General features: G+C 50.2%; 1 protein-coding gene across 2 annotated transcripts; it reads right to left on the bottom strand.

Annotated features, from left to right (window-relative positions):
• Positions 1–45087: 45087 nt before the first annotated feature.
• SMAD6 (SMAD family member 6) lies at positions 45088–128412 on the bottom strand. Of its 2 annotated transcripts, none has more exons than XM_055435585.2 (4): positions 126516–128412; positions 118562–118618; positions 114785–114850; positions 45088–50925 (listed from the first exon to the last, which is right to left on the bottom strand). In XM_055435585.2, the coding sequence occupies exons 1-4, from the start codon at positions 127330–127332 to the stop codon at positions 50384–50386; spliced, it is 1482 nt and encodes a 493-aa protein (XP_055291560.1). In that variant the 5' UTR covers positions 127333–128412; the 3' UTR covers positions 45088–50383. The 2 variants fall into 2 exon arrangements, with proteins under 2 accessions (XP_055291560.1, XP_055291559.1); XM_055435584.2 differs by having other exon boundaries at positions 114773–114850; positions 126516–128401.
• Positions 128413–143503: the final 15091 nt, after the last annotated feature.

The raw sequence follows: 143503 nt of genomic DNA, 5'->3' as shown, positions 1-143503 counted from the left end.
TTACTGCCTTGCCCAGCCCAGGCCTGGACCACCCGGCTCCCCTGAGCTCCCAGGGCTTGGCCAGAGGACTCTGGTGGCTTTGTTCTTGGGTCACACTGAGAGGCCCAGAGATGGGCCAGACTAAACCAGGGTTACACAGCACTGAGTCAGCAGTCACAGTGGGGCTGGAGCAGAGGCCCTTTCACCCACAGCGTGCGGGCCAGGGGCAGAGGCAGCAGGAGTCTCGGGGCTGAGCCTTTGGTGGGGGAAGGTGAACTAAAGCAGAAAGCCCAAACGACTGCTCTGAGCCCCCTCCGTTTCCTCACTATAAAAAGGGGAATTTTTCCAAGGTCTTGTAACATGTGACAAGCACTGTCTCCTTGACCAAACTTCAGACAGGCTCCTCTTTTCAATTAGGCCTTTTCTTTGGCTTGCCTCGCCCAGTTTTAGTGGGAATCCTGCTAAATCAGTTCAGTGAGAATCCCCCACCCTGGATATCTGACCACCTTGCCTGCTTTCAGCAAGAGTCCTATTAAGTTGGTTTAGTAAGAATCGCCCCTACCCTTGATGTCTCCTTTCAGTCATTTTCCATCCACTGACCCCTCATCCGCTTGTTGGCTCTAAGCCTCGCTGTGTTTGCTGTATCTAGAGTTGAGCCTGATCTCTCCCTGCTATTGTGAAGTCTTAACATCTATCGCAATAGTCTTGAATAAAGCATTCCTTACTTCCTTATTGTTTTAACCGTTTTAACAAATGGTAGAATAACTTTCTTTTAAACATGTGCTTGCACAATAAGTCACTTCAGTCATATCCGACTCTTAGCAACCCCATGGACTGTAGCCCACCAGACTCCTCTGTCCATGGAATTCTCCAGGCAAGGATTTTGGAGTGGGTAGCCATTCTCTTCTCCAGGGGATCTTCCAGACCCAGAGATCGAACCGGCGTCTCCTGCAGCTCCTGCATTGCAGGTGGATTCTTTACCATTGAGCCACCAAGGAAGCCCATTCCTTTACCCATGCATTCTGTGATACCCAAGTGCCGATCCCTTCCCAGTGCAAAGGGGTCCCAGGAGGCATGACATTCTCACTGCTCCTCAGGTAATGAAAGGGGAGTGTGGGCTTGGAGTGCGCAGTCCTTTGCCCAGCACAGGAACAAGCAAAAGGCTTGGGCAGCAGGAGGCCTCGGGCCCGAGAAAGGCCAGTGGGGCCAGAATTCTCTAAACACCCTTCCCTCCTTTCTCCTGCTCTCCTACTTGGGCCCACTCAGCCCTGAGGCCTTTGGAGCAAACACTGAGGGCCTTAGTGAGCAAGATGGCAAGAGGGAGGCCTCTGATAAGGGGTAAGGGGATCACGGGCACAGAGACAGGCAAAGTAGGACGCTGCATGTGAAAAAGTGGAGACAGGGCATTTCTGTGGAAGTGGGTGGCGTGGGACGCTGCAGGGCCCGGAGGATGGGACTCCAATATGTGAGAGATGCCTGTGGCGCTGAGGATTCTGGGAGGCCACTGCCCCTCTCTGCTGCCATGCGGCTCAGTCTGGGTCCTCTAGCAAGAGCCACAGGCAAGAGACCAGACGCCTCCTCCACCCTGGGGCAATGCTCACCTGCTTCTCTTTTTCCTCAGCACCCAACTCCTAGGATTTCCTCAGTCTCCCTCAGAGAGAGCGTACTCTACTATAAATCTAAATCATGTAATTTGTTAAACCTAAGTTGTGGACATGAGTTTGAATGAACTCCGGGAGTTGGTGATGGACAGGGAGGCCTTGCGTGCTGTGATTCATGGGGTCGCAAAGAGTTGGACACGACTGAGCAACTGAACTGAACTGAGGTTCACATATGCAAGGCACAAACTCAAGAACTCTCACTCCCTCCCCGTCCTCCCAGCTCCCGCTTCCCCTCTTTCTGAGGCAATCTTTGCTACTACAAGGATATACACTTTTGTTCTTACATGAGTAAGAAGTAGCTCACTGCATTCACTTCCTGTTATATCTGGGATTATTCCATACCAATCCAAGTCATTCTTTTGATACCTGCATAAGTATTCTATTACTTGAACATACCAATGTGTATTTTAACTAGTCTCCAAGGGGGCTTCCCTGGTCATCCAGTGACTAAGACTCCACACTCCCAATGCAGAGGGCCCAGGTTTGGTCCTTGACCAGGGAGCTAGATCCCACAAGCTACAATTAAGAGTACACGTGTCACAACAAAGATCAAAGTTCCCACATGCCGCAACTAAAGATCCCATGTGCTTTAAGACCTCATGCAGCCAAAAAAAAATGTATATATATATGTCTCCAAATAGCACCAGATTCATAGATTCTTACTGGCACCTAACCCTTGGGCAATAAACACATGCAGATTGTCTACTATGACTCAGGATATGTTACAGACACGGGTGATTGCAACCTGTTCCCTATGAATTGGAGCTCCCAGGGTCATGGAGGTGACCAACCGACCTTAGCATCACAGAGTGGGATAACAGCCCAAGAGCCATTCCAGGAAAGCATGCTTCTTCCTTGGGCTGGGAGAGAGGTAGGCCTTCGAGCACATATGTGGGCATTCTTTAAAGGATAAGTGGGATTTTGCTGACAGGAAAGGGAAGGATGGCTTTCTAAGCCAAGAGAACTATGCAAGCAGATTGGAGGAGGAAGATAACCCGTGTATGTCTGTAATAAGGAGGGCCCAGGGCGAGTGGACCGGAGAAGGCAATGGCACCCCACTCCAGTACTCTTGCCTGGAAAATCCCATGAACAGAGGAGCCTGGTAGGCTGCAGTCCATGGGGTCACGAAGAGTTGGACACGACTGAACGACTTCACTTTCACTTTTCACTTTCATGCATTAGAGAAGGAAATGGCAACCCACTCCAGTGAGTCTGGAGAAGCCCTGAATCTCAGGGAGATGGCTGTTTCCTGACTCCTGTTGTTCTCCCAGAGCCTCCCCTATGGGGAGGGGAAGGAAGGGTAAGGGGCGTCTCGGGGAAACAGGGCAGAGGCAACCCCAGGCAAGATGGAGTAGTGGCTTGTCAGGACTGACATCCACCCTGTGCTGAGCATTGTATTTAATTCAGTTTTGCTACACAGATTTTATCTCTGAACAATTGAAGAGTTAGTTGCAGAGAGCATGGTATATTCATCATGGTATTCTTTAGAATATTTCAGCGAGTATCTCTTTAGAATAAGGATATTTCCCTGTAACAGCCTTATACAGTGATGACACTCAGGAAATTTAATTGTTATGCTAGCATCTAATGTCCTCGCTATATGCAAATTTGTTCAGCTGTCTCAATAATGCCCTTCGTAGCTTCCCCATCCTACTCACAGCCCAATCAAGGATCACCTTTCTCATCCCTTTTAATCTAGAATCGTTTTCCAGACTTTTTCTTTCTTCCCTTCTTTCATCCTATTGGCATGTTTTGAAAGTCCAGTTCAGGTGCCTTGCTGCATGTCACTCAATTAGATGTGTCTGACATTTCCTCAAGACTGGATCCAGGAACCTCAGGTGTGCTTCTCAGGTGGGTTTGCCCCATTACTGGTGGTATTGAATTCTATCACTGCTGGGGTCCTCCAGGTTTTTCCATTGTAATAAGTCAGGTGCTTAATGTTCAATTCCACTTCATCGTGTAGATGAATAGCTAGCGAGGGCTAGGATGCGAGCCCTATTCGACTCTTAAACACTGCACTATGCTGCCTCTCCACAAGTAATATCTAATGATGATAGAAAAATTAGAAACCACAGAAAAGCTAAAAGTCAAAAGAAGAAACCCACTAGGATTCTGTTCCCTGGAGATCACTTTTGCTAACTTTTTGGGTGTTTCTCTTTCTAGATTTGCCCTCACGTGAATACACACATATCAACACGGACTTATTTTCCCCTAAAGGGGAGCATCTTGTCATCTAAGCTGCTGTTTTCATTCAACACCATACAACCTGAGTAGGGAAGGCATGTGGCCATGTTTATCGTCTGTTCTGCCTGTCACCACCCGCCTCGAGGCTGCCCCAGAAGTGACAGAAATTCAACATGGCTTGAAGGACCCGGAGAGGGAAAGGATTCAGGGGATGGGCTTGCCCAGAGGGTGGCTCTCAGGATGCTTGGCTCCAAGGACCCTAAGAGGATAGCGGGCGGAGGGTTAGGGACACAGATGCCAGCCTTGCAGCTCCATGCACTGGGCAGCCTGGTGTCTTCCCTCAGCTGGGTCTCCTTCCAGTTACTCAAGGTCACAGCACAACCCTGTTTATGCTCCCAGCACCTCCTGGATGTCACGAGGGCAAAACTCAGGCCAAGGTGTCACCTGGTGAGGTGGGCAGGGCCCTGCACACGGGGAGCAGAGACCTGGGCTCTGGTCTCGGCTCTGTTGCTGACCTCAGAGTGACCTTGGACAAGCCACGCTCCTCTGCTCTCCTCATTCGTTCATCCACAACCTATTCTGCACGCCTGGCCGGGAGCAGGCTGGGTGTTGGGGACTCAAGGTGACTAAAACCAGGAGGGAAAGAGCTGAGCTGCAGTCAAGAGGGCTCAGGTGTGAGGGCCTGAGGCTTCTACAGCTCAAGGGCTGTTTGAAGAACAAGAATACCAAATTAGGAATATAGTATCGGTTACAGAGGGCTTTCCCGATGGCTCTGTGGTAAAGAATCTGCCTGCAATGCAGGAGACACAGGAGGCATGGGTTCGGTCCCTGGGTAGGAAAGATCCCCTGGAGGAGGAAATGGCTCCAGTATTCCACTCCAGTCTTCTTGCCTGGGAAATCCCATGGACAGAGGAGCCTGGCGGGCTACAGTCCATGGTGTCACAAAAGAGTCAGACATGACTGAGTGACTTGAGCGCTGGTTACAGAGTCTTGGAAGGGCTGCTGTGAGTGAGGGGCTCTGAGGCTGATACTGCTTTAGCTCTGGGGTAAATTCACCTCCAGCAAAGGGACTCCAGACAGAGGAAAGCCCAGAGGCCACAGGCAGCTCCTCCACCACTGCCCTTGAGCCCCACTCTCCTCCACTCTACCTGGGCAAACATGGAAAACAGTCATGGGCTGGACCATGAGCCTTTTCTGCTCTGGACTTAAGTGAAGATGCATTTCATTTTACTTAGAATTCTTTTATCTAGGGACTTCCCTGGTGGTCCAGTGATTGTTCATTTGGAAGGATATCCATTACCTACAGATAGATATAGATAGATGGATATAAAACACATCGTATGATCTCACTTAACTTTGAAAACTATACATACATAGAATTCAAATGAGCAAATTTTCAAGATTTTTTAAGGGTGGGGACAGCTGATCTCTCTCTCTCTCTCCGCCTGTCTACACCCAGCCAGGCCCATCCCTGAGAGTGCTCCCTGAGTCTCTTGAAGGAGCTGCCAGGTGCTGCTATTTCTTCCAGAATTTAGTGGGCTCTCACGGCCCAGGCAGTGCTGAGTCTTCTCTCTCTGTCTCCAAGGACAAGCACCGCCCCCTTCCCCACCTGGGGTGAGGGCAGGGGCTGAGCTTATCCCAGGTGTCAGCTTTGTCCTGCATGAGTCTTCAGCAGAAAAACCCAGCCAAGGGTTCTGAGTTGAGGCCATGGCAAAATGAGTGTCAGGGAGAACAGAAGAAAGAAGATTAGAGCCACCTGAAAAGGCCTCCTAGAGGGGGTGACTTAGGTCTGGGGGAGGAACATCTGCCCGAGGCTGGTCAGCCCGTGACTCAGAGGTGGGGCTCAAAGCCGTGGCAGGGCATGATGGCAGTATCCTCATCCAGCCTAGACCAGGGGCTCGGCCAGGCCCTGGCCGAGTTCCCCTAGGAGGCCACCTCTAGCCCGGTACTGAAAACTTAAAGCCCAACCAGCTTGACTCTTTTTCAAGATGTACAAACCTACTTAGTGGAACAGAGAATCACAGGCTCTGTACAAGGCTCAACAGAACCCCCAGGCCAGTGACTTTTGAATGCAACCCCTTCTAGCAGAGAAGGTAAGTGCACAGGAAGATTCCTATTCAGCCCAGATTCATTCCTGTCAGCTGTGTGATACTGGACACATTGCTGAGCCTCTCTGGGCCTCAATTTTCTCATCTGCCAAATGGAAATAATAACATTCAGTTCAGTTCAGTCGCTTAGTCGTATCCGACTCTTTGCGACCCCATGAATCACAGCACGCCAGGCCTCCCTGTCCAGCACCAACTCCCGGAGTTCACACAAACTCATGTCCATTGAGTCGGTGATGCCATCCAGCCATCTCATTCTCTGTCGTCCCCGTCTCCTCCCACCCCCAATCCCTCCTAGCATCAGACTCTTTTCCAGTGAGTCAACTCATCGCATGAGGTGGCCAAAATATTGGAGTTTCAGCTTTAGCATCAGTCCTTCCAATGAACACCCAGGATTGATCTCCTCTAAAATGGACTGGTTGGATCTCCTTGCAGTCCAAGGGACTCTCAAGAGTCTTCTCCAGCACCACAGTACAAAAGCATCAATTCTTACCTACCATATAAAGTCATCATAAGGACATAATGTAACAACGCAACTGGCTCAGTAAGTAGCAGTCATAGAAAAATAGGTCTTATTGTGCTTTTCTTCATTGCAGTTGGGATTATTTTAGTAGCAGCACAAACTTGCCTAAACTAGCTACAGCAAGGACTTCCCTGGTGGGTCCAGTGGTTAGACTCCACCTGCCAGTGGAAAGGACACAGGTTCAGCCCCTGGTCTACATACTACAGGGCAACTAAGCCCGTGAGCTGCAACTACTGAGCCCACACCATGGGTTCTGAGCTTTAGAACCCATGCTCTGCAACAAGAGAGGCCACCACACTGAGAAGCCCGCGCACAGCAACTAGAGAGGAGCCCCCACTTGCTGCAACTAGAGAAAGGCCCGCACACAGCATCAAAGACCCAGAGCAGCCAGCATTAAAATAAACATTAAAAAAATACGACTAGCTACAACAAGAAAAGGAAGATGTTGGGGAAGGTGCATGGAAGTTACAGAAAGGTGCCTGGGGCACCTTCTGGAATCCTCGACCAGGACCCAGTTGGTCTCAGGAAAGGGTGCCGTCAGGGCTAAAAGCCTCGCAGATGCCCAGCAGGGCTCCCCGCCTCTTACCCTGCGGCTCTCCTCTGTCTCTTCACCTTCCTTGCAGCCCCTGGCTCTGTCCACCAGTCTAACCAGTAGCAGAAAGCACGGCAGCCAACAGCTTCTGGCTTCTAGATGTGAAGACAGCCAGCCTCAGCTGAAGTCTTTTGGTTCTGATTCCAAATTCTCTGCACAAATCAGAGATTGGCTCAGCGTGGGTCAGGTGATCCCCACCTGGGGAGCATCAATATGGCCAATCCTGTAGGAAATCTGTGGCTGACGATGATGGGGAACAGCTCCCGCAAGGGGACAACACTGGACAAAGAGAACAACAGTCATCTCTTGCCTGTTCTGGGTTCCACCCCCCTGGTCAGACCCAGGACTCTCACCCCACCTCCATCACAGAAGCAAAGCAGATGGGCACTGCTCTCTTCCACGCTGGGCTGATTTTATTGGTTTGCAAAAAAAATAAAAGCTTCCCTATCCCCTAATACATTACAGAGCCGACACTGGTGATTGGGAATCCAGATCACAAAGTCTCCAATCTTCAGTCCTGCCTTTCACTGCTAGTGCTTTGAGTCAGTTCAGTTCAGTTCAGTCACTCAGGACCGACTCTTTGTGACCCCATGAATCACAGCACGCCAGGCCTCCCTATCCGTCACCAACTCCCAGAGTTCACTCAAACCCACCTCCATCGAGTCGGTGATGCCATCCAGCCATCTCATTCTCTGTTGTCCCCTTCTTCTGCCCCCAATCCTTCCCAGCATCAGAGTCTTTTCCAGTGAGTCAACTCTTCACATGAGGTGGCCAAAGTATTGGAGCCTCAGCTTTAGCATCAGTCCTTCCAATGAACACCCAGGACTGATCTCCTTTAGAATGGACTGGTTGGATCTCCTTGCAGTCCAAGGGACTCTCAAGAGTCTTCTCCAACACCACAGTTCAAAAGCATCAATTCTTCAGCGATCAGCTTTCTTCACAGTCCAACTCTCACATCCATACATGACCACGGGAAAAACCATAGCCTTGACTAGATGGACCTTGTAGTGGGGTGTATAAAAATACTTCCTTTGAGCTGGTTAGGCACATGCTCCCCAGTATGAAAGAGGCTGCATGCCACCTCCTGAGCCATACAGGTTGCCTATCTAGTCACCATGGGCGTATGAGTGGTGAGTCCTCGCTGGGTGAGTATTCCCTCTAGCACTGGGGCTTTCTAGCCACCAGGTCCCCTCTGCCTGAGTCTCCAGGCTCATGGAATATGTCCTGGTAGTGGGGCCTGGGCTGTGGCTCTCATTTACATTCCAAACTTTGACCCAAGGCTTTCTGGAGCCAGAGGCTACGAAAGGCTGGGAGGTGAGGACACAGGTGCAGAGGTGGTCCAAGGCGGCTGCCTGAGAAGCTGAGGCTCCAACTGGGTCCTGGAGACCAGGAAATCCTGCTTTGTTGAAAGCCTGTGCCCGTGGGAGATCCTTCTTTCAGAAATCTCCATGGTAACAGGCACTGTACACAGCAACTGAGCTCTCACACAGGTCCTTCCCATCCATCATCTGGAACCCTCAGCATGCCCTTGAGAAGCAGCCAGCCAGCCACATTACAGATGGGGAAACGGAGGCTTTCAGTCACCCAGCATGTCCTTTGCAGAACTGGAGTTCCACACCAAGGCCTGTGCTGGGTGCATCTCCCACTCTTTGCCTCCAGGCCCAGAGGGGGCTTAGGGTGGGGCCCGTGCTTCCCTTTGCCCACTCCCAGATGCCATCCTCTGTGGCGCCCAGTCTTCTTCCACAGCACGGACCCCATGGCCCCAGTCCACCGCGACCAGCACTCCTGTGAGACATGAGCGGGGATCCACAGGCTCTCCTCCCCCAAGCATCCGACCCGTCAGGCCTCAGGCCCCCAGGACAGCAGGGACAGCTCTCCTCAATGGCACCCTAAGTGCCTTAAGAGCCACCTCCTGGCCTTGGTTTATAGCATTCCCTGGCCTGGAGCCCCTTTCAGCCACCCGCCCCAGCTGTCTGGGCGTAGGTCAGAAGCCCAAGGAGAGCCCAGGTCCTTCTCCCTGAGGCCCCTCCACTCACAACTCTGTCTCTTCAGTGACCACAAGCTCCTCTGGGCATCGCAGTTTCTCCCGTGGAGGCACTGGGTAGGAGGGAGCCTCCAGAGCAACAGGAGAGCTGGGAGTGAGACGTGTCTGCCTGGAGAGAAGCTGGTCTAAAGGCAAGTCCATGGGAGCAGCCAGGTTGAAGCAGTGAAAGCCTCAGGAGAGAAGGAGGAAGATCTTGGGAGATCTTGTGGAGGCAGAACCAGTCATGTGTTTCATATACACAGACCTCTGCATATGCTGTTCCTTCTAGTGGGAGTCCTTTCCTATCACCTGTCCTCTATGTGGCAAACTTGGCCAGTTATGATCTCCAGTGTCTACTCCCCTGTCCTCCTTAGAAATGGAACCCCCAAGTGTTAGCTAGCTGGGCATATGGCCACCCAAAATAAAGAATATGTTTCTCAGCCTCCCTTGCAGTTAGATGGGCCATGGGATTGAGCCTTGACAATGGTTTCTAAGTGCAGTGTACAACTTCCAGGAGTATCCTTAAAAACATGACTGCTGGAGCTCTGGCAGCCACCTTGTACCAGGAGGTACATGAAGGCTCAAGGTCAAGCATGTGGAACAAGAAAATAGGAAGAATCTGGGTGCCTATCACCATGGAGAAACTTATGAGCCCTGGGCCTCCCACCACCAGATTTCAACTTGAGTCAGACACAAGCTTCTATCATGTTTAAGTCACTGTTATTTTTGTGTTTGTTTTCATTCAGGGCCAAGTGTAAACCTAATTGATACAGCCAGAAAACTCCTTTAAAACTTTTTAAAACCCAGCTCAATTGTCACCTCCCTCAGGAAGAATTCCTAAATCCCAGGTAAAATAAACCCCTCCCAGATATGACCATATTCCTATTTTTACTTTTATCCTTCTGTATTATAACTTTCCTGTTTAGGTGTCAGCTATACGTCTCCAGACGGAGAAGGCAATGGCAACCCACTCCAGTACTCTTGCCTGGAAAATCCCATGGATGCAGGAGCCTGGTGGGCTGCAGTCCATGGGGTCGCTAAGAGTCGGAAACGACTGAGCGACTTCACTTTCACTTTTCACTTTCATGCATTGGAGAAGGAAATGGCAACCCACTCCAGTGTTCTTGCCTGGAGAATCCCAGGGATGGGGAGCCTGGTGGGCTGCCGTCTATGGGGTCACACAGAGTCGGACATGACTGAAGCGACTTAGCAGCAGCAGCCACGTATGTCTCCAGAACACTGAAATATCCAGCTCAGAAGCCCTGGAACCTAGTAATACTAATAGTACTGAAATAATGGATGATATTTATTGAAGGCTTACAATGAGTCAAGCACTATTTTAAGAGTTTATGTATATTATCTCATTTAATCCTCACAGGAACTCTATGAGATAGGCACGAGTATTATTAACCTCACTATAAAATGAAGATGAAAAAACCAAGGCACAGAGAGGATAAGTAAATTGCCCAAGGTCACACAACTAGAAATTCGTAGAGATTGGAGTTAAATCCCAGGAGTCTGACTGCAGAGTTCAAGTTCTTAGCTTGTCTTATCATAGGAACTCTGTTAGCTTGTGATAGGCATGCCTTGAAATGGGATGTGGGGGAACCATGAAACTCCCCTCACCTTCATTAAAATGAGTAAAACAGGAGGAGCCCTCACCATCTGCCTGGGAACCGTGGCAACCAGGGCTCAGGGCTCTGGAGGGGGTTAGAGGTCCCAGGAGCTTATGGAACCCAAGCACCCACAAGGTCACCTGTTTCAGTTATCTCTGTAGTGTAACAAGCCACCCCATAGCTTAGTGGCTTGAAGAAACTGATTTACGAGTTCTAACGGTCCGTAGGTCAGCTGGGTGTATCTCCTGCTTCCTGTGGCGTCAGTATGGTGATTTCCAGCTGGGAGCTCAGCTGGGCTGAAATGTCCACGAGGCCTCCCTATCAGGCCTGTTCTGGGGCAACTCAGCTCCCCACCATGTGGCCTCTCTTCCCACGTGGCTCCTGACATTCTTGTCTGCTCAGGTTGCCATGCAAGGCCGCTGGACTCCAAAAACCAGAAAGAGGGGCTTCCCTGGCTGTTCAGTGGTTAGGACTTCACCTTCCAATGCAGCGGGCGCAGGTTTGATCCCTGGTAGGGAAGCTAAGATCCCACATGCTTCGTAGCCAAAAAACCAAAACATAAAACAGAAGCAATATTGTTTAAAAAATTCAATAAAGACTTTTTAAAAAAATGGTCCATAACAAAATATTCTTTAAAAAAATTTTTTTAAAAGAGAGAGAGAAAGCAGAAGGCCTAGGCCATTGAAGGCTAGAGCTGGAACTGGAGAGTTACTTCTGCCGTGTTCTCTTTTCAAAGAAAGTCACAGGGCCAACCAAGGAGTGGGAAAGCAGGCCCTCCTCTTTCTGGGAGAAGCACAGTATGTATTCAGTAGGGAGAAATTCTTGGCAACTGCCTTTGGAGAGAAGGTATCATCCTACCTCACAAAATTTCAGCAAGGAGTCCCAGAAGGACGTGGCTCTTGGACAGAAAGACTGGGTCCCATGCTGCCTGGCCCCCATCTTGCTCTATGACCCTGGGAAGGTCACTACACTTCTCTGAGCCTCTACGGCTGAGGGATACCAGCATCCCAAGGTGCAGTGAGGATTCAAGGCAGTGAGGGCCAGGAAAGCTCTGAGAGGGGACAGGGCTCCCCAAGGTCATGCCCTCAGTACACGGTGACACCGTTTGGCACGCAGGCAGTCTCAGACTCCAGAGGTCATGTCCTCCCAAGCTCCAAAGGCCTGTCCTAGAGGAGCCTCAGAAACGAGCCCCTTGACTTTAATGCTAGGAAAGGCTCTGGGGAGACACAAGTTCTAATTATCCTTTCTCTAGGGAGGGACTGTTGGGGATCAGTCCGGGGTTCCATGTAGAGAATGAGCAAGAGCCTCACTGAGAAGGTCAGGATCAGGGCAGGGAGGTGGGGGACACAAGGGATGGACCAAATACGGAGGGCCCGGCAATAGAGGGGCAGAACAGGTGTCAAGCTCCCTGTCTGAGTTTGAGCTGCTCCCTGGTGGCTCAGAGGTTAAAGCGTCTGCCTCCAATGCGGGAGACCCGGGTTCTATCCCTGGGTCGGGAAGATCCCCTGGCGAAGGAAACAGTAACCCACTCCAGTATTCTTGCCTGGAGAATCCCATGGACGGAGAAGCCTGGTAGGCTATAGTCCACGGGGTGGCAAAGAGTCGGACACGACTGAGCGACGGAACGAACAAAGTTTCGTAGATGGCGCGCCTTCAAAACAACAGAATATACTACATCTCACGATCCTGGAGGGTGGAAGATCAGGGTGCCGGCGAGACTGTGACAGCTTTCTTCAGGGCTACAGATGGCCAGCTTCCTGTTGTGTCTCCACATGGCAGAAAGGGAGAGAGAGAATTCTCTGGGTCTCTTTTAAAAGGCACCAATTTCATTCGTGAGGGCTCACCCCGCCTGACCTAATCACCTCCCACGGCTCCACCTCCCAATACGATCACATCGTCGGGTTAGGATTTCAACATACGCATTTCAGGGGCGCTGCCTCAGGTCTCGGTTGTAGCGCGCAGCATCTTCATCGTGTCGTGCAGGGTCTTTCACTGAGACGCACCAACTCTAGTCGTGATGCATAGGCTCAGTAGTCGCAGCGACGGGGCTTAGTTGTCCTACGGCATGTGGGGTCTTAGTTCCCCAACCAGGGATCGAACTGGCATCCCCTGCATTGCAAGGCAGATTCTTAACCCACTGGACCGTCATGGAAGTCCCTCAATATGTGAATTTCGAGGGGACACAAATGTTCAATTCACTGTACTCCCTCACAGTTTGTCAACCTTCCATGGCTCCCTGTTGCCCACTTAGAGACCATGGCACTCAGGATTTGCTGCCATTGGGCTCCTTGATGGAGCACTCCAGGCTCACTTCCCACATTGCCCGACATGTACTGGCCACACTGGGTGACTGACTTGCCCTTCCCCAAATGTGTCTTAAAATTGTACACCTCGTGCCTATGCCTGCTTTATCTGCCTGTGACACCTTCTTGGAGATTCACTCATACTCTTCTATGACTCATGCCCTGACCTCTAGGCTCAGAATTAACTATTCTTCTCCTGCTTTGTGCAGACTCCAGCAGAGCCCTTAGCACCAGCATCTACAGCCAAACTGGCTGCATACACAGCTGCATCTCACTGACTGCCCCAGTAATGCCACGTAACAAACAACCCGGAACCTCAGTGGCAAACTTTCTCTTACCTCACGAGTTGGTTCTTTCAGTTAGCTCAGCTGATTCTGGCTGGGGTCAGCTGCTGACCTACCATGGCCTTGGCTGTGATGATGGGCCACATGCCTTAGTCATTCAGCAAGCTAGCTGGCACGTTCTCATGACCACAGCGGAAGAGGAAACTGCGAGTGCTTTGTCAAGCCTCTGCACCTCGTGGGCTAACATCCTATCAGCCAAAGCAAGTCACAGAACTGAGCCCAGCATCAAAGGCTGGGCAGAACATTCTCTCCTGGGGTGGAGGGCACTGCAGCCTTACTGGGGAGAAGAGGCGGATGCAGGGAGGGGTGAAGAACTGTGGGACCATGAATACAATTAATCTTCCACAATGTCTGTCTCTACAACCTGATTACATGTTCATTCCTTGAGGGATGATCTCTCTTCACTGGGCTAAAAATTCTGTCCTAGGTCGATTGGGTGTTGGCAGGAGAAGGACCGGAGAACTCAGCCATTCCTATCTGTGACCTTGAAAAAAACCTTTTACTCTGGCCAAAGTCTCAGTCTCCTCATTTGCAGAAGGAAGAAGGAAACCTGCCCTCCTAGGGCACAGAATTAGAGGAACGATTGAGATCTGAGCTCTGCTGAGTTTCCCCTTCTGTAGATGGAGGTAATGATGGCTCCCACCCCATAGGGATGTGGCAAGGATCCCATGAGTCAATGTCAAGGGCTTAGGGCCCTGCCAGGCTTGCAGCAAGTTCTGGCCTTCAGGGGGAGCTGGTTTTTGCTGTGAACTTGGCAGTAGCCCATCTCTTTCTTCCTGGTTCCTGGTAAGTGTTGTATCTTTGTACTTGATCTTTTTTTAAGGATTTTATTGATGTGGACCATTTTTTTAAATCTTTACTGAATTTGTTAAAATATTGCTTCTGTTTTATGTTCTTTGGTTTTGTGGCCACAAGGCCTGTGGGATCTTAACTCCCCAACCAGCGATCGAACGTGTACCCTCTGCATTGGAAGGTGAAGTCTTAATGACTGGACCTCAAGGGAACCCCCCAGCTATCTGTTTAAGGTCTTCTCCCCCAAGTATAGTGGGAGCTCCATGAGGGCCAGCACCTCAGTCTGTGCTGTATCCCAGCGCAGGACACAGAGAGAGTGCCCGAGAGTGTTTGTGGGATAAGTAGCTGCATGAATGAAGAGATGGATGAGAACGAGGATGAGGACGGGCATGGCTGGGCACGGGTAGAAACATCTGCATTATTGGGCCCGGGTGGCCTATTCCAAAGTCCATTAACAAATCCAATCTCTTTCCTTCCACAAATCTTAGATTTACTGAGAACCTGCCCCACCCACTTCCAGACCCCATGCCAGGGCTTGTACCTTCTCCTAGGAGTTGACCCCTCAGGCGAGCTGATTGCTCTGCATTCCTGCTCCTTGGTGCCCTGAAGCCTGAGGTCTCTGCACCCAACCAGACCCACTGACCACTCTCCCCATCCTTCACAACACCCTGCCAGGGAACTGCTGTGCCTGCTGCTCCCATTTCATAGGGGAGGAAACTGAGGTTGCTACGTGATCTAGAAGATCAGTCCTGCGCCACACAGAAAAAGCCAGACTAAAGCAGCCCAGATGAGCGGAACCTGAGCAGAACCAAAGCTGGGGAACGCAGGGCCCTGCCTGAGCTTCCACCCCTGGAGAGAAAGAACCTCAGGAAAGGCCAGCAGAGATGGCCTCAGCCCTGGTTTCTGCCCATAATAGTCATGACTGCCGAGCATCAACAGCATTCAAAGTGCCCACCCTTGACCATCACTCCAGCCGGGAGGTGCTACACTCAGGCCAGGCGACTGGATGCCTCAGCCTGACCACTACCACCCCCAAGGGGTGTCTCTGTTATTTTTGTTGACCACATTGCTGATGGACAGTTATGATGATCTTGGATTATTAGATATAGGATATGAGGATTTAATATATGTCATCTGAGGGTAACACCAACCCGCCTCTGTGAGCCTCTGCTAGGACCTTTCATGCATATTTAAGAGCCTCCCACCCCCACCCCAAGGTGAGGCTCAGTATTTCTACTGGGCAAATGAGAATCTGAGGCTGGAGATACTAAATTATTAGCCCAGGGACTTCCCTGGTGGTCCAGTGATTAAGACTCTGTGCTTCCACTGCAGGGGGCTCAGGCTCTATCTCTGGCTGGGGAACTCAGATCCTACATGCCTTGAGGCTAAAAAGAGAAAAAGGAAAAAAAAAAAAAATTATTGGTCCAAAGTTACCCAACTAGGCAGTGGCAGAAGCTGGAATATCTTAACTGGCAGTGACTTTGAAATCATCTCTCACTAATTCCTGCAGACATAGTTGCTTGTTCTACCCTGGGAAGGGGAAGGGGTGGTCATTCCCTTTCAGTGGAATTTTCCTCTCCTCAATGATTTGTGTGGCAAACACAAAGCTTACAAAATGTGCAATCCACTGGGGCGGGGGAGATAGAATGGTTTCTTGGTGGACGTCCAGCTCTCATTTGGGGCTCAAGTCTCTGCTCTAAGGGGCCCTGGCCTCTGGTATCAGATAGCCCACCACTCTGAGGTCACACCAGGATCTGACCCGAGTGCCCTGGACTTCACCTCCCTGGGGTCCCAGACACCGTCCTAAGTGTCCTCTGGAGCTAGCAACCTCCAATTCGTCTCTCGTGCTCTGAGGCCGGTTGCCTCTCTTCTCCCAGGGAGATCATATGTGCTCACGTCATGGAGCTGTGGTTTCCACTGCAGACTCTGATGCCAAACTCCATGGGGTTTCAAATATCCCCAAGGCCTTGGAGGAGGAAGGCCGCCGAGCGTGGCCGAGGAAAGTGCTGCATCTGGTCTGCGTTACCCAGTAGCCGCCACTGCCTCGAACCCTGTCGGGGAGCTGGGTCGGATCGGGTGGGAGCCAACGAGAGAGGGCTCAGCTCCCTGCCAGCCTCCCTCCAGCTGCCCCAGCCCTTCCCTTGAGACCACAGAGCTAAGAAGGCCCCCCCGACATGTAGGCCAGATGTCCCATCCCAGAGGGTGGCGGCTGAGGTCAGAGGTGGTAAGGGCAGCTTCGTGGCAGGACTGTGAGACATTCATGGCTTCTGATCAAATCAAGAGTTCTTTCCACTGCCCTGCAGTCTCTTCATCTGACCTTCATGCTGCCTCAGGATAGCATAGACAGGACTTCCCTGGTGGTCCAGTGGTTGGGAATCCATCCCCAATCCAAGAGACATGTGTTTGATCCCTGGTCCCGGAGGATTTCACATGCCACAGGGCAACTAAGCCCATGCACCACAACTATTGAGCCAAAAATAAATTAAATAATAAGTAAATAAATTAAAAAATAAATAAAAATGATGGCATAGACAGGCAGCTACTGGTGGCCAGCCCCGGGGGAAGCAGAAAGGGGTGCTAGGGGTTCATGTGACTTCAACACAAGATGAGGAGAACACCAGTGCTGCAAGAAGTGATTCACAGGGGTGTGAGATCCCTAAGCCAAGAACAGAATGAAGGTTCTCAAAACACATGCCTTTTGACTTGCAAAAACTACCCCCACCCAGGCTGTCTTCTTCACAGACTGCGTTCAGCCCACACTGCCCGAGCTCCCGGCCCAGGCTGGTCCTCTCTCCCACTGGGCCCAGGCGTCCTCCCACTGGGTTCTCACAACAGCCCCATCTCATGGAGGCGGGGACTGGGGCCTCCCTTCTGTGAGCACAGACTCTCTGCTGGGCTGGAGCGGGGGAGCCTGGCTACTCAGCCCAGCGGCTTCTCTCCTCTTCTGAGCCTGAGCAGGGCAGCGGGGCCTCCCTCCTGGGGTGGGCTGGATCTGCTGCCCGGAGCCCCCCAGAGCTTTGTCCTGGGGCTCCACCCAGGGTCCAGCTGGGCGAGGGGCAGAGAACAGAATGGTTATGACCTGATCTTGTTTGTGTGCTTGTGCTTGGGCCCCTGAGAAGACTTCAGCACAAAGTTTCATGTAAATAAGAAAGAAAGGAGGTGGATTTTTGGAACTGAGTTTCCTCCTATCTCCCTATCCACATGCCAATGACCTAATGACTTAAGTAGGAAAAATGTAAGTCGTGCTAGAAAAATGTCAACACTGCTTATTCTTTATCCTCACTTTCTGGCAGAAAAAATAAAAAAGAGGAAGGAAGGAAGAAAAAGAGAAAGGAAGAAGCAGGGGAGGGAGGGAAGGAGGAAAAAACCAATAAAAATTCCCCAAATTCATGACAGTACAGATTAGAGAACAGGGGATCAGGAAATCTTGATATTACATGGTTCAGATCGCATCTCAGGAACACAGAGTGATGTGGGTTTCCTGCTCCACCACAGAATCTTTAAGAAAATGAAGTCCTCCAGGCACATAGCCCAGCCTAAAGTTAATTCTCTAAACCTTTGGTTATATATTTTAAAAATTTCCCCCATTATGCTTCTGAAACAAAATTTAAAACATTGGGAAAACTGGAAGTGAATGGCCAATATTCATACCATCCTAGGGCAATTAAACACACACACACACAGTCACACATACTCAATACTCCCATACACAGTCATACATGGGTAATTCTATGTATGTCTTTTCTCACTTTGCTGAAGACAAACATTGAAAGCCCGGCTCTGAACACATCGCTTTAGCCCTCTGCGTTTCAGTTTCCCCATCTGTAAAAGGAGACTGGCGGTCCTACAAAGAGCATAGGAGAAAATGTGTATGGAATATCCGGCGGCTCATTGATGACCACTGTTAATATTGCTGATGTCTGCAGGCCCCCTCAGGAGCTCTGGGGTACCCAGAGAGCTCCCACACCCTTATTTATCCCACAGCCACTTAGAGGGTATGTGTGTCAGGCCAGGCCCCGTACTGGGTGACAAGGGCCCAGAAGCAGACATGACCAGGGCTTGCCCTCAGTCCAGGAAAATGGGCAGACACATAAACTGATATGGGAAAGCTTGGGTGATAAGAGTGGTGCTCATCATCATCACACAGACCGGTGCTGTGGGACTCTATACAGAAGGTGCTAGAGCTGCCGGTTCAGGAGAGAAGAGGGAATGTGTAGAACCGGCACATGGGAGGGCACCTACAGCAGAGGAAACAGAAAATACAAAGACCCCCAAGGCCCCAGAGAACATGGCCCATTCTGGGATTAGCCAGTCTTCAACTCTGGCTAGAAGAGCAGATGTTGACAAGAAACGGGATGCCAGGAGTCTGAGTCTTGAATGACATTTGAGGAGATTTGGGGTTCATCCTTCCACCAACAAAAATGCTTTCAGCTGTAAGGAACAGAAAACAGTGAGCTCCCCTGTGTCAAGAAAATGAGAGGAAGCCCATCTTGGGTTAGTAAATTCAGCAGCTCATCCACATCTTCAAGGTCTCCATTAATTCCTGCCTTTGCTCTGCCATCTTGTGTGTCAGAATTGTCTCCTCGTGGACCTAAAGTGGTGGCCATCATTCCAACATCACATGCAGACACGACAATGTTCAGAAGTAGAAGAGGGGCCATTGTATGTTCCATGGGTCTCTCTCTCTCTTCTTCCTCTTTCTCTCATTCTCTCCTTTTTACAATCAAGGAACTCCTTCCAGAATTCCCCAAACTTCCCTCCACCTCTAAAAGGCCAGAAGACATCTTATATGTATCCCTGAAACACTCTCTTCAGGAAGGGTGGGCAATCATGGGTGGCTCCTCTGGAGCTGGCCTCTCCTGAAGCTGCAGTGGTGGGGCAGGTGGACAGAGGAACAGGACAGCTGCCGAGACAGCAAGGGAGAGATGCCAGGGTGGATGTGGATGAGGCGGTGAGCGGCATCTGCTCAAGTCCCGAAAGCACTGAAGACTCACTAATAACCACTCCGTGCCTCAGTTTCCTCGACTCTAAAATGGAGAGAATAGTTTCTAACTCACAGGTTTACTTGCAAAGATAAAATCACATATCCCCTGCAAAGCCCGTACAGCAGTGCCTGACACACATTCATCAATCAGTAAGAATCAGTCCCTTATCATCGCTAAATTATCCTTCTTTCTAATTAAAACTCTCATTCTCCAAGTTCAGTGAGGTCCCAGGATGGAAGTAAATCTAGCAGGGTGACAACTGGGAGGTTTCCTGGGCCTCAGTTTCCTCATCTCTATGTCAAAATGACTGGGCCAAGTGACCTCTGCACCCTGACCATCTCTGGGGTCCATGATCCATTCCAGCCTGCTCACCATGCCTCAAGCACACTGCTTTAGCCGCCCTCCAAGCCTTGCTCAGGCTGTGTTCTCAGCTTGGAATGACCCCCATCTTTGGGACATCTCCAAACGCTCCATCTGGGGAACTCTTCCCACCCTGTGTCCCTGAATTCAGCTGAGCTGAGTCAGCCTCATATTGTACCCCCACCAGCCAGAAGCCAGTGCACCTGTTCCCTGAGGGGGTGTGGAATGAATTAGGAGATTGGGACTGACATACATACACAACTATGTATAAAAAGACAACTAAGAGGAACCTATTACGTGGCACAGGGACTCTACTCAATGCTCTCAGTTCAGTCAGTTCGTCGCGTCCGACTCTTTGCGACCACATGGGCTGCAGCATGCCAGTCCTCCCCGTCCATCAAAAACTCCCACAGCTTGCTCAAGCTCATGTCCATCGAGTCGGTGATGCCATCCAACCATCTCATCCTCTGTCGTCCCCTTCTCCTCCTGCCTTCAACCTTGTCCAGCGTCAGGGTCTCTTCCAGTGAGTCAGTTCTTAACATCAGGTGGCCAAATTATTGGAGCTTCAGCATCAGTCCTTCCAATGAATATGCAGGACTGATTTCCTTTAGGATGAACTGGTTGAATCTCCTTGCAGTCCAGGGGACTCTCAAGAGTCTTCTCCAACACCACAGTTCAAACGCATCAATTCTTCTGTGCTCAGCTTTCTTTATGGTCCAACTCTCACATTTATACATGACTACTCGAAAAGCCATAGCTTTGAGTAGACTCACATTTGTTGGCAAAGTAATGTCTCTGATCTTAATATGCTGTCTAGTTTGGTCATTGTGTTTCTTCCAAGAAGTAAGCATCTTTTAATTTCATCGCTACAATCACCATCTGCAGTGATTTTGGAGCCCCCCAAAATAAAGTCTGTCCTGTTTCCACTGTTTCCCCATCTATTTGCCATGAATTGATGGGACCAGATGCCATGATCTTAGTTTTCTGAATGTTGAGTTTTAAGTCAGCTTTTTCACTCTCTTTCACCTTCATCAAGAGGTTCTTTAGTTCTTCACTTTCTGCCATAAGGGTGGTGTCATCTGAGTATTTGAGGCCATTGGTATTTCTCCCAGCAATCTTGATTCCAGCTTGTGCTTCATTCAGCCTGGCATTTCACATGATGTACTCCGCATATAAGCCAAAGATGCAGGGTGACAACATACCGCCTTGATGTACTCCTTTTCCAATTTGGAACCAGTCTGTTGTTTCATGTCCAGTTCTAACTGTTGCTTCCTGACCTGCATACAGATTTCTCAGGAGGCAGGTAAGGTGGTCTGGTATTCCCATCTCTTGAAGAATTTTTCACAGTTTGTTGTGATCCACACAGTCTACTGAAAGATGAACTCCCCAGGTCAGTAGGTGCTCAATATGCTACTGGAGATTAGTGGAGAAATAACTCCAGGAAGAATGAAGAGACGGAACCAAAACAAAAACAACACCCAGTTGTGGATGTGACTGGTGATAGAAACAAAGTGTGATGCTGTAAAGAACAATACTGCCCAGGAACCTGGAATGTTAGGTCCATGAATCAAGGCAAATTGGAAGTGGTCAAACAGGAGATGGCAAGAGTGAACACTGACATTTTAGGAATCAGTGAACTAAAACAGACTGGAATGGGTGAATTTAATTCAGATTACAATTATATCTACTACTGTGGGCAATAATTCCTTATAAGAAATAGAGTAGCCCTCATAGTCAACAAAAGAGTGCAAAATCCAGTACTTGGGTACAATCTCAAAAACAACAGAGTGATCTCTGTTTGTTTCTAAGGCAAAGCATTCAGTATCACAGTAATCCAAGTCTATGCCCCAATCAGAAATGATGAGGAAGCTGAACAGTTCTGTGAAGACCTACAAGACCTTCTAGAACTAACACCCAAAAAAGATGTCCTTTCATCATAGGGGACTGGAATGCAAAAGTAGGAAGTCAAGAAACACCTGGAGTAACAGGCAAATTTGGCCTTGGAGCACGGAATGAAGCAGGGCAAAGGCTAACAGAGTTTTGCCAAGAGAACGCACTGGTCATAGCAAACACCCTCTTCCAACAACACGAGAGATGACTTTACACATGGACATCACCAGATGGTCAACACCGAAATCAGACTGATTATATTCTTTGCAGCCAAAGATGCAGAAGCTCTATACAGTCAGCAAAAACTGTTTAAAAGACTGAGAGCTGACTATGGCTCAGATCATGAACTCCTTATTGAAAATTCAGACTTATATTGAGGAAAGCAGGGAAAACCACTAGACCATTCAGATATGACCTAAATCAAATCCCTTATGATTATACAGTAGAAGTAACAAATATATTCAAGGGATTAGATCTGATAGAGTGTCTGAAGAACTATGGACAGAGGTTCATGACATTGTACAGGAGGCAGTGATCAAGACTGTCCCAAGAAAAAGAAAAGCAAAAAGGCAAAATGGTTGTCTGAGGAGGCCTTACAAAGAGCTGAGAAAAGAGGAGAAACTAAAGGCAAAAGAGAAAAGGAAAGATATCCCATTTGAATGCAGAGTTCCAAATCAAGGAGAGATAAGAAAGCCTTCCTCAGTGATCAATGAAAAGAAATAGAGGAAAACAATAGAATGAGAAAGATTAGAGATCTTCTCAAGAAAATCAGAGATACCAAGAGAACATCCCATGCAAAGATGGGCACATTAAACGACAGAAATGGTATGGACCTAACAGAAGCAGAAGATATTAAGAAGAGATGCCAAGAATACACAGAAGAACTATACAGAAAAGATCTCCATGACCCAGATAATCACGATGGTGTGATCACTCACCTAGAGCCAGACATCCTGGAATGTGAAGTCAAGTGGGCCTTAGGAAGCATCACTATGAACAAAGCTAGTGGAGGTGATGGAATTCCAGTTGAGCTATTTCAAATCCTAAAAGATGATGCTTTGAAAGTGCTGCACTCAATATGTCAGCAAATTTAGAAACTCAGCAGTGGCCACTGACTGGAAAAGTCAGTTTTCATTCCAATCCCAAAGAAAGGCAATGCCAAAGAATGTTCAAACTCAGTGTACTACGGTGACCTAAATAGGAAGGAAATCGAAAAAAGAGTGGATGTATGTACACATATGACTGATTCACTTTGCTGTACAGCAAGAAACTAACACAACATTGTAAAGCAACTATACTCCAATGAAAATTAATAAAAATAAAGTGGGCTTCTTATAGACAACAGATAGTTGAGTCCTGTTTAGTTATGCCTCTGACAGTCTCTGTTTTTTATTGGTATATTTATACCATTCATATTTAAGGTAATTACTAATGTAATTGGATTAATATTTACAATGTTTATGCTGCTGCTGCTGCTAAGTCACTTCAGTCGTGTCCAACTCTGTGTGACCCCATAGATGGAAGCCCACCAGGCTCCCCTGTCCCTGGGATTCTCCAGGCAAGAACACTGGAGTGGGTTGCCATTTCCTTCTCCAACGTGTGAAAGTGGAAAGTGAAAGTGAAGTCACTCAGTCGTGTCCGACACTTAGCGACCCCAGGGACTGCAGCCCACCAAGCTCCTCCATCCATGGGATTTTCTAGGCAAGAGTACTGGAGTGGCTTGCCATTGCCTTCTCCGACCATGTTTATAATTGTCTTCTATTTGTTGCACTTGTTTCTTTTTTTAATCTTCTTCTCTTGCCTCATCTGGTTTTATATGATTCCATTTCTCCCTGCTCTTAGCCCATCAATTAAAATTTCTTTAAGAAAACCCTTTTAGTTGTTGCCCTAGAGTTTACAAAGTACATTTACAACTAATCTATGTCCACTTTCAATAACTATACTACTTCATGGTCCCTTATAGTAGGCTATTTCCAATTTTTCTTCCCATCCCTTTTAACATTGCTGGTACTTATTTCACTTATCCATATAATATAGTCACCCAATACTTATAGGGTGACTGGGTTTTTACTATTATTTTTGCTATTTTTACTTTGAACAGTTGTCTATTAGATCAAATTAGAATAAGAAAAATAAAATATTTCTACCTTCATTATTCCTTCTCTGAAATTCTTCCTTTGCTTATGCAGATCTGAGTTTCTTACCTACATAATTTTCCTCCTCTCTGAAGAACTTCTTTTAACATAGCTTGGAAGGCAGGCCTATTGGTGACAAATTCCCTCAGTTTTTGTTTCTCTGAGAAATTTTACTTTTCTCTTTTGAAGTATAATTTTGCTGAATACCGAATTCCAGGTTGATGCGTTTTTTTCTTTCAATACTTTAAAATCTCCACCCCATTCCCTTCTTGTTTGCATGGTTTCCTGATGTAATTTTTACCATTAATCACCTGTGGATAAAGTGTATTTTTCCTCTGGTTTCTTCTGGGATTTTATCTTTGTCTTTGGTTTTCTGCAGTTTGAACAAGATTTTCGTAGGTATAGATACTTTTATATTTTGCTTACTCAGTATTCCCCAAGCTTCCTAGATCTATGATTTGGTGTCTGTCATTAATTTTGGAAAATTCCCAACCATTAATACTTCAAAAATTTCTCTTCTTTTCTTCTCCTTCTGGTATTCCCCTTTATGCATATATTATACCTTTTGTAATTGTCCCACGGTTCTTTTTTTTTCCATTCTTCTTTCTGTTTGCATTTCAGTTTGGGAAGTTTATAAGGACATATCTTCATGTTCAGTGATTCTTGCCTTGGCCATGTCCAGTCTACTGATGAGTCCATTAAAGACATTCCTCGTTTTGGTACAATGTTTTTGATTTCTCACATTTCCTTTGGATATTTTCTTAGAATTTCCACCTCTGTGTTTACATTCTCCATGTAGTCTTGCCTGTTACTTACTTTTTTCCATTGGAATACTAACCAAAGTTATCAATATTTTAAGACCTCTGTTTAATTCCAGAAATCTTTGTGATATCTGAGTCTGGGTCTAATATTAGCCTTGTCTCTTCAGACTGTTTTCTCTTGTCTTCTTGCATGCCATTTAATTTTTTGTTGAAAACCAGATATGATATATCAGATTATAGGAACTTAGGTAATGAGGCTTTAGTGTGGGGCTTTACGTTAATTTGGTTAAGAGCTGACCTGTGTGTAAGGCTTGCTATCACTGTAGGTGCCAGAGGCTTTAGTTCCGTAAATTTCCGTGCTTGTGTTTTCCTCCCCTGTTATCTTTGAGCTCGCTCTGAACTGAACTGAACTGAAGAACTTCTTAAAAAGAGGCGGTGTCTTGCAGCTCTTTCAGTTGTAATCCGTTACAATACTGATGATCTGTTATATTAGTAAGATGTTGGGGAGGGGAAACAGTCTATATTCTTATCACTAAATCTCTCATTTTCAGTTGGTCTGAGACCTTGGGCTGCGACCTTTTGAAGTGTATCTTAGCCTTTGTTTCTTCTCTTAAATGAGACAGTAAGGCTAAAGAGGGCTGCAGTTATTTAACTGCCTTTCCTCTAGATCAGACAAGGCTCTGCTAATGTATGTTTCTCCTGAGGGGTAGGCCTTTGTTATGCCATATTTTACAGTGTTTATTTCTCCTGCCCCAAAAGAGGGTATTTTTCTCCGATCTTTACCATGTGAACCTGGAAGGTGTGGGATGGGACAAACTGGGAAACTGAGATTGGCACTATACACATCTTCCCAACCCAGGGATCAAACCCGGGTCTACCACATTGTAGGCAGATGCTTTACCGTCTGAGCCACCAGGGAAGCCTATACACAGACACTGCTGCTGCTGCTGAGTTGCATCAGGCGTGTCCGACTCTGTGCAACCCCATAGACGGCAGCCCACCAGGCTCCGCCGTCCCTAGGGTTCTCCAGGCAAGAACACTGGAGTGGGGTGCTATCGCCTTCTCCAATACATATATACTGCTGCTGCTGCTGCTGCTAAGTCACTTCAGTTGTGTCCGACTCTGTGTGACCCCATAGACGGAAGCCCACCAGGCTCCCTCGTCCCTGGGATTCTCCAGGCAAGAACACTGGAGTGGGTTGCCATTTCCTTCTCCAATGTGTGAAAGTGAAAAGTGAAAGTGAAGTCGCTCAGTCGTGTCTGACCCTTAGTGACCCCAAGGACTGCAGCCTACCAGGCTCCTCCATCCATGGGATTTTCAGATAACTAATGAGAACCTACTCGTTAGCAGAGGGAACCCTGCTCAATGATCTATGCTAACCTAAATGGGAAGGAAATCTAAAAAAGAGTGGAGATAAGTATATGTATAAGTGATTCACTTCGCTGTATAGCAAAAACTAACACAACATTGTAAACCAACTATATTCCAATAAAAATTAATTTAAAAAAAGGAAAGAAATATGGTCAGATGATCTATATAGACATTTCTCCAAAGAAGATGTATAGATGGTCATACAGTCATGAAAAAATACTCAACGTTGCTAATTATTAAAGAAATGCAAATGAAAACTGCAATGAGATACCTCTTCACACAGGTCAGAAAGGCCATCATTAAAATGTCTACAAATGAAGAAAAAGGGAACCCTCCTACACTGTTGGTGGGAATGTAAGTTGGTGCAGCCACTATGGAAAACAGTATGGAGGTTCCTCAGAAACTAAAAAAAGAATCACCATATGACCCAACAATCCCACACCTGGGCATATATCCAGACAAATTTATAATTCAGAAAGATATATGCACTCCAATGCTCAAAGGAGCACTATTCACAATAGCCAAGATAGGGAAACAACCTAAAATGCCCATCAACCAATGAAGTTGGATAAAGAAGATGTGGTACATATACATAAATGGAATACTAGTCAGCCACAAAAAAGAATGAAATAATGCCATTTATAGCAACATGGATGAATCCAGAGATTATCATACTGAGTGAAGTAAGTTCAGTTCAGTTCAGTTCAGTCGCTCAGTCGTGTCCGACTCTTTGCGACCTCATGAACCACAGCACGCCAGGCCTCCCTGTCCATCACCAACTCCTGGAGTTCACTCAAACTCATGTCCATCGAGTCAGTGATGCCATCCAGCCACCTCATTCTCTGTTGTCCCCGTCTCCTCCTACCCCCAATCGCTCCCAGCATCAGAGTCTTTTCCAGTGAGTCAACTCGTCGCATGAGGTGGCCAAAATATTGGAGTTTCAGCTTTAGCATAAGTCCTTCCAATGAACACCCAGGATTGATCTCCTCTAGAATGGACTGGTTGGATCTCCTTGCAGTCCAAGGGACTCTCAAGAGTCTTCTCCAGCACCACAGTTCAAAAGTATCAATTCTTTGGCGATCAGCTTTCTTCACAGTCCAACTCTCACACCCATACATGACCACGGGAAAAACCATAGCCTTGACTAGACGGACCTTGGTTGGCAAAGTAATGTCTCTGCTTTTTAATATGCTATCTAGGTTGGTCATAATTTTCCTTCCAAGGAGTAAGCGTCTTTTAATTTCATGGCTGCAATCAGCATCCGCAGTGATTTTGGAGCCCAAAAAAAGAAACGGTTGACACGGTTTCCACTGTTTCACCATCTATTTCCCATGAAGTGATGGGACCAGATGCCATGATCTTCGTTTTCTTCAAGCCAACCTTTTCACCCTCCTCTTTCACTTTCATCAAGAGGCCTTTGAGTTCCTCTTCACTTTCTGCCATAAGGGTGGTGTCATCTGCATATCTGAGTTTATTGATATTTCTCCCGGCAATCTTGATTCCAGCTTGTGCTTCTTCCAGCCCAGCGTTCCTCATGATGTACTCTGCATATAAGTTAAATAAGCAGGGTGACAATATACAACCTTGACGTACTCCTTTTCCTATGTGGAACCAGTCTGTTGTTCCATGTCCAGTTCTAACTGTTGCTTCCTGACCTGCATACAGGTTTCTCAAGAGGCAGGTCAGGTGGTCTGGTATTCCCATCTCTTTCAGAATGTTCCACAGTTTATTGTGATCCACACAGTCAAAGGCCTTGGCATAGTCAATGAAGCAGAAATAGATGTTTTTCTGGAACTCTCTTGCTTTCTCCATAATCCAGCGGATGTTGGCAATTTGATCTCTGGTGCCTCTGCCTTTTCTAAAACCTGCTTGAACATCTGGAAGTTCACGATTCACATATTGCTGAAGCCTAGCTTGGAGAATTTTGAGCATGACTTTACTAGCGTGTGAGATGAGTGCAATTGTGCGGTAGTTTGTGCATTCTTTGGCATTGCCTTTCTTTGGGATTGGAGTGAAAACTGACCTTTTCCAGTCCTGTGGCCATTGCTGAGTTTTCCAAATTTGCTGACATATTGAGTGCAGCACTTTCACAGCATCATCTTTCAGGATTTGAAATAGCTCAATTGGAATTCCATCACCTCCACTAGCTTTGTTCGTCATGATGCTCTCTAAGGCCCACTTGACTTCACATTCCAAGATGTCTGGTTCCAGGTGAGTGATCATGCCATCGTGATTATCTTGGTCATGAAGATCTTTTTTGTACAGTTCTTCTGTGTATTCTTGCCATCTCTTCTTAATATCTTCTGCTTCTGTTAGGTCCATACCACTTCTGTCCTTTATCGAGCCCATCTTTGCATGAAATGTTCCCTTGATATCTCTAATTTTCTTGAAAAGATCTCTTGTTTTTCCTATTCTGTTGTTTTCCTCTATTTCTTTGCATTGATCGCTGAGGAAGGCTTTCTTATCTCTCCTTGCTATTCTTTGGAACTCTGCATTCAGATGCTTATATCTTTCCTTTCCTCCTTTACTTTTCACTTCTCTTCTTTTCACAGCTATTTGTAAGGCCTCCTCAGACAGCCATTTTGCTTTTTTGCATTTCTTTTCCATGGGGATGGTCTTGGTCCCTGTCTCCTGTACAATGTCACGAACCTCTGTCCAGAGTTCATCAGGCACTCTATCTATCAGATCTAGACCCTTACATCTATTTCTTACTTCCACTGTATAATCATAAGGGATTTGATTTAGGTCATATCTGAATGGTCTAGTGGTTTTCCGTACTTTCTTCAATTTAAGTCTGAATTTGGCAATAAGGAGTTCATGATCTGAGCCACAGTCAGCTCCCGGTCTTGTTTTTGCTAACTGTATACAGTTTCTCCATCTTTGGCTGCAAAGAATATAATCAATCTGATTTCGATGTTGACCATCTGGTGATGTCCATGTGTAGAGTCTTCTCTTGTGTTGTTGGAAGAGGGTGTTTGCTATGATCAGTGCATTCTCTTGGCAAAACTCTATTAGCCTTTGCCCAATATCACTTAAGGCAGAATATAAAATACATACAAATGAACTTATCGACAAAGAAAGAGACTCACAAACAGAAAACAACGTATGGTTGCCATGGGGAGGGGCTTGGGGAGGGGTGGAGTGGAAGGTTGGTGTTGGCAGATGCAAACTATTATACACAGAATGGATAAACAACAAGGTCCTATTGTAAGCACAGGGAACTACAGTATATTCAATATCCTGTGATAAACCATGAAAGAAAAGGGTATTAAAAAGAATATACATATGAATATGTATGTATAACTGAATCACTTTGCTGTACAGCAGAACTCAAACTCGTAAATCAGCTATATTTCAATAAAATTTTTAAAATAAAAAATCTTTAAAAAGGAATATGAAAAAGAATATATATACATATATATGTAACAGAATCACTTTGCTATACACTACCAACTAATACAACAATGTGAATGCACTATACTTAAATTTAAATTCTTTTAATTAAAAAAAATTACCATTCAAGAGTTCATAATAGTTACTAGCTTTGGTGGCTTTTCTTAGGTAAGCTGATCTTAGCTGTGATCCTCTATATTCACCTGTCTCTCCAGATTTTAGAGCCACAGTCTGTCCTGGGACCTTAATTCTCTGACGGATCTAAACGTTGACTTTCAGTTTGTTCCGCTGTTTCCTGTTGTGAGAATGAGAGGGACATCTTCCGACTCCTTTTATACATGGGTGTTGAAACCAGAAGTCCCCCCGTTGGGGTCTTAACACATCTGCCAAAGGCCTGCCTTCCAGTCAAGGCACACAGGGACAGGCAACTGTGTTGGGATGGGGTGAAAGCCAGGAGCAGCTAACCTCAGTGCAGGTCCACTCAGAAGACCCACTCTGGGACTTCCCTGGTGGTCTAGTATTTAAGAATCCACCTGCCAATGCAGAGGACACAGGTTCCATCCCTGGACTGAGAAGACTCCACATGCCACAGGGCAACTGGGCCCATGTGCCACAACTACTGAGCCTGCACTCTAGAGCCTGTGCTCTGCAACAAGAGAAGCCACTGCAATGGGAAGCCCGTGCACTGCAGGTAGAAAGTAGCCTTGGCTTGCCACAGCTAGAGAAAGCTGGCATACAGCAACAAAGTCCCAGAGTAGTCAAACATTAACTAATTTAAGAAAAAAAAAAGAAGACTCTCCCTGCCCCTTGCAAGAGTGAGGTACCACCAGGGGAAACTGAGGTTCTGATGAAAGAGCCTAGAACCACATCCCTAGGACCCATCTGCATCCCAATCCTCTGCCAGTTCTGACCTTCTGGATCCCTCTATCTCCTCAAGGGACTGGCCTGAGCTGTAGTAGAGGCAGAAGCTTGGGGTCATGAGGGCAGGCTGGCCAAGCATACCCGCCCCAGCTCTAGCTCCATCCTTCACTAACTGTGGCCTTGGGTTGGTCACTGCATTTCTGGGGCCTCACAAGTCAGTCCTGCCTTCTCTACATCCCACCCCAGCCCAAGGGCCAGCCAAAGGAGGGAGAGAAGGCAGGCTGAAAGCAAGTAGCTAATGTCCGTGTGCCAGGTACCGTTCCTAGTACTTGAAGTGTATTCACAGATTTAACCTGCACAACAAAAATGTATGATCCAGGAAATATTGTTACCCTATTTTATGGAAAAGGAAAACCCAGGAACTAGAAGTTTGTGACAATAATCATAGTAAGTGGCGAAATCTGGGTTTGAACCCAGAGTGCATATTCTTCCTGGGTGGCTTAGTGGTAAAGAGTCCACCAGCCAATACAGGAGACACGGGAGACGTGGGTTTGATTCCTGGGTCAGGAAGATCCCCTAGAAGAGGAAATGGCAAACCGCTTTAGGATTCTTGCCTGGAAAATTCCATGGACAGAGGAGCTTAGGGGGGCTACAGTCCTTGGGGTCACAAAGAGTCAGACACAACTGAGCACACACACACATGCACATTCTAGGAAGAAAGGGTGAAGGAGTTAATATCCTCAACTCTGGGAAGACGGCTCATCGGAGGGAGAGTCCCTCCTACTGTATTAGTTTGCCTGTGGGTTTTCAGGGCTGGAGGCTCCCTCCAGGGTCTTCAGGGGATGCTTATGTTAACAGGGGAGCCAAGCTGGGCTGAGGCTGGTGCAGATTCCAGATCCTGTTATCCTGTCCCTCTATGTGGCAGGACAAGCCTGGGGACATGCTTGTGTACCTCACCCCGCTTCTCCAACCTGAATGGGCACACAAACCAGAAGGATCTTATTAAAATGCAGATTTGGATTCAGCAGGTCTGGGTCAAGGCCCTAGATTTTGAATTTCTAACAGTCTCCTGGGTAATGTTGATCCCTGCTGGCCCAGGGACCACATTTGAAGAAACAAGACACTACAGGACCCTGCATCTCAGGCTCCACCTGCCTGATCCCTCCCAGTTCTGGAATGAGAGCTCTCCCCACCACCACCTCTCAGGAGGCAGCATAGTCTCTGAAGTTACACAGGGAAAGGTCAGCCTCGTAAACCCACTCCAGTATTCCTGCCTGGAAAATCCCATGGACAGAGGAGCCTGGGGGGCTCCAGTCCACGGGGTCACAAAGAGTTGGACAGGACTCTGTAAACCAGTTAATCAACATGAGCCAGATCTGAGTTGAGCCCAGCATCTCCCATCACCTCCAAGGTCCCAGAACATTGGCTTCTGGCTAAAAAGCAGTGCTTATGGCACCTGCAAGATGGAGAAACGATCACAGAAGATGACGTCACGGGGTTGACGTAGGCAGTGAATGAGCAAGCATGCGTCAAGCGGTTAGCCTGGGGCCTGGCACACAGGAGGCACTCCTTAAGCATTACCTCTTAATTTGGTCAATAAATAACCAGCAGATGTGGGCTTGAAGCTGACTTGTGGAAAATGAAGTGCAGTGGTCCTCAAACCTGAGCGCACATCGGCGTCACCTGGGAGGGCTTGTTAAACCTTAGCTCTCTGGCCTCCACCCCCAGTGTTTCTGATCTAACAGGGCTGGGGTGAGGGCCTGAGACTCTGCATTTCTGACCAGTCCCCAGGTGATGCAGTGCTACTGATCCAGGGACCAATTTGGAAACCCTCTGACCTAGGGTAACTCCTGTCCTTACCCCAAAAGGAGGAGTCTAGAGGCTAGGCCAGAACTGGCAGTACTAGGGCAGTCACACCAGGAGGGGGTACCTTTCCAGCAGCCTGGGACACCAGAGAGGGGCTCGTCAGGGGCCTGAGGCCCCTCTGCAGGCCTCTCCTCCAGGCTGGTTCCCTCCTGCCTGGCCCAGCGCCCTGGCCCTCAGAAGGCCCCTCCACCCAGCTTTGTTTGCATTCCTGGAGCCTGCGTCAGCTTGGGCAGTGGGCATGTCTATGCGGGCAGGCCTGGCGCAGTCCTGACGGCTGGCCCTGCTCCCCAGGCCTCCTGGGCAGGCGCTGCAGTGGCCACGCTGGGCTCACTTAGCAGGCCTGGTGACTCACGCTTCCTCCCGGATTCCGGGAAATGCTTTCCTCCTGTAGCTGCTGCTGCTTTTTTTCTTGTTTAATGAGAAGTTCTCTGCAGACTTCCATGGCAACCTCAGGATGGAGAGGCAGGGGGAGAAGGTGCACAAATCCATTCCCAAGAGGGGCCCCAAGAATTCCCATCACACACACACATACACCCTTGCCAGCCCTGGCCGGAGCCCCCAACCCACCATGGAGCTCTGGTCCAGGAGGGCTAGCCCCAGAAATGCTTGCTTTTATTAAAAAGGAATGGCCTCACAAAGGCACGACTGTAGGAAAGGTTGTAATTTGCCCAAATAAAACTTAATTTGATCCATGAAATAGCTGTGGTTTATTGTGTAATAGATGTGCTATGTGTTTCAGTTTAATAGAAGCCAATATAATAGGGGGCCAGCTGGGGCCTCCAGAGGCCAGCCTCTTTCCCACCACGCACAGTAGGGCCACACAACCCGCCCTGATGGTGAGACCCTCCACCGGGAGCCAATAGAGAAGGGCTGGCCACAGACTCCTGGCCCAGACCACAGAGGCCCATGGGAGAGACAACTCAGGGACAGAAGAGTGAGAGCACTTGAAGGAAAAGGAAAAAAAAGAAGAAATGAAAACCACCCTTTTCCCAAAGCCAGACTGTAAGTGTGAGTCTGAGAAGGGGGCTGTAGTGACTGAGTCACTTTCCTGTCCCCTGCTGGAGTGGGAGGGCCCCTACCAGGGGCTGTGGGAGAAAGAAGGATTGGTCTGTCAGCTGGCACGTGTAGGGAAGGGAGCCTCTAGGATGGTCCCCGGGGAGTAGGTAGCTGGTTCGGCCTCCAGAGCCTTCGTGTGCAGGGTCAGGGCGGAGGAGGTACAGGCTGAGGGAAAGCGAGTGTGGGGGCACTAAATGGCTCACTTGAGTATGGTGGGGCCCCCAGAGATGGTCCAGTCAGCATTCCCCGCCCCTGGCCAATCCTGAAAGCCCAGACTGACGGCCAGAGGGAGTAAATAAGCTGGGTGGTGGGTGCTCAGTCGCTCAGTCATGTCTGACTCTTTGCAACCCCATGGACTTCAGCCCACAAGGCTCCTCTGTCCATGGAGCTTTCTAGGCAAGAATACTGGAGTGGGTTGCCATTTCCTCCTCCAGGGGATCTTCCCGACCCAAGGATCGAACCTGCCTCTCCTGTGTCTCCTCTATTGGCAAGCAGATTCTTTACCTCTGAGCCACCTGAAAGTGAAAGTGAAGTCTCTCAGTTGTGTCCGACTCTTTTCGACCCCACGGATTGACTGTAGCCCACCAGGCTCCTCTGTCCATGGGATTCCCCAGGCAAGAACACTGAAGTGGGTTGCCATTTCCTTCTCCAGGGGATCTTCCCGACCCAGGGATTGAACCCAGTCTCCCGCATTGTAGGCAGACGCTTTACCATCTGAGCCACCAGGGAAGTCCCCCGAGCCACCTGGGGAGTAGTAAATAAGCCACACAAGGTCAAATAGCCAGGGAGCAGCTCAACTGGGTCTCAGTCCATAAACCCTGATGACACACTGGTGTTGGGTCTGGGACAGGGACCAGTAGATGGTATGCCAAAGTGGTCTTCCAGATACCAGGAATATTGGCCAGGTGACCGAGACCAACAGAGAAGGGAAAGTGACGTGGGTAGAAGAAGCGGGGTCTTACATTTGTCTGCCATTCTCTGTGAGCTCGGCATTGCTCTGAGCAAGTCCTGTGCATTATCTCACTTCATCCTCTTGACAGTCCTGTATAGTAGGTAATATGTGTGCTCAGTCGCTCAGTCAAGCCCGACTCTTTGTGACCCCAAGGACTGTAGCCCACCAGGTTCCTCTGTCTGTGAGATTCTCTAGGCAAGAATATGGAGTGGGTTACCAGGCTCTCCTCCAGGAAATCTTCCTGACCCAGGGATCGAACTCACATCTCTTGAGGCTCCTGTGTTGGCCGACAAGTTCTTTACTACTCGTGCCATCTAGGAAGCCCAGATTTAGTAGATATTGGTGGTTCCATTTTTCAGATGAAGAAATTGAGGCCAGGGTGGCTTGTCCAAAATCATAGTTACCTGTGGACCCTCTACTGCCTCCTGTGGGTGAAGACAGCATCCGATTACCAGCTCCCCCTGCCCCACCCCATTCCCTAGTCCTTTCCGGTCCCTGGGTCCAGGTTGTTCCTGATTCATTCTCCCCAGGAGTGTTTCCCTAAAAAAGGCCTTTATTTGGCTCAGTTTGACCTTCGACAAACCTCTGAGCCTCAGTTTTCTCTTTTATAAAATGGTAATAATTACACATAACCCACAAAGGCTGTTGTGGAGATTAAATGAGATATCCTGTAAAAAGCACCTGAGCCATGATTTGGCCTTCAGAAGATATTCCTTAAATCCATCTATTTCAAACAACTCCCATTGAGAATACTATATGCCAGGTAAGTTCTGGACATTAGTTTAGGGGAAGAAACACCTAGATTTGAATTCCAGCTCTGCCATTTACTTGCTGAGTGTCTGGAGGTTACCTTACCTCCCTCAGTTTCCCCATCTGTGAATTGGACATAGCATTACCAGTTTCACAGGGATGATGGGATAATTAAATGAGATTACAGATGGCACATAATAGATAGTGCTCAATAAATAATAGTTAGTTCCTCCTCATCATCCACATTATTATTCTCTTTCTAAACTCTCTAATGCAATGTTGCCCCATCATCCTGTTTGAGCTGCATCCCCTCTCCCTCAAAGGTTTCTCAGTCTATCTGTGAACTAGGGTTTCGGTGCGGAGGCTCACAGAACCATCTGTATCCCAAGCACCCCAGAAACCCATCACACATGAACCTAATGACTGAGAGAATGGAAAGCAGTTACCCTGGAAGCATGGTCTTCTGTTCTTCCAAGGAAATGTCCTTTCTTTGCCAAACCCACTGTTGAGCTGAGAAGGGCGGGTTTGTGTGGCATCCAGAGGGGCAGCAGCCTCATTGATCAGGGTGGGTCTTCCAGGGAGAGGAGCCAAAAAGTCTTCTCTGAAAGCCAAGTGAGAGGGGAAATGCGCCCCATCACCTTTCTGGGAAACGTGGGCATGTGCCTCTCTTCCCCTCCTACCCTGCAAACTCCCACCTGTGCCTGACAGATGGCAGCAAGGCCAGGGAGCCCAGTTAGAAAACCGTACTGTGGCCTGGTCACCGAAAGCCACAGGGTGGGGCTTATACGGGATTGGAGCCATTGAGACTGTGGCTCAGCTGAGTGTGTGTGTGTATACACTTTTCCCATTGTGTCTTGTGAAGTTTTCCCAGGACCTTGAAGAGATGCCATAGTGGTCAAGGGAGATAGTTGAGAGGTGGAAGTACACTATACAAATGTAAGGTTCAGACTTTCCTGGCAGTCCAGTGGTTTAGACTCTGCTCTTCCAATGTAGGGGGCATGGGTTCCAGCCCTGGTCTGGGAACTAAAATCCCACATGTCATGAGGCACTGCCAAAAAAATGGGGGAGGGGGGGAAAGTAAGTTTCATTTATTGTCATTTAATATAGCCAAACTTCAACTAAGCAGAATACTGGCAGGTAGAAATGTTTAATTAAGACTTAACACCAAATGCCTTGTGGTTCAATGTTTATAGTGGAGAGTCTGGTTTTATAATTATAATTTATAATAAAGTTTAATATAATATAATAAAGATAATGCATGCTCATTGTAGAAAATTTAAAAAACATGGGAAAGTATTTTTTAAAGAAAGAATGCTAAAACTACCCCTAACTCCACAACCCAGAAATATTCACTGGATATATTTTATATACATGTTTATGCATTAATAGCACAATGTTGATATATATGTGTCAGGGATGGAATTTCAGTGCTTACTGTATTATCTATGTACATATGGAAATGAAGTACTTTACAAATGTATAGATTTATAACTAGGTTTTTTTTTCCCCATTTGTCATTATATCATAAATTTTCCAAATAATTGAAAAGACTCTAAAACATGATATTTTTCTTTATAACACATGCTGATGGTAGGATAAATAGTTCAGAAAAATAGAAATTGGAAAGAAAAAACTCCCCCAGCTCACTTTGATCTTCCCTCCCATTTTCTCAGGCACAGTTGCCATTAACAATTAAACATAAAAAAAAAAATTAAACATGATTTTTAAAAGCTGCATAACATTTTGTCACATAGATGTGCCATCATTTCTGTAATTCCTTATATTGGACAGTTAGACTGTTTTAAATTTTTTGCTGCCATACAAAATGAATATTTCTCAGGAAAAATCCCCAGAGGCAGAACTGCTGGCACAGAGGGCATAACATTTTTAAGGCTTTTGATCCATATTGAGAAACCGATTTCCTGAAAACTGCCCCCCACTCCCGTTCGTTGGCCCATCAGCATAGAAGTACATTCATCTTATTTACCTCGCTCCATCTCAGCCCCGTTGAGGGCTATTTTTTTATAGTCTGGCCAAGGTGATAAGTGAAAAATAACATCTTGCAGTTTTAATTGAGGTTTTGTTTTCTAAAGAAGTTAAACATATTTTTAGACACTTTCAAATATAAACATAAACTTAGTCACATTTTTTCCCCTTCTTTAATTTTCTTTTCATATCCACTGTGCTTTTCCTTTTTCCTATTGAGGTTCTTAAATTTTTTTTCTTTTAGATTTGCCAGGGCTCTTTACATATGTGTTGTTATTTTAATTCTATTTATTGGATATTTAGATATACAGAAGTTTCCGATCTCAAGCACACAAACATATACATACATCTCTTTTTTTTAGAATTTCTTCCATGACTGCTGGTGCTTAGAGACCCTTCCCATCCAGAGATCAAAATCATGAACATTTTATTATAGTTATTTCATGGTTTGTTTTCACATTTTGCAGTCTCTGTTCCGTTCCGTCGCTCAGTCGTGTCCGACTCTTTGAGACCCCGTGGACTGTAGCCTACCAGGCTTCTCTGTCCATGTGATTCTCCAGGCAAGAATACTGGAGTGGGTTACCGTTTCCTTCTGCAGGGGATCTTCCCGACCCAGGGATCGAACCCGGGTCTCACTCATTGGAGGCAGATGCTTTAACCTCTGAGCCACCAGGGAAGCCCTTTCAGCCATCTGGAATTTGCTCTGCTCTGTAATATGAGCTGTGATTCATGGGGTCGCGGAGAGTCGGACACGACTGAGCGACTGAACTGAACTGAACTGATAATATGAGGTGAAGGTGGAGCTATTCTCTCTCCTCTCCACTACACTCGTCTGTCTCCTTGGTTTCCTAGGCACCACTCATAAATAAAGCAAAACCTCCTTTCTAGAAGTGAAAGTGTGAGTCGCTCAGTCATGTCTGACTCTGTGATCCTATGGACTGTAGCCCACAAGTTTCCTCTGTCTATGGAATTCTCCAGGCAAGAACAGTGGAGTAGCCTTTCCCTTCTCCAGGGGATCTTCCTGACCTAAGGATCAAATTCATGTCTCCTGCATTGCAAGCAGATTGCTTACTGTCTGAGTCACCAGGGAAGTCCTTTCTAGGAGATTCCGCAAAGTGTAGCAGCCCCAGACACTGTGCCATCACCACCTGAAGACGCCCCCAGCCCTCCAGTAATACCTTCTATACACAAAGGCACTCAACAAATAGGTGACCCAAGGGGGCCTGGGTGGGAGAAGACAATCCTCACCATGCCATTTATAACACATGTGCTTATCTCCTAATGTGTTGAATACTCATAGGATATTCCAAACTTAAAAGGAAAGGAGTTTGACAGTGAAGGACCAGAGTGGGTGAAAGACATCTAGGAGAGGGAGCAGCATAAGCAAGGGCTGGCAAGGGCCTCCCTGGTGATCCAGCGGCTAAGTCTCCAGCTTCCATCGCAGGGGCTGGGGGGTCCGAGGTCTGTCAGGGAATTAGATCCTACACAAGCTGCGACTGAAGATCCCGTGTGCCACGACGAAGACCCAGCGCAGCCAAATAAATCAATGATAAATACTGTTTTAAAAATTCGCAAAGGTTTGGAGTCACAAATCAGTTTGGCCTATTTAGGGAACATGGTTGGTTCAGACTTGGGAGGGTGAGGGGACCGGGAAGGGTCTGATACATCCATAAGGGGCTTGGACGTTGATGGGCAGCCAAAGGATAGCTTTTCGCAGAGGAACGACTTACTAAGCTGCATTTTAGGAAGACCCATCTGGCCACAGCAGAGAGAGGGGAACGAAGGGAGTTCCTAGAGACCTGTGGAGGGATCCGCTAGGAGGGGGCGACGGCGATGTCACAGAAAGATTATGTGACGGAGCCAAGGTGGTCTGGGGTTGCCCCTTCCAAGCCTGGAAGCCTGTCCTCTAACCAGCGAGCACTGGCCTCCAGTCACTATGAGATACCACCCGCCAGGGAGGATTCTGAGCCCCTTTGCCCTGGTCCCAGGCTCCATGTGCTTGGCTTCTCTGGGGGTGAAAGTCTAGCATATAAACACTGCGGAGCCCAAAGGCCACCAGATTGTGAAGCAGGAGCGATCTCAGTCGAACGCTAGCTCTATGCCTTATTTCCTGTGAGACCTCAAGCAAAGTACTGAGCTCTTGCTAGCCTCATTCTTCCATATCTATAAAATGGGACAGTCATATCTGCAGAAAGTGGGAGCATGAGGGTCCAGTGTGAGTATTCCATTAATGGGAGGGGGCCTCAGTTTATGTCAGTACCATACCACTGCCCTAAAGGAGAGTCTAGAAAAGGTCTGCTTGCCCCAAAGGAATGGCCAGGTTAAGGCCCAGGAAGGCAGGTGGCATCGTAGCGGACAAACAACAGTTTATAAAAGAACACTGGGCCAGTGTGTGTGTCTGACTAGCCCTTTCTACTCTGCTTTCTTTCCCTCCCAGCCCTCTGTTGCTGCTGCTGCTGCTTAGTCCCTTCAGTCAAGTCTGACTCTGTGCAACCCCATGAACTGTAGCCCACCAGGCTCCTCTGTCCATGGAATTCTCCAGGCAAGAACACTGGAGTGGGTAGCCATTTCCTCCTCCAGGAGATCTTCCTGATCTAGGGATTGAATCCAGGTCTCCTGCATTGCAGGCAGATTCTTTACCACTGAGCCACCAGGGAAGTCTCCCAGCCCACATCAGGGCTTGCATCAGTTCCCATCTTGTTTTCCAAAGCACTTTCCTGCTTCCAAGTTCATTTATTCCTTGCAACCACTCTATCAAAACAAGTATTAGACCCATTTCATAGGTAAAGAAACTGAGACCACTCCCTTGTGGGGAGAAGGTGGTAGGAAGCCCTTTGGCTGCTTTATGCTTCCCCAGCCTTCTCAGTCTCCCAACCATGGTGTTCAGAGTCAGGGCACTGGCTGAGAGGCATGAAATTCTATAAGCCAGGGTCTTCGAGGCTCATGAAAGAATCCCAGCACCTTAGGTGAGGGAAAGCTAATGAGCACTGGAACAAGAGTCAGGCAGACCCAGTTACAGCCCAGCACCACCACATGGCTGTGTGGCCTTTAGGAAATCACTTGACCTCTCAGGGTTTTTGCTTCTCATCTATAAAACAGGCATCATCCCACAGATGCTACAGCATTGCTGGGAGCGTGAAACAAGAGAACTGATGGTGTATCAGGTATTTACTACTGTGTAACAAACTACATTGTTTTTAGAAAGACTATCACCCCAAACTGGTCAGTCCAACCTGTCCTATTTGTCAACACCATCAGTTCCACCAGATGCCTGAGTGATGGGAGCTGGGTGAGGCGGACATTCCAAGGTGCTGACAGGTGTTCTGCATGGGAGGTGCAGGAACAGGGGCTATCTCATGCTGCTTCCCATAACTTCTTGGTTTGGGAAGGTTAACAGAAATAGTGATCAAATCATGGTCAGTGCTACTTGGTGGTGGATAGCTAATCCAGCAGCACATTTAAGGCATGCGCACCGATGTGGCAGGCTGCACGGGGTGCTGCCCACTGTGAAGAAGGTCCTGATGTGCAAGGTGTTCCCTTCCCAGGTGCGGGGTTGCTGCTTTTCCTCCACTGCCACAAAAGCTATGTGTTCTCTCCCAGTATCTATAATGTCACCTCTTCTGCACTCATCCTCTACTTGTACCCAAACCTTTCACCCAGAAGGGCCAGGGACACTGAGTGGCAAGGCACTTTAATAAAAACTAACGAGAATTCCATTTGAATCCCCTTTTGGTCAGACTACCAAGCATAGGGTGCGTTAACTAGGCTGGCCATTCAGGGAAACTAAGAAGCAGTTGGCCCAGGCGTGGTTAGGGCAGACTCTCCATAAATCCACTCCCCAACCCTTTTCATTCTGGTTCTTACCCAGGAGGTGACCCAGAGTTGGGTGATCCCTTTCTGGGGACAGTCACAATCAATGACCAAGCTGCCTTATTCAGGTGTGTGGACCAAGAAGAGGGGAGGAGAGAAAGTTGGGAATGTTGACCCAACCACGACCATCCCTGGGAACAGCAGGGAGCAGGGGCGGTCATGAACACTTTGACCATCAGCCCACTGAATGCGAAAACGTGACCCAGATCAGCTTTGGGGCCACAATGTTGTGGCTGGAATTGGCTGACCTGACTGCCAGTGACAACATAACTTAAAAATGTGTCAATAGCATGGAAGCATACACCCACGGCCCCATGACGGGGTCAGAGGTCTGAAGCAGTCAATCTCCCATAAGCAGCCAAGGTTCACGCTCACAGGTCAGCTTTGGGCAGCAGTCTCAGGCCTGGTGGACTGTGTAGAAACAAGCCATCCTTTCCTTGCTCAGGTCTCTGAGGGTAGTCATGTCTGGTAGGGGAGAGGTTCAGGCAGCTACAGGGGGCAGGCTGGCTAGGGCAGGCAAGCCAGTCAGTCTCATCAGAGAACAGACCATTTCCAACAGGCGTCTGCAGGAATGACCCACAAAGTTCAATCAGCAGCCTCAATTAATGGCAACAGTTTGTGACCCTATAGAGAGGTGTCTTTAATTTGCCAGTTTGTGGTTCTCCTAGTGACAAATGAAACAGCCAGGTCATTGGTTAGATCCAAGCGACAGCAAAACTATAACAAGCTCCATCAAGAGGAGTGTTGGCTGGAGTTATGAGAACAGTCTTGAGTTCTGCCCACTGAGCACAGTGGCTGTGCCCATTCACAGAGCTGGAACACTGATGCGGAGTGGCTGCCACCGCCCAGTGGACACCATCGGGACAAACTCAACCTGCAGTAGTAAGAGTCCATTCTCCACCTATGGTTTCCTCTGGGAGTTTGTCCCGGGGAAATTGCCCCAGGAAAGTTAAAATTAGCTGAGAGCAGCCAGGACCCACTTATAGACTTCTGGCTGTCCTCTCTGCCTGGATCTAAAGTCTGTAGGACACACTGCATGAGGGGTTGAGTCATCATTCTTCCCTAAGGAGCGTGACCTGTCCCACCTGCCTGTCTCAAGCGAACCAGCGGAAGTTCTAAGGATCCCTCTGGTTCCTGACCATGTCAGTGGTGAGTTTCTCTCCTTTCTCAGTGTAAGTACCCATCTCCATAACTGCTATCTGAAAGGCAAGAGCAACCTCAGTCCTCCAGGAGAAACCCCAGTGGTGGCTCTTTTTGATGGAGGAAACTGAGACTGGGCATTACCTTAATGAGGAAGGCCCACTACCCGGAAGAGAGTTAACCATGGTCAGGGAAACGCTGTCTCTGAAACTCCTTCTTAGCATTCAGCCTGAAACCACCTCCCCAGTCCTTCTCAATAAAAGGCAATAAAATATAGGGACATCTATTGCCCAGTTGGCCATATATCTTGATCAATATATTTGCTCCTGAGTTCCATGGACTTCCTCAAGTTTCCATTAACTGGCTTGTAACACCCTCTTCTTTCCTCATCCAGAAAACCATGTCTCTCTCAGCATCCCTTCTGCATCACTGTCAAAGTCTACGAAGGATCTGAGATTTTACCCAGTTTGTAAGACAATAAGCTAGCTTGCCCTCTTTCCTGGGTGCTGACAGAAGACACGAGACTCCTGGTTAAGAGACAACAGGTTTCTCGTACTCAGGGCACTGCTGGCAGCATGTCTGCATTGGTTTTCTTGAGGTGCAAAGAGGGACAAGTGACAACGTCACACCCAGTAGGATGTTTTATAGGAGCAGAATCCTAAGCTTGGGAACCCAAATCTATTATAAAGGGTAGTAAAACCCCTGTCCTTTGCACCAGAGGGAAGCACTATCTCTAAGGCTCTTGGTTATCGCATATCCTTGAAGAGAAAGTCTGGAATACAAGCAGTCTATGCCTTGGCTGCCAAGATTCTTAGACAGTCCCATGGAGAATTATCTCCCCACACTACAAGCTTTCTCATTTGGTCCCTAGGTGATAGAGGATATCATTCTCATTTTATGTATGAGAAAACTACAGCCCAGAGGAAACACATGAAAAGTTCAGAGAGAGTGGGCAATGGTGGCGCCAGGATTCAAACATCAAAGCTTCCCACTTCTCTCGCAAACCGGCCGACTCCCCAGCAACTGCAGCTCAGACAGAAGGCTTGACAGAGAAGGTGGCAGAGCTTCTCATTCAGAGATGGATTTCGTGGCTCTTCTCACCCCAACCACAACAAATTCCAGAACACACTCACCTCAAAGGCCTTTGGCTTATTTTGGTCACTTGGGAGCCCACCCCTGAGGCTTAGAAACTGTCCCGGGGGATGTTTGATGACATCGCTTGCTTAGGCAAGGGCCAGGCCGGCCAGAGCCCTCCCTGAGTGGAAGACCCCTGGGAATCTCCAGCCTCAGACTCAGATAGAATGGGATCCCAAATATGCAGACTAATTCCTCAGTTTAAAAATCCTTGTGTGGCTCAAGCTGGTTCTTCTTTCCTGCAAGTCATGTCAGGGACACCCCTCAGCACAGCCAGCGCCTGGCAGAGACCCGGGCTGTGCGCCCAGATGGGGCCAAGGGGCCCAAGGGTCAGACCTCAGCCCTGGAGCCCCAGAGTGCGGAGAGCTTGGGAGCCAGCCGAGGCCTGTCACCAAGGCGCCACTCGGCTTTCTGGAGATCTGATGTGGTTTTTGACGTGTATTGACATTATATGTTGGGCAGCACAAAGCTGGGGATTCTTAAAGAGTCAAAGAGCTGTCATGAGGGCCAGGAACGGCAAGCATCGTCGCTCCATGGGTGGACGAGGAGAGCGAAGAGGGAACGGGGTGGGGGTGGGGTTGCCACTTCCAAAGGATCTGCTTCCAGTCCACATGTTCAGAAAGCACCAAAATGCTGCCCATTTTAGACAATTTAAGGAACTTAGCCAACATTCTATGGCCAATGGAGAAGATTTTTTTCCCCCTTCTCTACAAAAACTCATGAATAGATGTGTTTCGTTTGCAGTGTTAAGGAAAGCACAGCTTGGACTGCATGCATGTGTGTAGTGTTGTTTATTGTGTGTTTTTCCAGGCATTCCTAAAGCTCCACTTTGTTCATTGCTCAAAGATGAGAACCAGAAAGTGAAACTATGATAAATAAACATTCCCAATTAATGTGCTGGTTCAAGCAAAACTGACCCCCAAAAACTGGCAATAAACATAGTATTTTAAAAATCCAACAAATGCTAAATGGGACTATAAGCAGGCCTTATTCTAACTGCTTCACAAATAGAAACCCATTTAATTTCATCTTCCTAACCATCCTAGAGGGTGTCCATACTAACAAACGAGGAAACTGAGGCACAGAGTCCTTAAATAACTTATCCAAAGTCACTTGGCTGGAGCCAGAGCTGGGCCTGGAGCCCCAGGAGTTGCCTCCAAAGCTTGTGTGCTCAGTCAAGTTCAGAAGGGCACCATTTATTTGCAGGATGGGGGTGGGGTGGGGGTGGGTACGTAGGAACACCAGCTCTGGAACCAGAGATCTTGGCGGGAATCTTCCATCTGATACTTACTAGCTGTGTGACCTTGCTCAACTTCCCTGAGCCTCATCTATAAATCAGGGATAAGGATTAAATGAGATAATACAAAGTGCCTAGTATATAGCACTCAGTTGGTAAAGAATCTGCCTGCAACACAGAGACCCAGGTTTGACCCCTGGGTGGGGAAGATCCCCCAAAGAAGGGAATTTTTTCACTCCAGTATTTTTGCCTGGAGAATTCCATGGAGAGAGGAGCCTGGAAGGCTATAGTCCATGGGGTCACAAAGAATCAGATATGACTGAGTGACTAACACTTTAGTATATATTAATAACAAGTCCCTTCATAAATGAAAACTATTATGGTTACTGCTGAACAAAGTCAGGGTTCTGTTACTAGCAAGCGCCCCAGCTCCTCTCAGCAGATCCAATATGAAAGCCCACCCTAGGGCTTCCCTGGGTGGCTCAGTGGTAAAGAATCCACCTGCCAATGCAGGAGACACAGGTTCGATCCCTGGTCCAGGAAGACCCCACATGCCTTGGAGCAACTGAGCCTGTGTATTACAACTACTGAGCCTGTGCTCCGCAAGAAGAGAAGCCACTGCAATGAGAAGCCGGCATACTGCAAAGAAGAGTAGCCCCTGCTCACTGCAACTAGAGAAAAGCCGGCACAGCAAAAAAGTCCCAGCACAGCCAAAGATAAATAAATATATACAATTTTTAAAAAAGAAAGTCCACCTTAGATTTTGGGGCAGGCAGCAAGGGATCTCTAGAACCCCTGGGCTCTTCCAGAAGGCATCATCAAGACATCTGGTTTAGACCTTTCATTTTGAAGGGAAATTAAAGCCCAAGGAGGGGCCTTTCCTAGCACCTTTCAGCCAGGTCTCCCACAGTGCCCCCAGGGAGTCAAGGAGGTCACATTAAAAACCATCTGTATCCTCTGCTCAGCCCATGAGCTCCTGCTCTCACACACAGAAATTCTAGGCATTTCATCTACACTCCACTAGCCTCGCTATGACCTGCATTGAAAACAGCAAGGCTGTGAGGCTGTTTCAACTCATATGCCCGGTGACAGCCAGCCTTCACTGGACTCCCCTTTTCCCAGTATCCTCCACCAAGCCCCCAACCAGGCCAAGGTGACACACAGCTTCCTCTGGGTTATCCAGGCTGCCAGAAGTCAGCAAAACCCTCACTCTCAGGGTGAAGAATTGTCATTTGTCTTTTATTAAAAAGCATAGGGAACACAACACGGAGAATATTCTTAATGCCACAGAACCACACACTGAAAAATGGTTAAAACTGCAAAGTTTCTGTTATGTGTATTTTACCACAATAATAACTCTAACCACAAAAACATAGGGAAGATGAAAAAGTTCTAGGGAGGGTTGGGGGTGATGATTGTGCAACAGTGCAAATGTACTTAATGCCACTGCATTGTGCACTTCAAAATGGTTCAGCTGGTCAATTTTACACTATATATGTTCTTTTTTTTAACCACAATTAAAAACAAACACAACCAAAAAATGATCTCTACCACTAACCTTCTTGCCTCTCTTCTGCTTTGGTCAGACTAATGCAGGTTTATCAGAAGTCTTTACAGCATCTCTGAGAGGTCAGCTCTGAAAGGAGCTCCAGGTCAAGGGTTTGGTTTCCACTGGCCATTGCCCTGCTGTGTGACCTTGGTTAGCAGCCTGACCTCTCTGAGCTTCAGTTCTATGACAGTAATGGAACTAGATGCCCTCTAAGGGTCCTCCCACTCTGGACATTTTCTGATTCTGTGTTCTAAATCATTAAAGGAATGCCCCCCCAAGTCAGGAATTCCTGCTACCACAGCCCCAAGAGGGTAAAATAAGACTATAGGACTGGGGCTTGAGGATAGTGGAGGGCGTGAAGGTTCTTAGAGGCCTAGAAGGAGAAGTCAGCTGGGGTTGTCATGGAGACGCATGGTCCTAATAAACACACGCCCCTCTGGATGCCTGCTCATTGCTGTAGTTTATAAAACACGCCCACCTCTAGTACTCCCATGACCCTTTCACTCCACAAACATCCAGAAAGCCCATCCTCTGTGTCCGGCACTGGGCTAGACCAGGGTCATAAGACATCTCTGGCTTCCAGGAGACTCCTAGGGAGCAGAGAGGGGGACAGCAGTGTGGTTAGATCTTGCATTGGGCAGGCCAGGGCATGGTCAGGAGTAGGGGACAGTTTGGGCAAAGGCCTAGCAGGGAGAGCGAGGTCTGGAGTATAGCGTTTGAAGGTACTTGGCCAAGAAGACTCAGGGCAGGGCTAGGTCCTCTCAGAGGCAGTTCTATATCCTAAAAACACAGGCAGTCATCGGAGAAGTCACCGACATATGGAGGAGGTTCACTGTCAGATTTGGGTGCAGGGGCTTCCCTGGTGGCTCAGTGGTAAAGAATCCGCCTGCCGATGCAGAAGACATGGATTCGACCCCTGATCAGGGAAAACCCACATGCCGCGAAACAACTAAGCGCATGCACCACAGCTATTGAGCCTGTGCTCGAGAGCCCGGGAGCCGCAACCACGGAAGCCCACACGCCCTAGAGCCCACGCTCTGCTACAAGAGAAGCTACGGAAATGGAAAGCCTATGCACTGCAACGAGAGAGTAGTCCCTGCTCCCCGCAGCTAAAGCCCAAGCAGCAGTGAAGAGTCAGCACGGCCAAAAAGAAATTATTTTAAAAAAAAAGATTTGGGTGCAGACTATGACTCTGGGTGAGGAGTGGATTGAAAGGGGCGGGAGAGGGAAGGAGGCCTATTCAAGAGGCCACAGCAGCTGTTGGTGGAGGCCCTGGCATCCTGGACTATGGACATCCAAGTGGGTCACTGACTATTCCTCCCGCGGAAAGTGAGGTTCTCCCAGGTCGGCTGACTGCCCCAAGCCAGGAGTGAGTTAGGAGATCTGAATTTGAGACCTCATACATGCTGAGACCCTAACCCCATCTTTCCTCAGCAACCTGAGCTACTCTCTAGGCCTCAAGGCACTTGCTGAGAGCTTAATACCTGCCAGTTGTGAGTGCCTAACAGGCATTAATTCACGTAATCCTCCTGACAACCCTAGGATGGAAATACTCTTGTAATTCTGATGCGGAAACTCGGGCACAGAGAGGTTAAGTAACATGCCTCAGATCACTTTATGTGGTAAATGGCAGAGTCTGGATTAGAACAAGGCAGTTACTGCCAAAGACAACCAGAACAATGATGCCCTCTGAACTGTGTGGGATGGAAGCTTCCAGAACAGGTAGTGGGAAGGGATGGGGGGAGTTCCCAGAGGTGAACAGAGGTGTGTGCACACTCTCTGGAGTAATGAGGGAATCTGTGTCCAGACACTGAGGAAGCAACCAGATCAGGCGTTCTGAGACCTGGGATTCAGGCTCAGCTCTGCCCTGAACTTGCTGTGTGATCTAGGGCTCCTCATAGCCCTCTCTGAGCCTTGCGTTTTCTCACCTGAAGCCTGAATACAAGATCTCCAGGACCCCTTGCCCCCCCCAGCTGTACTTCTCTGGCTCATGGATCCATCCTTCCACACCCTCACCCCGACACTTTCAGAGACTAAGGCAGGGAAGGGACAGGACATGGGGGTGGGCTGTGAAGCAGAGAGAGCGGGGCAAAGGAGGGACTAACCCCTCTCCCCAAATCTAGCCAATAGCAGGAAACCCATTCCCCCCTCTGTCTCAGTCCTAGGCCTGGGCCTAGGGGCAGTAAACCCCACCCACCACACTTCCCAGAGCCTGCAGGGATCCGGCTCCCACCACGCTCTCCAGAGACAGGGCCTTGTTTAGAAAGTGTCTTCTGGAGCCTGAGTCACCAATCCCTGGGTGGTCTGGGGGAAACCACAAAGTTTCTGCCGGCACCACGACTGGGAAAGGGGGAGGGTGGAGGTCCTGCTGCCGCTTGTGACCTCAGCAACTTAGCCTGTCCCATCTGGGCCTCGGTTTCCCCCTGTGAACTGAGGGACCAGAACTGGAGCCTCAGACCCCCGCGAAGGAAGGCAGCCATGAGGCCTCTCCGCCACACTTGGGGCCATCCAAGGAGCTCAGGGAGGTTCTCAGCCTGGGCAGAGGGCAGGCCTGGGAGCGAGACGGCTGCAAGGTTGAGGCCCCTGGGTCCCCAGAGTTCAGCCCTCCAGACTCAAGGATGGTCCCCAGGGGGCAGGCCCATGCCAGCAAAGCCTGTCACAACCAGCACGAGAGGACGTCGGACAGGACGCCCAGCCCACATCTGAGACAGAGACGTGTCCTGTCCCCCAGGGAGCTTGGGCACAGGACAGTATTCCCATTAGCATCCATTTCTCCATCTGGAAAGGCGGACTAGCCGGGAACACCCTCGCAGAGGTTCTCGCTTCGCACATAGTAAGGACTCACAAACAGTTCATGTCAGTAATCACTGACTCGAAAAGAAGACAGATGCAGTGACTCCGAGCCCATCCTCCCAACACAGGACATCTCTGCTCACTGCACCCCAGGAGGACCAAGGCCTGGACAGCGGGGACAGCAGAGGAAGGGGGGACTCCTGGGAAGCTTGGGTCTGGGGTGGGAGAGTGGAGTGAAAGGAACTGGGCTGGCTGACCTGGTTCTGAGACAGAATTAGAGGGGTGGAAAGGAGTCCACTGGCATAGAACTTTGGGAAATGACGTAAAAACAGTGTAGTTCTTGGAGGATGTGGTGGCCATGACTCCCACCTCCAGGCATTCACACTCTTGTGGAGCAACACACACACACACACACACACACCGCCAACACACACTGTAGCAAGAATGGTTTGTGTGACCAATAGAACATGGCAGAAGCAATGGAATGACGCTTCCGAGATAAGGTTAGGAAAGACAGCAGCCTCACACTTTGTCTCTGTCTTGGATCAGTTGCTCTCGGACAAGCCACGTCATGAGTAGCCCAATGGAGAGGCCTACGTGGTGAGGAACTGAGGCCTCCATCCAACAGCCACGTGAGCAGGCTTGGAAATGGGTCCTCCAGGCCCAGTTAAGCCTCAGATGACTGCAGCCCTGGCCGACAGCTTGATTGCAGCCTCAAGAGACCCTGAATCAGAACCACCCAGCTAAGCTGCTCCTGCATTCCTGAGCACAGAAACTGTGTGATAATAAATGGTAGTTGTTTCAAGCTGCCAAGTTTTAGGATAATTTATTACGCAGCAATAGATAATACACAGGACTTCTCAGAGCATTTACTAGGCTAATGTAAATCTCCAAGAAAGAAGATATACAATGTAACATTCCCTTCAGTTATTTGGCCAAGAAGGCCTTCTTTTTTTGAGTTTTCTCAAGAGAGGAAACTGATTTAATATGGCTCTGGTCCTACAATTGGATGTAACTTCTAACCTTCTTCTGTTTCATGAGCTAGTCCTTCACCCTTCCAGAACCTTTAACTTTTTCCCTTTTATAGAGAAGAAAGAAACCACCTGCCTTTGTATCAGTCATGATTACAGCCCCAGATGGGCAGGTTCTGACTTACTTGGTGAGGGATTGGAGGGTAGCTTATTTAGGTCCTAAAAGGGAGTTTCACCCTGGGGTTCCAGGGGCTTCTATAAGGCCATTAAGTGGGTCCAACACCCACAATCTCAGTCTTTCTTCCACAGGTCATTTCCCCAAAGTGGTGAGAATTACTCTTCTAGTTTGCAGACAGCTCAGAGATGGGAGGTATGATGGGAGCTCTTCCCCATCAGACTGACAGCTGGCGTAGGCCAGAGCATGAGCCTCCCCCAGGAGTTGGTGATGGATAGGGAGGCCTGGCGTGCTGTGATTCATGGGGTCGCAGAGAGTCGGACACGACTGAGCGACTGAACTGAACTGAACTGAACCCAGGATGGATGGGCCACAAACTCCCCCTCCTCCCCCGAATCCTGTGGACACCCCACAGCCATGGGAGGGAAGGAACAACAGAACCTTCTCTGGTCTTAAGAACAAACATAGGTCCTTCCTTCCTTTTCAATGTAATTCCCTCTACTCTTTAACTGCTGAAAGACTGAAATCAAGTTTCAAGATGCCTGACCAGTCAGAGACCCACGGAAACCCTGCACATCCCTCTTTGTTAAAAAGAAGACAGTTAAAAAAAAAAAAAACTATAATGCGAATACTTTATTATCAACGAGTGACTGGTATTAGCTTTTTGTCTGGGCATTAATATTTCAAAAACCATACACCAAACCCAGGCTTTTCCACCTAGCTCTGCTGTATCATTTTCTTAAAAGAAAAAAAACATAAAGAGGAAGGAGGAAGAGAAAGAAAATATATCTGTATTATAAGCCAAAGTGCGTCTTTCTTGTTTTGTCCATATACACACATTGCACCATACATAAATAATTACATTGTAAAAATGACTCCATAATTACAAGTATAATATATATTTCCATATAATATATAAAACTTTATATTAAATCTAGGTAGATGATATCTGGGGGGGGGGTTCGTCCGTCAGGGCTGTGTCTCTGGGCACGGGGACCCCCGGCGGCGGGGCAGGTGGCGGGGGCGCTATCTGTGGTTGTTGAGAAGGATCTCGAGCCAGCAGGGGCAGGAGGTGATGAACTGCCGGGAGTAGCAGGGCCCCCAGCCCTTGGCGAAGCTGATGCGGACGCTATTGGGGTCGTAGGGGCCGTCGGCGGCGTCGGGCTCGGGGCCGTGCTGGAGCAGGCCGGAGCGCTCGAAGTCGAACACCTTGATGGAGTAGCCGGGAGGCACCTTGCGGACCACCAGGGCGCGGCCGCCGGGCGCGTCCAGCGTCGGGGAGTTGACGAAGATGGGGTGCTCGCCGCGGTTGTAGGCCCATACGCCGTCGGGCTCCTTGCTGAGCAGGATGCCGAAGCCGATCTTGCTGCGCGTGCGCCGCACCGACTCGCTGCGCTGCTCCAGGTTGAGCTGGCCCAGGCAGAAGCCGCTGCCCTGAGGTAGGTCGTAGAAGATGCTGACGGCCTGGTCGTACACCGCGTAGAGGCGGCCCACCCGCGTCCGGTGCTCCCAGTAGGCCACGCTGCACCAGTGGCTCGGCTTGGTGGCGTCTGGAGACATGCTGGCGTCTGCGGGGCAAGCACAGGGCACGCAGGTGTTATTCCCGGGCAGCGGAGGTGGTATGGCTGCCTGGCCCGGGGACAGGGTGGGGTGGGGTGGGTGGAGCCTCCAGCACCCCACAGACATGGGGAGCACCTGCTGCGGGCCAGGCTGTCCTCAAACTTAACCCGCAGGCCCCCGCGCCCAGCCCCACCCACAAACGCACACAAAGGCAGGGTACCTACTGTGCCAGGTGCCACGGGCACCCAAACACAAGCCACACCCGGCTCCTGCCCACAGAGTTTTACAAGCCAGCGGAAGAGGGACACACACCCACACACCCAAGGGAGGGGCCGAACACAAGCACCTCGTTCTGGGTGCTTTGCTGTGTGCTCGTCACTCCGCACGTGACTCTCCGGGTCCTCCCGCAGTGGCGAGGAGGCCACCTTCTTATTTTACAGATAAGGATCTGAGGCTTGGCAGCCCAAGGCCACCCAGCTGGCGGGTGGCACCACCAGAATTTGAACCCAGAGTGAGTCCAAGCCTCAACTTGAACAGAGTGGGGTGAGGTGCAGGTTAGTCGCTCAGTCATTTCCTACTCCTTGCCACCCCATGGACTATAGCCCGCCAGGCTTCTGTGTCCATGTGATTCTCCAGGCAAGAATACTGGAGTAGGTTGCTATTCCCTTCTCCAAGGGAGCTTCCTGACCCAGGACTCGAACCCAGGTCTCCTGCATTGTAGGTGGATTCTTTACTGTGTGAGCTGCCAGGGTGAGGCAATGGAGGGGTGTCAATCAGCCCCTGGAGGGGATTCAGGCATCAGAAGGCAGGATAGGGTGGGGGACGCGGCCCCCAGATCTCTTGCAGCTGGGAATCACGGCTGCTCATGCTGACGGCTCCCAGCCAAAGCCTTGAGCGTGATGCAGAGTCTCCCGGCAACCCCCACCCCCAGCCCCTCAGGTTGGCTCTCTTGGCAGGAAGTGCAGGTTTTCACCAGAACTGCAGCGGCTTCTGTGAGACAGAGAAACGAAGGGTCTCTTAAGTGGGAAAAGAGATCGCTCCTCAAGGGCTCCAGTTTCCCAGCTGCTCCTCTCCAGACCCCACTTTCCCCAGTGACAGCAAAGATGTGGCCTGGATGAAGACTGGAATCCCTTTTGACTCCAGCTGGGAGCACCTCCTCTATGCACCTGCGTGAATTTAACAACTTCCTGAAACCAGGTATAGGCAAAGGCCCCGTCTTGAAGGGCAGCCCCCTCCTCACTGCCCTCAGGCAGGGCCGGCCTCAGATTCTGAAGCATTTTGCCGCCTGGGCTCTCCTTTGAGCTCACGGCTCTGAGAAGCAGACTGCCCGGTGGGGTGATGTGTTCCCACCCAGGCCCCTGGCTGGGGCTTTGGCAGAGGGAGAAGGTCTGCTGGAGGCCTGATGAGGACAAAGTGAGGCCCTTTATGGCTCAGCTTCTCCCAGAGAACCAGATCAAAGTCCAGTCAAACCTGAGGGAGAAAGTGCTGCCAACAACTTCATTCAGGAGCCTGGGTGAGGCCAGCTCTGTCTGCCTGCAGTCCAGTCCCGCCTGGACGTCCCAGAGCAGCAGGGTGGCAGAGCTCCTGACATTCCCTTATGTTCTGGGAGGCCCACGTAGCAGGAAACTGCACCTGAGGGGCTTCCTGTTAGGCTGCTCGCTCTGCTGTGGCCTGGGGCTGGGCACAGTCTCCAAGGATGAGCCCCTTGTCCCTTTCTCCATCCGTCCATGCGGCACTGGTCTGAGAGTCCTCAAGATGCAGGGGAGCAGCACCGTCCCCGCCTGGCTGTGAAACTCCGAAACCAGCCTTCTCAGTAAATGAGAACTCCGTTAGCGCACCAGGCACAGAGCGGTGTGCAGGCAGAGCAGTTGTGCCTGGAGAATGCTGGGTGACAGGACAGGCAACAGGCGTCTCTGAGTGCCCTCCACAAGCCAGGGGACTTCACAGCGGCCTCGGTGCACCCCTCCATTGCCTCACCCTGGCAGCTCACACAGGTGTGGAAACTGAGGCCCCGGGAGGTGCCATAACCGGCCAAGGGCACACACTCAAGAGTGCTGGGGCTGGCAGCAGTGCCAGGCCACACTCTCGAGGGGAGCTTTTCTAGGTACTCCAGACAGGCGCCCCACCGTCTCAGAGCCTTGATTTCCCTAACTGTAACCGTGGCAGCTCTCGTGGTCTGTGAGTCCTAGAAGTGCTTACCCACAAGCTGGTGAGTCACAAACAAAAGGGCTTCATCCCCTGAAGACTCCCAGAGTCCTCCTGAGGGAGGGAGCACTGCTGTCCCGCCTCTACAGATAAGCACAGAGGGGCCACCCTAGTCGTAAAGGGGCAGCTCTGCCCCAGGGTGTAGCCACTCAGTTGTAAAAGGTTAAGAAGCAGTTTAACAGAGAGCAGAGTAGGGGGACCCTGGAGTGGGGCACTTCCTCACTCCCAGCTCCTCAAAGGCCAAGGGGGCCTTCCTGTCCCCTCCTCGCAGCGCCTCCAACCCCAGCCAAGCCAAACCAACCGTGCCTGCATCATCCAACCACCCCCCACCCCGGTCAGCACCTGTGTCCCTGGTCCCGTCCCAGTCAGTGCTCCTCACAGGGGACAGAACGCTACGCATGGGGATAAACCACCCACCCCCTGAGCTGCCCTGGGGCCCAGCCTGCCCCAGCTGGGGTGCTCTGGGACACCGCCGAGTCCAGGCCTCCCCTCCTGTGGCTTCTGAATGAGCAGTAACACCTCATCAAGCCTAGGCTCTGGGCCAGGTCTTCCAAATTCCAAGGGATGGACTGCCGCCTCTGGGAAGCCCTCTCTGACCTCTCCCTCCTGTGCGCCTAGAGCCTCAAACGCAGCCTCGCTCTTGGCCTGAGCCGGTGTCTGTGCTGTTGGTCAGTGTCCCTGGCTGGCCTCGACTCTCAAGGAGGAATGGGCGGGTCTGAGTCCTCTCTGCGTCTGTCCCAAGTCTGCGTGTATCCCCAGGGTGCTCTCGGAACACCCTGCAAGGGGAGGAGGAAGGAAACAGAACATATGCCAAGTGTCCGCACACTGCCGTCACCCTACCCCTTACTGGAATCCTTCCCAGTAGGTGGGGCTGATGGCCTCAGGCCTGAAAGGTGCTGGGCAAGGTCTAGGGCCTCAGGTCTGATCCTGAGACAACAGGACAGCAGGTGAGCCCGTCTCCATGCCTGAGGCCTCCTCGTCCCCACCTAGCTCTCAGGGTCTCTGGGCTCCAGAGCTTGAGGGTCCCCCGGCACCATTTCATCCAGGGAGCCCCAATACTCTGGAATTTCACAAACTAAAACAAAGATCATGGCATCTGGTCCCATCACTTCATGGGAAACAGATGGGGAAACGGTGGAAACAGTGTCAGACTTTATTTTTTGGGGCTCCAAAATCACTGCGGATGCTGACTGCAGCCATGAAATTAAAAGACGTTTACTCCTTGGAAGGAAAGGAGTAAACCTAGATAGTATATTAAAAAAATATATTTACATATATTAAAAAGCAGAGACGTTACTTTGCCAACAAAGGTCCATCTAGTCAAGGCTATGGTTTTTCCCGTGGTCATGTATGGATGTGAGAGTTGGACTGTGAAGAAAGCTGATCGCCGAAGAATTGATGCTTTTGAACTGTGGTGTTGGAGAAGACTCTTGAGAGTCCCTTTGACTGCAAGGAGATCCAACCAGTCCATTCTAAAGGAGATCATTCCTGGGTGTTCATTGGAAGGACTGATGCTAAAGCTGAAACTCCAATACTTTGGCCACCTCATGTGACGAGCTGACTCACTGGAAAAGACTCTGATGCTGGGAAGGATTGGGGGCAGGAGGAGAAGGGGACGACAGAGAATGAGATGGCTAGATGGCATCACCGACTCAATGGACATGAGTTTGAGTGAACTCTGGGAGTTGGTGATGGACAGGGAGGCCTGGCGTGCTGTGATTCATGGGGTCGCAAAGAGTTGGTCACGACTGAGTGACTGAACTGAAATGAATACACTGTTTAATGGGGGTGGGTTGGGGCTATTACAAGGTTACTACAATTTTATTTTGTCACATACAGACTGATTAAAAACCCCAAGACCATCTACTGTCACTGGCACAAAAGAAAGTATAATTTGATTCTCAAAAAATAGAGTATTTTAAAAATCAAATCAGATAATTTAAAAATATATTTACATTGTAAGAAATTTTCTTGTTTCTTTCACCATAGACCAGTGAAAACTCAGTCCTAAGACTGGCCTGTGGGAACCATCAATTGAGTCCAGTGTCCTTGTGCTCCAAAGATGGTGCCCAGTGGTGGTGGGGGGGTGGTTACCAGGTGACTTGCCCAAGGACATACAGCAGTGGGTAGCAGAAGTGGGACCAGAACTAGAGACCCCAGAATTCTAACCTAATGCTTGTCCCATGATCCAAAAGGTTTCCGGGTGAGACAGACGTAACTCTGACTAGATATGTGGCCATTAACAAGTCACTGAATGTCCCCAAGCCTCAATCTCCCCATCTGTAAAATGGACTTGTTCATAATTGAGTACCTCAATTACATAGTCCCTCTGAACTTTCTGGCAACTCCAGCAGCAGATCAGTTTGGAGAAGAAAGAAGCAGCTGTTTATCTGTCCCCATGCTGGCCTAACCCTTCCAAGGCCAGAGCTCCTTACAGGTGTTGGGGGTCATGACCCAGGATCATCACCATGGGAGGTCACAATAGGACAACAGACAGCAATGGCCTTTGCAAATTGTAAAGCACTTTATCAATGTTTAAGGTTTAGCTCAGAGCCTGGCACCTGAAGTGCAAAGAGGTGCTCATTAAGTGAAGAAATCAAAGTGAAGCGATGAATAGCTGAACGTGAGGGACACAGGTGAGTGCTCCTGCGGCTCTGTTTACACACACGTGTATTCACATATAATGCTGCATGTTCACAAGCTGACAACGCTCTCTGTGAGTGAGCAGGCAGGAACCCCCAAACCCAGGGTCCCCTCTCCACTCCCCACAGATGCAGGGCCCCACTCCACCCACCATGCCTCTCATCTGCAGCCTGGGCTGCCTCTCAGGATGTGAGGGGACAGCCTCTTGCCGAAGATCTTTTTCTTCTCATGGCTCCAAGGCTGTGGTCCCGCCATCAGCCTAATTAGGAACCAGCTCCTTAATTGCAAATAAATACCGGGGAGTCAGACCCGAGTGAACAACATCAAAGATGACCGCTCTCTGACCGAAACTCCTGCTCGCTACCCCCTGCTCAGGGCCTGGCCTAGTTCCCAGCCAGACTCTGGGTCCCGGCTGGAAGGGTTCCGGGAGGAGGGGGAGAGAAGAGGCGTGGTCTGGCGTGATGTCTGGGGCAGATCTGGAGGAGCAGCACCAGACCAGGGGGGCCAGGAGTCCTGCAGCCATGTGTCCTGTCTCCTGGCCCCGATCCGCAGGCCCTCTGTCTTCTCCCGGCCTCAGTCTTCACCTCTGAACAGTGAGCTCTACACTCCTGTGACTTCATGAATGTTCACAGCAGCTCTACCTGTAATCACCCAAACCTGGAAAGCAGCTCAGATGTCCATCAGCAGGAGGATGGATGTTAATGGACTAAATGCTGGTGTGTGTCCCTCCCCAAGTTCAGGTTGAAAATGCTAATCCCTGACGTGATAGTATTAGAAGGTAGGGTCCTTGGGAAGTGATGAGCTCATGAACAGATCAGTGCCCTTTAAAAGAGACCCCAGAGAGCCCCCTCACTCCACTGTGTGAGACTATAGCAAGAATACTGTCATTTATGAACCAGGAAATGGCTCTCACTAGACACCAGATCTACCAGCAAGCATCTTGATCTTGGATTTCCAAGACTCCAGAACTGTGAGAAATACATATGTATTATTTAGGCCACCCAATTTAGGGTATCATTGTGATCGCAGCCCAAACAGACTATGATAATGGATAAGCAAAAACAAGGCACATCCATTCAGTACATGAGGGCTTCCCAGGTGGTGCAGTGGTAAATTCCCACCTGCCAATGCAGGAGACGCAAGAGACTCAGGTTGGATCTGTGGGTTAGGAAGACCCCTGGGAGGAGGAAATAGCAACCCACTCCAGTATTCTCATTGAGAAAATCCTGTGGACAGAGGAGCCTGGCGGGCTACAATCCATAGGGTTTCAAAGAGTCAGACGCAACTGAGCATGCACGCAATATAGTGGAACACGATTCACCAGTAAAAAGTAATGAACTGCTGGAACACACCCCAAGCTGGGTGAATCTCAGATGCATCTGGCTGAGTGAAAGAAGCCAGACCCAAAAGATGTGCTGTTTCCACTGATATGAAATTCTTCAGTAGACAAAACGAAGCTAAAGTGACAGAAATCAGAACAGGGATTACCTCTGGGGAGTAATCCCTGGGGATGAGGAAACTTTCTGGGGTGCTGGAAACGTTTGCTATCTTGAGCAGCAGGAACTCGGGTATACACACTGTCAAAAATCATGACCTATGCACTAAAGAGCTGTGCAATCCATCGTAGGTATGACGCCTTGAAAGAATGACAACAAAGATGGTAGAAATGTGCTGCGAGGCCAGCCCTCTGTGGCTTCTCAGCAGGGCTCCCAGGGAGCCCAGGGACAGGCCCCGTGTTTCCAGGCCGGACAAGGGTGGCCTGGCTTCTGGGTGGCGCCCACATTCCTGCCACCAGAGGGTGGTGGATGCCTGTCGTGGGCAGAAGGAGACCGGCCCAGCAGCAGGCCCTCTCCCCTGCACTGCGGCCAGCCTCTCCGATGGCTGGCATTCCTTCCTCTGGGCCTCTTGACCAAGTGAGGGTCCTGCGAGCCCAATGTGTAGTTTTGTGGGGGTGCTGGGGCACCTAAGGGGCCCACTGTAGTCTGGGGAAGGCAGGGAAAGCTGAAATCCCAAGGAAAGCCTTTAGCTTCTTTGAATCAGCAGCTTTCTGTCAAAACAAAGGGCAGGAACGTTCCTGTGTGCTCCCCCGTGGGCCACACACTCCAAAAGCCTGAACACACACAATACAGCCTGTTTCCCTCGTGACTCCCCCTTTCCACCACGCCAGACTGCCTTGGACTTGCCCACCCTGGGAGGCGAACCAGAGAAGTGCCCAGATTAAAGTCTCCAATCGCTTAGACTCCAAGAAAGGGAAATGTGAAGGCTCAGGGCATTCACAGGAAGTTGGCCCTGAGTCCCCCAGTCTCCAGGGCCTAGCTGGGCTGCTCAGGCTCCTCCATGTTCAAAGCTTTGGCTGCTGCTTCACACCCCCTTGGGCCACAGCAGCCTCACTTCCTTTCCGGGGGCTGGCCCAGCCACACCTTAAATGAACAATGAAACAAGGGCAGACCCCACCGAGAGCTGGAAAGGGAAGCTCAGAGAAGCTAAGTGACTTGCCCAGGGTCACCCAGCAAGTTGGGGGCAGAGCCAAGGAGGAGCCTAGAGCTGGCTTTTCCAATCCCCTTTGCACAGAGCCCCGCTGGGGCCGCCTGCCCTCCTGGAAAACTCCTTTTTTCTGTCCCATGTCATGCCCGGGGCTTTTAAGTTCCCATCCAACCAGGAGCTTTTTCATCTGAGGCTCCCAGGCCTGGGAGTAATTACGTGGCCCTGCATCTGGTTAACCTAACACCCCTTTAAAAGCCTTGTTTGCCCATTAGATAAGTAGTTTTTGTTATCAAACTAAAGGGGGAAAAAGAAGTTTCCACTTAACCTTCCTTTGTCATTTTAAGCTGCAGAAATGGCTTCAGGTTTTGCAGCAAGTCTAAAGATGCAGCATTAATTAGAGGCTTTTTTTTTTTCTTTGTTAAGGGAGGGGGAGACCCGTCCTTTATTCACTGGGATCCGGCAGTAAAAGCAGAGAAGGAATGTGCACAGGGCCATGTTAATGGTCAACAGCTTAGAATGAGCCTCTCTGCTGAAAGCTTTCCAGAAGCAGGGCCCAGCTGACAGGAGTTTCCTCTTACTGGCTCCCACCCGCCCCTCCCCGCCCCCACCTCAACTCCAGCACCTTTGGCCCCTGGAGGAAGCCAGGCTTCCAAGAGGAAGTTCCTAATCGGTCATTACATCACAGGCGGTCTGGCCACCACCGCCGCCGCCTTCACGGGGTCCACCTTGGGGGCTCATTCACCGCTGGTCTCTTGGCCACCACTTTCCAGACAGTTGACTAGCCGCTCTGCTGGGGGCAGGAGGGCGGGGGGTTACCCTCTAGACAGCAGTGAAGCAGGCAAAGGGAAAATGACAACAGGAGGAGGGAGTCCAGGAAATTCGTGGTCCATGCGGCCAAAATTCAGGATTCTGCAGATGCAAAACTGAGGCCCCAAGAGGGAAAGGAACTGGCCAGGGTTACAGGAGAAATTCACAATAGACTGGCAGCTAGGACCAGTTGGGTATCTCCTGCACAGGGTCCAGGAGCAAAGCTGCCTGTGTGAATCTCAGCCCTTCCACTCACCAGCAGTGAAATCTTGGGTAAGTGATTTCACACCCTGGGCCTCAGTTTCCTAATCTGTAAAATGGGGATGCAATCAGCGCTTATTGCCTCGGGCTGCTGGGATTAATTTCAAGTGCATCAAATAATGCCTGGTTCAAAATAGGCACTCCATAAGTAACAGCTATTCTTTTTCACTAGTATTATTACCACTGTATATCTTATCTCTATATTGTATAAATTACTCAATAGATTGATTCAGTCTGTGTAGTTCATAAGGGTATTCATATTAGGTTAGGTACTGTGCCAGTGGAACTGAGAATCAAGGGGAAATGCTAAGAAGAGGAGCGCTAGTAGTAATCACAATAAAATAAACCAGCCAGTAGTAGTGATGATGATGATGATATGCCAGCCAACATCTAGTGAACTTTCACCAAGCGCTAAGCAGATTATGAAGCACTTTAGATGCACTGTCTGATCATACTGTTCATTCTCTTAGTAATTCCCATTTTTAGATGCAGCTGAGGCCTGAAAATCAGGTAGTGAGTCCAGAGTCCTCAGCCAGGAAGCTGCAAATCTGGGATCCAAGCTGACGTCTGTCTGGAGACTGGGGACTTTGCATTACTCTCTCGTGGTTGCAGCCTATGAGCTGCAGAACCCCAGAGGCCTGCAGGGTAATGGCACAGAGTCTGTGTTGTAACAGCCCATCCATGTCCACTCCAAGCCGGCACTTGGCGGCTCTATAAAGACTGGATGTTCAAAGTGGCCTTTAGATGTGGCACTATGGAGGCCCCAATAGGCACCGCCCACCTTTTGGGGGTTTTCAAAAACCATGCCTTCTAACAACTATCTATAGACCCCCATGCAGCCCTGCAAACATACATTTTTCCAGTGTTTCAGTAGTTTCTGCCATGCATGCCCATCTCCCCTCCTCGACACAAGGAGTGTGTTCTACACATATTGCAGCACTGGAGGGTGACCTCAGCAAAGGGCTGCTGACCCTGGCTGAGTAATTGGAGGATGTGGGGGGTGCCGGGTGCCCTCTGCTCTGCACCCAGTTCAGGAGGCAGGATCACCCCCATTCTCTGAGGACAGAACCCAAGTCACAGAGGCCACAGAGCAACGCCACGTGGGAATCCTGACCAGATGGCCTGACTCCAAGCCCAGCTTCTCTCTGCTGGGCCCTGCATGCTGCCTCTGCTCTTCTGGGAGGTCCATGGAGCCAGAGCCCTGAGGGGTTTAGAGGGAGTATGAGCACTGTCAGTGGTCAGCCTGCTGAGTCGTCGCTGGTCTTCTCTAAGAACAGTCCTGCTGGACCCAGCGGGATTCTTTCACCCTTGGCACCCTGACCCCTGCCTGCTCGGCCCCATGTCTCCAGCAGAACCAAGTGGCGGCCTGGGCTGAGGTGGGTGAGGTTTCCGTTCTTTAATCTCCTGCAGTATTCGAATGGATCCTGAAAAGATGAGCTCCTCTTGCAACCCTGGCATGAAACAAGCTTTCATCTGGGCCCTACTACACAGGCCTGCTCAGGGTCTCCTCCACACGCAGTATCCCCGGAGCCCACCAGGACCTACCACTTTCATCAGCATCCTTCTCGCCCTGCTGCCCCTGTAAGGTTTTCTCAGGTTCGCTGGGCCCAGGGGCTGTGGTTTTTCTCCCCAGGCCTTGGTGCTTTGTGGTCCAAGCTTCCTTCTTAAAAACATTCTGCAGGCAGGCCCAGTTCTGAGAGCCACACTGAGGCTGCCGTCAGATCACTCTCCATCAGAGCTGAGAAACACCGACAGGCCTACCTGGCCCGGCCCAACGGTCCTAAAGGAAGCCCCAACACCCTAAGCCAGAAAAGACGCCAAAGAGGCAGCAAGGAGATCAAACCAGTCAACCCTAAAGGAAATCAACCCTGAATATTCACTGGAAGGACTGATGCTGAAGCTGAAGCTCCGATACTCTGACCACATGATGCAAAGACTCATTGGAAAAGACCCTGATGCTGGGAAAGATTGAAGGCAAGAGGAGAAGGGGGCAACAGAGGATGAGATGGTTGGATGCCATCACTGACTAAATGGACATAAATTTGAGTAAACTCCAGGAGATAGTGAAAGACAGGGAAGTCTGGTGGGCTGTAGTCCATGGGGTGGCAAAGAGTTGGGTACGACTTAGTGACTGAAAAATAACAGCAAGGAGGCTGGGCGAGAGAACCTCTCCTGACTGCAGGCAGAAATCTGAGTCTAGGTGGGAGAATTCTGGTTCCCTGTGTCCTGGAGGGAAGGATGGTGAAAAGCGTCAGTCTGCAAGGGGAGGGGAAGGGAGAGCCGGCGATAAACAGCTTATAAAATCAGCCCCACGTTTTCCAGAAGGAACCAGTTTCTGCAACAAAAGGCTCTGAACTTTGCTCCCATTCCAGGTCGTCTTTTGTTTTATCACAGTCAAGACTCTGAGTAAGTTTTTTTGTTTTCTTAGCCAGAGACCCCCAGAGGTGGGAAAGGCTCTTCATATTAACCCTGGAAAGATTCTAAAAAAGCACGGTGTGTGCATAGTGATGAAGCTGGGTACCTGCGTCCCCAGGAGAGAGGCAGCAGTTGTGAGAAGGGAAGGGGTCCTCGGTCCTCCCTGCCTGCGAGTCAGCCTTGCTGATGGCTGAACTCCTGAATTCCCACAGGAGCCAGGTCCCTGGCTGCTCTTCGGGGTTCCTGTCTTGGGGGAGAGTGGGTTTTCACCTGAGCCTCCAGGTGCCAAAGTTCACTGACTCAACCCCACCTTGACTTCCCTGTTGAATCCGAGAACACAGACAACAAAGTCGGCCCTTTGGGGGTTCAGATGGGGACAGCCTGTGCAGGCGTCAGAAGTAGGGGAAAGCGGTCTCTGGTAATTGGCAATGTGCTTCAAGGAAGCCCCTGTGGGGACACGCTCCTGCCCTGCCAGGGGAATTCAGGGCACCTCCATTTCTCTTTTATTTCCCAAATACAATTTGAGTTTTATTGGCAAACCTCCTGCCTCAGACTTCTACCTGGACCTAATGTAAAGCCGTAAAAGCAAAGTACCTTAAAATTGCCCTCAATCAACTTATCTCTGAGGCAGGAACCTACACTGCTGCAGAAACATCCCAGGGGGTTATCAGGGGAGGACAACCCAGGCCCCTCAAACCCCTGGCTCCACCGTCCCCTGTGAGGGGGACCCTTTAGCTCCCTGTGCCTTGAACACCTCCCTGCCACCTGCCCCCCACCCACATGTGTACTTTGTCCATCCCACTCTCTCTTGATCTGGAAAATTCCATGAGACCACAGGCAGCAGAGGTGAACTAGTGCAGATCCTAACAACTGGGTTACTGTGAGCAGGTGACTACACCTCTGAGTGTTGAGACCAGCTACAGAACTGGGGGGCCCAGTTCAAAATGAAAAGGCAGGGTTCCGTGTTCAAAATGTATTCAGAATTTCAGTAGTGAAAGCGGAGCCTTAAACTGAGCAGAGGCCCCTTCTCTGCACAAGGCCCTGAGTGGGGCACACATCACTGAACACCCATGAAGCCAGTGTAAATCACTCCAAGGGGCCATGGTTGCGGGGGGCGGGCTCATGACAGCCCTAACGACAGTAACTGACCCTTGATGAACATGAGAGTCTTCCCCCATTCCCCAAAGCACATCAGACTCTCACTCAGCTACCAAGGCCCAGTGTCAGCTCCTTTGAAAAGCCTTCCTGAGTCCCTGGGTCTGAACCATCAGCCCCTCCTCCACGACACTCTTTGATGCCAACATCAGGAGGGCGTGTGTCTCCACCTCACCCACCTGCAAGCAGGCTGGCTGGGGATGCGGCTTCACTTGCCTCTGCCCTTCCCACCCTGGGACCAGGCACCCTGCCTCCTGACCAAGACACTGTCAATAACAGGAGATGACTGGAATTTCACATCTGAGGGCTGGGCGGGCACTTGGGAAATCATTGGATTTTCCCCAGGTTGGAAAAAATGCAGAAGCCATGCCATTCCCATTGAACAGATGACACCACGGAGGCCTAGAAGCCAGGGCATGGAGCCGGGGAAAGAGAAGCAACATCCCTATTTGCTGATCTTCACGATGCAACCCAGTCAATGGAACGCCAGATGAGCTCGCTATGTGCCATGCTTGTTTCAATAAAATAAAATCACCTAAAGCTTACAGTCATCTTGTTTGGCAATGGGGGTGGACTTAATTTCTCAGGCTTGCTAGGTCTGTGAGGGTGAACAGAACAGGGAGCATGGCTCTCCATGGAAATGCCAAAGAGCAGGATGGGAGCTGATTTTCTTATTTGCAAAGCTCTCAAAGATATGCCTCATCTAACACCAGCTTGTTGTTATTTACCAATGAGCCAGTATCATGTGACCTTTGCAAGTCAAATATGCCTTATTTACATTAAAGATGAGCTTTGGGATGCGCTTCGGGTGGCTCAGATGGTAAAGAATCTGCCTGCAATGCAGGAGACCCAGGTTAGATTCCTGGGTTAGAAAGATCTCCTGGAGAAGGGAATGGCTACCCACTCCAGTATTCTTGCCTGGAGATTTCCATGGACAAAGAAGCCTGGCAGGGTACAGTCATAGGGTTGAAAGGAGTTGGACATGACTAACACTGGGATAAACACCCCCAAATTAAAGTCCCAGGGGCAGAGGCATTCAATTTACAAATAATCCTTGCATTGAAACCTTCTCTTTAAACACAAAGGTACCTAATCCATACCTCTTTAGTGAAGGCAGGGTCCTACGTACTGGATTTTCTTAAAGTGAGGCTTGCCTGGATCCTTCTTACACATTTCTGGAGCAAACAAGGATGCTTTGTAATAAGCAAAAAGCTAATATTGACTGGAGAGATCATTAAGCCACAATTAAATATTAATATTTGCTGTAAAGAACACAGTAACATGAGATTTAGAGGTTCCTTACAAAAATGTTGCAAAGTGACCTAGGACTTGGCAGAAGCTCATCCCTGCTAGTCAGTCTCCTGTTTGCAGTCGCGCTACTGTGCGCAGCTGGAGCTGCTGGGCGCCGTCCCTGCCCAAGCTCCAGGCTGCCTGGAAAAGGATGGCTTGTTTGATATGGGGCTAGAGGTGCGGAGGAGGAGCAAGTCAGGCAACTGTCCATCACAGCAGGCCTGCAGGTGGACTCAACACAGCGGGCCTGCAGGCGGACACAGACTCATAGACTTGCACGCCATGCCTCAACCCCAAGTCCAGGGTCCGTTTTCAAAGCAGAAGGAGGCAGCCAAGCTGGGTTCTCACAGCCCCTATAACCCAAGTCAAGAAGTTGGTTCTCCCCCAATCAGTGGTGATGGTGGGATGCTGTTTCTGATTGTGGAGGGTTTTCCAATTCTCCAAGTCCATTCATAAAGGACCCCTTTTTAGGTTATGGCATATAAAGTTCAGAGGAGCTGGGTGACTGCCCACAGGGTTATAAGGAAGGAGGATCAGGGCTCACCCCGTCTCTGGAGGCCAAAGGTGCTCCTCCACTGTTGCTTCCACCGTCAGCCAAGCATCCTGGGAAAGGGAGCCATCGGCTCCTAAGTCCCTCAGGGTAATTCTTTAGTCTGTGTCCAGATACCCATGGGCACACAAGCTGTGCGACTCAAGTCGATGCAGCAAAATGTGGGAGCAGTGTCACCACCGTCAACTGTGCTCTGTCTGGTCTCCTATTCCCAAGGCTAACTTTTCAGCAGAGAGGGGCAAAAGGCTTGTTCGCCATGATCCAATTCCTAATTCTTTTAAAAACTCATCTTTACTTATTTGCCTATGCCTGGTCTTAGCTGCAGCACACAGATCTTCAATATCTGTTGACATGTGGATCTTTAGTTGCAGCATGTGAACTCTTGGTTTCAGGATGTGGGATCTAGTTCCCTGACCAGGGATTGAAACTGGGTCCCAACATTGGGAGATTGGAGCCTTAGCTACTGAACCACCAGGGAAGTCCCCAGTTCATAATTCTTAACGCCTTCTATGAACAACAAAGAGCCCAGGCAGATATCTGGGCTGACCCCAAAAGATGGCAACACCCAAGTGCCTCCTAGAACTACTTCCCCCTCCTCCATAGGGCTGTTTGCAGCCACAGGGACCTGCCTGACAAGAGGGGAAGGAGTGCCTTTCCTGAATCACAGGGAAGTCTAAAGCAAGTCTAGTGTGGGAAGGAGGTTGGATAATCATGTCTACTTTACCAAGTGGCACACACCTGACATGCACGGGCCCAGCAAACATTAGCAGAACTTTGCTAAGTAATGATCCTGCCATTGCTGGGTCAATACTGAGGCCTCCATTCATCCCATGGGAATTCAGGGGCTCTTAGTCACCATCTGTCCCCATACCCCATCTCATTTAACCCTGAGAACAGCCCTAGGAGGTGCGCAGAATCTTACAGTGGAGGCAATGGAGGGTCACTGAAGTTACGCCCCGGGCTCAAGGTCACAAAGCCAATCTGCCAGAATTTGAACCCAGGAGAACCAGACTCCATACCCACTCTTCCTCCCATCCTTCTTACAGAGGGTGACCGGATGGGCACTCAGCTTCTAGCCTACACAATTTCCAACAGGCGGTTAGCCAGCCTCTCTCCTGGTCCTCTCCTAGGGGTTTGACCCACACCTCCTCCACCGAGGTTGGCGCCTGTCCCCCAACTCCTCCCACCTCCTTTCCCTGTGGGCACAATTGGCTCTGCATTCCTGGAGTGCAGGCCCGAGTTGGGCCCACGAAGGACGATCCAAAGTAATTCAGCTCATAAATCACGGCCATTGTGAATTTCCCTTTTAGCCACAGGCAAAGTCAAACTTTTCCTTCCCCCACTGCAGTTAACCACTCTCGGTTCACTGTATCTCTCCTGGCTCCTTCTGGCCAGCGGCCAGCGCTCAATTATTAATTAATCTGGGAGGTGCAGGTTGCATTCTTGGCCACCTAACCACTTCCTCCCTGGTCAGGAACTCACAGGCCAGGCCCTTTCAGTTCCATCAAGAGTCTCACAACATCCCAGCCCTATCTCGTGGCCATAACTGCAAGAAAAGGATGCTTCATACCAGAGTTAAAATAACAGCAGAAAACCCAAACACCCAGAAGTCTCCTTTTCCAACTCCATTCCAGACTGTCTACCCTACCTGTGTACAAAAGCACAGCTTGCCTCAGTTTCCCATCTGTAAAACGGGCTACATCCCCTTAACACGTGTCTGTGCGTGCGTGCGTGAGTGAGTGTGTGTGTGTAGGTAGGGGGAAGGTGGTGCTTCTAACTTCACCTGTTTGCTTTAGCCTCAGGAAAAGGTTAAATGATGAAAAATGATGCGAGCTGGGTGAGCAGAGGGCAGGAGAGGCTACAGCTATATTTGGGTTTATTCAAGTGGTTCGGGAGAGTTCGGGCATGGGGAAGAGGATAGAAGTGTGAGCCCCTCTTCAGGTCAAGTCTTTGGGAGGTCTTTATACAAACACCCCAAGAAACGTGGGGATCAACAGAACAAGGTGACCAACCTCGGTGTGAAATGTAGTCCCCTGTAACAGTGAGGTTCAATTGTGAAATCAGAGCAAAGCTCTCCTGAGATCAGTGCCAAAGCCTTGGGCTAAGTGGCACCATTAATTCCTGATTAGAAGTCACGCTGAAGGGTTGATGCCAGTGCTAGTGGGTGAATGTCAAAGGTAAGCTGTAAGACCAGTGAAGGACAAAAATGACAGAGAGTACATATCAGGTTAGCCATGAAATTAAAAGATGCTTTCTCCTTGAAAGGAAAGCTATGACAAACCTAGACAGCCTATTAAAAAAGCAAGGACATCACTATGCCGACAAAGGTCCGTCTAGTCAAATCTATGGTTTTTCCAGTGGTCATGTATGGATGTAAAGAAAGCTGAGCACCGAAGAATTGATGCTTTTGAACTGTGGTGTTGGAGAAGACTCTTGAGAGTCCCGTGGACAGCAAGGAGATCCAACCAGTCCATCCTAAAGGAGATCAGTCCTGAATACTCACTGGAAGAACTGATGCTAAAGCTGAAGCTCCAATACTTTGGTCACCTGATGCGAAAAGCTAACTCATTGGAAAAGACCCTGATGCTGGGAAAGATTGAAGGCAAAAGGAAAAGAGTGTGCCAGAGGATGAGATGGATAGATAGCATCACTGACTCCATAGATGTGAGTCTGAGCAAACCCCAGGAGACAGTGAAGGACAGGGAAGTTTGGTGAGTGGCAGTCCACTGGGTCACAAAGAGTTGGACGTGACAACAACGGAACAATGACAACATATCAGGTCATAAATAAAGGAGAAATATCTGTTGTTGCTGGAAACTGCTGCCAAGTATCCTTTGGTCACCTCCTCTCCTCCATCCTCCACTGGCCACAAACACATGCCACGGTAGTCAGCCTCACCCACAGTGTCCCAGTTAAGCTCTGGGAACTCAAGCCCTCAGGGTTTAGTCGAGGAAGGCATTTTGAAATCTCACGCTTTATCTACTCCATGATTTTGATCAGATAAGACAAACATTTGTCTCCCAAGCCTTCCTATAGCATTGACACTCCAGGGAGGAAGGGACACTTTTAGCTTCCCTTATCCTATGCACTGAGGCTCTTGGATAAAACATGCATGCTGCCAAAATAAATTATGATACACATACATAAAGTATCACTAATCAGGACCCATAAATCCAGATTCTGTAATAATTCCGAAAGCAGCTGGGTTGAAGTTTAAAAAAATAGTTTTGATAAACAAATGCAAAATATAAATAAGGTTCAGGAGAACTGTTTATTCTACTAGCACTGTATAAACAACGGGCATACCAATTACACATCACTCTTATCTGTGCACTAAAGCACATCTCCAAATGACCTCTAACGGGAAACGTTATACGGTTAGCGTCGCTGTCTGTGGTACTTGAACATCACAAAATTTGGTTCCCAGATGCTAACCTTTCCAATCACCCACCCCTCAACGGCCTGAACTGGTGAGCCCCTGGGTTTTCGGTGCTCCCTTTCTGTGCATCTGGAAAGGAAGCCACCTGGGCGGGGGCTACACATTTAGCACCCCCAGGTCCCTCAGCGGCCGCCCAGGAAGGAGAAGGAGCCCTTGGCTCCCGCAAGCCAACAAGCCACCCAATTATCTCCATGCCCATCTGAAAGAAGCAGCTTTCCCTAGGGCGTGTGGCCAGGGGACGCAGCCAACTGGGGTGTTTCCACGTGACTGCGGGTGGGCAGGGGATGTGGAAACCCCTCGGGCGTCCACTGCAGCAGGGGAACCCAGGATGTTTATGGCTTCCTCGGTGATTTCTAAATGAGCCAGGCCCCACGTTTCTCCCTGGGAGGAAGTGCATTTCACCTCCAGGGGGTAGGGGTAGAGGGTGGTCACTGATGGTTTCTGAGAGGCAGGCTAGGTGAGGGGACCAAAGATTCAGCTCAGGGAGTCGGGGGTGGCAGGAAGAGGCCCGGGCACGGCTGGGAAGCCGTCAAGCTGCGAGGGTGTGTTGGTCCTGGCCCGGGAGGACAGGCTGCGAGGCCCCAGTGAGGCGGGCGGAGGGCCAGGCTGGAAATACCGAGGGCTGCTCCAGCGCGCGGAGATGGCCCTGCCAAGCCAGGGAGGCGGCACTGATGGGGGAATGGCAGGTTCCGGCCGGGCGGGCCCCCAAGGCCACCGAGTCAGGAGCAACCGCCTGTGTCTCTGGGCACATGGGGGCTGGAGCCGTGCCAGGGAGACCTGGAGCCGCCAGACTCCCCGGGGCGCCCCTGTCCTGGCGCTACCCCGCAGCCTGCCCGCCTAGGGACCCCAGAGGAAGGCAGAGCCTCCCCCAAGCCCGCCCCCCAAGGGGCACTGACCTCAGGCTCAGCTTTGAGGCTGAAAGACTGTTCTCCCTCCACCCCCATCCCCTAGATCCAGAGTTGCCCAGGAGAGCCCCCGCCCCCCATCCTGAGACCACCACCCCGTGGCTCCGGTCCTCTGAGTATTCCTGACAACTTGTGGATCACCAAGACTCTGGAGCACCCACTGGGTGATGAAGCCAGCCTCAGAGGTGCCCCTTAGGCTAGCAGGGGCCTCTCGCCTGTGTCCCATGGGGAAGATGCATCCTATGTCTTGCAGGGCAGGGAAGCCAGGTGCGCTGAGGGATGCTTTTTCTCCCTCTCCCTACCAATCCCTTTGCACTCCTGCACCCCTTCCTTGGGCTTCACATATTGCTATCAGGTAAGACCAACAAAACAATGAAGGCTGGGGCTTGCTATATGCCTGCATCTGCCCCCAGATGGACGTCCTGCCATGGTCACCATGGGTTCTGTAGTTGACCCACAGTTTGGCCAGAAGGCTCTTCACCCATATGTTTGGAATCTGGGCATCCACTAGGTTTGACCCTCTCCCTCCTCGTGGTCTTTACTATCAAACAGGCAGACCGACTCACTTACTTACAAAGACCCACCAAGAACCGCATCCTAGCAGGTCACTCATGCCAGAGTCTGACCATCTCTGCCTTCCCAAGGCAACCCCCCTCCTGACTGCTCCCACCCAGCCACGAGAGCTGCCCTGCCCAGGCCTGGAATATGTAGGGCCCCACCCTGAAACCCTGAAAGCAATTCCCTGAGGGGAAAGAGTGGGAAGGATGTTTTCAAGAACCACTCATTGTGGGTTTGGGGTCCAGCCAACAGAAGTGCCACGGAGAGGCAAGAACAGCATTTGCCCAGGAGGTGGGGCTCCTCTCTCACGCTCACTTCATGCCTACTATGTGCAAGGGTACACCAACCCGGGCTCCCTGGAAGCAGGAATCATCAATCCTGTGGCAAGGAGTGTGTGTCAAAGGCAATCAGAGAGGCTCTCGTTTCTGTAAACATCAGTCCTTCTGGTCAGTTACAAGTTATTTAGTGGGCTACACACACTCATTTTTTTCCCTCAAACCAAGAGTCCTCCTTAAGACTTCCAGTCTGAGGGGAATAAAAGAAACTGCATAAACATTCTCTGCAGCTGGCCCATAGGAAGTGAGTTCTGGACCGGGCGTGTAACTAACTGCAAGCCCGCAGAAAGTCTGCTCCAGTTGAGTTCCAAGGGGCATTTCCCTGCTCCCAGTTCAAAATGGAACCTGTCACTCGGGAAACCCACCCACCACCCCAATGGGTCATGTGAATGTCTCAGAGTTGAGGGGGAGGAGAGGCATGCCTGTCTTGGATTGGTGGAAACTCGGAAAATTATAGGGTACTCCGGAACACACTGTCTAACAGCAAAAGCATGATGATTTCAAAGAGAAACTTGGAGGAAGCAGAGGAATCAAAAGGATACTTGGGGCGCTGTTCACTGTTAGCGCTAGACTTACCCAGCCCAACCTCCTCCCTTTACAGAAGAGGAAACTGAGGCTCAGAGAGCAGAAATCACTTGCCAGAGGTTAGGCAGCAGAGTTGGGCCTCATGGCTAGGGAGCCTGTCTCTAAGGAACGACTTGCTCCTCAGTATCACTGGGCTCAAGGAACAAATGCGCCTGATGAGTCTGGCCAACAGGAATTATTTTTGCAAAAGGGTCTGTTTGTTTGTTCTTGTGGGTAGCAGGCAAAGAGGTCTTCCTCGCATGGCTGTCAGAACGACTCCCCGCCTCTGCCTGAGAAGTGACCCGCCCCGGCTGGCCGGCACCACCGCAGACTCTCAGGCAAAGGATGTGCGTTGCAAAAATGGGGCAAAGTTTCCTATTCTGAAGATAACATTGTAAGACACAGGAAGTCTCCAAGCAGAGCCTGAGTTTCCAGAAGGCCTCTGCACACCCATTCGCAACCACTTCCATTGTGCAGGGTTCCTAGAGGTCCCAGGCTAAGGGATGGGGCTGGGGCCGGGGAGGGGGGGCTGTGGAGGGCACCAGCGCTGGGAAGGGGCAGCAACTGTGGCCCAGGAAGCATCCAGAGAAGGCTTTTCAGGCCCCCAGGCTCTCTGAGCCTCCCTGCAACGCAGACTCCTCTCTGAAGCCCAGCTTCTTTAACTGAAAAATAAAAGGGTTAAAAGAACTAGTGTTTCCCCTGCTTTGGGCCCTTCTGTCCAGATTCCCAGGCCCCGCCCCTGGAGATTCTGATTCATGGGTCCTGGGTGGAGCCCAGGAATCTATGTTTTTCACAAGATTTAAGAGGCCCCTTTCTAGCTGATATGTCACGATCCCATGAGGAGAGGGTTCAGCAGCCTGGCATAGTAGTGACAGAGCTGGCTTCCCCAGGGGACGGATGACAGGGGCAGGAAGGAGACCAAACGGAGTCAACTTCCTAGCATTAGACAGACGTGGCGGTCCCAGCGCCAGGCCGGGAGACCAGCCGGGAAGGCGACACTCTGGAGCCACCGCGGATGGCCCTGACTCAGTGCATCTGGGCGTGTTTGAGGACAGGCCCTGGGGACAGCATGCACCTCCTCATGGGATCCTGCATCAGGGGCCTCAGCTCGAATCCCAGTTCTGCCACTTACTAGCTGTGTGTCAGGGATGAGTGGCCTTAGCCTCCCTGGGCCTCAGGCTCCCTATCTGTGAAATGGGATCAAGAGCATCCAGGACAAAGAATCATGGGATAGGGAACGACTGTGCCAGGAGCTGACGTGTCCTGCTATCTCACCCCATGGCAGGCATCTAGTTCCCACAACTCTGGGTGGGTGGGGGGAATATTATTAATCGCCCGTTCACTAGACATTGAGGAAATTGAGGCCTCCTGACTCATCCAAGGTCACCCATTGGTGAAGGGGTGGTGGTGGGATTCACAAACATGCAGTTTAACCTCTGCTCCCAGGGGGCGTGCAAGAGGCAGGGAGGCTCTCTCTCCATGGATGCCCCTTTCCATATCCAGTCACTACCCAGAGCCCCCACAGGGCACAAGGCTGGTCTCCTGGGGGTCAGGGGACCAGGTGCACTTCTGCCCTCAGAATTCCAAGCCTGGGGAAAACAGGACATGACCACCAAGAACATAAGTGAGGGGCAGTGAGGCAAAGAAGGCTGGGCCACCAAATTCACCCAGGGGAAGAGGATGCTGAGGGGGACCACGAAGGGCTGAGGGCTGGGCTGGGCAAAGGCACATGGGCAGAAGTCAAGGCAAAAGCAGCCTGCTGAGGCCAGATCACAGAATACGGAAGGGCTCATGGAGAAAAGAGAGTCTGTAGGTGTCGGTGAGGGCTGTGCCCTTGGGGTGTTGGGGGCACAAGGAGCCACAGGAAGGTGGTGGGCAAGGAGAGTCAAGGCATACAACCCTTCACACTGACTATTAGCTCATTCAGGGCGGGGACCCTGCCTACAGCTGGGTGTGTTTAACACTGGGAGACAGGTGGATTTTGTAGGTGGGGCTCCCACAACTGTTCAGTTCAGTTCAGTCGCTCAGTCGTGTCTGACTCTTTGCGACCCCATGAATCACAGCACGCCAGGCCTCCCTGTCCATCACCAACTCCCAGAGGTCACTCAAACTCATGTCCATCAAGTCGGTGATGCCATCCAGCCATCTCATTCTCTGTCGTCCCCTTCTCCTCCTGCCCCCAATCCTTCCCAGCATCAGAGTCTTTTCCAGTGAGTCAGCTCGTCGCATGAGGTGGCCAAAGTATTGCAGTTTCAGCTTTAGCATCAGTCCTTCCAATGAACACCCAGGATTGATCTTCTTTAGAATGGACTGGTTGGATCTCCTTGCAGTCCAAGGGACTCTCAAGAGTCTTCTCCAGCACCACAGTTCAAAAGCATCAATTCTTCAGCGATCAGCTTTCTTCACAGTCCAAGTCTCACATCCATACATGACCACTGGAAAAGCCATAGCCTTGACTAGACGGACCTTGGTTGGCAAAGTAATGTCTCTGCTTTTTAATATACTATCTAGGTTGGTCATAACTTTCCTTCCAAGGAGTAAGCATCTTTTAATTTCATGGCTGCAAACAGCATCCGCAGTGATTTTGGAGCTCAAAAAAATAAAGTCTGACACTGTTTCCACTGTTACCCCATCTATTTCCCATGAAGTGATGGGACCAGATGCCATGATCTTTGTTTTCTGAATGTTGAGCTTCAAGCCAACTTTTTCACTCTCCTCTTTCACTTTCATCAAGAGGCTTTTTAGTTCCTCTTCACTTTCTGCCATAAGGGTGGTGTCATCCGCATATCTGAGGTTATTGATATTTCTCCCAACAATCTTGATTCCAGCTCGTGCTTCTTCCAGCCCAGTGTTCCTCATGATGTACTCTGCATATAAGTTAAATAAGCAGGGTGACAATATACAACCTTGACGTACTCCTTTTCCTATGTGGAACCAGTCTGTTGTTCCATGTACAGTTCTGACTGTTGCTTCCTGACCTGCATACAGGTTTCTCAAGAGGCAGGTCAGGTGGTCTGGGATTCCCATCTCTTTTAGAATTTTCCACAGTTTATTGTGATCCACACAGTCAAAGGCTTTGGCATAGTCAATGAAGCAGAAATAGATGTTTTTCTGGAACTCTCTTGCTTTCTCCATGATCCAGCGGATGTTGGCAATTTGATCTCTGGTGCCTCTGCCTTTTCTAAAACCTGCTTGAACATCTGGGAGTTCATGGTTCACATATCGCTGAAGCCTGGCTTAGAGAATTTTGAGCATGACTTTACTAGCGTGTGAGATGAGTGCAATTGTACGGTCGTTTGAGCATTCTTTGGCATTGCCTTTCTTTCGGATTGGAATGAAGACTGACCTTTTCCACTCCTGGGACCACTGCTGAGTTTTCCAAATTTGCTGGCATATTGAGTGCAGCACTTTCACAGCATCATCTTTCAAGATTTGAAATAGCTCAACTGGAATTCCATCACCTCTACTAGCTTTGTTCGTAGTGATGCTTTCTAAGGCCCACTTGACTTCACATTCCAAGATGTCTGGCTCTAGGTCAGTGATCACGTTATCGTGATTATCTTGGTCGTGAAGATCTTTTTTGTATAGTTCTTCTGTGTATTCTTGCCACCGCTTCTTAATATCATCTGCTTCTGTTAGGTCCATACCATTTCTGTCCTTTATCGAGCCCATCTTTGCATAAGATGTTCCCTTGGTATCTTTAATTTTCTTGAAGAGAAATGGAGTAGCCATCATGGTCAACAAAAGAGTCTGAAATGCAGTACTTGGATGCAATCTTAAAAACAACAGAATGATTTCTGTTCGTTTTCAAGGCAAACCATTCAATATTACAGGAATCCAAGCCTATGCCCCAACCAGTAAAACTGAAGAAGCCGAAGTTGAACGGTTCTATGAAGACCTACAAGACCTTTTAGAACTAACACCCAAAAAAAATGTCCTTTTCATTATAGGAGACTGGAATGCAAAAGTAGAAAGTCAAGAAACACCTGGAGTAACAGGCAAATTTGGCCTTGGAGCACGGAATGAAGCAGGGCAAAGGCTAATAGAGTTTTGCCAAGAGAACGCACTGGTCATAGCAAACACCCTCTTCCAACAACACAAGAGAAGACTCTACACGTGGACATTACCAGATGGTCAACACCGAAATCAGATTGATTATATTCTTTGCAGCCAAAGATGGAGAAGCTCTATACAGTCAGCAAAAACAAGACCAGGAGCTGACTGTGGCTCAGATCTTGAACTCCTTATTGCCCACAACTGTAGGAAGCACATAATGCTGAAGAGGCAGAGCTTTTTCAACCTTATCTTGATCCATCAAGTCCATTTACAGACAAGACAGACCACTCTAAAAAACCTGAAGGATGAACAGGGACCTGGCATAGGACAATGGGACAAGCACCAGGAAATACACAAATATACATAGCGCGATATGTTTGCAGTGGTCTTCATAAAATGCTCTCTCTCTTGTCTACTGGATCCGTCAGCTTCGGAAAGCACTATGTCACAAACTCCCATTCTTCTGGAGGTTTGTCAAACTCCCTTTTTATTTCTAGCTATCTTCTGTGTTGCTGTTCTTGTTTAGTCACTAAGTCATGTCCAACTCTTTATGACCCCGTGGACTGTAGCCCCCCAGGCTCCGCTGTCCATGGGATTCTCCAGGCAAGAACACTGGAGTGGGTTGCCATTTCCTTCTCCAGGAGATCGAACTCAGGGATCGAACCCTCATCTTCTGCTTGGCAGGTGGATTCTTTACCACTGAGCCATCAGGGAAGCTCTATCCATCTTCTGATTTATTAAAGATTTCAAAACAATATTGCTAAGTGTATAAAGATTCTTATTAGATCTTTCTGACCATTTTAGCTTTGACCTATGTCAGGGGTCAGCAAACGCCAAATGTGGCCTGCCACTTGTTTGGGGTCCTGAAGTTTTACTGGAACATAATCATGAGCATTGTGGGGGTGTGTGTGTGTGTGTGTGCGCCACAATGGGGTGTGTGTGCCGCAACGGCAGAGCTCGGCAGTGGGACAGAGAGAACAGCCTGCAAAGCCGACAATGTTTATCTGGCCCTTTACAGCAAAGTCTGCCAACCCTTGATCTTTGTAAAATTTGCCTCTTTGTTCCTTCTAATGCTCTTCTGCCTGGAATTATATTACCTTGTGTTAATACTGCTGCACTTGCTGTCTCTCGGTTCAGCATTGATTTAGATTATCTTCCCTATCCCACCCGCCTCAGCCAATTCTCTTCAGTTTCAACCTCCCTATATGATTTTGTTTAGCTATGCCTCTCCTGGAAATTGAGCGTGTAGCTGGATTTTTGAAAACAGTCTGAGAGCTTTCGTGACGTTTTTGTTATTGTCACTAGTGTCCGGATTTGCCGTGTTGTTATTTTTTAATCTACCTTGTTTCATTGCCGTTTTCACCCTGCTGCACTTAACCCCTAGAAGGAAAGTCGCAGGGAAAGAGACTTCTGCTTTGCCAGTATATTTTCAGTGTTATAAAAAGAGGCTGTAACTACATTGCTTGTGTGATGACATGCTACTTTATATTTAGTAATAAAAAGGAGACTGTTAAGGAACCGAGGGTCATGAATATACAAGGATCCACGTGATGAATTCTTCAGGCAACAAAAGTTCCAGTCACCCTTCCCTTCCCACCACCTCCACCCGCAGACATACACAAAGACAACAACACTTTATATAAATGGGGTTTGTATAATGTGGACTTGGCTTCAAGGAGGGTCCCTGGTCCTCTCCGTCAGCCTCACCAGAAACCAGCCCCTCGAGGCCACGGGAAACTGCTCCCTGAGGTCACCTAGCCTGCCGAGGAGGCCGTCCCTCCATCCCTGGCCCTAGCACGGCCATCTCCACGTCTGCAGCAAGCCCGATCCCCATGCCCGGGCCCATCGCGTCCCGCCCGCCCGCGGCTCTGTTGTCCTGCCAGCACTTCCTTCGCAGCTCAGTGGACATTCCAGCATCGAGGGCGTGTGTGCGGAATGCGGCGATCGGGGCAGGCCCAGCCAGGCGCCTTCCAGCACTGAACCGCTGCCCCCACTCTCCCAGCTGGCCCCACCTCCAGAATCTCCTTTAGCCCACTCCAGAAGGCTGGAGCCAAGCGAGCCCTCTAAGAGACTGGGGGCAAGGCCCTGAAAGGGGCCAGGGTCAAGATGTACCAGCCCCCAACCCGGGGACTCAGGGCCTGACCCCCTGACCCCGTCACCACAGGAGCCAGCAGGAGTGATGCCCTGGGTTTGAGTTCTGCCCCTGGCAAGTCCCCTGCCAGTCTGGGCCTCCGCCCCGACTCAGTGAAATAATCTGCCCACTCTCTCCTGACACCACGGGAGTCCTCGTCATTCTGGGTGAGTCCTCATTAAAGAAAGGGTGGCTGGTGGCGGGGGGGTTCCCACACTGAAGAGACGGGGCGTGTCCTACTATATCTGCCCCAGATCCTGGTGCCCACAGACCCCAGGTTCACTCGCATGTTACACCTCTCTTCCTGTGTCCTCCCGTGGGGACCCAAGTTGGCAGTATGTGAGGATGTTATAAAAGCATTCCCTGAACACCTGCTGGGCTTCAGGCCAGAGCTTCTCACACTGGCCTCCTCCGATAGATCCTGAAAGAGGAGACGAGGACTCTCACCTACACTTTACACTTGGGGAAACTGAGGCTTAGGGAGAGGAAACAATTTACCCAGGTCACAGAAGACAGCCAAGCAGCAGAAGCCCTTCCCCACAGCTCCGAGTCTCAGGACTCTCACGGTATTTCTATGCTAGCTATAGCCGCCTCAGGTAAATATGAAGCAGAACTTCCCTTGGCACATGAGAGTCAAGCCCAAACCACCCCCGCCCCAGCAGTGCGGGGAGGGGGCAGACCTCTTCCTGGAGAGAAGAACCAGCCAAAATAGCCACAAGGCAAAAACACCCTGACCCCCTACTCTCACCTCTGTCCAGAGGACACAGCTTATGCCTCAAGCCACCATGCTCCCAATTTGCTGTGTGACTTTAGGCAAGTCACTTCCCCACTCTGAGCATCCATTTCCTCAAAACAAGGGGGTTGGACTGTGAGACACTCTGGTGTCCCTTCAGTCCAATTCCAGCCGTGACTGAAACCGACCGAGTCTCCTCTGGAAGAATTTGCTGTGCGGGGGACCCTCCCCTCCATGGGCATGTGGGGTGGAGGGGAGGGCAGACAGCGCAATGGAAAACAAATATTTTCAAGGGCTGGGAGTAAACACCATGGTTGGCATGGCAGAGCCGGTGGAGTTGCTGAACTAGAATCCTGAAACCGTTAAAAATAGGAAAAGAAACGGTACAGTTCACATATTTTGCAAACCTAAGTTAAATCAACATCTGCAAAAAATATCCCCGTTAAACGGAATAGCAGGATTTCATTAAGTAAATTGCAAGTTGGCAAAAATTCTGAAAGAAAGGGGAAAAGCCACGGGCTGGCCTGTAATTTAAACCTTATTTTAACTGTGACAGCATGACTGCAAAGGGCTCCATTTCCAAACGAAAGGAAAAAAATAAAATAAAGCCTAAAAAAAAAAAAAAAAATTTTTTTTTTTTTTTTAAAAGGGCCTCCTGCACTCCCAGGCATGGGGCCCCTCCCCCTAGCTTCCATGGACCCACAAAATTTTCAGTAATTATAACGTTACCTAGTTTTCCCATGGATATAACAAATGAGGGACGGAGAAGGGGGAGGTGTGGGGAAGAGGGAGGCAAAAGTGAGCACACAGACAAAGTCACCATTGTCACCTCTAATTAGGTTTTTTTTAACCAAAATGGCTTGAAGCACAGAACTCTGGGAATCTTTTCCTTCCTTCAGGAGGCCTTTCTGTTTAACCCCACTGTGGGTTCCGCTGGCTGGAAGCCCCATGCAGAAGTGGGGGCCAAGCCCAGCCTGGCCCTTGAGTGGGGCATTACCACCCGGCCCCACTGTGATGGCCCAGCCTCTCACCTTGGGCAGGCTCTTTCTCCCCAGGGCCTCAGTTCCTCATCCCTAAAATGGGGTGGTAACAGCAGCTGCTTCACCCAGGTTAGTGCTAGGAGGTCAGAGGTGAGCACCCTATCAGCCACAGAGTACCCACAAAGTCCAGGGATATGCTGCGGGTTCTTCCACCTGGAGCCCAGGTAGGGCCATTTCTGCAGGTGAGCAGAAGGCTCCAGTGGCGATCACAGGGCCCTGGGGTCATCCAAGGATGACCTTAGCATAATAATATTCTCATCACAATGGACTTGAGCCAGAAGGTATCATCTACTCGGTTCTTAGTGCTTGTTTTCTTCTTTAGCAATGGAACATTCACTGCCCTTTGTCTCCCATATAGAATCTTACTGTCTCAGGATCTAAAACAGGTAAAAGGACAGCTACTCCTTCCCTCATGCTTTAGTTCAGTTCAGTTCAGTTCAGTCGCTCAGTCGTGTCCAACTCTCCGCGACCCCATGAATCACAGCACGCCAGGCCTCCCTGTCCATCACCAACTCCCGAAGTTCACTCAAACTCATGTCCACAGAGTTGGTGATGCCATCCAGCCATCTCATTCTCTGTGCTTTAGAGCAGCACCTAAAAAAGTTTGAAAAGTACAGATCCAAGCTGTCCCCTCTCCTGGTACAAAAGGGGGAAACTGAGGACCAGTAACAGTTATGGACTGTGGTTTGTTAATTTCAGGGCAGGTGGGGACTCTGGGAAGTGCGGTCCTTCATGCACGCTGAAGGGGCCTGGGAATCCATGCGGGCATGTTTGGGACCATCCTGTGAGCAAACAGGAACTTTCTGACAGCTTCCCAGCCTGTTGGTGACTCATCAACATGAAGGTCACCTTCAGAGCCGGGCCATGACCCCCACAGTCCTAAGGAGTTTTTGAAAAGTAAGGACAGCACTAGAACCAACACATTTGATTAGCTGCCCGAGTTTCCAGAAACTTCAAAAATAGAGTGAATGAGCGAGCAGTCCTTATAGACCCAGAGAGGGAAAGACACTTGCCTAAGGTCACACAGCAAGCAAACAGCAGAGGAGGGCCTTGGGACAAGGACAAAGCAGCCTATCCCAAGCTCCAACTGAAGTCTTATCACTTTGGTGAGGTGAGACGCACGGCACCCCCAAACCACAGGGCTCCCCCTTCCCTCCCCCAGCTCCTTACCGCTGCCTCTGAAGGCAGTCATAAGGCTCATCCTGTCCTTTGTGCCCTCTTGTCTTAAATGGACTTTTTAAAATTTTATGAGATCATCTTTTTAACAAGAGTTTCTTTTTTTTAAAATTGAAGTACAGTTGATTTACAGTGTTTTAGGCATACAGCAAAGTGGTTCATACACACACACTTTTTCAGATCCTTTTCCATTATCGGTCATTACCAGACTCATGTGCTATACGTTAGAGCCTTGTTTTTGCCTATTGTACATACAGTAGTACGTATCTGTTTATCCCCAATTCTTAATTTATCCTCCCCCCTCTTTCTCCTTTGGTAACCATAAGTTTGCTTGGTATGTCTGTGAGACTATTGCTATTTTGTAAATAAGTGCATCTGTATCATTAAATGGACCTTTAACCCCTGCACTGTGCCTTTTCTCTGAGCCTTAGTGAACCCAGCTGTAAAATGGGGATTAATGAACTAGACTGCCCCTACTCCCAATGGTTACAAGAATCATGGGAAACACTTTATTAAAAATGCCCAACTCTGTGCTGAGCAGCTAGTAGGCACTTATTCTGCTCAACCCTCTAATGCTTAGCACAGAGTACCCACCTGGTAACACCACCACCAAGGCACAGAAAATAAAATGGGCACATGCGTTTACTGAGCTCCTACCAAATACCACCAGTTGTACTTTCATGAGGATTTGCGTGAACTGTGTGTGTGAGTTCCTGGGCTAGGCGAGGACAGCCAGGGAAGAAGTGGGTGAGAACCCCTGCACATTGCAAACCGCAGCCAACTCGTTGAGCAGTGCAATGAAGCAACGCCCCAGGCAGGGTCACCTGGAGCCTGGCAAACTCTGACCTTTTTGCAAGTATGACTCTGAACTTGACTCCTGCCTTGATTTAAAGAGAGCACAAGCAAGAGGCCACTCAGTAAGAGTGAGAGAGTTCAGAGAACACAAGAGAGTTAGATGGAAACAGAGGAGGGATGAGAAGCTCCCCCCGTCTCCAAGGACCAGATAACAATATGACCCATTCATGGAGCTCTTCCTACATGCCTGTTATTAAATCAGGCCCCTGAGGTAGGGCTCCCATTATCCCCACTCTGACAGAGGAGGACAAATGAGCCCGTGACCACCCACGGTGACTGTGACATTTGACCCCAGAGCTTGAATCCCCAAGCACCCTGCATGCTGCTGTTCGGGCCCTCTGATAGTGAAGGCAGGCAGTGCCAGGAAGCATCACCTGGCTGGGGCTTTTTCCCTCAACAACACCCTGTCCCCACAAATCTCCAAAAGACCAATGAAGCCCTTGCAGCAAGAGGAGGAAAAAGTTCTAAGTTTCCTTCTCAAGTTCACGAGGCTGTTTAGGGTGAGGCACCAGAGTCATAAAAGGTGGGCAGTGTGTCCTGAATCCCGTGAGCCATCCTACCGCGGCAGAGGGCTGCAGGGTCCGCAACAGTCACTCCCAGCCAGGCCTCGCCAGGAGTTCTGGTCCAGCCCCTAACACAGTGTGACTTTGAGCAAGTCACTTCCCTTCTGAGAGCCGGGGCTACCCCATCTGTGCAAAGAAATCTTGAGTTGAGTGACCCTGATGTTTCACGTCCATAAGGCAGGACCCTTTAAAAAAAGGCCACCCAGAGAGCTGAGAGGGGAGCAGGCATGCAGAGGCAACACGCTCACCCCTGGTGTATGCTGGAGGCATCTCGAGGGAGCCAAGGCAGGAGGACGGCAGAGGTGGAGAGAAGGCACCCGAGGGGCAGTGCTGAGAGGTCTGGGGGCAGGGAGGAGCCCCGGGGGTTCCTTGTAAATAGATGCCTGACTCACAGAAGGTTCAACTCTGCCCAGATCCCACAGCTGGGATGACACACGGGCAGGCTGGGGAGCAAGGCTGCTGGCACTGAGGTGGACACTGGATTGCCACTCCCTGCCTGGGCACACCATCTGAACCTCAGCACCTTCTGCAGACCTCAGATCCTGAAAGTGCTGAGGAAGTCTGATCGGGGCCTCAGGGCCTTTGTGGCAGTGGTGTGGGAGGCTTCAGAGAGGTAGAAAGAAGACAAAGGGGCTTTACAACCTGCTTCATGTGGCCCCCAACTAGCTACCCGCCCTCTCTGGGGCTCCATGACCTCATCTGCCAAATGGCAATGATTAAACAACCTTCCCAGGGCGGTGCGTTGTAAGAATTCAACAAGACAATACATGAAAACACAGCGCACGTGGTACACCTTTGGCAAAGGCTACTGCCGTCCCCCTGCAGCTCTCCCTGGAGTGTCCCTCACCATCCCCAGCCAGGGCTAAAGGTCCATGAAGCCCTCCCACACTCGCCTAGGCAACCCCCACAGGGATCCCAGAGCAATCTATTCAGATCTTTATAATAAAGAGTTCTGTATGTGGTTTTCAAATTACATGCCTGCTACCATCAAACTGTGAGCACTGAGGGTGATGTGACCACCTAGCCAAGTGTAAAGAATTCCAAGCACAGAGGTGAGGGGATTCCCTATAGAGACACAGCAAGCCAGGCCAGGCTGGTTCCCTCCCCAAATCCCTCCACCCCAAAATGTCTATAGTCTGTCAGAAAGTGGGGAGAGCATCTCCCAGCCAAGACTTCCAACACTGACCCACTAAAATCCATGTATGGCTGAAAGATCACTGCCCTGGGGGACTCAAGACCCTGGCAGGCTTCCTGAGCCTCAGTTACTACAGCTTGAAAACGGGCGATGCCTGTTTGTCCCTCAGTGGGTTTCCTAAGAAGCAAGTGAAAAGCTGTGTTGTAAACTGCTTTTTTTTAAAAAAAAAAAAAAAGGCACCATTAAATGTAAAGGATTTCTATTATGTTTATAAGCAACTATAATAAAATGGACTTTACACAGCAGCTTCCTACGGAAGGCGTAGGAAGAAAGCACGCCAGCCATCCGGGGCCTGGCTAAAGTTCTGGTCGTCAATAAGTCACTGTGTCTCGGGGAAGTCACTGGTGTCTCTGGGACCGTTTCCTCTTCCCAACAAAACAAAGGTTTGGTTGGCTGACCGCCAAAGCCCCTCTGGCACTAAAAACCTGCTCATGCCCAGCACAGTCAAGGCACTGAGAAGGCAGCGTGCACAGATCAGGGGCTCAAGTCCCAGGAAGCCTAAATGTTGGGTTGACCAAAACGTTCATTTGGGGTTTTCCATATGATGTTACAAAAAACCCAAATGAACTTTTTGACCAATGCAGTATGTTGATGCCAGGACCTGTCCGAGACAGGTGAGTGCCGCGGCCAGAGCACGTGGCCAGCCCGTCTCCTCCCTGCTCCCAGGCTGGCTTTGTGGTGTGTTCTGACCTCGACGCACACCTGTCACGTCAGGAAAACAGCGTAACCCAGGGGGCTCAGGAGACCCAGGTTCAGTCTTAGTTCTTACAAGCCTCAGTTTCCTATCGTGAAAGAGGCAGTGACAGAACCCTTCCCATGGCCACGGCACAGCGCGCTGGAAGGCCCACAGGAGGGCACAAGCTCTTAGCCTGTGAGGGATGGGAGTGGGAGTGGCCTCTTCTTGAGCATCTTTATCCTGGGCACAGGCTGAGCGCTGTACTGGCTCCCATTTCAGGCTCATGGTAAGCGGGCAAGGTGGGTTCAGTAGCTTCCCCAAGGCCATAGGTACCGACTGGCCCTGTCTTCTGATTTTGGAGTAAGGTGGTCTGAGCCCTCTATGCAGAGCTATGATCACCTGATCCACTATCATCCTCCAACCCCTGCTCCCCCAGCCTCCCACCCTCCCCCGAGAACAGAACTCAACAATGTGCAAAGCACTTTCACCCAGAGAACCTCAAACGCAGGGCCTATCTCAGTGTTGGCCCTACAAAGGGTAGGGGCTTGTCAGGCTCTCCTTTGCTGAGGACAAACTTTGGCCAAAGGCGGGGTCCCGGGGCCACTGATGGCCTGATACATGGAGGTTGCCCAAGAACACTGCTGGTGTTCTGTCCATGTCCCCCTCAGCCTGCACCACTTCGGTGCACAGCTTGACTTGTAAATGCCAGGACCTGCTCGTGTACCAGGACACTCCTGAGAGGTTGCTGTGGGCTTCCTCTGCTTGAGAGCTGGAAGTAGCAGGAATGAACACCCCAGGAGTGATGGACTGGTACCACTGTTCAGTTGGGATAACTCTGAGGTGAACTACATGTTGTTTCCCAAAGTCCTCAGGAGGATTCCACTCCGAGTGTCCACAGAAGTAACTGGCTTCATATAATGCTCCCTGCCCTGGCCTCTCCCACCCCATCCCTTCCCCACTGTCCACTGCTATTTCCTGGGTCAACCCCCTGCTCCAATAATTCATGCACTCAAATTCCTATCTCAAGGTCTGCTTTTGGGACCCCTCAAAATAAGAAAACCTTGCCTTAGCACCAAACAAATCACAGCTACAGTAGCTGTTCCCAGGCCCAAGTTCCTAGAGAGGCAAGAAGTACTGTGGAAACCAGGGTGGGTCTGCTCTGCTTTGCGTCCCAGCATCAGGCACAGGCCGGGCTGCAGGGAGGTGCCCGTAAATGAACTAGAATGAACATGAGAGATGGCTCGTTCACTGGGTGACGGTCACATGGAATGTTCATCCTTGTCCTGACAAGGCCCCAGTCTAGGTGGGAGATAGGATATAAAACAGTCTGTGAAGATGGTCACACAAAAACAAGTATTTGGTACTGGGGGGTTTCCTAGGTGTCAAGATAAAGGTCACAAGTCTTACTGCGAGCTGACTTACCTAAGGTCACATGGCTCTTCTGTCTTAGCGTGAAAAAGATTACGAGCTCATCAAGGGCAGGGGTGAGCAAAGCCAGCCTCCCCCAACCCTGTGTCCCGCACAGCGGCTCAGAGCATGGTCTGAACACGGCAAGCAATCAGTAAAGAGCCACTGGTGAATCTTTAAGGAGAGCCCAGGAGCCCCGGCCATGCTGACCATTTGAGGCAATGATCACCAGCGTGCACAGTATGTACACACTGAAACCTTGAATGACAGCCCCCGGCCAGGTCTGGAAAATGTTCTGCAAACCCAGGGTCTCCCCTCGCTCTCCCAGATGCCAAACCCAGTCTGTCAGCAGGCCCCGGCCGGCTCCGCTGACCCAGCACCTCGGAACCACCGTCCATACACACAGACTTGACTCCAGGACGTCACCTGGGTCCAGGCCACCCCGAAATTCAAACCACAAAGTCTCTAGACCTGAGGATCCAGGGAGGCCACGTGCAGCAGGCCTGGCCCCAAGAGGAGCCCTGTTGTCACTGCGTCCCTGCCCTCAGGTTTCCTACACCTGGAAGGGCTCTCAGGCGCACCTACTCCAGGAAATCTTAATCAGGAAGGCACAACGTGGGCAGTTGGGGAAGCTGCTGAATCAGGCTGGGCACCAGGCACAGTACCCTGTACCATGTGAACCACGACAAAGCCCTCGAATCAGAGGCTTGGATCCAAGCCCCTCATTAAACAGAGGGGGAACAGCCTCTGGGGAGGGGCAGTGACTATCAGGGCTCCAAAGCTAAGACCTTGTTCTTGCTGTTGTTTCAGTTGCTAGGTCGTGTCTAACTCTCTGCGACCCCATGGACTGTGGCCAACCAGGCTCCTCTGCCCATGGGATTCTCCAGGCAAGAATACTGGAGTGGTTTGTCATGCTGTCCTCCAGGGGATCTTCCAGACCCAGGGATTGAACCCTCATCTCCTGCATTGCAGGCAGATTCTATACCACGGAGCCATCTGGGGAGTCCAAAGCTAAGACCAAGTCCTCGCAAATAAAGCTTTTGAAAAAGTACATCCCACACACAGGCCTCTCTCTATAGCTTTACGAGGAAACTCCCATGCAGTTGCCTTTTCCTGATGATCGCAAAAGCGAGTTAGGGAGCAGCAGGGAAGGGAAAAACCTGTGAAGGGGCGGGAGCACGACCCCTCCCCCAGGAGCCTTGCCATCTAATGAAGCGAAGAGAAAGATTCAGGTGGCGGCTCAAACGCTGGCGTTTGAAAGATGAAAGTATGCGATTCAATTAAATGTTCAAGTAGTGTTTTCTCATACTAAATCACTGAATCGTTGGTGCATTCCTTGAATTTCTCAGGGCACTGTTCGTTTTTATTTATTGTTGTAACCCAATGCCCTTAGCTGCGTGAATGGTGCTATTCGAAGGAAACTTGTTTTGCAACGGGGAAGTTGTCCCAGGTCTCTTAAAAGGTTCATTATGTGCCTGGTAACTCCGTTCTATTAATAATTCCGGACTATATAGGCAGGGCTTACTTTCCATTTAGCATTATATTTTCCAAAATTCTGTAAACAGCTCCTCCACACAAACCCTTTTGATATTCAATTCCTCCCTGTTTTTTTTTTTTTTTTCCCTTAACCACTCTTTTTCTCTGGGCCTACTCCTTATGAAAAAAGAAAAAAAAATATGGAAAGAAAAAAATCACCAAGCGCACATATTTTTTCAATTAAGCCATGCTTGGTGCCAAAATATATGGATCGCACTAATAGCCATAAGTAATCTTAAGGTCTTTCCCCCAAATATTTTGATTATTTTACAAATCCCCCAAGGAATGTGCTCTTAGGGTGATTTATGTAGCTCAGGCAGGATTTGGGGAGGGGGCTGGCTGCAGTGGGGCAACTTAGGAGACGGCGGTGGGGGGGGGCAGCTGTGTGATACAGCAGAACCCAAAGGACTCTCAGGGGAAACTCTAGGCCATCTCTGCAGGGGTGAGAAGGGTGAGTTAGTGGTTCCTACACAGAACAGGTGGCTGCACTCAGCCCCCTGAGGAAAAGGTGGCTAGAGCCTCCACAGATAACCCCGGTGTCTGATGATCACCAAGCCACCTGCGTTCGCCTTGCATCCTAAGGTTGGGTGTTTCATTTGATCTCTGTCAAGTTTATGCTGCTCACTTTTCAACTTTTACTAAGTATATATGACTAGGGGGGAACCCCAGTGCCCAGGGAAAGTAATCTGGACTTAACCATCTATGAATACTCTTCAGGTGAAGAAGCAGTGTGGGCAGATAAGGCAGCATTAGTGGCCCGGTGGGCTCTGTCAACAGCATCTCCAGTCCCGACCATGAAACTCTTCTACTCCCAAGGAACAGCCAAGAAGGGAAGGACAGGGTTCCTCAAAGAGCAGCTGGCGTGGGCAGGCTGGCTTCCCCACAGGGGAGCTGAGGCATCTGGCCAGAACTTTCCACTGACCAAACGGACCCTAATCAAGGACGAGCTGGCTTACAGGGGCAGAAGAAGCTCTCAAGTGAAGGGCAGGTGTGGCGGAAAGGGCCAGCTTTGGCAGCCAGAGGCCCAAGGCCTGTCCACACCCCACTGGCTGGATACATGCCCTCAGCAAACTGTGCAACTCCTGCCAAGCCTCAGTATCCCTACCTGCCAAGTGGAGCTAAGGACTTCTGTCTTCCTGGCTGGACTTTCTCATGGAAGATCAACTGGATCAACTGGGTTGTTCTTTGTAAATTGAAAATCAGGCCAGAAGGAATTTTGTATTAGTACTGTCGTACCAATAACTGACATAATAAACGCCCAATTGCACAGCGTTCACTGAAAGTGACTTAAAGACGCCTTTCCCTTCCTTATGTGTTAAAACAAAACTAAACCTACAGAACCAAGGTCTCTGCATTTTGAGATCCTCCTCCCAACTCTGGAGAACCCAGTTCTTCACAACGAACACTGACTCAAATGTAGCCACACTGGGGGGACACGCTGGGTTTGCTAGTGGGCCATCGTAACCATTCACATCTAGAAGTGCGTCCTCTCTGCAATGCCACCATCAGCTACTGTCACACTGAGCCTCGTCCTTGACTGGCCACCCGAGCTGTTTAACTATCATGCCCATGAGGGCACGGAATCAGCCGCAGCCACAAGTCGCCAAGCCTCAGTCTGACAAAACTCAAAAGACACAAAAGCCTGGCAGTTGCTGTCTCAGCCTCCCACACAGCAAGAGGGTGTCCCCAAATGAGGTTTTCCCTGAATGAGAGGATGCCTTTTCATAAGCAGGTATGCACAGATCCCAATCCCCAGGCCCCCACTGCCAACACCAGGAACCCCCCGCCCCAGTCCAAGTCCAGAGAGGAACTCGGAGCCTCTGTGTCAGCAGCAGGAACAATAGGCTGAAGTCAGGGTCCTTGAGGATGTGGAACAAAGAGCTGGCTCGCCGGGAAGGGAGACCTTTAACTTCCAGAAACCACACACGTCCCATCCCACACATTGTCCCACGACCAGGAGAGAGTCTCAGGGTCACGTGGCCATTTGAAGCTCCCAGGTTTGTTGGGGCCAGAAAATCCCAGGCTTGCAAACACAAAACAGGACAAGAGTCACCACAGTGGCACAGCTGCTGGGGTCCCTTTCTGTCTGCCTGTGCCCTGAAACCTCTCACCTGTATGAGGCCCCAGAGGGTGCGGGCAGAGACTGGCGAGACCAGTGCCAGCCTGCCCTATCTCCCCCACCCCCAGCACCTCCAGCTGATTCATGGGGAGCCTCGGCCTCTTATCTGAGCCCGCCAGCCAGGCACCAGCACACATCCCCACTGGCCGCACCTTCCGCCCAGAGTACGCTTTTGTCTCTGGCTCCAAGCTGGCTGCGGAAGTGGGGCGCAAGGGAGGGGTCGGGGTGCCACAGGCTCCGGAGGCACTCCAAGGGGCCGCCCCACCTGCTGCCACATGGTTCGCAGGGGTGGGAAGGAACTCAAGAGACCATCCATTCACACTGTGTATGAGCAAGCTGAGGCCCAGAGAAGGGATGAGACTTGCCCAAGATCACACAGGAAGCTGGAGGCAGAGGCTGCACTGGAGTCCCAGCTTTCCCAGCCCGATTCTCTGTCCTGCACTAGGCTGCTGATGGGCCATGTGCCCTGAGCGAAGGGCTTTGCTTTTCTTAAGTCCTCACCAACAAAACAATCTTGGACTCAGACCTTGAAGATACAAATCTAAGATGGGAAAGTCTTTTGCTAAAATAACAGTCTCTCCTAGAGTAGGAAGCCCTTCTTTTAGCCTGAGCAAAGGGGAAGTTTAGGGCAAGGAGTGGAGGGGAACTGAGCAGGAGGGAAAACAGAGCCCCCCAAAAGCTGTTTTACTGTGGGCCCCAGGCAGGGAGATGAGAGGTGGGGAGGGGATGGGGGAGTCAAGCCGAGGGGCAGAAGGCATGCCAGTCGGGTTGGTGCTGCAAAAGCAGGGCCTTCTTGTGTGGGAAGGTGGGGCTGGATGGCCTGGGGCTGGAGCTCCGGACTTTAAAAGCAGGATGCTTGGCTGGGGCCTCTCTTCTCTCAAATAAACAATCCACAACCTTATTGAAAACGGAGGGGCGCACTGGGGAAGGGCCTGATCACCTCATTTCCATATCCTCTCCCCAGGGGAGTGCCAGCAGCTACCTCAAGAGGCCTGAGGACCAGTAGGTAGGAAGCAGTGGCAGGGACCAGGCTGGGACAGTAGGTACCCTCCATCCTGAGGTCACCGGGGAACCCCATCTGGCTAGATATGTGAGGCCAGAGTCTTGCCGACTAACAGCCTCTTCACCCACATCCTGACTACAGAAGGGAGCCCCTGAGAACAAAGTCTAGTACCTTAAGAAACAGGCTAAGGGACTTCCCTGGTGGTCCAGTGGCTAAGACTCCGAGCTTCCACTGCAGAGGGCACAGGTTCGGTTCTGGGTTAGGGAACTAAGACTCCACGTGCCACTAAGGGCTGGTGCTGGCAGGTGCGGGTACTGAGGCTCAGTCAGTGAGGCAACTGCCCCTGCTCACACAGGAGGGGGCATGAAACCGGCATCCAGACTCCCTATCCGACCCTTTCTAGCACCCAGGAGGGGGATAGGGGAGGTACGGGCCACACAATGGGTCATCGGTTTCCTTGTGGAAATCTGGACCATTCCTCTGCCAAGTTCTTGGATGCATTTGTTCCTGGGAACCTTCGTTCACCCAGCCAGTGTTTATGGAGAAGGGACATGGTTCTAGGCTCGGGGCGTAGCCAGCGGTGAACAAGACTCAAACCCTACTTCAAAGAGCTCACACCAGCTTCCGCTGGTAACAAGCTGCTTTTTGTTATTCAACAAACATTCACCATAGGTCTGGTCCACGTGCCTGAATCAGAAACCAGGGTCGGCCGAGGCACACGTCCTGCGCTCATGCTCGCTCCTGTGGCCTTCCAGGAGGTCACCACCCTCCCCATCCAGGGGGATGAGAAGCCACCTGAGGCATGCACAGGTCTCAGCTCTTTCCTCTGCTCCCAAGGCAGGCCGCAGAGCATCCACTCAAACACTGGGAGTGGACTATTTACCAAGTGCCTCCCTTCCTCTGGCAGGAAGTCGCTCCCAGCACGGTGGTTTTTTTTTTTTTCCCCCTCAACTCTTTCTGGGCTCGTGGTTTGGAAATAGCAAAGGGTTGTGAGTTACAAGATCCGGGCCCTCTCGTTCACAGCTGCTGGGAGAGAAAATGGGTACAGCCTTTCCGGAGAGCACTCGACCTTAAAAGTGCATGACCTTTGACCTAGCAGTCCCACTTCTAGGAATTTATCCTAAGGAAATAGCCAGTGATGTGCACATGTGCACAAGGGCACTTACCAGGAGGCCATGCTTCTGAGTTTAAAAAAGAAAAATCACTGCAACAACCAGGCCTGGGAGACTAGTAAGGCAATATGGCACACCCATGACACAAAACGCTAAGTAGACATTAGAAAGTCTACGGAATATATGTTGAATTAAGCAAATGTTCTCAATATTGCTAAGAGCAAAACAGCACTACAAATGGCTATATATACTTTTAATTCAGTTCAGTTCAATTGCTAATAATAACTCCCTTCTTTTCATTTGGCAGTATGTACATATACCTATATAGCAGATTTCTATAATACTTCCCATTTTTCGCTAAGAAAGAGGATGACAAGAAAAATACTATTGCAAGCTAGTTAGAGGATAATAATTTCCTTTCAGGGTGGTAGAGCTAAGGGTAATCTATTTTTCCTCTGTGCTTCTCTTGTTTTCTAAATGCTCTGCATTCATCATGTATTACTTTAAAAAAGGAAGAAAGAGGAAATGCTACTGGGGCAGGCTTGGGCCGGTTCCTTCACTAACAAGCCGTCTAATGTCTGTAGGTGCCTTCGCCCAAGGAGGACATCAGTGACACTGACAGCTAGAAGGACAATACCTGCACAGGCGCTGGACGTCACTCCCATGCCACACAAAGCCCTTCCAGGTAGACACCCACTTTGCAGATACAAAAACTGACTCCATGCTAGACCCCCTGCGCACCATCTAAGCCCCACCACCAGCCACCCCGAGAGTACACAGCCCATGGCAACCCTGCGGTGTTGGTTGGGAGTAGGGGGTGGGCCAGGAAGCTGGGAGAAACCTGCCCCGCTGCAGTGCCACCAACCCTTCTAAGAAAATGCGCTCTCAGCTGCTACATTCTCACTGCAGGGGACTCTCAGACTCCCATGGGAGCAGGCCCTGCAGGGTCTCTGGCTGGTGGATGAGTCCGCCCATTCACTCAGCCTTCCCTGGGCAGCTCCACAGCCAGGGTGACTCATGGAAGAGCAGAGCAAGGTTACGTCCCGAGGTGGAAACTGAGGCCCACAGAGGGAAAAGTCACGCTGCCAGGGCATGACCTCCCGCGTGCTGACTGTTGAGGGGCAGCAGCTCTGGAACGGAGGATCTACAGGTTGGGGGTGGGGGGGGGGCGGGATCCAAGAAAACAAATCTCAGGGCTGAGGATTCAGGCAAGAACTCAGTAAATGCACCCCCACCCCAAGGCCAGAAGCAGAGGCAGGTCTCGGGACAGAGGGCTGAGTGGGCAGCTCGGAGGAAAGGCTATGCCCAATGACCCACTAGGCATCCCTAAGTAAGGCCGGGGCTCCAGAGGGGGCACCAACTGTGGACAGGGTCAGAAATGCCAGGCATGACCTGAGACCCACCAGCTACATGGCGGGGATGGGGGTGGGGAGTGCCACAGAGTCTTTTCCTAGGGAGGTGGGGATGGGGGTGGGGAGTGCCACAGAGTCTTCTCCTAGGGAGGTGGGGTTGGGGGTGGGGAGTGCCACAGAGTCTTCTCCTAGGGAAGGGGCGACCAGTGAGGGCATCATGGCTGAGTTCCATTCTCGGGACTAAAGTTACTGCCCAGGGAGTTGGTTAGACACGCTGGAGGCCCCTGAGACTGCAGGCATTGGGGCTACAGAGGACCCTTTCCTGTCTTGACTGCCCCACAGAGTTCAGAGGGAAAAGGCATCTACCATCTCCCCACCTGGACCCAAAAGAACCAGAAGGCCAGAGGAGATGGAGATCCTTTTTTTTTTTATTATTGTTATTTTTTAAATACGAATTATTTCCAGCCGGAAGGCAGAGGGGTGAGGGCCATTGGAGGCCTCCGGCCGCCGGCACCCAGCCAGCCTCATAAATGTCTGGCAGCTGGAGGGAGACTCAGCTCATTGCTATCGAAATGAGCTCGTTACTGCTAATTTCCCTGGCTCACCAACTGATGCATCCAGTGTGTTCCTGAATCTCCAAAGCCGTTTCCGAAGCCACCCTCACGGGATCCGCCAAGAGACACCGAGTGTAGGCGGAACTTCAGGGTGGCCTCAGTTTCCCCAGAGTGTGGGCAGGAGAAAAGGGAACAGAGGTAGTTCATTCAACTGTGGCTGAGTCACCCACAGACGAGGTCAACCATTCCGCCAGGGCTGCTCATTCCTGTGGGTAAATGGGCAGATGGCAGGACAGTACAATTTCTCGGGGTCACTCAGAACAACCCCCTCCACTTACCAAACACCCAGCAGGCCCCCAGACGATACTAGACACCTGGCATATATTATCTCTTTTCATTTACACCACAACCAGGCAAACAGGACCTTATTAACCACTCTTGTTGACAAAGAAACCAAGACTCAGAAACGTTCAGGAACCCACCCCAAAGTACACAGCTCAGGAATACTAAGGCCTTCCCCTTAAGTCAGTAAGAAAAGCGGCTAAAAGTGGCAGGGTCGATGCCCACTCTGGAAACACACACAATCTAGGCAGGGTGTGCAAAGGCTCCTCCTTCCTGGGAGTTGACAGAGGAGGGCAAGCACCCATTGGCCACCCCAAGGTGGGGTTACCTGCGAAAGCTTCCAATAAGGTGACCTGAGACAGACACGCTGTCCGTGTCTGGGGCCGCCCAAGCCCAAAGGAGGGAGTGGTTAGCACCACCCACTCGGGGTGACCACCTCCCCGGGCCAGGCCCAGTTAGGGAGCAGCACAGCCCAGAGGAGCAGTAGAGGAAGAAGCAAGAACCAGTGCCTGCACTGTGGGCAGAGCCCTCCGCACACCTGGGAGGCCGGGTGTCTTGCTCAGGAGTGAGTGACTCAGCCTGGGGACATCCATAGGCTGGAATAGAAGCAGCCATCAAAAACAATGTTTACGAAAAGTATTATCGACAGCAAGGAAATATTTACCAAATGCTGAGGTGAGGGGGAGGGGAAGGCAGGACACAAAGTTGCATTTTTTAACAGAAAAACAATTTAAACAGAGTAAGCCAAAACCTTTCCCAGTAGTTATCCTTGGGAGGGGGAGGATTACCTCTTTGAGCTTTTCTATGCTTTCCACATTTTCCATTATGAGCTATATGCTTCTTTGAAAAACAAAAGCAAATGGGTGTGTTTTAAGTGAACCCAAAGGATGCCACTGCCGACCCCTAACCCCCGACCCTCATCCCTCTGTGCAGGGGATGAGGGAGCTGCACTGGGAGACAGACAGCCTGGTTGAGGCCCTCTTCTCCTGGAGGCCCTGCGAGTGCCAATCCGAAGCCCCAGAAAGATGGACACATCCAGCCGCACGTTCCTTGTCCATCTCTAGTGTCCTGGAAGGCTGCCGGGTTGAGCAATCCCCACCTGGGTTCTATGTGCAGCTAGGCAGGAGCCGTAGCTCCCCACAGGTGATACAGGACCGAGAGAGGGGTGCCTGAGAGTGCAGTACAAGAGCTCAAAGATGCTGCATCAAGAGTCCCAGCATCCACCGTCCATAAGCTTGCTCAGAAACGAAGGTGCCCCACAAGCTGCCAGAGTGCCTGGGCTACTCCCTCTACAGTTCAGCCCCTCCACTCGAGCTCATCCTCTGACTGCAGTGGAGCGGCACCCCACTCCTACCCCACGCCTCGGAGGGGGATCAGCAGAACTGCTCCCTGGAGAAAGCAGGGTTATTCACAGACATTCCAAAGCCTGGGGTGGGAGGGGGAGCAACACTGGAAAAGCGGTTCTAAGATGACAGTAGGTGAGGAGGACAGAAAACGTTCTCTGCTTTGCCACTGCACTGCAACAGTGCGAAAATACACCCGTGAGACAAGCTACTGATGGCCAGGGGAAACAGGGCACGGCAACTGTGGGTAAGAGTCATTCTTTCTGAGCTTCCTGGGTGACCATGACACTCGTTTCATGTGCCACCACCTGCCGTTTTCATGGGAAGACATGAACAGGTGTACCCATGAGTAGCCCATGGGCACCGTCAGTCAGTGTCCTGTTCAGAGTCCGAGGCCAGCAACATCCGCCCCGCCACACACACTCAGCCGTGCCCTCACCACGCGTCGGTGCCCACCTCCCTTGGCTCCTTGGTCCGAGCTGTCCCACAAGAAAGAGAGCTCCCTAAGTGCCAGCAGCTGTTTTATTTATGTCCCCAGTCGGTGATGCGAAAGCAGCATCTAGGTGTGTATTTTCAACAAAATTTAACAAAAGACTTTAAAACAGCCGTTCTCCTTTTGAGAGACAGTCTACAGATGGATGGAGATGCATAGCGGGACAACGTGAATGCATCTGATGCCACTGAAGAAGACACCTGAAAATGGTTAAAGTGGGAAATTGTATATTCTGTGTATTTTGCAACAATTTTTTTCAAAGCCATTCTTCTCATGCTCAAAGAGCAAGTGCCTTAGGGCTCCCTCTTCTAAGTGGGGTCGTGGCTCCCCATCCTCCTCCCCTGCTCCTCTGCCCCCTTTTGAGCCATAGCCCATCTCAAAAGCAGGGAGGCCATGTGACTCACTTCCGTATTTATCCAGAGTGGAGTTATGGGAAGCAGAGGCTCAGCCCTGGCTGGCTGGGGCCTGGCTCCAAGGCTCCAGGTTTGCCATCGGGGCCTTTTTCCACCTACCCAGGTCCAGAGCTGGCACTACACAGCTTCCTGGCTCACTTGCATTTGTTGGGTTTTTTTTTAACCTCCCTCGAGTCATTTAAACCTATTTACCTTTAGGCTGCAAGGGGCCTAGGCTTCAGGCACATGAACTCAGGTACCAGCCAAGACGAGGAGGGTCAGGAAAGGCGGACCTTCCTGAGGACAGTGGAACAGGGAGGAAAGATGGAACCCCACTCCGTCATCAAAATCCTTCCTTCTGCCTTCAATTCAATACCCACTTACCAAGTTCCTCCCCATGCCAGGCACGACCTTCAGACACGGAGAACTACCAAGCTGGCAGCGGAGGGGCTAGCAGACCCCTCACTCATTCCTGCTAAGACGTGAACTGCTATCACTGAGTCTGTACCTTGAGTCAATGAAGGATAGGATGACCAGCTCTGCCATGAGGGCCAGGGCAAGTGCTGGAGAGGAAGTGACATGAGTTGGACCTTTGGAAGGAATAGGAGGAGCTGGCCAGAAGGACAAAAACAGCCTGGCAGTGCAGTCCAAGTGAAGGGCGCAGCAAAGGCTTGGGGGCTGTGAAAGAGCCTAGCATGCTGGCAGTCTAGGACAGGGCCCGTGTGCCAGGCTGAACTTCCGCCTGCTGGTGGCAGGGAGCCGTGGGAGGATGCTGAATTGGGGAGGTGATGAATGGGGGCCCAGACTCCCTGCCTCACCCCAGCACATTCCTGGGCCCAAGCCAGGGCAGGGACCCTGGGTACTTTCCAGGTACCAGACCAATGTTCCCTCTTGGTCCTGTGTATTCCTTTCCAGTCATGAATAATGAAAGCAGCCTCGGCATCATCAAGATTATTCAAAGCTGCTCAGATTGATTCTAACTGGGCTCGGCTGTCGGGCAAAACCTTTCTTTTTAAAAAATCTCTTGGCCATGCTTCGTGGCATTTGGAATCTTAGTTCTCCAACCCAGGATCGAACCCAAGTCCCCTGCATTGGCAGCACAGAGTCTGAACCACTGGACCACCAGGGAGGTCCCAGGTAAGACCTTTTTGACGCCCTAGCAAGATACTGCCTCCAAAAACCTTTTGTTAGTGCTGTGCCCATCCAGGTTGAAACACATAAGCTTTGGTGTCTGTCCCATATGAGTATGAATCTTAGCTCCACCACTTACAAGACATGTGCTCTAGGTAGGGTTGTCAGGTAATATACAAGAAGCCTGCTTAAAATTTGAATTACAAATAACTTCTAGTGTAAGTATGTCCCAAGTCAACTTTTCCAAGTGCATCAGGAAAATAACCCAGGTGAAAGAAGGCACTGATATGCTTGGCCTAAAGCCAGTACTCACTGGGTGAAAGTTACCCTTTTCTTCCTTTCTTCTCAGAACCTTGTCCCAGAAGAGATTTTTTTAAAATTTTCACTATGAAAAATTTTAGGCACACAGCAAAACTAGCAAGAATAGTAACAATAAACTCCTCTATACCCATGGAGTGGATGCTGTTACACGCCCCGCCTGGATTCTCTTTGTCCCCATCTATTGGGAGGTTTGGGCTGCTAATGGGTCACAGATGCCCCGTACTGGAAGAACTGACCTGGTCAGGCGATCATAGTCCCTCCCAGTGAGTGTGCGTGTGTGTCTGTGTCCACACCTACCCACAGCCAATGAGATGGGAACAAAAAGCTGACCCCTTGCCTCAAGGGGTGCCCAACTCTGAGATGCAGTGCCCGTTCCAGAGCTCCCCATGGGACAGGCTGAGGCTAAACTCCAGCTGAGCCCACGCCCTTGCTGCCCCATCCCACTTTCCTCACCCGCTTCTCCCAAGAACACGCCCCCTAGTAAGCTGAGTGTGTCCAAATCCCCATCTCGGGCTCTGCTTCTCAGAAGCCAACCTGAGCTAACTCTCACTCGGGCAACAAGGATTAAGATTGCTTCATTTAGCCCCTTTTATTTATTCGCTTGTTTGTTTTGGCTAAAGTACCTCCCATCATTTCCCCCTACATCCTTCATTATGTGTGTCTAAAAAAAATGTGAGCCTCTAAGGTTTTGACTTCCTTCCCTAATTTTCCTCCCAAAGGGGAAGGCTCTTGTGGAGGGAAGAGTCATAACTTTCAGCAGTGCCAAGGGACAGAGATCAGAGGCCAACCAGGCAGGCACCAGGCCATCTACTCTGGCTCCAGCCCAGACCTGGACTATGGTGTGGCTTTGGTGGCCGGCAGGCCATGGTCACCCAATTTCCACCTCTTTTGTGTGGATCAAGAGTTCTGGGACAGTGTCCCAGCATCTTCTCGGGGGTGCCGCCAGTATTTAAGTGTCTCTCTATTCTTAAAGAAGGGGATGGCATGGAAAGGCGAGCCCAGTCATGGCGAACCACTGGCCAAAGCCCCCACCTGCCCTCCTGCCTGGACCCTGGGCAGTCCTACCAGCCAGAAGGCACAGCAGCAAAGGGCCACACTCTCTGACACACTAAGGAGTCTGCTATGCGGGAGGCAGCATAGATGGGGGAAAGATCACAAACACATAATAAATGTTAACCATTATAACCATTTTAAACATACAATTCAGTGCCATTAAGAACATTCACAACGTTATGCAGCCATCACCACTCTCTAGTTCCAGACTTCTTCATTACCCCAGCAGAAACCTTGTGCCCATTAGTGGCCTTTCCCCTCATGCCAGCTTCTGAGTTTAGAGAAACCTTGGGTTTGAGTCACAACTTCTTTACTCTGTGACGCTGGCAGGTAAGTGAAACCTCTCTGAGCCTCAGTTTCCTCATCTGTACAATGGGATGAGAACTCAGAGAGGTGTCATGATAATTAAAGTTGTTGGGGATAAAGTGCTGAACTGTTCCTGGAGCTGTTAGATTCAGGTCAGGCAGGGACCTCTGTGGCAGAGGATGCCCATTCCCTCCACTGCCCACCCCTCCCTGCTGGTACCCTTTAGGATCTGGGGCTGCCTGTAGTGATGAAGGCGAGAGGAGGCTGCTTCCATCTCCCACAGGCAGAGCGACTGGAATGAGCACTCAGGGGTTCCAGCGTTTTCCCTTTTCCGTGCCCAGACCCGGTTCCAAACCAAAGAGTTACAAAGGCCTTTAAACTCCACACTCGAGGCGAGGTCAGCCAAAACCCGCATTTCCAAGCACGGCGCTTTTATACTCTGAAAACAGCCAAACGTGAACTGGCTACTTCTGAGGGTCACAGCTCCTGGCGGCCTCTTGGCTGCTGGCGCCGAGGGCCGCCTCGCCAGCCTCTCCCTCCCTCCCCATCACCATGCTGGGCTGTCTTTCCCCACCCAAGTCTGAGAAGCAGAGATCTGTCCTCTCAGCAACTACTGAGCACCCCAGGCGGGTCCCCTGCCCCCTCCATCCTGTCAAAGCAGGGGAGGATTCCCTGAAGCAAGGACTCTTCCAAATCTCCCACCCTGTGGCTTCTGTGAGCAGCAGGCTCAGGACTGCAAGGGACCTCTCCAGGTCATCTGATTCAGTTCTCTCCACTGCCTTCCGTTTTACAGACAGAAAGCTGACACCCAAAGTTTGAGGCAACTCGCCCAAAGTGTCACATGTGTCTTGGTAGGATAAATTCACAATCGACTATCTCAGGGAAAATCATGGGCCATAGATGATGCTCTGAAGAGTCCAGGAGAAAATAATTCTCCACTTTGCAACTCTTCCTTGGAAACATGGCACCAAGCACCAAAGCCATTAAAATTCTCTGCATACCAGGTCAATGCATAAACTCAATACTAGTAATAAATAATAGGAAAATGCTTTACAATTTATAATAGTAACAAGAAATGTGAACAAAGTTGGAATAAATTTAATAATAAAGTGTATGATCCATATTTTGAAAGCTACAAAACACCAATGAGACAAATCAAAGACCCAAATATATGGAGAGATATACCCGACTCATTGATTGGAAGACTCAATAATATCAAGCCGTCAATTCTGCCCAAACTGATGTATAGATTCGATGCAATTTCAACCAAAATCCCAGCAGGATTTTGTAGAAAATCAACAACCGATTCTAAAATTAATACAGAAATGCAAACGCTTGTTATAGCCAAAACAACACTGAAAAATAACTAAGTTGGAGGACTCACGCTACCCAATTTCAAAACTTACTATGGGGCTTCCGTGGTGGCTCAGTGGTAAAGAATCTGCCTACCGATGCAGGAGACGTGGGTTCGAGCCCTGATCCGGGAAGATCCCATGTGCCACAACTACTGAGCTTGTGCTCTGGAGCCAGGGAGCTGCAACTACTGAAGCCCGTGTGCCCTAGAGCCCATGATTCACAACAAGAGAAACCTGCAACCAGAGGCCCGGGCGCCACACGGAAGCTCTCTGCAACTAGAGAAAGCCCACGTGCAACGAAGATCCAGCACAGCCAACAATAAATGAACAAAAGTTTTAAAAAACTCACTATGAAGCTACAATAATCCGGACAGTATGGTATTGGTAAAAGGACAGACACATAGGCAATGAAACAGAACAGAGTTCAGAAAGAGAACACACATAAATGATCAACTGATTTTTAACAAAAAGGCCAACATAATTCAAAAGAGAAAGGGTAGTCTTTTCAACAAATGGTACTAGAATAATTGCACCTCCATAGGCAAAAAAGAGAAGAAAAAAGAAACTAGACCCTTATCTCACACCTTGTACAAAAGTTAACCCAACATTGATTACAAACCTAAATGTAAAACCGAAAGTAAAAAACTTTTAGAAGAATACATAGGAGAAAATCTTTGTGACCTTAGGTCTGGCAGAGTTACTCATACAGCACAAAAACATGAAAAGAAACAATTAATCAACTGGACTTCAGCAAAAATTAAAAACTTCTGTTCTTTTAAAAACTCCATTATGAAAAGGAAACGATAAGCCACAGCCTGGGAGAAAACATTTACAAAATACTTATCTTTACATGTATGTTGTCATATGTGAAACGAGTCAGCAGTTCAGGGTCAATGCATGTTACAGGATACTCGGGGCTGGCGTGCGTGGATGACCCAGAGGGAGGATAAAGGGAGGAGGGAGGTGAGAGGGGGGTTCAGGAGGGGGAACTCATGTACACCTGGGGCGAACTCATGTCAATGTAGGGCAAAACCAACCAATATAATATTGTAAAATAAAAAATAAATAAATTTTTAAAAAATGCAAAAAAAAAGGACTGATAACCAATATATAAAAGAACTCTGAAAACTCAATTAAAAAGTGATCAACCCAATATAAAAAATATGTGCAAAGATCTGAGCAGACACTATGTCATAGACATAGATGGCAAATAAGCACATGAAAAGAAGTTCAACATCACTCATCAATAGGAAAAATGTCAATTAAAACCACAATGAGATACCAGTATACATCTATTAAAATAACTCAAAAATACACTGCCCATACTAAGGGTTGGTGAGGATGGAGAGTAACTGGAACTCTCTTACACTGCTGGTGAGATGGGAAAATGGCGCAAACTTTGGAAAACAATTTGGCGATTATTTATAAACATACCTTTAGCCATATACCCAATAATCTTACTCCTAGGTATTTACCCAAGTGAAAACATATGTTCATACAAAAACCTGAGTACAAAATGTTTATAGCCAAAAACACTGGAAATAATCCAAATATCCATCCACGCAACACCACAAATGAATCTCAAAGCATTATTCTGAGTTAAAGAAAAAGTTACAAAAGGCCACTTGCAATGTTATTATATCTGTAGGATGTTCTGGAAAAGGCAAAACGAGAAAGACAGAAGACATATGAGTTGTTGCCAGCAGCTGGGGAGAGGAGCAAGAGTTGACCACAAGAAATACCAAGGAACTTCTGGGGGTGACAGAAATGTTCTGTCTCTTGATTATGATAATGTAACATGACTCTCAAATTTCACAGGACAGTACACTTTCAAACAGTTTCACTACATGTAGATTGTATCTTAATAAATCAAACCAAACAAACCCTATTTAGCCTCATGAGTGCTTGTGATATATGTGGGGGTTATTCTGACCCAGTGAGGTAAAGTAACTTGCCCAAGAACAGAAGCTCTGAAGTCAGGTGGATTTGTGTTCAAACCTCAGTGCTGCCACTTACTAGCTTGTTTGCCACCCCTGGGCAAACTGTTTCTCCCATCTGAGCCTCAGTTTTCCCATCTGAAAAATGAGGGCAAAGTAATAACAGAAGCTACCTTATTGGGACCGAATGAGCTTAAGAACAAATGTGTTTTGCTATACTCAAATTTTAGCCATTATTATTACTTCTCGTATGGCTATTGTCATTATTACTGCCAAAGAGCTAGAACTGAGTTGCAGGAAATGACTTCGATCCATATCTTCCTGCACGAGGTAGGCAATGACAAGCACCAGCACCACCAGTTTCCCTTGAGAAGCAAGCCTAGGCCCTATCCAGAAGGCATTCACAGTGTGGCCGGAAACAGCAGACAAAATCAGTGCAAAATCAACCAGAGTGGTGCAGGGATGAAAGCTACAGGAAGTTCAGGAAAGAGAAGCCACTCAGAACTACACAATCCCTGAAGTCTTCCTGGAAAAGGCAGGCTTTCACTGAGCCACAAAGGACAAATCAGATGCAGTTAAACCAAAGGAGAGGCACCTTCAGGAAGGGGGAGAATGAGGAAACTCTCTCTACCCCTCTCACCCTTTCTCCTGGTAAAAGGCAACAGGAAGCCCACAGCCTCAGCATGTCCTACCAAGGACCAGCCCTGGGCCAACGGGAGGTGCAGGCATGACGGCAATCAGTCCAGGTACCATGCGTCATCTGGGCACTCACATGTGTCCCCACATCTGAGCAGGAGGGTTCCATGGAGGGTTGCTCAGGGATGCTAGGCTTTCACTCCATCCCCCCTTTTTTCCAGGGACTTGAATTTGGGTTTGTCTGGGGAGTATTTGCTTAAGTCCAAGTGTTTTTCCCGCAGCCCAGGCCAGCCCCTTCCCTGCCCCTCCTGGCCCTCGTCTGGAGCTCCCGGCCAGGGAGGGCTGCCTGGCGGGGCCGCGGGCGCCTTTGATGCGCACGCCCCTCTCCAGACTTCAATGTCGCTGTGTGCACCTCCCCTTTAATAAGTTATTTCCGTGGAAAACCCTGGTAACTCAGTCGTGAATCAAGCCTATAAACACCTCCAACCCATCAAAGCACCCAAGCAAGAGAGGGGGCGGGCAGGCGAGGAAAATCTCTTACGGTAACTCTCACACTGCTCCCTCAGAAGGGCCCGGCTGCCCGGCCTGTGGGGGCCAGGCCAAACCAATGAAAATGTGACATGTCCCCCCACCAAGCCCAGGGATCCAAAGCCCCCAAGGACACTGTCCATCTGTGTCCCCGGACAAGGCGAGAGTCCCAGCCCAGCGCCTGCAAAATTTACAGCCCGGAGAGGCAGAGCCGACCGGCTGCTCCCGGGGTACAGGAATGTAATGTTTTGGCTACCGGTGAAAGGCCCAGTTTATTGGAAACACACTTCTTTTCCAATGTTTGGTTTCCTTTCACTCTTTTCTCCTTTTTGTTTTTCCCAGAGTGCACTGCCCAGGGCCTTCAGAAAGGATATGGAGCCAGAATCCTGCCTAGGGGGAAGCAAGGAGGTGGGGAAGGGGACCTGAAGTCAGATTATCTGAGTGGTGGGCTGAGCACCCTCTCTCTCCATGTGGGCAGAGGCTTGGGCACAGAGTGGCGAGACCCCAGGTCTGGACCAGGCTCTGTCACCTGGGAGCTGTGGGGCCCAGGACAGGCACTAGCCCTCTCTCTGGTCTCATCTGTAAAGTGGATGGGACGAACCAAAACCCCCTTAGAAGTGTTTGACTGAGTGTCCTGGTCTTGGGTGGAGGACGGGCAGAGTGTGGACTAAAGCTGACAGTGTATTTGATGGAGAGTTCAGCAAGGCCACTCCCAGGTACATACCCAAGAGAAGCATGTCCTTATGTCCCCAGAAAGGCCTGTCCGAGAAGATTTATTCGTAACATCACAGGTAAGAGCCAGAATCTGGGAACTGCCATAGCGCCCATCAGGAGTAAAACAGATACATTAGCCTGGGAGAACCCTGGCTGTGCCCAGAGTATTTATTACCCAGCAACGAATGAGTGACCATCAATGTTCCCAACAGTATGCATGAGCCTCATAAACATTCCATTTTTGGAATGAAGAAAAGCCCACAGGTCTGGAGGCTACCAAAGGTGTGGGTGGGGTAGTGTGGATAAAGGAGGTCAAAAGGTCCAAACTCGCAGCTATTAGATAAATAAGTCCTGGAGATGTAATGTACAGCGGGGTGACTATAGTTAATAATACAGTATTGTATGTTTGAAAGTTCCTAAGAGTAATCTTAAATGTTCTCATCATGAGAAAAAGTAAAAAACATTTGTCACTATGAGGTGATGGATGTTAACTGAATTTATGTGGTGATCATTTCATAATATATACAGATATATATATATCAAATCACTACCTTGTACAGCTAAAACTAATACAATGTTTCGTGTGTTTGGCCCTGCCATGCGGCATGCAGGATCTTAGTTCCCTGACCAGATTGAGCCCAGGCCCCCATGCAGTGGAAGCGCGGAGTCTTAACCACTGGACCACCAGGGAAGTTTCACAATGTTATAAGCCAATTATATCCCAATTAAAAAAGAAAAAGGAAGATCCCTCAGTATTTGCTTCAGTTTGCAACAATTTCAAAAATAGGAAAACTAGTCAATGATTTCCAAGTCAAGACAGAGTCATACAAACCTTTCCTCTAAAGCAACAGTCAATCCACCCACCTATCAGTCAAAAGTATTTCTGGGGTTGGCAACCATGGCCCACCATAGAGAAAATTGTGGACTTCCCTGATTGGCATTCAAGGCCCATCTTACTGCCGCTCCAGGACTGCTCCCCTCCCAGAACAAGCATCTCCACACGGCCATGCCTTTGCGCAGCACACCCCTGGGCCCAGGCTGCCCCTCCCCGCCCCCAGCCTGGCGACACACCCCCAGCAGCCAGGCTGGGCAGCGGCTATCTCTCAGCCACATTGTGCACTTGGGAAACAGCACTTTCCCCGCCTCTCTAGGAAGTGATTTTTCCCCCCAATCTTTCCAATTAGATTCTAGGTTTCTTGGGAAGGTCCCACCTTGGGTATGTGCTTCACACAGTCCTATCCCTCATGCTAATATGCGGTTACCAATTCACTTAATTACCATTTACAGAAAGTTCAATGTGCTCCAGCTGCCTCACTACCTGTGGTACAGGTGAGGTCTCTGTGGCATCCATGAGGGGCTGCAAAGCCTACTTGTCAAGTGGAGTAAAGTGAGCCTGTACCAGGGAGGCTAAGTGACTTAAATCGCAGGTCTGTTCTGGCTCCAAGGCCTGGGCTTTTCACTTCTGCCCTCTTGGGTCTACAAGCATCCTGTCATTCACAGTCCCCACTCCACACCTACTTCAAGGTCTAGAAGCAGGACAGGTCAGGACTAAGTGGCTTATTTTATTTTTTAGTTAAGCTGTTCAGACCCAATGGAGGCATCAGGGCAACAAGGAGAGGGACTCAGGGCTCAGGAGGGGCTGCCTCCAGCTTTCCTGAGCAACCACAGAGAGTCCACTTTCCCGCAGAAGATGCAACAGGCAACCTCCTCATGGAGCAGCTGCTCAGACACTCGCTGTTAACTGAGTGTCTTTAAGCATCGAATTAACCATCTCCCAGGCTCGTTTATCTCCCCTGAAAACTGGAGGTCACAATGCCCACTTCACCAGGCTGTGCGGAGATTCCAACGTGCAGGCACCTGGTGACTTTCAGAGGGAGGGTCAGACGTGACTCACTGGTGCTTTCCCACTGCCAGCCCCCAGATCACATGTGGCAGCTGATGGGACGAGAGCCGAGCAGCCAACAATGGATCCAGCTGCTCTAAACTGCCAGGCATGCCCATCCCAGAAGTGATCAAGTGATCAAGGCTCCTGACTTGAGGGGAAGATGACCCAGGCACTCCAGATCCCTTCTAGGTCTGTCAAGCTCTGGGATCGTAGCCCTGGTTGCATATTAGAATCACCTGAGGAATTTTTAAAACCCTGTTGCACAGTCCCTCCCCAGGCATTTCTAGAGTGACCTCTGAGCTTTTCAAAAACTCTTCAGGAGACTCTAACGTGCATAAAAGGGTTGAGAACCAATGTCGGAGACTAACTGACCCATCTTACAGATAGAGAAGTCAAGTAGAAGCAGGTTGAGACCACCAGGAGATGTTGGACAGAGTCAGGACTGGGACCCGGATCTCCTGGCCCTCGGGTGAAATGTGATATTAACTTCTGACTCAAAGAAAGCCCTGGGGGCTCTGCCTGACCTGGGAGGAAGAGGGCAAGGAGCTAAGACACAGCTGGGCAGCCAGGTCAGAGGAGACAGGTCTGTCTCCACAAGTACCTGGACTCTCTCTGTCCTCCTTGGCCCCGTTCCCAGGTCAAACAGCAGCAGAAGTCCCAGAAACAAGGCTCCCCTCAACCCAAATAGGGTCTCCTTGGACCTGAGACAGACAACATGAGCTGAGGGTCCCAGGACGTGAAGCCAGAGCCTCTCTGTGGAATCTGTTCCATGTCAGGAGACAGGGGAGTGGGGGCGCTCCCGTGAATCACAAAACAATCCCAACACCTTTTGCATGCCAGGCCCTGAGCTGGGTGCCAGGTGGGGTTGACCCAGGCACGGCCCTCACAGCCAAGCCCCCCAAACCCCATTCCCAACCTCTGCCCTCTGAGAGCAGCCTTGTTTTGCAAACACTGTCCCCTCTTTTCCTGTGACCCTGCAGATGGGTCACAGACCCTGGGAGGGACCCTGCACACCCCTCGGCTCAGCAGGGCAGAACCTGAGGCCCAGAGCAGACGAGCAGTTTGTGGAAGATCACACAGCGGCTGAGCGGAAAGAAGGGCTGGGGACCCTGTTCCCTGTGCCAGACAGAGGGCTGGGGAAGGTGGGCAGAGACGGGTGGAGGGGCAAGACCCTGCCCAAGACCTCTCAGGTGCCCCGTTTCACCCCCAAGAGGTTGCAGACTGGAGCTTGAGCCAGACCAGCCACACTCTGCCCCCATCCCTCTCCCATCACACCTACTCAGCGTGCCTGCCCCCAGCGAAGCCTCCTCCCCACTCAGCTGCTTCCCAGGGCTGCACTCCTGGCTCAGCCTCACCCACCCGCCCCTTCTCCTCCGGATTTCACGCTGTGTGACTGTGTGACCAAGCCCACTCTCCACCATCTCCCCTAACCTGGCCCAGAAGGCCGGGCGGCCCAGGCCTTCTCTGCTCTGTCCAGAGCTGGCACTACCCTGGAAGACTCGGAGATGAAAACGGCTTCCAGGCTCCTATCTCTGAGCCCACCCCTTGCCTTTTAAAGATCAATTAAAGCCTCGGAGATGATTCACCTTGCAGTCTGGGACAGTGCCTTTGATGTCTGCTCCAGACCTGAGACCTCTGTTTTTCCAGAGACTTCTACCACGGGGTGAAGGTAGCGTCCCTCCCTCGGGCCAGGGCGGCCACGGCTTTGCAGAGGTGCCAGCCCCTCAGGCTTTACCTTCTCAAGCTGGGGGTGCCAGGCCTTGATTGGGCGGTGGGGGCAAGGCACAGGGAAGGGGCCCATGAACACCAGGAATTCTTTCCACAAAGGACAACTGGAAAAGCGATGCATCTCTGCTTCCCTTGGCGGCCAAGGGCCATGGACGGAGAATGTTTAATATAAAAACATCTGACAAAGTACCTTCAGGATATATTTTCTGCATCAAAGAAGGAGCTCTTGGCAACAGGCGCTCTACCCTGACAAGGAAACTTTCGAGCGCGGCTCCCGATTGTTACAGACACCGGAGGAAAGCGTGCCAGCGGGGACAGGAGGGCGAGCCGTGCAGCCCAGCAGACAGATGGTTGTGATTAGGCTGGATGCAACCAAGTGCGTTTTCTGGAATTTCAGGTCTCCTCAGAAAACCTGCCGGTTCCCCCGGTGACGCAGGCCACCTGAGACGGAGTGAGGGGCAGGGGCCATCTGCCCCCAGGTCAGAGGCACACAGCCCTGCACGGACAGGCACAGGGCTCCCCCCAGCCCAGAGGCCTCCGCTCACAAGCTCAACTACTCGCCATCCCAGCGATGTACTCATGTACTCATCCAGCAGCCACTGAAGAGCAGCGGCTCTCTAAAACCCGATGACAGCTGTTCACCATGAACCTCGGAGACCCAGGAACACAGAAGCCCCAGAAGAGCAAGAGCCAGAGTCCTGTGTCCTTCACGAGTGGAGAGGGCACCATGCCAGACTCCAGGGAACCCAAAAGGGGCCGGACCGCCTGGGTCTGACTCAGTTCCACTGCTTTCTAGCTGGGTAACTTTAGGAAGTTAGTCAACATCTCTGAGCCTCAGTTACTTGTCCTTTAACTTGGCTCATAAGTAGCTACTTCACAGACCTTTTGGGGGAATTCATAAATGTGATTATTAAATGTGTTATGATCTGTCTTTATTTTTATGTGTTCTCTCTCTTTTCTAGATCTCTTTGTCCCAGGCAAAAATCCATCCATCCATTCATTCATGCCATGATGACCTCCGGCTATTGGCTAGGACCTGTGTGGATGCTAGGCAAGGTCCAGAGCCCCTTCAGTTCCAAGTATACGCCAGAGGTCCCCTGGCCCCAGGAACTACTACCCCTCTGTTCCAGCCATTCTTCCAGATTCAGGACATCTCTGGATTCAACTTACCCTATTTCCCATGTCTCATGTACCAACCTTCAGCCACAAATAAACTCAGAACACAAAATGCTATTTGCATATCCCTCTGCTCCTGCACAAGCTCTTCGTTCCTTCTGACAGGTTGTCTGCATCCTATTGTCCTCCTGGCGAGCACCAAGTCATCCTACAAAGCCCAACTCAGAATCGCTTTCTCCTTGAAGCTTTCCCTGAACACCCCATTCCCATCCTAAGAGAGTCCCCTGTTCTTGTTTCTGTGCTGGTACTAAGGCTTGTCCACATCTCCACAGCACTTGGCACAATCACTCACCATTCTCTGGTTGCTACCTGCCTCTCCTTCTAGACCATCAGCTCCTAAGGGAAAGCCTTGGCTTTCTACACTTTGAGCACCTGCACCGGCATGCAGCAGGCTCTTAATATGCATTCAATACACTGACTCTCATCCCAAAGCCTACGGTCAGGAAATACGCCAGCCCTGGGGTCCTTTGTCAGGGACCCTGGAGGGTGTAAAAGTTGTGTGATTTCTGGTGAATCAGTCTCCTTCTCTGGGCCTTGGATTCATCACAGGTTAAGCCTAGTCCCCAAGTTTTCATACTCTGGGACTAGGATTGCTGGGGTGGTAAGTGGTGGGGAGTCCAGGACACCAACCATCTCCTTCTGCATGGCCTTGTTCTAGGCCGTAGTTTTACTTTGATGAGACAATGATGAGAAGCTAAGATGCTGCAGGTCAGAAGTCCCAGCTCTGCACAACCCCTCAAGGTCCAGGAGCTGGTACCAAGGAGCCCTTGAGATCAGTGGTCCAATGGGCCCAATGTATAGGGAGCACACTGAGACTAGGCAGTGAGAAGCTTCCCAGAGCTCACACCATAGGGTAAAGGGTAAAGGGTAAAGGGCAAGGCCAGGCCTGGAACCCGCAGAGATGCACCACTCACCACTCCCATGTACTTCTTGGCAAACTATGTTGGCCAGGCCTCCTCACATGGCCTGGTCCTCCCAGGACTGCTGGCATCACCTCTGTTGCTCCAGCCCTCAACCCCCTCACCACTTCTCTTCGAACCCCAAACAACAAGTCCAGGAAGAATGGGTTCCTCTATGAGATACCTGGGAGGCTTCAGGGAGGAAACAAGGACTTTTTTTTTCTTTTGTAAATCAAAGCTGTAACAGAAACAAAACACATGGCAGACAGACTTCCCTGGTGGTCCAGTGGTTAAGAGTCTACCTTCCAGTGCTGGGGACACAGGTTCGATCCCTGGTCCAGGAAGATTCCACGTGCTGTGGGGCACACAAGCCCATGGACCACAGCTACTGAAGCCTGTGTGCCCTAGAGCCTGCGTGCCACAACAAAAGAAGCCACTGCAAGGAGAAGCCTGCTCCCCGCAACTAGGGAGTAGCCCCTGTTCGTCACAACCAGGGAAAGCCTCAGCACAGCCATAGAGAAAAGTTTTTAGAACCTTTAAAAAAAAAAATAAAATTATAGAAACAAACAAAAGAACCCATGGCAGAGATATGATGTTAAGACCCAAATGCTGCTGATTTTGGAACCAGAGGGGAGTGCATCTTTTCCCCCACCCCCACCCCCAAGGGGAGGCAAGGAGTCTGGGGCCATTTCAGAACTGAAAAGGGCAAGCTGGTCCTGGCCCAGGAGCTCAGCGCCAGTCCCCATCCACAAATGTCCAAGCTGGTGGGGCAGGCAGAGCAGGAGTGGGCCACACCCAAGGGCACCTCCGATCTAGGTTCAAGGAGAACAAGTCAGGTCACCATCCGCCCCAAACTCTAGTAATACATCCTTCCTGCTCTCCAAAGCCAAATGAAACCCTATTTTCAACTAAAAGTCGATCCCCTTGCCCTCCTGCTCTCTCTTCTAAACCACTCACTCAACACATGGCCCCCCAGGCCCACAGGCCCTGAGCACTGTCACAGGTCAAGGCTGAGCACAGCCATGTGCAACAATGTTATCCAGGCCCTGCCTGTCCCCCAGGTGCCATTGGCTGGTAAAAACTCACCAAGTTGGACACTGATTTGTATACTCCGTATATTACAGAGGAAAGGCTTTAAAAATATATATATTACCCAGGCCCTGACCTCCTCACACCTCATCTCCCACTAACATCAGGTACTTTCCTTCCCAACCCCTCTACCCTCCTTTGGTTTCTCAATATCAGACTGTTTTTCACACCTCCAGGCTCTTGCACTTGATATTTCTTCTACTTGGACTGTATCCCTCAATCCTAAACCTTGTTTCGTTGGTAAACTCCTATTTATCCTGCAAAACCCAGCTTAGATACACCTCCACCAGAGAGTCTTCCTGGGCCACTTCCCACACCAAGAGTTCGTCACTAAGCCCTTCTTCTTCTTGACTGCCTCTTATACCACTTTTCATGACTACTATTTGGTCTTCACCTGTTTGTGAGCACCTTGAAGGCAGAGATGATGTAATTTTTATGCCTGTGTCTCCAGCCCAAGCACAGTGCCTGGCACATTGTAACAGCTATACCTACCACATGTATGCCAAGCCTTAGCTGACTCACTTGGCATCACCTCATTTCACCCTCACTAGAGATGATAAATTGTCGTTTCCACCCTGATTTTATAGGTGAGAAAATCGAGGGTCAGAGTGGTTAAATCGCTGCCCCCAGTCCTACAGCTAGGAAATGGCAGAGCCGGGACTTGAACCCAGGGCCTGCTGGTGTGCAGCCCATGCTCTTCAGCCCACCTTGCTATAGAGGCTCAGCACACACTGACGGAGCCGAGCTGAGGACCTTGGAGAACGAGGAGGTCTAGGGTCTGTGCTGGACCAGGGCCTCTTGGCAAGCATGCTTGAGCCCAGAAACAGCAGCAAGACATGACACTGCACTAACTCACTCCCCTCCTGACTTCTGTAGGCACTGACACATACCAGACAGCACGACCGCAAAGGGGAAACTCCTCAGGGCCCAGCGATAGGAAAGGAGGCAGGTGGGTGGGCAGCATGGCCCCGTCTAAGTTGTGACCTGGCTCCACCGGCTATATGCTTGCTGTGTGGCCCTCAGCCACTCTCCTGACCTTTCTGAGCCTTTGTTTCCAGAACAGGCAGCCTTTGATCTGCCAATCTGCAGAATGCACAAATCCTAGAGAATGATCTGCGCCCTTGAGGCACTTACAGTCTGACTGGTGGAGGAAAGACATCCACGTCCAGCTAAACCTCCACATTGTCCCACATAGCTCTTTTCCTTTCCAGGCCTTCTCTTCAAAATGAGAGGCTCATCCTCCCTGATGCAACTCTAAAGAAACCAGCACGCTCCACAGGATGAGATACTGGTACACAGGGTCAGGTACCAGACAAAGGACAGCCTGGTGCCCATGACAGGCAGCTCACACCATGACTCACGTATAGTGGGTGCTTAACAGAGCACCTGAACAGTTATCCAGTAGGCACCAGAATGGGATATTCTATTCCAGAGGGGAGTCACTGGTTCCTGCAGAACCAGTGCTCCACACCCCAGCCCCCAAGCACCGGAGTCAGGCAGGCCTGGCTTCTAAAGCAGCGCATCACCTCAAGTCTTGGTCAACGCCCAGAGCTCACTCAGCAGCCAACACCAAGTCTGGCCTGGCTGCCCCTCCTCATCCAGGGCAAAAAACTCCGTATGTCTTGCTCATTCAGTACTTCTAACCTAGAGCCCAGAGAACCCAGCCCGCAGAATGGTCATTCCCGTGCGGCCCTTCATCCTACAATTTCTTTGAATTATCGCATACCTTGCCTTTCAGTTGCCAAGAAGAGTTGCCTACCAGCCACTCACACTTTAGTATGAATTTAAGTAGAGCGAATTTTGCTTTCCTCCCCAAACTAAATCAAAATCAAGGGAATGGGAGAGGGGTAGAGATGTTGTAGAAAAGAAGAGCATGACCTGAGGGGGCTTTAGGCAGTCAAGGGGCAGCAGTCAGGCAAGGAAGCCAGAGTGTCAAGGGCCTGGAGGCACACCAGAAGGGACTTCTAGGCGTTCAGTTTTCCCTAAATCCCACTGAAGACTCCAGGTGTAGGGTCCTTTACTCAGTGGCAGCTCCACACTCTGGCCCCTCACTGGGCGATCTCGGTGAAGTCACCTGCCCCTCTGAGCTTCAGGTGCCGATGGTGTGGACCACGTATCCACGCAGGGAGGTGACGCACGGGTCAGATGAGAGAGTGTCAAGCATTCATCAGAAAGCTGAACCAAGACACCTGCTGCCCCCACGACACCCACCGATGTGTCCTCAACTGCCCCAGCTATGCCTGAGCCTCAAAACCCCCACCCTGTTCCCCCTAATGCAGCCTCAACAACAGGACAGGAAAGTGAAGCAGAGACCTTGGACCTGGATAAAAATAGCCAGCCTCAGGCCGGGTGCTGGCATTGTCATCGTGCAAACAAGGGCGGTCTCCGGCCGGGGCTGCAGACACCCTGCTCCAGCGACTCTGGTCCCAGGATGCTGAGAGAGGCCAGGCTCTCAGGGACAGCAACCCCCGACCCCGGGATGCTGGGAGACAGCGGACTGGGGTGGTGGCTGAGCTGGTCTCTGGGTTGTTGGCAAGGTTCACGTGCTTCAGTCAGGACAGGCTGACCCCAGGTGGCTCACTCTACCTGGCCAGGTGTGGCTGGGGGAGGAGGATTGGGATTGCTGCTGAGGGAAGCTGGGTGGGCCCTACACGATGGGTGAGCTGGGCAGTCACACTGCTCAGGCTCCCATCCCCAGCCTGCCACCTCTGGTTTGGGAGTTTGGGGCAGTGGCCTGGCAGTGAGCCTCAGTGTCCTCACCTGTGAAAGAGGGGGAACCACATCTGTGTCACTGGGCTGTGGTAATGAGTCAATGAGATGGAGAACAACCAGCAGTTAGCAAAGTGCTAACTGTGAACGTCAAACGTGAAATAAATAAAGGTCAGCATCAGTATCCTTATCATCCGTCCTTGAGCGTCGCGGGCCTGGCCCGACACATTCTCCCCACTTGGAGCCCTTACCTCCCGCCCTGCCCTCGTGCACCACCCATCTTTAGAGGATGAGTCTCGTTTTACCATCCACTGAGACCTCTCTGGGCCTTCTTCTCATCCTGCAGGGCCTCCCTGCCTGACCCTGTCCTCCAGGGTGACAGCCACCCACAGCCCCAACCCTGTGTGCTCCCAGGATGCAGGGGCAGTGCCAACCCCATTGGTCCTGGGATCCCCACGGCACGAGTAAGCTGGAAAAGCTGAACCGTGAGTCCCCCAAGTGGGAGGAAACCTGTGCCATCCCTGAGGCGGGCTTGGATGATCACACTGGAGGGGACGCTCTACTCACCTACTGAGACCACCTGCAACTCAGACCAATCATCCCGCAACGGGAAATCCCAAACGTCCTCCCCAGTTCCTTCAGCCCCTAAGAATCCCAAGGCGCTGGGTGCCAGATTTGCTCATGAGAGCCACACGATCCTCATCCACAGTAAAGGGCATCAGTGCTATCCCATCAGTCAGAACCAAAGACCACTCTGGGATAACTGGGTGGGAATCCCAAACACGGGCCCACTGGGCCCCAAGGCAGCCAGATCTAATGGCCTCAGGGTCTCCAGAGACCTCCCAGCCTCTAGAGGGTGCTCCCTCCTGGGAACTGGGTAAAGGAGGGGCCTCCAGCAGGTTCTCTGGGCTCTGCTCCTTCCAGCCTGAGCTGCACACCCGGCCAGCTCTGGGATGACAGCAATCAAGAGAGACAACGTCTGCGAACATGCCATGAACCCATAAGGCACCTTCACACACAGCAGTTTCCACCATTAACAAGGGGAAGGGATGCTGAAAAACTATCCATTCGACCATGCAACTGACACCAGTGCAATCCATCCAAATTAAATACACTCTGATGGTTGGCACAGACATGAAATGATGCATTCAGGAATACTTTTAAGCCTCTTGCTTCAAAATATATGTGGCTTCCATCCACATAGGCAGAGAGGGAAAAGAAGGGATTAAAACAACAACTTCTTGTGCTGCTCTAGTTAGGTTTTTCAGGGCAAGACATTTTAAGAAGTAGGGTCAAAAGGCAGGGGTGAAAACAAAGCGGCCCAGTCAGAGGGGCCACCAGAGACCAGAAGGCAAGTGGGACCCAGAAGACCCGGACCGCGGTACCAGCTGTGTCATGAGCCCACTGTGCCCGTGGGCAAGTCACTTCCGGCTCTGGCTTCCAGTTTCCCTCTCTTCCAAACAGACACACTCCTGTGCTCTCCCGCAGCTGTGACAGAACGCAGAATGGATGGGGAAGGGCTCTGGACACAGGAACTGAGCAGGCAGCCCTGAGCAGCCAACATCAAGAGACCCTCACGTCGAGGAGAGCGTACAGGAGAAACGACAGAAGTCCGTGTGAAACATGTTCATTGGAGGCACATCCAGTCTTTACAGAGAACAGGGGACAGAGCCGTGGTCAGGAGCACAGAGGCATGGCGGCAGATGGCTCTGCTCCTATGTGACCTGAGCAAGTCACTGTTGTGAGCTGACAATCATAAAAGGGCCTGAGTACAGGATGTGGCCCAAAGTAAACACTCAATAAATAGCTACGATGACTGTTGTTGCCATTATGATATGGGGGTGGGGTCAGGGAAGGATGGTTCAGATGCAGACAGAGGCCTTCTTGCAGAGATCCAGCCATGCCCGCTCTGGAAGCATCTCCAGCCCAATGGGCAGAGCCAGGCCATGAGCCCCAGCTGTCCTCACAGTGCCCCCTACATACCCTGGTCCCAGAGGGCCCCACAGACCTCAACACTTGAGTCCTTCCTGGCCCTTGAAACCCCTGGATCACTATTAACCTGTCATTTCTCAAGGAAAGCTTGATCTACGTCTTCCCCAGAATGGGAAAGACCCTACGGCCAACACTTAAATGCTGGGGGTGGGAGGAGGCGCTACACCAGAGTTCTCTCTGCTTCCTGGCCCAGCATCCACTGCCCAGAGAGAGACACGGAAACCACAACCTCTGGAAAACTCCTCACTGGTCAGACTTCATGAATGTTCTACCCACTCCATTTCCCCTCTTCCAACCCTTCACATCAATCCTTCCCTAGAGGCGGGGATAAGAGAATCCTACAAAGAAAATGAAAACAAACACATCCATTCTGCTGCCTCTCGGCAGCTGGGGGAAAGGATCCCTTCAAAATCGGGATGGAGAGTTGGGCTGGGTTTTTATCATTTCCACGAGAGACAGCTGGTTAAAGCGCGGATTGCCAGACACTGGACAGGTTCTCACCCGTAGGCCCCATTCATACAGACTGTTCTTCACCCCAAGAGCACCAGTGATGAAGACACTGGCAGTCTTCTCCTTAAGAGGTAGAAGGCCCAAGGAAAAGAAAAGGAGGAGGGACAACAACAAGACCTCCATCAGGCCCCTGCCACTGGACCCCCTCCTGTAAATTCAACACAACAGTAACATGCAAGGAAAAAAGAAATGCCAACCTGAGAATTCACCTGGAGCTGTGATGAGGGAGTTGGTGGCCTCTGTTTCAGTGTAAGACAATGTGGAATCAGATAGATCTGCAGGGGGGAAGAAAAAGAGAACTTAGTTGGCTGTGGGGTGTTCCTCTCTTATTTCTCAAGCATGCATGCATGTGTATGTATGTGTGTGTGTGTGCGCGCACACGTGGGCATGCGGCTGCTTGCAGAGGGCACCCTGTGCCTCACAACTTTCTGCTGCCACTCCCCGTCCCACGATTGCACGAGACCAGGCCAGCCAACCCTGGAACTCTTCTGGAAAATGCTGACTGCTGCAGCACCTGAAAAAGTTTCAATTGCTCTGACCACAGAAATAACCCAAGTTCAGGGGACCGAGCAAGTAGTAACTTGGAGCCTCCTTGAGTAAGGTTAAATTAAGCCCCTAAACAATTCATAACTGCTGTACTTAATTACAACCATTAAAATTCTTGAAGCTGTTCCTTCTTGCTTCCTTCCTTCCTTCCTTCCTTCCTTCCTTCCTCCCGCTGGAGCTGGGGAAACTGTTTTAACAAGTTACCAGCCATCCTCACTCTGCCCCGCTTACACCCCTCTAATTAAGGGCTCAAACGTTTGCTCCCAGATTAACTGTTTTCTCTCTCCCCTCCCCCACTCTCTCACATCCAAACCTGCTCCCAGAGGAACTTTCAACATCAGGACTGTTTCTTTCTTTTTTGAAGGCATTCATTTGTTGTTTAGGTAGTTTTAAGTACCTCATACGGCGCGTACTATTTGTTTTCCCCTGGCTGCAGTGCAACTTGGAGGGGAGATGAGAAATTCTTTTGCACGTTTTCTCCTGAACACTGCGCTGCTAGTGGGACAAGCTGGTGCTTTTCGGGACTTGGGAAGTTTTTCCTGAGCCTGTGCCTCTGCCACCAGCAACGTGGTGCTGTCCCCGTTAAGGGACAGGTCTGTCCAGGAGTCAGAGGCATGCTCTTCCCGGAAGGCCTGTGGCATCTTTCATCTTCTCACCCAGCACAGTGTGGCTCAGCTGGTCCCACTGGCTCAGGAGAGCCACTCCAAGCTGGGGAAACCTTGGGACAAAAACCGTTAGCCTAGGCCCTCACGAGCTAGAATTCCATTCGATCCTGTAGGAATTTTTTTTCCTTTTACCACATGGCTTGGGGAGCGGGAAGATGAAACATTAACCAATTTGGCCTTTCTCTATTTTTTTTTTTTCCTTTTTCTTTTCCCACTTGCCAGATGCTGACTGGGTGTTCTGGGTTTTATTTTGTTTTTTGGTTTCATGTGATCACAGAGGCTTAGAAGTGAACTGACTTTTTGTTTATGAAAAACTAACAATGCAAGGAAAAGAAAATAATACAAAAAATAACTCAGACTATTTACCAGGGCCTGAGAAAGTTATCTGCTGGTCAAACAGGTTTGGAGGAAAATAGGGACAGATGGAAAATCTCTTTTAAAAAAAGATAATAACCTTAATGCCCAAGTAGGAACCTTGTAAAAGAATTTTGCTTTTCATACCTAATCTTCCCCAAGTCTTGTTGCCACTTCTTGTCTGAAGCAGTAACATCCCAGGCTGACCCCTGTTTCTTTGTGAAGCGCTGTGGAGCCAACACAGCCAGCTTTGTGAAATTTCCAGGGGTTGGGTGATGTGTGTTTTCCATCCCTTGCAGCTATAAGTCCCTGCCATGCACTCTCCAACCCCTCGCATCTGGTGCTTCTAGTGAGGCCCTCCGAGTGAGGCCACTGTAGGAAAAGAACACTCCCCGCCTCGGTCACTGCTCAAGTCCCAGGGAGGAACCCCATCTGGAAGCTGGAGCCCAGGGTTCAAGTCCCACCTCCACTCTCAGTAAATGCAGGGGTCACCAGCTTTGCCTGCCAGGGACCCAAAGTGAGTGTTTTCAGCTTTGTGAGCCAAGGAGTCTCCACTGAAACTCCACCTCTGCTGTGGTCCTGCGGCAGTGGCCACAGGCAACACAGCCGGCTTCCAGCAGAAAACACTCTTAGGGATGCTGAAATGTGAATTTCATACAGCTTTCACATGCCACAAGTCTTCTGCTTTGGGTGGGTTGTTTTGGTTTTTTTTGTATTTTTTTTTTAAACCATTTTAAAAAGTAGAAACCATTCTCAGCTCATGAGCCACACAGAAAAACAAACGGTGGGCTGTCCGTCTTCTGACTCCTGAGCACCAGCAAATGTCACTTCCTCTTTCTCCATCTCAGTGGTCCATTTGTAAAATAACAGGGACACCTGTTCATCTTCAAATGGTCACTCTACCTCGCTGGACGGGGTCCTGATTTTTTGTGGCTTTATCACCAGCTGACCCACGATTCCTCAGGGCAATGATCCTCGACACTCAAACTCAGGTGCTACATTTACTAAAAACATTTGAGGGTTTCGGTTTTTCTTTTCCCCCATCTTTTGAATTAGGGATCTTCTAAGCAACTAGTACAATTATGTTAACTCAGAAAATGCTGAGACAGGCCTGGGAGGGAAGGGTGGGGTACGGCTGAGCTGAACAGGGGCTGCTGTGGGTTTCTGCCTCAGCCCCACTGCTTATCAGCTGGGCAGCCTTCCCAGCCCCTCAGCCTGATTACCTATTTGTCAAGTGACAGGGTACCCCCAGACGACCTTTCCAGTTCCTCAGAGAACTAAATCAAGCTCCTCCATCCATGAGATGACCATACTTCAGGAAAAGCAATGAGGAAGTTGCCACCATTTAGGCACTGACTCATACCCCATCATGGGACAGCCTCTGTCGTCCTAGACGGAGGAGGACAGACTCCCAAAGGGAACCAGTGGGCACTTCTGTCTCCACAGTGGGGGGGCCTGGAAGGAAAACTGGACTGGATGCCTGCAAGTTTATGACACTCAGAAGTGACCTCCCAGATGGTGCTGACACACGCTACCGGGAAGAGGCCTTTACCAAAAACAAAACAAAACCCACTTTTTGTGGTCACTGGGGGAATGTGTTAGCATCACTGCCACGCCATCTGACTTTTAAAGCTCAGGTCCCAAGGGAGCTGCCTGGGTCACCAAATTGTTCTCCCAGTGCTACAAAGGCCATACTCACTCACCTCAACACAGGGGTTCTCCACTGGAGGAAACAGGAGGGTCAGAAAACAAGCCAGCTCTACTTTTAAAACCATATGCATCTACCCCAGCTAAGCATTCAGCCCCGAGGCTTTACAGAAAACACGTCCTACCTCTGAATGGGACCTGCCGACAATGACATTACCACTGAGGGGTACCCTCCATGCTTAAGTGTACCAAGACACATGCTTTCTAAACTTCTCAACTGTTCTTTCTGCCCAGGTGAATTCCTTGGCTTAATAAAGGTGGGGGTGGGGGTGGGGTGGGGAACACAGACAGCTCCTCTCAGCAGCGCCTTCACGCTCAGCCTATCTGTCATGGTGCTAATTAATACACATCAAAGGAGAACCACCTAAGGCTGGGAGGGAAGGGGAGGAAAAGAGCCGGAGACCCTAACCCACCTCCAATGAGATACTGAAGTCAAAACCCATTCATCTCCCACAGGCTCATGTTTAAAGGTCACAGAGAGGTTAATGATGAGCGAGGAATTTCTAGATGTAAATAGCCCGCTGCAGAGGCTGGGTCGGCTCTGGCCCAACTGGGAGTGTGTTTGTAAAACTTCACCCACCCCATTTCAAAGGCAACCAGGCTGGGGATCCCTTCCTTCCCTTGCTCTCTTGGGCTCTTCAGCACTAAGGCGGGGCCCTGGGGGAGCCTGGCATGGACACACCTCCCCAAGGGTCGAAAGGAGGACACACTTACCCAGTGGCTTGTACTCGTCGCGAGGAGACAGCCGAGAGTAGGGGGGTGGCGGTGATTCTGGAAGACAGGAGTCAAAGTGTCACTGCTGGGATGAGAAAGTTCACACAGAGGGGTTCTACATGTTTTTGATGATCGATTTCCTCAAATAATAAACCTAGCTCCCTGGAAATCAGCACCTCTGCTGCCCAGATCCCGTGGAACAGCACAAGGAAAGCCACAATCTTAGGCCACAAACCTGGGCTCAATCCCCGCTCTATCACCTTTGGCTGTGTGACAGCTGGCAAGCTACCTTACCTCTCTGAGCCTGTTTCCTCTGCTATAAAATGGGGAAAATAATCAGAGAGACTCCCGAGGTTTGCCAGGAGGACAAAAGCAAATAAAGTACGTAAAATGCTCAAGACAGTCCTTGGAACTGCAGAAAAATATCTAGACAAACAGCAGCTACTATTATTATAATGAGAGAAACACAGGTACAGGTAAAGTCAGAGCTAGGATCCTCAGTTAAATTTGAATCTTCAATATACACGGCATACACTTTTAGTATAAGTATGCCCCTTGCAATATCTGGGACATATTATGCCACACTATTATATGCTGTTCACCTGAAATTCAAATTTAACTGGCATTCTGTGTTTCTCTTTGCTAAGTGTGGTAACTCGAGCCAAAACTGCGTGAGTGCAGAGGCCCACAGACACACAGAGGCTCGCTTACAAACAAGCTACCCGAGAGCAGCGTCCTTCAGGGCGAGACGGGCATGACTGGGCAGAGCCCAAAAAGCCAAACCCAGCTCCCCAGATGGGAGACCACACACCAGTCACCGCTAGTTCCAGCCTCAGTCTCCCCTCTGTGAAGAGAAGGGGCAGAACACAACCTCCATGGCTGCCCACCTCAGACCCTGTGTGATTCTTTATTGTCTATGGCATTTTTCTTTGGCTTTCCTTTCATTTGCCTAAAATACTTGTCCTTAAAAACATATACTTTGTCTTCAGAAGAATTCCTTAGCCTCTTGCTTTCTGGGAAGTAACAATTTGCTAAACTAAGTAACAATTTGCATGAATGAAATGACCCTTCATTTTCTGTAAATGAAACTAAACACCATCAAATCGCAAACTAAAACAAACTCTCAGTGGTAGTAAAGCGGTAATAACTATTATTAGGCAGGTATCAGGAATGACACAAGGAGTAATAAGTGTTTTTCGCAATTATAATAAGGCACAATTAGTTGTAGGAGCAGGCACTTCACCTCTTCCCCAACCCGGCTTTTCCAGCTAGAAATGACTTCAACAAAGTCTAGAAACAGGGAATCTTTTGTGGACTGGTTTGGGGAGAAGGAAAATGAATCATGGATTAGCCACTGGGAGCGAAGCAAACATTTGCTGAATGCCTACCCTGTGTCTCTCTCTGTGCTGGGACCTTTCCATTTCATTCACTGTATTTTATTCCTTTGGACCTTAGGTACAGAGTGGTTAATCATGCTCATTGGGTGCCTACTTTCATTTCATCCTTTCTCAAAAAAAAAGAAGATAACTATGATCACCCCCATTTCACAGATGAGAAAACTGACTTTTCCAGTGCCTCCCCAGCCAATCATGGTGGAGCTGGTATCAGGGCCCAGGCCTGCCTCTACTCTACACCCCAGTGAGACACAGGCAATCAAGAAGCACTCTGTTCGGACTTCCTTGGCAATCCAGTGGTTAAGACTTCGCCTTCCAATGCAGGGGGGTGTAGGGTCAGTTCTTGGTTGGGTAGCTAAGATCCCACATGCCTCATGGCCAAAAAACCAAAATATAAAAGAGAAACAATAGTGTAACAAATTCATAAAAGATTTTAAATGGTCCATATTTAAAAAAGAAAAAAAAAGCAGCACTCAGTCTTCTACTCCTCATCCCAGCTGGGTCTGGTACATCCCATCCGCAGAAAGCACTCAGCATACACATGTGGACGAAACAACAGTGATAAGGTTAATGGCAAAGCTGGAGGGAGAAAGAGGACCTAAAGGGCCAAAAGGGTCACCCAAGGGAGATCTCACATGAGACTCAAGGAGGGGAACTGCTTCCTTCAGTAGGAGCCCCCTTATCCACCAACCTTGGAAGAGCTACAGACCAGACTCAAGTGAGGACTAGACTCTCAGGACAAGAGGCAAAACATAGGAAGGGCTAGAGACCCATGGGGAAAGAGAATTGAAGCCAGTGCTCCATTGTACAGAGGAGAAGACTGAGGCCTGAATAGCAGAAGTGACTCCCTCAGAGTCTGACAGGGAGCTGGTGCAGAGGCAGAACCAGAGGCCAGGTTTCCTGACCCCCAGCCTCATGCCCTTCCCACTACTCCCCACTAACTTATCAGAAGGCCTCCGACTCCTGTGTCAGGGTTCCTCTTGCAAACATCTGATTGGCTGAGGCCCAGGCTACACGTGGTCAGGAAGTCTGGACATCTGCCCCCAGATCTGTCCCCAAAAGTGAAATCTGGCAGCAATGGGCTGTGTTGGCTGGAGTCAAGCCACTGTAATCAACCCCAGCATCTCTTCCAGTGGCTGTAACCTGGGACCCGGAAAGGGGAAGAGGGGCTCAAGAAGATCCCCCTCACGGAAGCCACTTAGGCCTTGAGTTACGATACTCGCCACCCACAGACACACCTGGGCTGGGGGCGTCTAAGACATGAGTGAGGCAGAAAGCAAGTCCACAGACCTGCGAACTGCAAAGCTTTCCGGAGGGACTTTACCAGCACCCCCATCCTCCTCCGTTCTAGCAAAGCCACCTGCACAGAGACTGGAAGCACATCACTAACTTCCATCCTAGGCGAGTGAAAAAGAGGCTCCACCCTCAAGACACCAGGATTTAGACCATCAGAAGCTCCCCCCAACTCGACTTCTTTTAACTGACGGGGCAAGTGGGGTAGAGGCAGGTAAAGGGCCCACCCAAGGCCACACAGGAAGGCTGACGTTATTCTACTTCAACTAAACAAAGGGGGAGGCCAGTTCAAGACCAACACCAAGTTACTTAAAAAAAAATAATAATAACAGTTATCATTCACATACCCTAAGATCCACTCTTTTAAAATATACAATTCACTGGTTCTTAGTACATTCAGAGTTGCGAGACCAACACCACCACCTAATTACAGAACATTTTCATCACCCCAAAAGGAACCCTGCCCCATTCACAGCCGTTCTTTCCTCCCAATCCCTAAACCTCAGGCAACCACAAATCTACTTTTTATTCTCATGGGTTTGCCTATTCTGGATATCTCACACCAACGGCTTCCTATAACATGAGGACTTTTGTATCTGGCTTCCTTCATTTAGCATACTGATTTCCAGGCTCAGCCACGCTGTCCTTCTCTCATACTTCATTCTTATTTATGGCTGAATACTATTCCGCTGGATGGCTACACCACAATTTGTTTATCTATCTGTAAGCCAATGGACATTCAGTTGTTTCCACTTTTTGGGTCTTAGGGAATAAATGCTGCTATACACAAACCTCTCACTGGCACCTCCAACACATCGACCCTCCCCGCATGGATCTGGGAGGATGGAGCCCCAGGTCAAGAACTCAGGTGGGAGAGAAGGTCTGAAGAGGAAGTGAAAGGTGCCTTCAGGCCCTCTGTCCACACTCCCCTCTTAGAAGCTACCTTAGTACTTAGAAAACTCGTGCTGATTTCCGAATAATAACTTTTGTGCTCTAAACTTCAAGGAGAGCACTCTCGGGGCTCTACAGGCCTCTTGGAAAGAAATGATCTTGGGCAGGAGGGAGGGAGGGAGGGAGGGAGTGGGGGAGGGGAGACAGAGAAAGAGATCAGAAACTCTAGCCTCTGCAGACAGCCAGCCTCAGACATTAACTTCAGGAATCTCCTCCAACTTCCTTCAGAAGTGAGAGCAGTCAGCCAGGGGCCGAGTGTATCAGAAGGCTAACACTCAGCCCAGTTCAGGTCAGCTCAGCTCAGCCCAGACAAGCCTCTGGTTAGCTCCCAGGGGTACTGAGCCTTTGGGATCTAGACCCTAATTGCAAAGCCAGAAGAGTTCACAGCCTCTCCCACTGCCTGGTAAGGTTTCAAATGGAGACGTTAACTTCCACCCCATCTGCGCAGCCTAGCATCTTCTTAGGAAAGGTTCACATGCCTCCCTGGGCCTCCCAGTTTTCACCCTCCAGAGGAGTGGCCTCCCGGGTGCCTGTCCCCTCCACCCCCAGAACCTGAGGGATCAACCCCAAGCCCTGGGGTGGGAGATGCCGAAAAGAAGCTCTTGGCGCTTTAAGGCCGGCGGAGCCTAATTGCCCAGATTCCCCCGGCAGCCAGATAAACAGCGCAGCCGGCTGGCGCCAGCAAGAGGCAAACTGCACATTATCACCCCTTCCTCACCTCCAAGGAGGAGCTCTGAGGAGCAGGGCAGGCAGGCCGAGGGGCCGCCAGAGGGGCAGGGCGGGGGCTTGGAAACCCAACTTGAAATTGATCTCATTTCAAAGGGATAATGCCAGGCCAAATAAAAGGAAAACTTTCTAGCCCATTCTAATTCCTATAGTCCTGGCCTGGGAACCCTGTGTTTTCCTAGGCGGCCTCCTCCAGTCGTTCAGAAGTTCTCTCCCTAGCTCTGTCTCTTTCCCTGGCGCAATTTGGATAATAGTAATTTACTGAATATAATTACAGAAAAAAAAAAAGTGGTGAAGCAAAGAGCAGGAGATTTATTCCAAAGTTAATGGATACTTTCAGGAGAAAGGAGCTCTATAAACACAGGTTAGAACTGTGATTAAAGTATTTCTCCACATTTCCGTCCACATAGGCACCAAGCTCAGCGAACTGGCTTTTCCTGGGACAGAAAGCTATACCAGAGGGAGGGAAAGCTAGGGCTTGAGTCCCACGGGAGAAGAAAGCCCAGGGCAGAGCTAGGTATGGGGGACCCCACTTTCTGAGACAAGCATGGGGGAGAGGGCAGGCCTGTGTAACCTGGAATATGCCCATCGGACCTTAGGGATGCTGTTCGTCCCCTCGCTTCACAGGTGAGAAAAGACGCCCAAAGAAAACTGGCCCCAATGCCCCAAAGCAAGCTGAAGGATGGAGAAGCGCTTGCTCTGAGCAGCAGGGAGCCACACTGCCCAGAAAGGGGCCGCCTGTCACTAGGAATCCCTCTGCAAGGGGGCACTGGGGTGCGGGTGGGTGTCCCTCAGTTGGCCTGCTGAGTATTCCAGCCTACTCTCTGTGTGTCTGCCGTGTGTGTGGATCTGTCAGTCTGTCTGCCTGCCCCGGTGCCCCAGCCCTCTCCCCCAAAGGCCTGGAAGGAGCAGTCTCCTTATCAGGACGCGCCCGGCTGAGCTCCAGCTATGCACCCGCCCAGCTCAGGGAGTCAGGCTGGCGGCCAGGAGGCGGGGTGGGGTGGGCAGCAAAGAGCACTGCACCCCGCCCCCCGCCCCTGCCAGACCCCCAGTTCTCAGTCCCGGTGGCCTAAGCCATCAGGCAGAGGACAAAGCAAAAGGGTCAATCTGGCGCCTACAGGACACTCTTCCCAGACCACCAGCCCTTCCAAATGCCCCTGGGGTGGCTTGAATGGGGGGTGGGGTGGGGCGGGGTGCAGCGCTGAGCTAGTGAAGAAGCCGGAGAACATGCACAGCCCCTGCAACAGCGCCTCCTTCTGGGACAAGGAGAGGAGTCAAGTGCCAATGCTGAGTCTGGAACTTGATGTCGAGAATTTTCTAGAGCCAACCCCAACGGACTCACAGGGAGACAGAGAGGGGAGATTACTCCCCCTCCAAGGTCAAGTTGTCATACTGGCAGGACAGAGCCTAGGACCAGGTCGATGGGTCAGAACCATTCCACTGCAGTTTGCCCTTTAACTTAAAACTGCTCAAGTTCACCAAATTCAAACCAAGACCCAAGTTGACTTATCCAAAAAGTATGGGCAGGGTGGGTCCTGCCTGTCTCCAATCTTTTCATCCCATCTCGTCCCACCCACGCACTTGAACTTGCCTGGCACCTTTAACTCTGGGCTGGCCCCCTCCTCCTCCCCTTCAATACCCATCTCCCTTTACCATCCATCCTGCAAGGTTCCTAGAGGTGCTCCTGTTACATGTACACCCCAGACGCCCTGGCCTGGCCCTACTTCCCCCTTCTCTGTCCCATCTCTCCTCTGACCCCTACCCAAAGATTCTGTTTCTCGAGGGCATGGATCCTACTCATATTTTCACTCTCCCCACTACATCACCCAGCATGTTCCCTGGCACAGAGTAAGTGCTCAACAAATATCCCCTAGCAGACTGATGTGGTGAGAAAGAAAATGCCCAGTTTTCTTTTTCTGCTCTTTTGAAAGAGCAGAAGGAACCCCACCAATTCTCTCCCACTAAAAAAAAAAAGGACCAGGAACAGGGCAACCACAATTAGGTCCTACTCCTCAGAGGCAGGGAGGAGTCAGAGAGGAAGAGTGGGAAAATCCACTTCCAGGGAAGCTGTCAGCAAGGAACGAGGAACACAAAAGGCCGGCAGTGGGCCACAGACAAGTGACTGCCCAAGCCCCTGGGAATTGGGCCTGGAATGACCACACGGGGAGCAGGCAGTCAGATCAACACTGCCTCTCCCCAGCCCCATTCAGCGCTCTCTCTTCAGGAACCATCGCTGAAGCACCGTCCTTCCCCTCCAGCCACCACCCCAGACATAAACAAGACACCTGGGACACATCCATGCTTCTAACCCCGCCCTTCCCTTCCACACTGGGAGTCAGGAGACCTGTGTGATCTGACCTTCTTAAATAGCCCCAGGCTGGGTGTTGTCTCTCCCCAGAAGGGCCAGACTGGAAGAACTCAGGGCCTGCCCAGACCCAACACCCCTGCGGAACACCCCTCTTCCCCCACACCCTGGACCCCCGCCATACCCCCTAAGATGCATACACCCAGACGAAGTTACAGGCTAAAATGTGTGATCCCGTAGTGCAAGGGGAAGGGGGTGAGGATGCAGGAGTCTCCATCTGTCCTCACCTCTGCTCCAGCATCCAGAGCCTGCTCAGGTAAGATCACGTGTGCAGAAAAACCCAGGAACAGAACAAAGAAGGGGAGCGGTTCTCAAAGGTACTAAAATAGCCTGCTTCCTTCCCTGCCTACACACCTCCAGGACTCTTGATTCTCTAGAAAAGCTGGACACAGAATTGAGAATGATGATGACAGAAGGCGCTGGCATTTGACACCCAAGGGATGCTGGCAACAATCAGAACAAGACAGTGGTCTTCACTCTGAGAAAGGCTACCCTGCAAAGGCTTTGCTCCAAAGTAGAGACAGGAACAAGTGGGACAATTTACGAACACCTTTGACTCCAGCCATGAACTGTCTACACCAGAATTTACAACTTGCATCTACTTGGATCCGACAAAGTATACCATAGGTATAGGCATATGCACACAAATGCCTCAGGCCGCCACTAGGGATTAATGAATTGGGGGGTGGGGGGTGTCTTTGGCCTCTCCTAAAATGGCAACCCACTCCAGTGTTCTTGCCTGGAGAATCCCAGGGACTGGGGAGCCTGGTGGGCTTCCGTCTATGGGGTCACACAGAGTCGGACACGACTGAAGTGACTTAGCAGCAGCAGCAGCAGCAGACCTGCCCTTCTCTCCCACCGTCTACAAAGTTGGGGTCTGCCTTAAGTCCCTGAAGCCGCACAGAAAAAAGTGCATTGTGCACCTTTCTGAGTTTGTTCAGTCGCCAAGTCGTGTCCAACTCTTCGCGACCCCATGGACGGCAGCGCGCCAGTCTGAGTTTGCTGAAGCCTTAAGATGAAGTTGCCATTTGACGTGTGCGCCCATGTACCTACTACCCGGTTTTCCTGCCAGGGTGAGGCGCCTCCACTGGGAACTCCTACGCTCCGGAGCACCCGGGGGAACACCCGCAGCTTCGCCCTCCCGCCCGAGTGTCAAGGGGAGAGAAAAGCCACGGAAGGTGGCTGGAGGGGAACCGCGAGGACCCGCCGGGCGCGGCGCGCTCACCTGGCCCGCAGAGCCGGCTGAAGTGGTAGGGGTTGCAGCACACGGTGGGGCCGTCGGCGGCGGCGGCGAAGCTGTGGCACCCGCACAGGGGCTTGAGCTCCACGGCGTGCTGCAGGTCGGGCCAGCGGAAGAGGCGGCCGAGCAGCAGCTGCGGCGGCGCGGGCTGGCCGCCCAGGCGGAGATCGGCGCGCGGCACCAGCACGCAGCCGCCCGGCACGCCGCCGCGGGACTCCACCGCCTCCAGCAGCGTGTCCAGCGAGCGCTCCTTGAGCCGCTTCAGCAGCGAGTACGTGACCGTCTTGAGTTCCTGCTCCAGCAGCAGCAGCCGCGAGCGGGCTTCGCGACTCCGCCCGCCGCCCTCCGGCTCCTGGGCCGCCCCGACCAGGGGTTCGCCGGCTTCTCGGGGAGCTCCGGCGGCGTCCCGCTCCGAGAAGAGACAGCAGGTCACCGTCTCGCAGTCACTTTCGGGCAGCCAGCCCTGGCCTCCCGGCTCCCCTACGTCCAACGAGGAGCCCCCAGAGCCGGGCACCGGCTCGGACATGGGCCTCGGGGGACCCCCTGAGCGCCGGCGTCTCCCAGCACCCTGGGCGCCTCGCTGTCCCACCGCGTCCCGGGGCCGCCGCAGGGCTACCGTGCGGACTTCGGGGCGGCCGCAGCCTCCGCCTTCTCGTGCCCGAGCGGCCGGCTCAGCTCTGCTGCCCACGCTCGCATCCTCGTCGCCGCCGCCGCCGCCGCTGCCGCCGCCTTCCTCCCGATCGGGGACCACACGACTTCGCCAAAGTCGCCGCACCAGCCCCGAGCGTTTGGACCTGAACATACGATATCCTTTGGCGCCGGGGGAGGGGGGGAGGCGGTCTCCGGTTACCGGGGGTCCGTTTCCTCAGCGAGGCGCCGGCTGCGCGGGCCGCAGCCCCACATGAAGCTCTGCCGCCGGGCGCCGTGCAAACCGCGCACAGCCTGTCGTCGAAGGGGCACCGCAGGGCTGCAACATGAGGGAGCTCGCCGGGGCTGGACGGCGGGGAACGCGCGCACGCCGATCCGCAGTCCGCGCCCGGCCCGCGGCTACATGGACCCCGGGGGCCGGGAGGCTCAGCAACTCCGGCCCCGGCGCTTTAGAGGGACTGCAGGCGGCGCGCCGCCAGAAAGACCCCGCATGGGCCGGCGAGCCTTCAAAAGTTGTGCGGCTGGTCCATGAGCACAAAGCGCTCGAGCTGAACTCCCCAAATGTGTCTGGAAAGCCCTGCCCTTAAAACCCAAGCGCTTCACTACATGGGTTTTTCCTGCAGGATCCGAAAGGCAGGCTTGTTGATGATACCCTCGGCTTTCTTCTTACTCCCTGCAAAAAGAAAAGAAAAAAAAAAGGAAAGAAAGAAAAAGAACCCCAAACAAAACCAAAATCCCTGGAATTGCATGCACGAAAGGCCAACTCTGTCTCAGGTCCCAGGCGCTAGATGCACTTGGAGCGAATTTCTCCTGAACGCGGTGTCAACACATGAGTGGAAACTGTAAAAATCCCAAAGAGCTGCTGGGAATCCTTAATTAAAATGCAATCCACCGAGGCAGAGGTCATAGCCCGCCCCACGCTGCACTCGGACGCCCAGGACGCTGAGGCTGCAGAGGTCGCCCCCCTCCCCCTCCACAAAAAGTGCCTCCCGGTGGCCCCGCGGTCCCGGCGAGGTCTGGCGAGGCAGCGCCCGGCGGCTCTTTCTCTCGGCTCGACTCCCTCGCTCGCTCCCCCACTCGGCTCTCTCTCTCTCTTTTTTGTTCTCCTCAAACGCACACTGAGGGCCCCCGGAGGAGCGCCGCGGAGTCATTGGCTGCCTCCCATCATATGCCAGTCTAGACACTTTGGCGGCTCCGCGGCGCTGATTGTTGCGCAAACAAGGTTTCAAGTTTCTTAACTCTTAAAGGAGAACACGTCCCATTGCAGGGCCCGAGGCTCCAAGGGGCCGGCTCCCGGGGCGGGCCGAGCCCCGGCCCCCGCCCCACGCTTGCCCCAGCACCACCCCCCCTCCCCCGCCCAGGGCCTGACAGCGCCCACGGCCGGCTCTCTGGCTCGCGTGCGCCGCGGGCACGGATGCGAGCACACACACACACGGTTACACTGTTACACAAACCACGGGCAGGCTGGCTGCGCGAGAGTTTGGTGGACCCACTGAGACTCGGACGCAAACGGGGCGCTTTGCCTTTCCTTGGCTTGTACACAAACTTCAAACACACGTTGCACTTTAGAATTGGTACAAACCCCCATCCCAGGGAAGGCTAATAAAAATGGGTGTGCGTGTGTGCTTTCCTGGCTTACGCTTTTTGGCAGTAGGGGGCGGCTGATTTGTTGGGGTGGCGGGATCTAACGTGATAGCACGAGGTTTCCACACCCCCTGCTCAAAGTCGGGGGTAGTCCGCTGGGCCAGCCGCGGGGCGTGGGATACCTCATGCAGAGGGACTCTAGGCTTGCTCGAAGTAGGGAGTTACAGAGGGTGGGGTGGAGGCGGGGAACGTCTTCTCTCGGGCTCCTCTCGGTCGCCAAGTCTTTTCCTCAGAGCTAGGCGGGCCGCCAGCCGTCCGGGCCCCCTCGAGGCTGGGTGACTCCTCCACCCCCTTTCCTTCCCCAGTTTATTCTCTGCACCACAAAGAGGGATGTGGGTAGGGCTCGTGATTTCCCCAGCGACGTTTCACCATGGAAATGGGGGTGGGTTGGGGGCCCAGATCCCTTCTGATCCCGGGCAAGCTGCTGGGGGCGCGGTGGCAGCAGCGGACCGCCTGGCGCGGGAAGGGTTAAGGCCGCTCTTGCCCCTGGAGCCGGCGCGGCGGGGTACCTCCTCGGGCGCGCTCTCTAGTCCGAGGGTGGCAAAAGTTCAAGCTTGTAAAGTCGGGATTGGCCCCGCGCGGAGGGAAAAAAGGCCTGGTCCCCCCTCCCTCTCCGGGCGCGGCGCCGATTGGCCCGGCCACGGGGCGGGCACCGCCCTCTCCAGGGCGCGCGGCGGCACCGCCCCCGGCGTGGCGCCCCGCCCCTTTCCGGGCAAGAGCCCGGCCCCGAACTGAATGAAATAAATTCCGCTACTCTCATTGGCCCGGGGCTGGGCGCCATTCCCCCGCGGGGCGAAGGGGGCGCGGCGCGCGGGTCTCGCTCAGGGGTTCCCACGTGTGGGGCTGGCCTTGTGAGGCAGCCGCAGTGCGAGTCCCCGGGGCCGCCCCGACTTAAGTGTGCGCTGGGGGAAGGGCAGTGTTTGCTGGATGGGCTCAAGCCTTTGCTGAGCTTTACCTGGACCAGGTGCTGTTCACTCTGCGCCCTCGCGAATGGAGGGCCGGACTTAAAAGCTTCCTCACCCGCATCCCATTCTGCGTTAGCCAAGACAGAATAGCTGTCTTGGCCTCATTTTCTTGTTTGAAAAACGGAGATGATGACGCCTGTCCTGCGTTCTTCACGGGACCATGAAGACCCTATAAAGTGTAAAGTGCATGTAAAGTGTACAAATCGCAAGCAAACAAGTGAACAAAACACCAGTGTAAGCAACACGGAGAGGACAACGGACCTTGAGGCCTCTTTTCAGTCACTTCTGGCCCCTGGGGAAATTAGTGAGTCTTAAAATAGGAGGAGAAATTTAATGTAAAGTGTTTTATCAGGGTATCTGCTGGTTTGGCTGTGGATTACAATAATAGCTTGAGCTACTGTGGGCAAGGCCATGTTTCAAGCATTACAGAGATTTTAGTCATTCTCACAACAGCCCTGATAGATACTATTACCTCCATTTCACAGGTAAGTAAACTGAGGAATAGGAATTAATCATTGACATGAAGATGTCTTCAAAGTGCTAAAATGCTAACACCACAGAAGCATCAAGCGGTATGTGCGCTCACCCTAACAGCAAGAAAGTGATGTGGGTCTGTGTTGCCAGAGCATATCCTTGAAGACAATGCTTTTCAAACTGTGGTCCACTGGACCTGCTGAATCACAGCATTGTGGGGTAAGGCCCCAGACTCCATCTAACAGCACTCTGGGGGTAGGCGTGGTTTTCAACCATTAACTTACAGTTAAGGACACTGAGACACTAAGACCTGAGGTAATGGGTACAAGCTCGTGTTTAGTGGCCGAGGCTGGATTTCCACCCAGCCAGTCTGGGGGAAGGGGTGTATGTGACGGGGAAGCTGAAGGCAAAGGACAGCAAGCAGACAAATTACCCCTCAGGGCTTCCACAAATGCTCAACACCTGCCCCTGGAGTCAAACCATGTCTCCTTCCCCCTCCATTCCCCAATTCCTCCCTGAGGTACCAGGACATTCCTTTCTGAAGAGTTCCTGGGCGAGCACCCTGAGGGACGTCAGGTCTGTGTTCGGGGCCTCAGACAAGGAAAGACTGAAATAGTAACCTCCCTGAGGAGGGCTGCCTTCTTCCCTGAGCAGTAATTTGGACAGAGTTTGCCTTCTGCTCACCCAGAGATGAGGCATTGGGGGTGGGATGCCTTTAGGTGCCAACTAGATGACACCTGAAGAGCACAGAAACCAGAGTGTGGTAGGCCTGAGTTCAGTACTAATCCTGCTTAACCTCCCTCGGCTCTATAAGCCTTGGGGTTCTCAACTGTAAGATGGGAATAGGAATCATGCAACAGATGGTAACCAGAGTTCAATGACATGAGGTCCCAGAGTCATCCCTCATTCCAGGAAGACCATGTCTCAATAGCGATAGTATCAGGAAGGGAGGGATGGTGACAGTCAGTCCCCTTGTCCTTGGATTTCCAGGGCCCATCCAGTCTGGCCTGCGCCTGCCTGCATTGTGACCACTAGAGGGTGTGTGTGGCAGTGCCCAGAGGGCAGGGCCTCAGAGCTTCAGCCTTAGGTTCAGTTGCTAAGTCGTGTCCAACTCTGCGACCCCGTGGACTGTTGCAGCACACCAGGCTCCTCTGTCCTCCACTTGTCTCCAGAATTTGCTCAAATTCATGTCCATTGAGTTGGTGAAGCTATCTAATCATCTCGCCCTCTGTCACCCCCTTCTCCTTTTGCCTTCAAGCTTTCCCAGCATCAGGGTCTTTTTCAATGAGCCGGCTCTTCCCATAAGGTGGCCAAAGTATTGGAGCTTCAGCATGAGTCCTCCCAATGAATCTTCAGGGTTGATTTCCTTTAGGATTGACTGGTTTGATCTCCTTGCTCTCCCAAGAGTCTTCTCCAGCAGCCTAAGGACACCTTCCTAAACCACCCCTCTGGAGAACAAGCTCAAATTTCCTGGGGGTACGGGAGAGGAGAAATGTAGGGTTCTAGCTGCTGTTCCTCAGGTTTCCACAGTCAGGTTACTCACAAAGTAACTCACAAAGAAGTAACTCTGACCCCTCAGATTCAAATCTGCTCCTTCCCTGTTGTTCTAATATTCCCCCAAAGTACCCTATGTTTTCTCACAGTTAATAAACCCATACAACCCGATGACAATTCTCCTCTGCCTCTGGAATGTAAGTGCCACGTGGTTAGAGATGGGGAAACTGTCAGGCACAGGCCACCCACAGCCCCACTGAGCGAGTCAGAAACAGGCCATTTGATGCCCCTCTGTCTGTACCATCGGGCTTCCCTAGTGGCTCAGACGGTAAAGCATCTGCCTGCAATGTGGGAGACCAGGGTTCGATTGCTGGGTCAGGAAGATCACCTGGAGAAGGAAATGGCAGCCCACTCCAGTACTCTTGCTTGGAAAAGTCCACGGATGGAGGAGCCTGGTAGGCTCCACTCCATGGGGTCACAAAGAGTCGGACACGACTGGGCGACTTCACTCTCACTCACTCTCACTCTACCATCAGAGAAGCTAAGTCACACAAGACAGCACTCACCCCATTTCTTCTCCCCAGTCCTTAGCGTGCACCTGTCACATAGTGGGCATTTTATATCTGTGACATACTTGGTTTAAAACCCCTTGCTTCACCAAGCTCCATGCTCATTATCATCTGGACCAAACACTTATTTGCACTATCTCATCAACCCCCCCCCAGATTTTGTTCCTGTTCTTACAAAATCATTTTTAAAGCAAACAAAGGCTAAGTAATTTGTCTTTGGTCACACAACCAACAAGTGACAGAAATGGGACTTGAACCCAGGGCTGCTTGAGTTGAGTGTTCTTCTTCTTAGTATCTGGCCCTAAAAAAGGAAACACGGTCTTTTGCCTTTGGGATGTTTCCATGCCTGTACACGCTAAGTCACTTCTGTTGTGTCTGACTCTTTCCGACCCTATAGACCATAGCCCACCAGGCTCCTCTGTCCAAGGGATTCTCCAGACAAGAATACTGGAGTGGGTTGCCATGCCCTCCTCCAGGGGATCTTCCCGCCCCAGGGATCAAACCTGAAACGTTTATGTCTCGTGCATTGGCAAGCAGGTTCTTTACCACTAGCACCACCTGGGAAGCCCGGATGTTTCCACATTAGCTAGAAATTCACAAGGCATGAAACAGCAAAAAGAATACAAGGCAGAACTTGGTTGTGGGAAGAGCCAGGCTCTAGGGGCTACTGCTTATGAACAGAGGCATCATAGACAGAGTCTGGCCGCCTCTTGCTATGGTGAGATGGACTGGCAGGGAGACTGAGTCATCCTAGCCCACTTCACAGAAAACTAATGGATAAATCAAGGCTTCCCTTATTAATTCTCAGGAAAACAACTATAGGCCCAACAACAACTGGCTAAGTGGTATGATCTGCCCCTTTAGACGATTAAATCTCGTTGGTCAAAGTGGTCCCAAGTGGGAGAGCATGGGTACCCTTTGGGGATGGATAACCCTTCTGAGACTTTGATGAATACTGTAGACCCTTTCTGTCTTGAAGAATGCACACAGGCATGTATTCACCCACATGACACATACTCATCTAGTTCCTATTGGGTGCCAGACCATGTTCCAGGTGCTGGGGATACTGCAGTAAGCAAAACACAAAAATTCCTGAGCTCAAGGAGTCTAGTGGAAGGACAGACAGACCATAAACAAAATAATAATATCCAGCATCTTGGAAGATAAACGTGCCAATGTTAAAAATAAGAAGAGACAGTTACCAGGAGAAAGTGGATGTGGTTCAGAGAAAGTGGTCAGGGGATACTTCTCTGGGAAGGTAACATTTGAGCAAGGTCTTGATGGTGACACTGTCTGACACTACCTGGGAGATGAATGTTGCTCAGAGAAGAGCAAGTGCAAAGGTCCTGAGGTGGGAGCATGCCTTGCATATCCGAGGACCATCAAAGAGGTCATGAGATGAGACAGATACTGTGGGGGGCGGGGGTATGCAGATTATAGGGTACCCGGGCCATTGGTGGGTCTTTGGCTTGTCCTGTGAGCTGGGAGCCCCTGGAGGTTCTGAGAGGGGGGCCATGATCTTCCTTCTGTTTGACTGGCTCCCCCTAGTTGCCACATGGAGAATAGGCTGCAGGGCAGAGATTGCAGCCTGGTGGGTGATTGTTGCAGTGGCCCAGGAGAGGCCATGCTGGCATGGGGAGAAGAGGTCAGATCCTGGACATATCTGAAGATAGAACCAGTGTGACTTACTGTTACACAGACTTGAGAGTGCAAGAGAACATCTGAACAGTGTAGACACCTTATTGACGCTTATTTACTTAATTTTAAAAATCAGTTCACCACTTTTATTTAGCCTTGTCACAAGCAGTAATAGCCATGGAGTCACAAATGTGCTCGTTAAATTTATGACTTTAAATACATAAAGGGACTTCCCTGGTGGTTCAGTGGCTAAGACGCCATGCTCCCAGTGCAGAGGGCCTGGGTTTAATCCCTGGTCAGGGAACTAGGTCCCACATTCCACAACTGAGTTCACATGCCACAACTAAAAACTGGGTCAGCCAAATTTAAATATATACATATATAAAATGATAGGGGCTTCCCTGGTGGCTCAGTAGTAAAGAATCCACCTGCCAATGCAAGAGACAGGTTTGATTCCTGGTCCGGGAAGATTCCACATGCCACAGAGCAACTAAGTCCATGTACTACAACTACTCAGCCTCTGCTCCAGAGCCTGGGAGGCGCAACTATGAGCCCACGTGCCACAGCTACTGAAGCCCACGCATCCTACAGCCTGTGGCTCACAATAAGAGAAGCCACTGCAAGTCCATGCACCGCGACTAGAGAAAAGCACGCACAGCCATAAAGAGCACAGCCAAAACTAAAATAAATTTTTAAAATAATAATAAGAAACAAATATATAAAATCAGGAATCCTTGGGATTCCAGTGGTAAGGGCTCCATGCTCTCATTGCTGAGGGCCCAGGTTAATTCCCTGGTTGGGGAACTAAGATCCCACAAGCTGCGCAGTGTGACCAAAAAGATTTTTAAAATAAAGCATTTCTTACAAAATAACTACCTATATACATAATACATTAAAAAATAGGTAGTTTATCTGTGTATCACCTGAATTATCCTAATAATCATCTGAATACATGCAATGTTGGGAACGCTGGTTTAACGAATTCCTAATTTCACCTAGTTTTAGGCTTCTTTGCTTGTTCACATCTTACTTTCTCTCAGAAGGGCTTTTCCTGCTCCTGTCTACAATTATGGAACCTCTTATTACCACAGCCTCTATGAATCAAATGCCGACTTTACCATTACCACTCCAGGCAGCCTGTGCTTGGGCAACATGGGGTAATGGTTCTTAACCATCATTTTGTTGAACCAAACAGACCTGGGTTCAAATCCTGTTCGGTTAGCTCTCAGTTGTGTGACCATGGGCAACCTCCTTAAGTTCCTAAAACAAACCCCAGTTGGGTGTGATTATTACTCCCAGATTAGAGACTACAGACGGGGAGCCTGACGCTTAACTGGTGACAGTAATATTGGGAGGTTGCTTTGAAGATTCCAAGGCTCAGTCCAGGGTCTGGCATGTAATAGGTGCTCCGCACATGGGAGATGCTGTCTTCCTAGGTGGCGCAGCGGTAAAGAATCCGCCTGCCAATGCAGAAGACACAGGAGATGCAGTTTTGATCCCTGGGTTGGAAGTATCCCATGGAGAAGAAAACAGCAACCCACTCCAGTATTCTTGCCTGGGAAATCCCATGGACAGAGCCTGGCGGGCTGCAGTCCATGGGGTCGCAAAGAGTCAGACATAATCGGGCAACTGAGCACTCACATTAGCTAAATAAGCAAGGAGTGAGTTGTTTTATTTAACCTCTGGGAGACTCAATTTCCTCATCGATAAAATGGGCCTGCTTGACTGCGGCAAGAATAAGGTCTCGGCACGCTGTGGGACTCAGCAGCTCCTGGGAACCTAGAGAAACTGCCCTTCCCAATGCTGCTGGTCACACCCCTTGCGCTGCCCTTAACCCTCCACTATCTAAATAGTCTAAACAGCTCAGAACAGGACAGGGAGGGGAGCCAGAGGAGATTCTAGAACCAGAAAAAGAGAGTGATTTGTCCAAGATCACAGGGCCGCTTGGAGGGAGCCAGAGGTTGACCTGAGGTTTTCAAGCTCCCAGGGCTTCTCACCCTTATCCCGGTGCCTAAGGCTTCTCACCCTAACTGTGCAGTGCATACAGAACAGGAGATAAAAGGGCAGCCTCGGGGTCAGACTGCCTGGTTTCAGTCTTGGCTATGGGGCTTACAGGGTGGCCTCGGTCACTTTACCTATCCTCGTTTCCTCATCTGTAATATGGATTCAATAATAATAGTACCTACCCTGTAGGGTCACTGTATTGATTGATATCATATATGCAAAGCATTTAGAGCTGCTACTGTTATTTTGCTCCTTGTGAGTGTCATAGGAGAGGGCAATGCCCTGAACATTATCAGGCTTCAGAAATACCAGGTGAATGAATGAACAGAGGCGTGAATAAGTGAAGTACAGCAAGTCTCCTGGTTGTTAAGAGGGCCAGAGGTAGTTACACAGAGACCTGGGTAAGGACTGTAGCTTCACTGCAATGAAACTGGATTGCCTTCATCTATACTTCTCACGACTGAAGTGACTTAGCAGCAGCAGCATACTTCTCAAACTAGGTGAATCCCTCGAGGTCAAAGGATTTTTCTGGAGGGCTAATTTGACTCAAAGAAGTTGGAGAAATTTACTTTTATATTATATTTGCAATGTATCCCATTTTACTGTTAAAGCTAACCTAGATGTATCAGGGAATAGTATGCAAAATGGAGGGGCTATTTTTTCTTTGAACAGAGATGAGAGACTCCTAAAGAATGTCACGATCACTGTGAGCAGCACCGGACTGTGACCCCAGACCTGACCCCCGGCCTGAGCCCAGGCCTCCTGGTGGAGGAAGCTCACTCCCCTTAGCCTTCAGCCAAATACAGGAGCCTCTTCTCAGAGACAATGCCCGGGAACAGAGCATTTGAGTTCTTGACTATAATTCAGCTGCTTGTTTCTATAGGGCCCTTGCTATGGGTCAAAGGCCTTTAGTGCAAGGAGCCTGCCCCTCAGGGACTGGGAGATTACTGGATAGTCCTTGTTAGTCAATCATTCCTCCACACCACAGCCAGAAAAAGGTTTCTAGCATTTCTGTCTCATCACGAGGCTCCCAGACTGAGAACCCTTCAAGCCCCATGACCCGGCAGGGCAAAGAGTCACTTCCCAGCCTGGTGAGGTGTAGGTTCCCTCTCATCTCCTCTCCCACCACGTGGACCCCGAACAAGAGAAGGCCTGCGCCCCAGAACACCCCCAAAGTTCCCCTGTTTCCTGTCAATTGACACCTAGCCTTTGCACAGGCTGGTTCACCTGCCTGCAATGCTCTTCCTTCTTTTCCGCCACTTCTTTCCTCTCTCTCCCGAGAGACAGGCCTGTGGTTGCCTTCCTTTCACTTTCCTGGCATCTGTACAGCCCTCCTTCCCAGGAATGCAAGTGACTGTCCTAATCTGAGAGGCCCCCAAAAGCAAAGCGTGAATGCTCCTCTCCTCTGTACCCCTACCCCAGCACCCAGGAGGTGCTCCCAAAATTGGGGAGGAGGAATTTAATGTAGATAAATATGGCCACTTTCACCTCCCCGTGGAAGCTGTCCCAACTTCCCCTCCCTCACGGGCTTCCCTGGTGGCTCAGTGGTAAAGCATCTGCCGGCCAGTGCAGGAGACACAGGCTTGATCCCTGGGTTGGGTCGATCCTCTGGAGAAGGAAATGGCCCACTCCAGTACTCTTGCCTGAAAAATCCCACGGACAGAGGAGCCTGGCAGGCTGCAGTCCACGGGGTCGCAATGAGTTGAGAACGACTGAGCAACTAAACAACAACCCTCCCTCACAGTGCCCGCACGTCTTGATGCTGTGATTCCATTTTATATGCAGACATACACATGCGCTTGCACATAGTGAAATGATGCATGTATACAGTTATTTAATGCACAACTGGAAGAGTGGGAGTTATGCTCCATAAGGTGACTTTATAACAAAGAGATTGGAAACAAGTTTATCAATAAAGGATCTAGTTAAATCAATTACTGTATATCATCCACCTATTGAAAAAGAATGAGGCAGCCCTCAGTATGAAAAGATCAAGATATTAAGTAACTAAAAACAAACAACTCAATGAAAAAATGGTCTGAAGACCTAAATATACATTTCACTGAAGAAATCATCCAGATGGCCAACTGGCACAGGAAAAAATGCTCAACATTGTAAATTATTAGAGAAATGCAAATCAAAACCACAAAGTCTGTATCAAAAAACCAATATCAATCAAATGGTTTTCATCAAAAAATCTATGAATAATCAATGTTGGTGAGAGTGTGGAGAAAAGAAAGCCCTGCACTGTTGGTGGAAATGTAAATGGGTGCAGACACTATAGAGAACAGTATGGAGGTTCCTTAAAAAACTAAAAGTAGAACCACTGTATAATCCAGCAATCCCATTCCTGGGCATATATTTGGAAAAGATGGAAACTCTAATTCGAAAAAATACATGCACCCCAGTGTTCATAGCAGTACTATTTACAATAGCCAAGACATGGAAGCAATCCAACTAGAGAGTAGCCTCTGCTTGCCGTAACTAGAGAAGAGTCCCCGCAGCAACAAAGACCCAAATAAATAACATTAAAAATAATAATAAGAAGAAGAGATAGAAGTAAGAACTGACCACAGTGGGAGAGGGCATCCTGTCCTGTCCTGCTCTTGGCTTCCTGTCTGCACATCATCTCTTCCCAGCCAGACCAGGACACACTTGTTGCTTTTGTTTACTTCCCAGAGCTTGGTGTACAGAGGGTGTGTAATAAACATTTCTTGCCTCAGTCCCCACTAGCACTCTCTGTGCTCTGGGAAAGGCTGGGGGACACAATGGTCAGCAGCTTCCAGGACCCAGGACTCTGCACAGGGCTGCACTGTGACTTCCACGGTCCCTAGACACTTTTGTCTTCATGGGTACCTTCTTCCATAAAATAATTATATTATTTATTTTACACGTGTTTTGGCATATGTAATTGACATTACATTTGACAAATGTAATCCAGGCTGGATTCATCATTGTATGTTTATCATTATTATTTCTTTTCTTCTGATTTCAAAGAAAATGAAAACTAAAACATTTTCTAGGCCCCTTAAAATTACCATGGGCCCTAGGCACCATGTCTGCCGTGCCTAATGGGTAAGTGGGCCCCAGGCCTGTGCCCTGGGAATGGCTGGTGTTCAGTAAACAGGCACTGCTTCCAGGAGCAGCCTGGCCAGGGAAATGCACATGGCCTTTGGAACCCTAAAGGCCTGGGTGTGATCCCAGCTCCAATCTCTACCCACTGAGGTTCTGAAGGCAATCACTAAGGTTTCCCGAGTTCAGTTTCCTTCCTGCTGAAATGCAATATTGCCATGAGGATTAGAAATATAATAGAAGATGCTTCATAAATGCCCAATATTATTAGTTGATTTGTCTCCAGGAGGGAGTGGGTGCTCTGAAGGTAGCCCAGGGACATGGTTGGCTTGGATGACACCAACCACAGTCAGAAGTCTTGGCCCCTTCAGCAGAGGCAGAAGGGAGGTGGTGGGAGGACATGCATTTACCTGGTTTTAATTATACTCTTAGTATATAAACTCTTATATATGGATATAATCTTTTATATAAGTATATACATAGATTTTTAGACATATAAAAGATTATATATAAGAGTATATATACTGAGTATAAATATATAAGACTATAAATAATATACTAATATATATACATTATACAATTATATGCAGTATATAGGAAGCTATATACTCAGTGTATATCTGGAGCAGATAAAGATTAAAATTCAGAGCCAGGCCTCTGCTCAAGGGTTCTTGGCCTTAACTGTGCATTGGAATCACCTGGGAGCTTAAAAAATACTAAAGCTCAACCCCTACCCTAGACCAATCAATTCAGTACATCTAATGAGGGGCTGGGTATGTGGAGTTTTTTTAAGCTCCCCTAGGTGATTCTAATCTGAAGCAAGGCTGAGCATCCCGGTGGCCATTCCTGTGGATGGAAGAAGTAAGCTTTCTTATTCAACAGACAATTTCTCACCCCCACAACAACTAAGAGCATGAACTCTTAAGTGGCTGCCAGAGGCAGACTGAAAGTGGGGTAAAAGTAACTTGTAGGAGGCCCTTCCAAGGTCCTGCACCCATCAGAGTATTCTTTTTCTCTGGGCCAGCCTCCCAAATTACATAGTTTCAGGCAGCACCCAGCCTAGATCCACTCCTGTGGATGCCCCTTTCAGCCCAGAACCTTGCTGGGTCCTGAGAAAAAGGACCAGAACATGCCCCCATCAGACAGGGCGGGTAACAAAGAAGACAGGGGACCTACCCCCTGCAGGCACTAAGTAGGTTTCTTCAGGGTGGGCTGCAGACCTGCTCCACTTAAGGCTGCTGCTGCTTAGTCAGTTCAGTCATGTCCAACTCTGTGCAGCCCATGGACTGTAGCCCACAAGGCTCCTCTGTCCATGGAATTCTCCAGGCAAGAATAGTGGATGGGTTAGCCATGCCCTCCTCCAGGGGATCTTCTCAACCCAGGGATTGAACCCGGGGTCTCCTGCATTGCAGGCAGATTCTTTGCCACTGAGCCACCAGGGAAGTCCCCTCTACTTGAAGACCTGAGTGCTATTCATCTGCACTCCTGAGCCACTCAAGATCTACTGAATTGGCATCTCTGTATGAGGCCAGAGGCTGCATCTGTCACTCTCCAGAGGGAATTCTCATGCACAGGTACATTTCTGAGTCAAGAGAGGACCCATAGTCAATGTCTTGATTCAGGAGGAGGCTACACAGTGTACACACAGGTAAAAAAAACCTCCAAGGTTTACATTTAATATGTGTACTTTATGTGCTAAACCTAAAAGCAAAAACAAAAGAGAACCAACCAACCATGTGCCTGGAGCTTTAGGAAGGGGAATCAGGGGAGGCTGTCTGGAAGAGGGGCTCTTTGAGCTAGGTCTAGAACAGGGAACAGAGCAGAGGGAGTTGGGAGGTTCCCTGGGGAAGAGACTCTTGCAGCCATAGCACTGGGGGAGGCAGGTAGGAACAGGAAAATGGTTGTTTTTGAGGCCTTTTCAGGTAGCTGCCTCATCCCCACCCAGCAACAGGGTGTCCTCAGAGGCCCACAGGCTGCTGTGGTCAGCATAGGTAGCCCATGTAAACTCCCAACTTGCTTCCAAGAGCATCCAGGTCATTCTCCAACAAGACGGCATTGTTTGGGGTTCCAATGCAGGGCAAGAAAAACAGAGAGCTCAATTGTCCCTGTCATAATGGGTATATAATTTATAATAATGTCAGCTATTAAAGGATTTTTAGTAATTAACTGACAGTGGTGTGCTATTTCACTGCATTTTTGCCTGCCATAATGATCTTGAACTTTACAAGACAGTTTTGAACTTGCTCAAAATAAGTCCAGAATACAAAGAAGGGCAGGGTCATCCCAAATAAGGGGTAACAGATGTTGGACAAAATGGGGCTGTTCTCCTCCCAAAAAGAAGGTGAGCTGTGCAAAACCAGGAGGCTCGCAGGCCCACTGTCTTCCCAGGGAGCTATACAAACAGTCAAACGCCTGGGCAGAGCGGTGACTAAAGCAAGTTAGCTGTTTCAGAACAGTGTATTAAGTTGCATTCTTTTTAATACACTTTGTTTGCATGATGCACAGCTAAGAATATTTTTCGCAGGACTTCCCTGGTGGTCCAGTGGTTAAGAATCCACAGTCCCAATGCAAGGGGCACAGATTCAATCCCTGGTCAGGAAACTAAAATACCACATACTGCAGCCAGTAAAAAATGTTTTTAATATTTAAACAAAAATTTTTTAAAGAATATTTTTCTCTTCCCCAGAGAAACAAGCTTCTACTCTCATGATTCTCTGGGTATATTTTTTGCTCTTTCTGATTTTTAACATAATAAAAAATATATCTTTCTCCTCTTAATTCTGCTAAGAAAAAAACCCAAAACAGCCAACAAATGCCCAGTGATAAATAGGAATGGACAGAGTGCTAGAGAGGCATCAGGGCGTGGTGGGGTCTGTGGGAAACTGATGCACTCAGGCCCAGTATGAATGAGGATCTATTATTCCACTCCAGACAATCAGGACTACAGGCTCCTGGCAGAGACTGTTAAGTGTCAATGGCAACCCCAATTCTTCCTCTTTCTAATAGCAGAAAGATGATTTATTTTCAGCTGGGAAAATTTCATCCTGGGGGAAAAGGACTACTTTGGCTTGAGCACAGTCACATGACCATCTGTATCCTCCCTTGCCCTTGGTATTGCCATGCCACTATCTAGACAATAAGTTGTAAGTAGATGCGTTGTGCAGGAATTCTGGGAAAGCTGCATACACAGAGTTGGCTCATCTGGAGGCCCCCTATTTGACTTCAACTTTTTCTTCTCTGGCCTAGAATGTGAATGTGATGGCTGGAACACTGGAAGCCATCATGGGCTATGAAGCAACCTTTGCAAATGGGAGCTGTATACTGAAGACAACAGAACAGAGAAGCCTAAGGCCCTGATGGCTTTCTGAATCTACCTACCCAGGCCTGAGCTGCCTATTTATCTCCTGGCTCCTTTTACATGAGAAAGAAACATGTATCTTATTTAAACTACTGTTATTTTGACATTTTCTGTTATAATCTGCCTAGCCTAATTGCAATGCAAAGAAATAGCGGAAAACAACAGAATAGGAAAAACAAGAGATCTCTTCAAGAAAATTAGAGATTCCAAGGGAACATTTCATGCAAAGATCGGCTCAATAAAGGACAGAGATGGTATGGACCTAACAGAAGCAGAAGATATTAAGAAGAGGTGGCAAGAATACACAGAAGAACTGTACAAAAAAGATCTTCACGACCAAGATAGTCACGATAACATGATCACTGACCTAGAGCCAGACACCTTGGAATGTGAAGTCAAGTGGGACTTAGAAAGCATCACTACGAACAAAGCTAGTGGTGGTGATGGAATTCCAGTTGAGCTATTTCAAATCTTGAAAGATGATGCTGTGAAAATGCTGCACTCAATATGCCAGCAAATTTGGAAAACTCAGCAGTGGCCACAGGACTGGAAAAGGTCAGTGTTCATTCCAATCCCAAAGAAAGGCAATGCCAAAGAATGCTCAAACGACCGCACAATTGCACTCGTCTCACACGCTAGTAAAGTCATGCTCAAAATTCTCCAAGCCAGGCTTCAGCAATATGTGAACTGTGAACTCCCAGGTGTTCAAGCAGGTTTTAGAAAAGGCAGAGGCACCAGAGATCAAATTGCCAACATCCGCTGGATCATGGAGAAAGCAAGAGAGTTCCAGAAAAACATCTATTTCTGCTTCATTGACTATGCCAAAGCCTTTGACTGTGTGGATCACAATAAACTGTGGAAAATTCTGAAAGAGATGGGAATCCCAGACCACCTGACCTGCCTCTTGAGAAACCTGTATGCAGGTCAGGAAGCAACAGTCAGAACTGTACATGGAACAACAGACTGGTTCCAAATAGGAAAAGGAGTGCATCAAGGCTGTATATTGTCACCTTGCTTATTTAACTTATATGCAGAGTACATCATGAGGAACGCTGGGCTGGAAGAAGCACAAGCTGGAATCAAGATTGCTGGGAGAAATATCAATAA

This window comes from Moschus berezovskii, chromosome 9, assembly GCF_049115385.1.
Source record: "Moschus berezovskii isolate FMDL1 chromosome 9, NW_MosBer_1.0, whole genome shotgun sequence".
Lineage (NCBI taxonomy): Eukaryota > Metazoa > Chordata > Mammalia > Artiodactyla > Moschidae > Moschus > Moschus berezovskii.
This window is presented reverse-complemented; position numbering and strand designations above follow the sequence as displayed.

Excerpts from the sequence above, each read along its gene's own strand:
- SMAD6 (XM_055435584.2), bottom strand. The coding sequence starts at position 127,332 with ATGTTCAGGTCCAAACGCTCGGGGCTGGTGCGGCGACTTTGGCGAAGT. Across the intron at positions 118,619-126,515 it reads CAGCCGGCTCTGCGGGCCAG|AATCACCGCCACCCCCCTAC; the intron begins GTGAGCGCGCCG and ends CCTGTCTTCCAG. Across the intron at positions 114,851-118,561 it reads CGACGAGTACAAGCCACTGG|ATCTATCTGATTCCACATTG; the intron begins GTAAGTGTGTCC and ends TCCCCCCTGCAG.